The 144,179-nt window shown below is 31.7% G+C and overlaps 2 protein-coding genes and 2 long non-coding RNA genes across 6 annotated transcripts; 1 reads left to right on the top strand and 3 right to left on the bottom strand.

Moving 5' to 3' along the window:
* Positions 1–31,405: 31,405 nt before the first annotated feature.
* LOC143062002 (multidrug resistance-associated protein 1-like) lies at positions 31,406–98,739 on the bottom strand. Its single transcript, XM_076233854.1, has 42 exons — positions 98,465–98,739; positions 87,295–87,474; positions 86,499–86,624; positions 83,889–84,017; positions 82,834–82,962; positions 82,428–82,489; positions 81,095–81,229; positions 80,385–80,624; positions 77,353–77,533; positions 73,538–73,858; positions 72,942–73,079; positions 71,711–71,857; positions 71,139–71,223; positions 68,258–68,327; positions 67,862–67,988; positions 64,839–64,967; positions 63,784–63,912; positions 63,378–63,439; positions 62,045–62,179; positions 61,335–61,574; positions 58,303–58,483; positions 54,488–54,808; positions 53,892–54,029; positions 52,661–52,807; positions 52,089–52,173; positions 49,208–49,277; positions 48,812–48,938; positions 44,827–45,003; positions 43,947–44,114; positions 43,116–43,302; positions 42,174–42,270; positions 41,759–41,855; positions 40,997–41,228; positions 40,218–40,528; positions 39,686–39,885; positions 38,218–38,338; positions 36,971–37,072; positions 36,072–36,215; positions 35,429–35,587; positions 34,994–35,160; positions 33,974–34,168; positions 31,406–33,578 (listed from the first exon to the last, which is right to left on the bottom strand). The coding sequence occupies exons 1-42, from the start codon at positions 98,504–98,506 to the stop codon at positions 32,834–32,836; spliced, it is 6,978 nt and encodes a 2,325-aa protein (XP_076089969.1). The 5' UTR covers positions 98,507–98,739; the 3' UTR covers positions 31,406–32,833.
* LOC143062174 (uncharacterized) lies at positions 59,371–60,669 on the bottom strand. Its single transcript, XR_012974589.1, has 2 exons — positions 60,160–60,669; positions 59,371–59,822 (listed from the first exon to the last, which is right to left on the bottom strand). It is a non-coding gene; the product is annotated as an uncharacterized LOC143062174 (long non-coding RNA).
* Positions 78,421–79,719, bottom strand: LOC143063169 (uncharacterized). The gene is made up of 2 exons (XR_012974958.1): positions 79,210–79,719; positions 78,421–78,872 (listed from the first exon to the last, which is right to left on the bottom strand). It is a non-coding gene; the product is annotated as an uncharacterized LOC143063169 (long non-coding RNA).
* Positions 98,740–119,988: 21,249 nt separating the features above from the next.
* LOC143063168 (organic cation transporter protein-like) lies at positions 119,989–134,931 on the top strand. Of its 3 annotated transcripts, none has more exons than XR_012974957.1 (11): positions 119,989–120,199; positions 120,794–120,954; positions 124,269–124,461; positions 126,423–126,526; positions 127,010–127,164; positions 127,926–128,632; positions 129,639–129,860; positions 130,289–130,515; positions 132,023–132,204; positions 132,680–132,834; positions 133,603–134,931. XR_012974957.1 is itself a non-coding variant. In XM_076235156.1 (11 exons), the coding sequence occupies exons 2-11, from the start codon at positions 120,812–120,814 to the stop codon at positions 133,661–133,663; spliced, it is 1,611 nt and encodes a 536-aa protein (XP_076091271.1). In that variant the 5' UTR covers positions 120,012–120,199; positions 120,794–120,811; the 3' UTR covers positions 133,664–134,931. The 3 variants fall into 3 exon arrangements, 2 of the variants coding, with proteins under 2 accessions (XP_076091271.1, XP_076091270.1); XM_076235156.1 differs by having other exon boundaries at positions 120,012–120,199; positions 128,588–128,756; XM_076235155.1 differs by having other exon boundaries at positions 120,046–120,199; positions 127,926–128,097.
* Positions 134,932–144,179: the final 9,248 nt, after the last annotated feature.

Genomic DNA, 144,179 nt, shown 5'->3' with positions numbered 1-144,179 from the left:
GTAATTTGAAGCACATCCTCCGGACCTCTTTATAATTAGCTCTACTACCTCCCCCATTTAACACGGTTACAGATAGAAGTTTGTTCATCTGTTTTTGTCTAACAATCTCCAGAGACTCACATTCCAGCAAATATGCGTAATGACCTCTTCGGCTTTGGTACAGAGTTAACATGTTCCCTGATGTTGGATTTTTGCTAAATTTTGCTTTAGTTGTTTGAATCATATATGTTCCGGTTATTAGCCTACTTTTGACTTCTGCTTTTCGAATGTCATTCTGATTGTTTCTGACAGATTTCCAGATGTTATGTTAGTTTTCAGTAGGATTTTCTTGGAATGACAAGTATTTAATTGTTGTTTTTGTTCGGCATTCCTTTTTCAAAATGTTTGAATTGTATATATTAATGGCTCTTTTCGGCATTTTTTTCCATTTGTATTTTGATGGCGGGTTTTCTATAATATCTTTTTGATTTGGAAAATTATATTTATTTAAGATTTTTTTTAATTTTGTTCAAGTTACAAATGATTTGTAAAGTCCTTTCCAATTTTTAGTTCCCATTGTAGGGTTTTCGTTTCTATTGTATTTTCAAGCCGAGAAATTTTGAAAAATAAGGAAAGCATATTTCTGTCTGAGATAGTTTGAAGGAGAATATACAGGGGCAGAGGATGCAGTCCTGTTGGGTAGACTAAGGAATTGTTTAAATATTTTCCCCTGTAGTTTTTCTAGCTCATACTAGTATGTCAGCTTTTGTGCAAATTCAGTGTACTTTCGTACCATAGAGATATCTTGGAACTACATGTTTTCCAGATTTTGCAGAGTACTAGCGGACACATTCCTGTACGTTTATGCAGGCCATCACAGGACAGATAAAACCAGTTACTTATTTTCCCACCTTTTCGTCTGTGACTTTTGTTTTAACCACCAAATTGTTAAAAAAATAAATGAACATACCAATAATTGGTTTATAAATTACATTCACTGGTGACTTCAAGAACCCATTAATAGTTGTATGGAATTATTTTGTTATGTTGATTAATTTGATCTCTTTTCAGTTTATTATACTATATATATGTATAGATGATCATAGATATCAGAAGATGTGTTATGAGTGCCAATGAGACAACCCTCAAGCCAAGTCACAATTTGTAATAGTAAACAATTAAAGGTCAAAGTACTGTCGAGCTTCAACACGGAGCCTTGGCTCATACCGTGCAACAATCTATAAAGGGTTCCTTAATTGACTAGTGAAAACCACTCAAACGAGAAAACCAACGGTTAAATCTATATATATAGATATATAAACCAGGTACTCCGCAGGGCACAGCTTTATACGACCGCAGAAGTCGAACCATGAACAGTTAGGGCAAGTATGGACACAACATTCAAGCTTGATACAGCTCTGAATTTGGATTGTGCGCGATCAAATTTTTGACATAATATGAGTTTCTGACACAAATCTGACACATCTATTGAGCAATATTGTGCAATTAAAGATTTCTCCATTAACTTTTCAAAAATATTGAATTTGAGAAATTTTGGGGGTAAAATTGATAACAACTACCACCACACTTTTTTTTAGTCCAAAACCTAACATTTCTTTATACATAATATACAAGTAGTGTAAGGGAGGTTAATGCGAACATAACCAAATTGTATGTTAAATGTTTTAGCTTAAACATAAGTTATTGTTTGAAAACTACAAAAATGATTATTTTGGGCCCCTTTTTGGCCCCTAATTCCTAAACTATTGGGACCCCCCCCTCCATAAAAAAAAAAAAAAAAAAAAAAAAAATCAATCCCTTACTTCCTTTATTGATATTGAACCTTCGTGTGAAAATTTATAGAGATCCATGCATTCACTTAAACACAAGTAATTGTCTGTAAGCTAGAAAAATGCTTCTTTTGTCCTTTTTTGGTCCCTTATTCCTCGGGAAAATTAACCCAAAACTGAATCCCAGCCTTCCCTGCGTTATTTGGTACAACTTCAGAGATATCCATACAGTTACACACAAGTTAGCGTCTTGAAACTAGAAACATGCCTGTTTTTGGCCCCTTTTTAGCCCTTATAATTCCTAGACTGTTTGCCCAATAATCCAAAATAAATCCCAACCTTCTACTTATGGTATTAAACATTGTGGTACACTTTCAGAACAATTGAAATACTAATACACAACTTTTTGTCCTGAAACTAGATAAATGTTGTTTTTATAATAATAATAATACTAATAATAATAATAATAATAATAATAATAATAATAATAATAATAATAATAATAATAATAATAATAATAATAATAATAATAAATTCTTTATTTAAAGAAGGTAACTCAATTAGAACTAGTCTAATTTTCATTGAGGCCCTCAAACAAAAATTAAATACATGCATACAGTTAACATTCATACATTCATACACACAGTGTGGGAACGGAACTGTACGGTTTTCTAATAATTTGGTCATTCGGGAGACTGTCAAGCGGTGCTCCGACATTTGCAAAATAACAAGTTGCTTGATGGAAATTTTGACGAACTCTTATGTTCCTATATAACGTTTCTGCTTCAAGTTTTGATAGCTAAAACATTCTTTATGTAAATATGAACCAATAAAATAATAAGAAAGATATATGCATCCAAACGTTTTCCTTAGAATGGTGGAACTCCGTGTAAAACGATCAAAATTGTCACACAACAGCGATCAAAAATGTCAAATAAACATCGAAAAATCAATGTTTGCTACCTGAATTTTCACATGTATCTTTTCTGATATATAGTCTTACCTGTCTGAAAGTTTCAAAGCCATTGTCCCAGTAGAAATCTAAATATATTCATTTTTTCCATGTCGGATATTTTTATTGACTGTACAATCGCTTGCAAGTTCACTGTAATATCACTCGGAGCCTTCCTGTACAATCGCTTGGAGCTTTTCTTTCCATCGTTTGGCCAACTAGACTACTCCGAAAGGAGGGTAACATACTTTACTTTGTTATGACTTCACGGTCCAGCTAGCAAGCAAGCTAGTCAAAGGTATTACTTTTTCCTACACACTCATTGCATTTTGCTGTAATAGTTTCTATATGTGGCATATGACTAATTATAACTCTTAAGTAGATAATGCTTACTACTATCTCTTCTGACACATTCGTGATCAGTTTATGTTTTCCATGATACTTTTTTCATATAAATATTTATTAAAACTACTGCAATCCAATACAATATATGTCTGGCATGATTTTTCTCTCCTTTTTCTGTTACGATTTAACAGTTACTTATTTGGTATTGTTTTTTTTTCATTTTTTTAAACCTAAATTACACACTTAAAAGTGTTAATGATGTTTGAAGCTTTTATTTGAATGGATGCAGCCTGCATTACCGGATCCGGTATGCGGGGAGAGGGAGTTTTGGTGGTTGAAACCCCATTTTTTCCGATTATTTTTTTTATTTTGTGGACGTTTCAGTGTGTTCCGTGGTTTGGATCCCCCTTTTGCAGAAAGGCGGGATCCGCACCTGGTCTGATATCGTCAATAATAGTATGATGATCCGATCATTCATCTGATTTTTTATAGTTTGATCTTGTGCTGTGCTAGTTTTGAGGAGAAATGAGCGCACACAGACATTTTTAACCCTGCCAAATTCTTTATGTACCTGTTTCAAGTCAAGAGCTCGTAGTTTAGTGGTTGTCGTTGGTTCATGTCTGTCATATATATTTTTCGTAAATTGTTTTATTATGAAATAGGCCGTCAGTTAAATTCGAAAGGTATTGATTCTTATTTTTCATGTCGGGACCTTTTATAGCCGACGACTATAATAATTGCTTAAATCCATTTATTTTTTGAACTTTGACAATCATATCACATCTCCTTATTTTTATATTGAAGATATAAATGTGGTTTGATAAAAATGTTGTTCTTACTAAAAAAAAACAACGTTCGTTCGTTTGTCGGATGCTATAGTGGGGAATATTGAAAAGTTGCTGAATCGTGACATTGATATAAAAAAAAAATCATGTTGAAGGATTTTGTGTTCTCTCCCATCCTTGATAAAATTTAATTTTACAGGTAATTTGTCCATATAACTTTTTATGTGTGTTTCTTTGTTACATATTTGTTTGTTTTATAGGGATTACGATTATAACGCAATGTTGACTGCAGTACCACAATTGTTGACATTTTTACCTATTGTGTCTGGTTTTTTTATTCACACAACGTTGTCAATACAATGGAATTTTATGCGACTGTCATGCAAGTAAGAGGTTTTGCTAGCTATAAAATCAGGTTTAATCCACCATTTCTACACATAAGAAAATTTCTGTACCACACCAGGAATATGACAGTGGTTATCAATTCGTTTGGTATGTTTGATATTTTGATTTTGTCATTTCAATACAGACTTTCCAATCATCAATGTTACGATTCAAAAAAACTTCGGCAACAAATATAAAAAAAATGGATTAGCTTGCGATTAACAATCGCTGAATGAAATACTTTTGTCGATAATACCTTAAAGATGTATAATTAATATCAAAATCGTGCATGCAAGACTTAATTTAGTATATATATGCGCGTCAAAGTAACTGCTAGTAGTCCTTTGTTAATTTGTATCATTGTCATTTTGTTTATTTACTTTTGTTACCTATTCTGACATTGGACTCTGACTTCATTTAAACTGAGTTTAACTGTGCGAATTGCTGTGGGGTTTTTCTACATTGGCTAGAGGTATAGGGGGAGGGTTGAGATCTTAAAAAACATGTTTAACCCCGCCGCTTTATTGGGCCAGTCCCAAGACAAGAGCCTCCTGTCTTTGTTAGTCTTGTATGATTTTTTAATTTTAGTTCATTTAGATATTTCGGAGTTTAATATGACATTTATTTTCATTGAACTAGAACACATTTTTGTTAAGGGATCAGCTGAAACACGCCTCCGAGTGCGTGGTTTTCTCGCTGAATGCTGTATTGAAGACCCATTTATGGCCTTCGGTTGTTTACTGCTCTTTGACACGTACCCCATTTTTATTCACAATTTTATTGGTTAAATAATTTCGATAACATTACTCGTTTCATATGACTTTAAATACAGTTACAAATACATCGCACAAATTGCACTGAACAGCAACTTTACAAATACAGGTTTAAGGATGTACTTGGGTGAGGTTTTGGAATTTGTGTCAAATGTTCGGACTCCTTGGTGTTTTTCAATACAATACAATGTAAAATATTTCGCCCCATAACACCCATTTATTTTTTCATACAAGACTTAATAGCTCATGAAAGGTCATTTACCAAAATGTTAGAAGATTCTTAATTTTCTTTCTTTTGTTTTGAGACCTAATAAAACCAATGCAAATGTAAGGTAAAAGTCCGAGTCAGCCTTTTCCCGCCATATTTTAAATCCCAAACATCTCGAAAAGGAGGTCCATGACCTATCAATATTTTTAGCTTATCTTTATTCTTAATTGATGCTCTACCAGCTTAAAGTATCAATTTTAGTTTCTTAATTTCTTAATTTTTACCTAACCTCACCTAAGTACATCCTTAAATTAATCAAAATCAACGAACTGAGTCCAAGTTAAATTGGACGACACCCTAACGTAATAGTACATGTACATTAATTTAATATGCAGTTATATCCTAGTTACTGTTTATCAAATAACATCTGATATATAACATTTGCGGTTATTTGCAACTCCAATTTAAATTCTATACATCAAATATTATATTTTTTTTAATTTGAGATTCTAATCTACATACTGATTTTTTCTCTAGTTGATGATTGTAGGTTAAAAGTAACAGTATGTAGGTTAAAAGTAAACGGTATGTACTAGTTCGTCAGACACTGTAAGAGAATTGTATTGCTTTCTCATAGCAGTGAAGGGAACAGACATGAGCTTTGTAAAGGATTATTATTTTAAAATAACTGGTATATGTGTACTGTTAATTGTAATCTATTTATCGTTGTTCTTTTGTCGAAACCTTGACAAATATAATGCAAAACGAGCTCCGTTGTCATTCTATCAAGACATAACTTTAATTAAGAGTAGTGTGAAATTGTCACCGATAGTGGTACCTAAATACAAACTTATCTTTTTCTGGAACTCTAAGTCGGGAGGTACATATTGGAAAAATCTACTCCAGTTTATTCAAGGGTTTAGAACAACAGGACAAGCTGCTCACAGACCAAGATCAAATAGACTGCAGACTTTAACAAACTTTACAGATTCCGACGTAGTTAAAATGTTTATGGAGAAATCATGGACCAAAACAGTATTTGTGAGAGAACCGAGAGAACGAATATTGTCCGCGTACCTTCACGTGAAATCTTCATCATTCAAACCTTGCCGTCGTGTTGTGTCGTCTTTTTCAGGTTTTCTACAGCTAATCAAAACATGCAAAAATATACACTGGGAATCTCAAGTACAGATTCCAGAAAAGTTTTATCGGTATATGATGATCGGGAAAATGTCAAACATAAAAGAATTTTCGAAAAAGTTGTTAAAGAAAATCGGTGCATGGAATGAAAAAGTTGAAATGTGGCTGCGCTCTAGAAATTTAGGAAAAATAACACAACGGCATGCTACTAAGGCAAACAAAGCACTGTTACAGTACTATAACAATACAGAACTGCAAAATCAAATTTTTGAAATATTCACTAAAGATTATGAAGTGTTTCGTTATGCAAAGAAATATTTCTAGATATTTTTATTCCGAAGGAGTCGTAATTGTTTTTATCCTACATCAAAAGGTTAGCTAATCTTATTTAAAATTCACATCTATCGAAGTATAGGTTTTTGTTTTGATTAGATTGAAGGCTAGCTTGTGTGTAGGTGTTTTAGAAAGACTTTTATACTAAATATGTTTTTCAGAACATACAAGTGTTAAATATATTGCAGTAAAATTATAAAAATAAATGAAAATTTGTAAGATTTTTTTATTCACAAATACTGAATTACTGAAATGTGGATTTTTTTATTAACACATTTGGCATAATTACTGAAAAGTTGCTGGGCATTTTGAAAACCTTAAATGGCTAGTTCAAAGAGGCGAAAGACACCAAATGGTGATTAATTTTTGACAAAAGTAGTTAAAAAAAAAGAAGAAAACTTTTGACGAGATTCTTACAAATTCTAGATCCAAATTTAGCCCTAGATTTTTGTATATAAAGATTATCATTAGCAATGTGCCAAATAAACACACACATATTTCAACAGAATGAGTAGACTGATGTGCAGCCAAAATGACATAATTCATTTCGAAATCACAGATAGTTTTTCTCTTAACAATAGGATTGCATGTACACATGTGACATACGCCGTGTCGCTCGTGTTTAAAGTACAAAACCGATGATAAGACGAATTCGGTAGAAAGTAAAATCTCAAAAATACTGAACTCCGAGGAAAATTCAAACCAGAAAAGTCCCTAATCAAATCACAAATTAAACGAACGGATACCAATTGTCATATTCCTGACTTGGTACAGGCATTTTCTTGTGTAGAAAAGAGTGGATTAAACTTGGTTTTATAGCTAGCTAAACCTCTCACTCGTATGACAGTCGTTACAAATTACATTATATTGACAGTGATGTGTGAACAAAACAAACAGACACAATAGGTAAAAATTTTAAAAAAGGGGTACAGCAGTCAACATTGTGTTATAATCTTAATCACTATAAAAACAAACAAATGTGTAACACAAAAAGGCAAATAGACCAAACAAATCAGCAAAAATTAAAGATAAGAATACATGAATTTTACAATAGCACAATAACACTATGACGGTATGTATAAGTACAGAGCTATGTCAGATGTTAAAAAAAAATCACAAAAAGGTATATTGAAAAAGCACATTAGCAAAAACGAAAGACAAGAATACAAAAATTATTAAAGAACAATAACACAATGAAGGGATGTATAAATGCAGAGTCACTTCAAATGGATATCACCAAAAACAGACTAAACAGTTAAAGTAATATTCATTAAGACAAATAAATGAATACTATAACACGTTATTAAGGTATCACAATACAAAGATTAATTTGTTCACTCCCAATCAGACATCTTTAAACTGATGTAATTCCAATCATCCTTCTTTATATTTTATAAATGAGGTACCAAAAGAAAAAAGAAAGATTAATCTTTCAAATTGTGATACTTTCATTATGACATAATTATTACATGTAATTAGTTGCTATATTGTGATGTCCACACTTGAATGAATTTAGCGTCTTTGTTCTTCATAGCATCCCAAAATATTTTATAGATTCTTGTACAACACAGCTTGACCTCCAAAACTGTGTCTCAGATTTCCAAAAACATCAATAGAACAAATTTTATACCCAATTGATTTTAGTGATCTCTTATGAATTGATGTTGCAAACTTCATTGAAGATTTATGAGAGAATGAAATACAATAGGAAAAATCTGAGACACAGTTTTGGAGTTTTTTTTTTTAGAAATATTACGAGACGTTCTTTAACCTGGTTCATCCACTTTCTGATCAAGTTTGAGTAATAGCTGCAAGCTTTTGAATACCGAATAAGTTGGTAAATGTATATCCAATATGCAGGTGAAGTTTTTATATCGCTACTTAGGTGTGGGAAATTGATAATTTCGAAATTAAAATCGTCTCGTTTGTCATAGATTCTGATTCTAAGATGACTGTGTATGTCAAATTCGAGGTATAAGTCGAGGTATAAGTCCGTACCAGAGAGATATCTTGGAACTACATGTTTTCCAGATTTTGCAGAGTACTAGCGGACACATTCCTGTACGTTTATGCAGGCCATCACAGGACAGATATAACCAGTTATTTATTTTTCCACCTTTTCGTCTGTGACTTTTGTTTTAACCACCAAATTGTTAAAAATGAACACACCAATAATTGGTTTATAAATTACATTCACTGGTGACTTCAAGAACCCATTAATAGTTGTATGGAATTATTTTGTTATGTTGATTAATTTGATCTCTTTTCAGTTTATTATACTATATATATATATAGATGATCATAGATATCAGAAGATGTGTTATGAGTGCCAATGAGACAACCCTCAAGCCAAGTCACAATTTGTAATAGTAAACAATTAAAGGTCAAAGTACGGTCGAGCTTCAACACGGAGCCTTGGCTCATACCGTGCAGCAAGCTATAAAGGGACCCTTAATTGACTAGTGGAAACCACTCAAACGGGAAAACCAACGTTTGAATCTATATAAAAACCAGGTGCTCCGCAGGGTGCAGCTTTATACGACCGCAGAAGTCGAACCATGAACAGTTGGGGGAAGTATGGACACAACATTCACGCTTGATACAGCTCTGAATTTGGATTGCGATCAAATTTTTGACATAATATGAGTTTCTGACACAAAAAAAATGTCAAGATCTGACACATCTATTGCGCAATATTGTGCAATTAAAGATTTCTCCTTTTAACTTTTCAAAAATATTGAATTTGAGAAATTTGGAAAAAAAAATTGAAAACAACTACCACCACCCTTTTTTAGTCCAAAACCTAACATTTCTTTATACATGATATACAAGTAGTGAAAGGGAGGTTAAATGTTTTAGAATTACCTCTCTTACACTGCTTTTAAATTGTCCTAATTGTCCATTGACCAGAAATACCTAGTTTTTCCCCTTTTTGAATTCCAAAACATTTTGAGCCATAACCTCCCAAAGTCAATACTAACCATCCCTTCGTGGTATGGAAACTTGTGCTTTAATTTCAGAGAGATTCATACACTTAGACATAAGTCATTGTTTGAAAACTACAAAAATGATTATTTTGGGCCACCTTTTTGGCCCCTAATTCCTAAACTATTGGGACCATAACCCCCCCCTAAAAAAAATCAATCCCAACCTTCCTTTATTGGTATTGAACCTTCTTATGAAAATTTATAGAGATCCATGCATTCACTTAAACACAAGTTATTGTCTGTAAGCTAGAAAAATGCTTCTTTTTGTCCCTTTTTTGGCGGGCCCCTTATTCCTCGGGAAAATTAACCCCAAACTGAATCCCAGCTGTCCCTGTGTTATTTGATATAATGTCAGAGATATCCATACAGTTACACACAAGTTATTGTCTTGAAACTAGAAAAATGCCAGTTTTTGGCCCCTTTTTAGCCCTAAATTCCTAGACTGTTTGCCCAATAATCCCTTAAAATAAATTCCAACCATCTACTTATGGTATTAAACATTGTGGTACAATTTCAGAACACTACTGAACACCAGGTTCCTGATTTAGGACAGGCGCAAACAAATGCAGCGGGATTAAACGTGTTAATAGGTACCAACCTCCATCCTTATGTATACATGTGTCTCTAGAAATGGACAGTTCGCAAAAGGGAATCTAAAATGCTCTCTGTTTTTTTTTTAGTTCAAACGGCCCTTATTATCATCGTCTAGATGTAAGTTAAACTATGATGCAACTTAACTGTATCAGAAAAAAGTAAAATCACAAAAATACTGAACTCCGAGGAAAGTCATAACGGAAAGTCCCTAATCAAATGGCAAAATCAAAAGCACTAACACATCAAACGAATGGATAACAACTGTCATATTCCTGACTTGGTACAGACATTTTCTTATGTAGAAAGTGGTGGATTGAACCTGGTTTTATAGCGCCAAACTTCTCACTTGTACGACAGTCGCTTCAAATTTCATTATATTGACAACGATGCGTGAACAAAACAAACAGATGCAATAGGTAAAAATGTCCCAAAAAGGGATGCAAAAACAACACTAATCAGTGTTTACCTTTATTTCAAGATCAATGGAATACGGATGTGTTTAACTTAGCCACCACTTTGAATTATCAAGTAAGAGGACATTTTTAGGGAAATTTGAATTTTAACAATATTATTTCTATTCTGCTCTGTATGTAATCTGCCTTATACATAAAGGTATAAACCGACAAGAAGAAAATCATAGTTAGTTCCCATAGGAATGCCGATTTAAAAAAAAAAATCCTCAAAACGTAACAAGTATTTTTTATGCCCCACCTACGATAGTAGAGGGGCATTATGTTTTCTGGTCTGTGGCTCCGTTCGTCCGTCCGTCTGTGCGTCCGTTCGTCCGTCCGTCTGTTCGTCCGTTCAGGTTAAAGATTTTGGTCAAGGTAGTTTTTGATGAAGCTGAAGTACAATCAACTTGAAACTTAGTACACTTGTTGCTTATGGTATGATCTTTCTAATTTTAAAGCCAAATTAGACTTTTGACCCCAATTTCACGGTCCACTGAACATAGAAAATGAAAGTGGGAGTTTCAGGTTAAAGTTTTTGGTCAAGGTAGTTTTTGATGAAGCTGAAGTACAATCAACTTGAAACTTAGTACACTTGTTGCTTATGGTATGATCTTTCTAATTTTAAAGCCAAATTAGACTTTTGACCCCAATTTCACGGTCCACTGAACATAGAAAATGAAAGTGGGAGTTTTAGGTTAAAGTTTTTGGTCAAGGTAGATTTTGATGAAGCTGAAGTCCAATCAACTTGAAACTTAGTACACTTGTTGCTTATGGTATGATCTTTCTAATTTTAAAGACAAATTAGACTTTTGACCCAAATTTCACGGTCCACTGGACATAGAAAATGAAAGTGGGAGTTTCAGGTTAAAGTTTTTGGTCAAGGTAGTTTTTGATGAAATTGAAGTCCAATCAACTTGAAACTTAGTACATATGTTCTCTATTGTATAATCTTTCTAATTTTAATGCCAAATTAGATTATTACCCAATTTCACGGTCAATGGAACATGGAAAAGGATAGTGTGAGTGGGGCATCCATGTAATTTGGACACATTCTTGTTAATCAAGAAATCAATCATCTTGAAATGTCAAAAGTATGATATATCAGTCCATAAAACAAAGTTTGGTCAATTCTTTCGATCTGTTTTTACATGCATGGAAAGTGCAAAACTAATTTTAAGGTTATAAAGTTCAAATTATCTATAGATACTATTGCAAGATGAAAGAGACTTAGATTGTATGTTCCCTAACAGGTCTTTGAAACTTTTTTTTTAGTATCCACTTCTACTGTCGTAACATAAAGTTACAGTTAGCTAAAAATGGGAGACAACTCTAGAGATAAGTTTTTCTTTCACGATTTTTGTTCAGTATAAGATCAGCCTTACTTCAAATAAACTCATCATTAGTACGTTGATATTGAGGTAAAAAATCAAAGCATGAATGAAATAGTTTTTTCATCTATTTTGATATATATATAATAAAGTAGTTAAACAGACTCAATTATAAAATAAAAATCAAAGAAATTGAACAATTTTCAGTTTTGAAGTAAATAAACATATGCCAGGACGAGGACGGTATATATAACATATAATGTCTTAACTTTGAAATTGTTTCATGTAGCAACATTCCAACTGCGCTTCCACTGCTATGTTTAATTTTTGTATTCTTGTCTTTCGCTTTTGCTAATTTGTTTTGTTCATATAACTTTTTATGTGTGTTTCTTTGTTACATACTTGTTTGTTTTATAGGGATTACGATTATAACGCAATGTTGACTGCTGTACCACAATTGTTGACATTTTTACCTATTGTGTCTGGTTTTTTTATTCACACAACGTTGTCAATACAATGGAATTTCATGCGACTGTCATGCAAGTAAGAGGTTTTGCTAGCTATAAAACCAGGTTTAATCCACCATTTCTACATATGTGACCAGCCACGACATATCCAGGCTTATGGAGGTAGAACGTCATTGTGAGAAAAACGCCGTTAACTATATGTGACTAGCCACTTCCAGGCTTAGGAGGGTACATTGTCTAAAATTTGCTTTTTGTATATTTATCTAGAATATTCCGAAACAAAACTCTCTGTCATGTTATTAAGACATATTTGTTGTAATAGCAATGAAACGAGTCATTTCGAATATCGGTATGAAAATTAGACTGTTCTATGACGGCTTTTATTTATTGAAGGCACTAATTTATAAAATACAAAATTATTGTATTTATTGGCTCTATAGTAATGTTCAATAGAGTATTTGAATAAAATTTCAAAAACTTAAAATTATTACAATACAAACAATTCTTAGCTCTATTTTAGAACATTTAATTTAAACTTGTTGAAATGAGGTTAGTTTAAAATGTGTCAAAGGAAGCTTTAAGAATTCATTTTTTTTAAGTTCGTCTTTTAATTCAGATTTATCATGCATGTCTCTAAACATAGTATGCGACGCGTAACAGTTTATAAGTAGGTGTTCTCATATCATGCATTTGATACGGTGCATTTATTATGGATATATTTCAGACTCCATTTATGAAAGAAAATTTCTAAAGCAGAGCAATTTTTTTTTTGTTGCTCTATTTTAGAACATGTAATTTAAAATTGTTGCAATGAAGTTAGTTTAAAATTTGTCAAAGTAAGCTTTAAGAATTCCTTTTTTTCAATTAAGATTAATTATGCATGTCTCTATACTTAGTATGCGACGCGTAACAGTTTATAAGTAGGTGTTCTCTTATATGCTTTTTTTTACGGTGCATTTGTTAGGGATATATTTCATATTTCATTTATGAAAGGAAATCTATAGAGCAGAAATTTGATTTTTTTTGTATCAATTTAAAATGTAGATTCAAATATTTTTCACTTCAAACGATAAAGTAAAACTTCTTCAAAACTTATAAATGATGTATAGTTCGGCGTCAGCAAAAAAGAAGCCAAGGAAACTGTTTATCTCTTCTTCACAAATACGTATCTCATTGAATCTCGATATTTATCATGTTTATAATTTTTCTAACAATGACCTTCTACCTCCATAAGCCTGCAAATGGCATGGCGGGTCACATATAAGAAAATGCCTGTACCACACCAGGAATATGACAGTTGTTATCAATTCGTTTGGTATGTTTGATATGTTGATTTTGCCATTTGATCACGGACTTTCCGTATTTAATTTTCCTCGGAGTTCGGTATAAATGCTAAACTGTATTTGTTTAGCATTGAACCAACACTAAATATAATCCTCCTTGAACAAAGCATAAACCGTAGCTTCGCTTCTAATTTATAGTAATAAAAAAGCAATTTTTATTTCAATCAAAGACTATAAGAAATAAAATTTAATTTGCAAAGTTGTTTAGGTAAACCTGTTTGTATGAAACATACATATTACAATAGGCCATTGATATGAGTGTTTTCATTGGATGATTGATTGGTGCTATGCTCCTCCCAATTTTAAGTTATAATCATTTTATGGTTGAGCTAGTAAGGAAGCTAACTAATGCATCTACCGGTAGCTTCATAATCTTTGGATTCTTCTGTAATAGTACATGTAAATTAATTTAATATGTAGTTACATCCTAGTTACTGTTTATCAAATAACATCTGATATATAACATTTGCGGTTATTTGCAACTCCAATTTAAATTCTATACATCAAATAATGTAATTTTTTTTAATTTGAGATTCTAATCTTCATACTGATTTTTTCTCTAGTTGATGATTGTAGGTTAAAAGTAAACGGTATGTACTAGTTCGTCAGACACTGTAAGAGAATTGAATTGCTTTCTCATAGCAGTGAAGGGAACAGACATGAGCTTTGTAAAGGATTATTATTTTAAAATAACTGGTATATGTGTACTGTTAATTGTAATCTATTTATCGTTGTTCTTTTGTCGAAACCTTGACAAATATAATGCAAAACGAGCTCCGTTGTCATTCTATCAAGACATAACTTTAATCAAGAGTAGTGTGAAATTGTCACCGATAGTGGTACCTAAATACAAACTTATCTTTTTCTGGAATTCAAAGTCGGGAGGTACATATTGGAAAAATCTACTCCAGTTTATTCAAGGGTTTAGAACAACAGCACAAGCTGCTCACAGACCAAGATCAAGTAGACTGCAGACTTTAACAAACTTTACAGATTCCGACGTAGTTAAAATGTTTATGGATAAATCATGGACCAAAACAGTATTTGTGAGAGAACCGAGAGAACGAATATTGTCCGCGTACCTTCACGTGAAATCTTCAAGATTCAAACCTTGCCGTCGTGTTGTGTCGTCTTTTTCAGGTTTTCTACAGCTAATCAAAACATGCAAAAATATACACTGGGAATCTCAAGTACAGATTCCAGAAAAGTTTTATCGGTATATGATGATCGGGAAAATGTCAAACATAAAAGAATTTTCGAAAAAGTTGTTAAAGAAAATCGGTGCATGGAATGAAAAAGTTAAAATGTGGCTGCGCTCTAGAAATCTAGGAAAACTAACACAACGGCATGCTACTAAGGCAAACAAAGCACTGTTACAGTACTATAACAATACAGAACTGCAAAATCAAATTTTTGAAATATTCACTAAAGATTATGAAGTGTTTCGTTATGCAAAGAAATATCTCTAGATATTTTTAATCCGAAGGAGTCGTAATTGTTTTTATCCTACATCAAAAGGTTAACTAATCTTATTTAAAATTCACATCTATCGAAGTATAGGTTTTTGTTTTTTTGATTAGATTGAAGGCTAGCTTGTGTGTAGGTGTTTTAGAAAGACTTTTATACTAAATATGTTTTTTTCAGAACATACAAGTGTTAAATATATTGCAGTAAAATTATATAAAAATAAATGAAAATTTTTAAGATTTTTTTATTCACAAATTTTACTTAATTACTGAAATGTGGATTTTTTTATTAACACATTTGACATAATTACTGAAATGTTGCTGGGGATTTTGAAAACCTGAAATGGCTAGTTCAAAGAAGCGAAAGACACCAAATGGTGATTAATTTTTGACAAAAGTAGTTAAAAAAAAAGATGAAAACTTTTGACGAGATTCTTACAAATTCCAACAGAATGAGTAGACTGATGTGCAGCCAAAATGACATAAAACATTTCGAAATCACAGATAGTTTTTCTCTTAACAATAGGATTGCATGTACACATGTGACATACGCCGTGTCACTCGTGTTTAAAGTACAAAACCGATGATAAGACGAATTCGGTAGAAAGTAAAATTACAAAAATACTGAATTGCGAGGAAAATTCAAACCAGAAAAGTCCCTAATAAAATCACAAATTAAACGAATGGATACCAATTGTCATATTCCTGACTTGGTACAGGCATTTTCTTGTGTAGAAAAGAGTGGATTAAACCTGGTTTTATAGCTAGCTAAACCTCTCACTCGTATGACAGTCGTAACAAATTACATTATATTGACAGCGATGTGTGAACAAAACAAACATACACAATAGGTAAAAATTTAAAAAAGGGGTACAGCAGTCAACATTGTGTTATAATCTTAATCACTATAAAAACAAACAAATGTGTAACACAAAAAGGCAAATAGACCAAACAAATTAGGAAAAGTAAAGACAAGAATACATGAATTTTACAATAGCACAATAACACTGTGACGGTATGTATAAGTAGAGAGCTATGTCAGATGTTAAAAAAAAATCACAAAAAGGTATATTGAAAAAAGCACATTAGCAAAAACGAAAGACAAGAATACAAAAATTATTAAAGAACAATAACATAATGAATGGATGTATAAATGCAGAGTCATTTCAAATGGATATCACAAAAAAAAAACAGACTAAACAGTTAAAGTAATATTCATTAAGACAAATAAATGAATACTATAACACGTTATCAAGGTAGCACAATACAAAGATTTGTTCACTCCCAATCAAACATCTTTAAACTGATGTAATTCCACTCATCCTTCTTTATATTTTGATAATTTCATTATGACATAATTATTACATAATCAATTGTTATGTAATTAGTTGCTATATTGTGATGTCCACACTTGAATGAATTTAGCGTCTTTGTTCTTCATAGCATCCCAAAATATTCTATAGATTCTTGTAGAACACAGCTTGACCTCCAAAACCATGTCTCAGATTTCCAAAAACATCAATAGAACAAATTTTATACCCAATTGATTTTAGTGATCTCTTATGAATTGATGTTGCAAACTTCATTGAAGATTTATGAGAGAATGAAATACAATAGGAAAAATCTGAGACACGGTTTTGGAGGTCAAACTGTGTTGTGCAAGAATCTATAAAATATTTTGGGATGCTATGGATAACAAAAAGCTAAATTCATTCAAGTATGGATATCATTATATAGCAACTAATTACATAACAATTAATTATGTAATAATCATGTCATAATGAAATTATCACAATTTGAAAGATTAATCGTTCTTCTTTCTTTTTGTACCTTAATTATAAAATTTAAAGAAGGATGAGTGGAATTATATCAGTTTAAAGATGTCTGATTGGGGATGAAAAATCTTTGTATTGTGCTACCTTAAGATGATAAACAACGTCAGTACCCCGAATCTATAATTCAAGACCATCTTGTATTATTTGTGAAGTTGATACGGAATATCTATCAACAATGTCTTGGTCTGATGAATATTTTTTTTAGAAATATTACGAGACGTTCTTTAACCTGGTTCATCCACTTTCTGATCAAATTTGAGTAATAGCTGCAAGCTTTTAAATACCGAATAAGTTGGTAAATGTATATCCAATATGCAGATGACGTTTTTATATCGTTACTTAGGTGTGGGAAATTGATAACTTCGAAATTAAAATCGTCTCGTTTGTCATAGATTCTGATACTAAGATGACTGTGTATGTCAAATTCGAGGTATAAGTCGAGGTATAAGTCCGTACCAGAGAGATATCTTGGAACTACATGTTTTCCAGATTTTGCAGAGTACTAGCGGACAGATTCCTGTACGTTTATGCAGGCCATCACAGGACAGATATAACCAGTTATTTATTTTTCCACCTTTTCGTCTGTGACTTTTGTTTTAACCACCAAATTGTTAAAAATGAACACACCAATAATTGGTTTATAAATTACATTCACTGGTGACTTCAAGAACCCATTAATAGTTGTACGTAATTATTTTGTTATGTTGATTAATTTGATCTCTTTTCAGTTTATTATACTATATATATATATATATATAGATGATCATAGATATCAGAAGATGTGTTATGAGTGCCAATGAGACAACCCTCAAGCCAAGTCACAATTTGTAATAGTAAACAATTAAAGGTCAAAGTACGGTCGAGCTTCAACACGGAGCCTTGGCTCCTACCGTGCAGCAAGCTATAAAGGGACCCTTAATTGACTAGTGGAAACCACTCAAACGGGAAAACCAACGTTTGAATCTATATAAAAACCAGGTGCTCCGCAGGGTGCAGCTTTATACGACCGCAGAAGTCGAACCATGAACAGTTGGGGGAAGTATGGACACAACATTCACGCTTGATACAGCTCTGAATTTGGATTGCGATCAAATTTTTGACATAATATGAGTTTCTGACACAAAACAAATGTCAAGATCTGACACATCTATTGCGCAATATTGTGAAATTAAAGATTTTTCCTTTTAACTTTTCAAAAATATTGAATTTGAGAAATTTGGAAAAAAAAATTGAAAACAACTACCACCGTCCTTTTTTAGTCCAAAACCTAACATTTCTTTATACATAATATACAAGTAGTGAAAGGGAGGTTAAATGTTTTAGAATTACCCTTTTTACACTGCTTTTAAATTGTCTTAATTGTCCATTGACCAGAAATACCTAGTTTTTCCCCTTTTTGAATTCCGAAACATTTTGAGCCATAACCTCCCAAAGTCAATACTAACCATCCCTTCGTGGTATGGAAACTCGTGCTTTAATTTCAGAGAGATTCATACACTTAGACATAAGTCATTGTTTGAAAACTACAAAAATGATTATTTTGAGCCACCTTTTTGGCCCCTAATTCCTAAACTATTGGGACCATAACCCGCCCCCACTAAAAAAAAATCAATCCCAACCTTCCTTTATTGGTATTGAACCTTCTTATGAAAGTTTATAGAGATCCATGCATTCACTTAAACACAAGTTATTGTCTGTAAACTAGAAAAATGCTTCTTTTTGTCCCTTTTTTGGCGGGCCCCTTATTCCTCGGGAAAATTAACCCCAAACTGAATCCCAGCCTTCCCTGTGTTATTTGGTATAATGTCAGAGATATCCATACAGTTACACACAAGTTATTGTCTTGAAACTAGAAAAATGCCGGTTTTTGGCCCCTTTTTAGCCCTTAATTCCTAGACTGTTTGCCCAATAATCCCTTAAAATAAATCCCAACCTTCTACTTATGGTATTAAACATTGTGGTACAATTTCAGAACAATTGAAATACTAATACACAACTTTTTGTCCTGAAACTAGAAAAATGCTGTTTTTTGGCCCCTTTGGGCCCTTAATTCCTAAACCTTTGGGACCATAACCCCCCAAAATCAATCCCAAGCTTCCTTTTGATTTTATAAACATTTCGTTAAAATTTTATTGATTTCTTTTTACTTATTCAAAAGTTATTATCTGGAAACAATCCGTCTTCGGACGACGCTGACGACGACGAAGTGATACCAATATACGACCAATTTTTTTTTTTATAATTTTTGCGGTCGTAAAAAAACGAGAAACGGGAATCACTTATGAACCACATAAAAAAACGACAACTACTGAACACCATGTTCCTGATTTAGGACAGGCGCAAACAAATGAAGCGTGGTTAAACGTGTTAATAGGTACCAACCTTCATCCTTATGTATACATGTGTCTCCAGAAATGGACAGTCGCAAAAGGGAATCTAAAATGCTCTCTATTGTCGACATTTTTTTTTTGTTTTTTTTTTTAGTTCAAACGGCCCTTATTGTCATCGTCTAGATGTAAGTTAAATTATGATACAACTTTAACTGTATCAGAAAAAAGTTAAATCACAAAAATACTGAACTCCGAGGAAAGTCATAACGGAAAGTCCCTAATCAAATGGCAAAATCAAAAGCACTAACACATCAAACGAATGGATAACAACTGTCATATTCCTGACTTGGTACAGGCATTTTCTTATGTAGAAAGTGGTGGATTGAACCTGGTTTTATAGCGCCAAACCTCTCACTTGTACGACAGTCGCTTCAAATTTCATTATATTGACAACGATGCGTGAACAAAACAAACAGATGCAATAGGTAACAATGTCCCAAATAGGGGTGCAAAAACAACACTAATCAGTGTTTACCTTTATTTCAAGATCGATGGAATACGGATGTGTTTAACTTAGCAACCACTTTGAATTATCAAGTAAGAGGACATTTTTAGGGAAATTTGAATTTTAACAATATTCTTTCTATTCTGCTCTGTATGTAATCTGCCTTATACATAAAGGTATAAACCGACAAGAAGAAAATCATAGTTAGTTCCCATAGGAATGCCGATTTAAAAAAAAAAATCCTCAAAACGTAACAAGTATTTTTTATGCCCCACCCACGATAGTAGAGGGGCATTATGTTTTCCTGTCTGTGGATCCGTTCGTTCGTCCGTCTGTGCGTCCGTTCAGGTTAAAGTTTTTGGTCAAAGTAGTTTTTGATGAAGCTGAAGTACAATCAACTTGAAACTTAGTACACTTGTTGCTTATGGTATGATCTTTCTAATTTTAAAGACAAATTAGACTTTTGACCAAAATTTCACGGTCCACTGAACATAGAAAATGAAAGTGGGAGTTTCAGGTTAAAGTTTTTGGTCAATGTAGTTTTTAATGAAATTGAAGTCCAATCAACTTGAAACTTAGTACATATGTTCTCTATTGTATAATCTTTCTAATTTTAATGCCAAATTAGATTATTACCCAATTTCACGGTCAATGGAACATGGAAAAGGATAGTGTGAGTGGGGCATCCGTGTACTTTGGACACATTCTTGTTAATCAAGAAATCAATCATCTTGAAATGTCAAAAGTATGATATATCAGTACATAAAATAAATGTTGTCCATTCTTTAATGGAACAAAGTTTGGTCAATTCTTTCGATCTGTTTTTACATGCATGGAAAGTGCAAAACTAATTTTAAGGTTATAAAGTTCAAATTATCTATAGATACTATTGCAAGATGCAAGAGACTTAGATTGCATGGTCCCTAACAGGTCTTTGAAACTTTTTTTAGTATCCACTTCTACTGTCGTAACATAAAGTTACAGTTAGCTAAAAATGGGAGACAACTCTAGGGATAAGTTTTTCTTTTACGATTTTCGTTCAGTATAAGATCAGCCTTACTTCAAATAAACTCATTAGTACGTTGATATTGAGGTAAAAAATCAAAGCATGAATGAAATAGTTTTTTCATCTATTTTGGTATATATATAATAAAGTAGTTAAACAGACTCAATTATAAAATAAAAATCAAAGAAATTGAACAATTTTCAGTTTTAAAGTAAATAAACATCTGTCAGGACGAGGACGGTATATATAACATATAATGTCTTAACTTTGAAATTGTTTCATGTAGCAACATTCCAACTGCGCTTCCACTGCTATGTTTAATTTTTGTATTCTTGTCTCTCGCTTTTGCTAATGTGCTTTGTCCATATAACTTTTTATGTGTGTTTCTTTGTTACATATTTGTTTGTTTTATAGGGATTACGATTATAACGCAATGTTGACTGCTGTACCACAATTGTTGACATTTTTACCTATTGTGTCTGGTTTTTTTATTCACACAACGTTGTCAATACAATGGAATTTTATGCGACTGTCATCCAAGTAAGAGGTTTTGCTAGCTATAAAACCAGGTTTAATTCAACATTTCTACATATGTGACCAGCCACGACATATCCAGGCTTATGGAGGTAGAACGTCATTGTGAGAAAAACGCCGTTAACTATATGTGACTAGCCACTTCCAGGCTTAGGAGGGTACATTGTCTAAAATTTGCTTTTTGTATATTTATCTAGAATATTCCGAAACAAAACTCTCTGTCATGTTATTAAGACATATTTGTTGTAATAGCAATGAAACGAGTCATTTCGAATATCGGTATGAAAATTAGACTGTTCTATGACGGCTTTTATTTATTGAAGGCACTAATTTATAAAATACAAAATTATTGTATTTATTGGCTCTATAGTAATGTTCAATAGCGTATTTGAATAAAATTTCAAAGACTTAAAATTAATACAATACAAACAATTCTTAGCTCTATTTTAGAACATGCAATTTAAACTTGTTGAAATGAGGTTAGTTTAAAATGTGTCAAAGGAAGCTTTAAGAATTCATTTTTTTTAAATTCGTCTTTTAATTTAGATTTATCATGCATGTCTCTAAACATAGTATGCGACGCGTAACAGTTTATAAGTAGGTGTTCTCATATCATGCATTTGATACGGTGCATTTATTATGGATATATTTCAGACTCCATTTATGAAAGAAAATTTATAAAGCAGAGCATTTTTTTTTTGTTGCTCTATTTTAAAACATGTAATTTAAAATTGTTTCAATGAAGTTAGTTTAAAATTTGTCAAAGTAAGCTTTAAGAATTCCTTTTTTTAATTAAGATTTATTATGCATGTCTCTATACTTAGTATGCGACGCGTAACAGTTTATAAGTAGGTGTTCTCTTATATGCATTTTATACAGTGCATTTGTTAGGGATATATTTCATACTTCATTTATGAAAGGAAATCTATAGAGCAGAAATTTGATTTTTTTTGTATCAATTTAAAATGTAGATTCAAATATTTTTCACTTCAAACGATAAAGTAAAACTTCTTCAAAACTTATAAATGATGTATAGTTCGGCGTCAGCAGAAAAGAAGCCAAGGAAACTGTTTATCTCTTCTTCACAAATACGTATTTCATTGAATCTCGATATTTATCATGTTTATAATTTTTCTAACAATGACCTTCTACCGCCATAAGCCTGCAAATGTCATGGTGGGTCACATATAAGAAAATGCCTGTACCACACCAGGAATATGACAGTTGTTATCAATTCGTTTGGTATGTTTGATATTTTGATTTTGCCTTTTGATCACGGACTTTCCGTATTTAATTTTCCTCGGAGTTCGGTATAAATGCTCAACTGTATTTGTTTAGCATTGAACCAACACTAAATATAATCCTCCTTGAACAAAGCATAAACCGTAGCTTCGCTTCTAATTTATAGTAATAAAAAGCAATTTTTAATTCAATCAAAGACTATAAGAAATAAAATTTAATTTGCAAAGTTGTTTAGGTAAACCTGTTTGTATGAAACATACATATTACAATAGGCCATTGATATGAGTGTTTTCATTTGATGATTGATTGGTGCTATGCTCCTCCCAATTTTAAGTTATAATCATTTCATGGTTGAGCTAGCAAGGAAGCTAACCAATGCATCTACCTGTAGATTCATAATCTTTGGATTCTTCTGTAATAGTACATGTAAATTAATTTAATATGTAGTTATATCCTAGTTACTGTTTATCAAATAACATCTGATATATAACATTTGCGGTTATTTGCAACTCCAATTTAAATTGTATACATCAAATAATGTAATTTTTTTAATTTGAGATTCTAATCTTCATACTGATTTTTTCTCTAGTTGATGATTGTAGGTTAAAAGTAAACGGTATGTACTAGTTCGTCAGACACTGTAAGAGAATTGTATTGCTTTCTCATAGCAGTGAAGGGAACAGACATGAGCTTTGTAAAGGATTATTATTTTAAAATAACTGGTATATGTGTACTGTTAATTGTAATCTATTTATCGTTGTTCTTTTGTCGAAACCTTGACAAATATAATGCAAAACGAGCTCCGTTGTCATTCTATCAAGACATAACTTTAATTAAGAGTAGTGTGAAATTGTCACCGATAGTGGTACCTAAATACAAACTTATCTTTTTCTGGAATTCAAAGTCGGGAGGTACATATTGGAAAAATCTACTCCAGTTTATTCAAGGGTTTAGAACAACAGCACAAGCTGCTCACAGACCAAGATCAAGTAGACTGCAGACTTTAACAAACTTTACAGATTCCGACGTAGTTAAAATGTTTATGGATAAATCATGGACCAAAAAAGTATTTGTGAGAGAACCGAGAGAACGAATATTGTCCGCGTACCTTCACGTGAAATCTTCATCATTCAAACCTTGCCGTCGTGTTGTGTCGTCTTTTTCAGGTTTTCTACAGCTAATCAAAACATGCAAAAATATACACTGGGAATCTCAAGTACAGATTCCAGAAAAGTTTTATCGGTATATGATGATCGGGAAAATTTCAAAAATAAAAGAATTTTCGGAAAAGCTGTTAAAGAAAATTGGTGCATGGAATGAAAAAGTTCAAATGTGGCTGCGCTCAAGAAATCTAGGAAAATTTACAAAACGTCATGCTACCAAGGCAAACAAAGCACTGTTCAATACTATAACAATACAGAACTGCAAAAATCAGATATTTTAAATGTTCATCAAAGATTATAAAGTGTTTCAATATGCAAAGAAATATTTCTAGATATTTTTAACCCGAAGGAGTCAGAATTGTTTTAATCTTACATCAAAAGGTTAGCTAATCTTATTTAAAATTCACATCTATTGGAAGCCGCGTAGTAGTCAAAGTATAGGTTTTTATTTTGATTAGATTGAAGACTAGCTTGTGTGTAGGTGTTTTAAAAATACTTTTATACTAAATATGTACTCCTTCAGAACATACAAATATTAAATTATTACTAAAATGTTGCTGGGGAGTTTGTAAACCTTAAATGGCTAGTTCAAAGAGGCGAAAAACACCAAATGGTGATTAATTTTTGACAACAGATGGTTTAATCTGATAACGTCAGTCATATTGGATTAAGACAGATAAAAAAAAAGAACACTTCTGACGAGATTCTTACAAATTCTAGATCTAAATTTAGCCCTAGAGCTTTTGAATATAAAGATTGTCATTAGCAATGTGCTAAATAAACTCGCGCCTATTTCAACAGAATGAGTAGACTGATGTGCAGCCAAAGTGACATATAAAATTTCGAGATCACAGGTATTTTTTCTCTTAACAATAGGATTACACATGTGACATCCGACGTGTTGCCCATGCAAGTACAAAACCGAAAATAAGACGAATTCAGTAGAAAGTAAAATCACAAAAGTACTGAACTCTGACGAAAATTCAAACCGGAAAGTCCCGAATCAAATGGCAAAATCATAAGCTCAAACATACCAAACGAATGGATTACAAATGTCCTATTTCTTGCTTGGAACAGCCATTTTTTCTAATGTAGAAATGGTGAATTAAACCTGGTTTCATATAGCTAACTAAACCTCTCACTTTTATGACAGTCGCAACAAATTCCATTATATTGACAACGATGTGTGAACAAAACAAACAGACATACTAGGTAAAAACGTTGAAAATAGGGGTACAGCAGTCAACATTGTTTTATAATCTTAATCACAACAAAAACAAATAAATGTGTAACAAAAAGAAGCACAAAAAGGAATACAGACCAATCAAGACAAGAATACAGAGCCACGTCATAATTGTATCAGAGAAACACAAACAGACATATAGACAAAGCACATTAGCAAACATTAAAGACAATATTTTTTTTTTACCACAGCACAATGAAAAAAATGACGGGATGTATAGGTACAGAGCCACGTCATATGTTAAACAAATCACAAAAAGGCATATAGACAAAGCACATTAGCAAAAACGAAAGAAAAGAATACAAAAATTATCATAGAACAAGAACACAGTGACGGGATGTATAAGTACAGAATCACGTCAAATGGATATCACCAAAAACAGACTAAACAGTAAAAGTAATATTCATAAAGACAAATAAAAGAACAAGTGAAACTGCGAGCTACTGCTGACTGATGATACCCCCGCCGCAAGTGGACATTTTTAATAGTGTAAAAATATGCAAGTGTTTGGTAAACAGGAAGTTGTTGAGTGATGAATCTGAAAACACATCACACGGTATAGCTGACTTATATAAACCCTGAAACCAAATTTCAGAAATCCTTTTATTGTAGGTCCTGACAAAAATGTGACGAAATTTTTTCGTTTGGCTATCATGTGTAAATTTATACAAGTATTCAGTAAACAGACAGCTGTCGAGTGATGAATCTTTAAAACGCATCACACGGTATAGCAGACTTATATAAACCCTGAAACCAAATTTCAGAAATCCTTGTATTGTAGTTCCTGACAAAAGTGTGAGGAATATTTTCAACTTGGTTATTATGTGTAAAATCATACAAGTTTTCGGTAAACAGGAAGTTGTCGAGTGATGAATCTGAAAACGCATCACACGGTATAGCAGACTTATATGAACCCTGAAACCAAATTTCAGAAATCCTTGTACTGTAGTTCATGAGAAAAATGTGAGGAACATTTTCAACTTGGTTATCATGTGTAAAATCATACAAGTGTTCGGTAAACAGGAAGTTGTCGAGTGATGAATCTGAAAACGCATCACACGGTAAAGCAGACTTTTATAAACCCTGAAACCAAATTTCAGAAATCCTTGTACTGTAGTTCCTGAGAAAAATGGGAGGAACATTTTCAACTTGGTTATCATGTGTAAAATCATACAAGTGTTGAGTAAACAGGAAGTTGTCGAGTGATGAATCTGAAAACGCATCACACGGTAAAGCAGACTAATAAAAACCCTAAAACCGAATTTCAGAAATCCTTGTATTGTAGTTCCTGAGAAAAATGTGACAAAAATTTTCAACTTGGTTATCATGTGTTAAATCCTACAAGTGTTCGGTAAATAGGAAGATATCAAGTGATGAATCTGAAAACGAATCACACGGTATAGCAGACTTATATAAAACATGAAACCAAGTTTCAGAAAACCTTGTATTGTAGTTCCTGAGAAAACTGTGACGAAAAATATTCATGGGACGGACGGACTGATGGACTGACGGATGGATGGAGAGACAGCGGGGGTATAATAATATATCATGTTATTAAGATGAAAAACAAACGTCAGTACCCTGAATCTATAATTCAAGACCATCGTGTACCATTTGTGAAGTTGATACGAAAAAATTATCAACAAGGTCAAGATTGGTAGCTTCTGATGAACTTTTAGAAAAAGGACGAGACGTTCTTTGACATATCCCTGATTCATCAACTTTCTACTCAGACACTTGTGACGTTTTACAAAGTCTGATCAATAGCTGCAAGCTTTTGAATACCATTTTAAGTTGGGAAATGTATATCCCACTTGTAGGTGAAGTTGGTATATTGATGGAACCCAATCAGAAAAGTTTGGATTGTTAATGGAAAGAACATCATCAATATATCTGAATGTGAAATTGTGTCTTAAACTCGTTTCTATGTGTGTCAGTTGCATTGTAGGTTTGGTTTTTTGTTGCACTTCAGTGTTTCGCTTGTTTCGTTGTTTTCCTCTTATAGTTGATGTGTTTACCTCAGTTTTAGTTTTAACCCGGATTTGTTTTCTCTCAACCGATTTACGACTTTCGAACAGCGGTATACTACTGATGCCTTTATTTTATGTTGAAAAGCATTGTGGATAAATATTTTTAATCTATCCGTCGCCATCTGTGAAACACACATTCCATAATAGTCAACCAATTTGTGATGGAGTCCATTATTTTTTTCAACTTTCGAAATTGGAACTCTTGGTTTAAAAAAAGTCCCTGTACGAGACAACCCTTCACCAAGAAATAAATGATGGAAAATAAAAGGTGTTCACAGTTGCATGTCGTATCAATTGAGGAATATGAACTCAATATGCAAGTGCTACAGGAATGTTGCTACTAAAAAAAAAAAGGTTCAAATTTGTTAATGTAAACGCCAATTCTTTTGTTGTAAAGTTTTGTTCTCAACCCTTCCGTCATTATCATTTAAAAAAAACCGCAAGTCGATGTAATAGACAGACTGCATCTGTTGTACCCTTAATTGATTTCAATAGGATAAATGCGATCAACATAGTCTCTAAACTTTGAATTTGTGTATCCCAAGTCACCTATTTCATTCGGTATTGCAGACGTGCCTTCCAATGTTTCCTTCTCTTTCTACTACTTGTATTAATTGGCATGCATTTAAATTACTAGGCTGATAAAATTCGTGGACACAGTTGATATATCCATACACACAAGTCATAGCAATGACAAGACACAGTAAAACCATATAATGTTATAAATGAATAAGAAATGTAGAATAACTTGTTCAAACAATCATTTTGTTTTATTTGGAACCATTCTGACTATTGACCGTTATGTAATACACATCAATCATATTAGAATGTTTGTATTAAAGTGATTATTTTTAATGGTTCACCATATGCTCTATGGATGGCCCATAAACAACTTCTTTTGATACTGTCAAAGTCATTTTTTTAGTTAGAGTGTTATATTTGGCAATTCAATTAAACTGAGAAATATCCAGAACTTATTCTCACAGTATAATACTGATACGACTGCATGTTGTGAAATCATTGTTGACAAAAAGGCGACTTCTGGATATATGGGTTGATGTTGACATGACCTGTACCATAGGACATGGAGGTTGTCAACCGAAACCAAAGTGTTTGACCTTGAAAAATTGTACATACATTAAGACACCCCATCTGATATTGGTTAACATACATGTCATCATTGTCATGTAAAAACTTTGAAATCATAATATCATAATGGTTCTCAAGATATAGAGTGGACACGATCTTAACAATAGGACATTGAGTTGTTAAATGAAATCCAAGTTATTGACCTTACGCTTTGACCTATGAAGTTATACAAACATTATGACATACTCTCTAAAGTATGAAATTAAAACGGTTCTCTTAGAGTGGACACAATTTGTAACAGAGGGACAGACATGAGGTTGTTAACTGAAACCCAAAATTTTTTACCTTGATATTAGACATAGGTAGTTTAATTTACATACATTATGAAACACTCTGGTGTTGGTTAAAATACATGTCAAGAATAAACTTTGAAATCATAATGGTTCTCAAGAGCGGACACGATATTTACCATAGGACATGGGGTTGTCAACTGAAACCAAAGTTTTTGACCTTGAGCTTTGAGCAAGGAAGTTGTACAAACATTATGGCACACCCTCTGGTGTTGGTTAATATAAAGTATGAAATAATAACGATTCTCTTAGAGTGGACACAATTTGTAACAGAGGGACAGACATGGGGTTGTCAACTGAAACCCCAAATTTTTGACCTTGACATTTGACATAGGTAGTTTTACATACACTATGACACACTCTGGTGTTGGTTAATATACATGTAAAGTATAAAGTATGAAATTATAAAGATTCTCTAGATATAGAACGGACACAATATGTCACATATGGACCTAAAACTAAGTTTTTGACCTTTAAGTTTGACCTCGGAAGTTGTACAAACATAATGCCATATCCTCTGATGTTATAACATTTCTCGAGATATAAAGCACACAATTCGTTATGACAGATGGACAGACTGATCACTACAGGCCCTTATAAAATGGAGCAACACAGAACCAATAAAATTGAGCACAACGAAACACAAAATTGAGCAACACAAACCATAGAATTAATCAACACCAAACATAAAATTGATCAACACCAAACCATACATGTGATGGACTGTGAAACTAAGATCAGGAGATTTGGAAATTCTGGTCAGGAGATTAGGACTAAGATCAGGAGGTTTTTTTATCGACATAAATTTTGTCATATGTAACCGTATGATGTAGAAATTGTGTTTTTTCTTCAAATTTCCATCAAATTGTAATATGTTTATAGTACCCTTATTGCCTTTCTATTTGAAAGGCAACCCAACAAACTACCAAGTATGAACTTTGCCACTCTGCAATAATAAACAGTTCCAACTCAACTAATAACAAATGTACTGTTAGTTATGGCAAGTATGTGTCAGTGGCAGGTCACATTGATAAGGTAGGATTGTGGATACAACAAATTGTCCACATTAGTGTTCATCAATGATATAAATAATCAAAATTATCGCACCGAGGGTAAATTATCACTTGTGATTGGTTTAACACCGTCACGTGGTGACCCCTCTGAGACCGTAGGGGGGTAGGAAATTTCATAGGGGGTTCATGATGCCTTAATGGTGACGTCATCTATCGGATGTTGTTGTGTTTCATGGTTTATTTTTCAACAAAATGCAGCAAAAAAAAGTACACCCTCCGTCCTTACCCTCTATGGATTTTACTAACCCTCTATGGATCTGTAGGGGTCAGTAGCGAACCATATAACTTATAATAGTCAACCAAAGCATGATGGCTTCTGTAAAACTTCCAGAGATTACTCCAGTATTACCTACGACTAACCAGAGTAAGGTTTTTATTAAACACTTTTAAACCAATGAATTACCTGGTCTGTAAAGAAATAACAGAAAACTAGAGGCTCTCAAGAGCCTGTGTCGCTCACCTGTTACTGTATTTACCAATGTCGGCCATCTTGGTCTTTATTTTTTAAATAGATACCCTAGTAATGATTGTGGCCAAGTTTGATTAAATTTGGCCCATAGTTTTAGAAAAGAAGATTTTTGTACACAAAGTTACAAAAATGATGAAAAGTTGTTCAATATTGACTATAAAGCGCAATAACTCCTTAAGGGGTCCTCTAACAATTTTGATCATGTTCACTTATTTGTAGATCTTACTTTGCTGAACATTATTGCTGTTTACAGTTTATCTATATCTATAATAGTATTCAAGATAATAACCAAAAACTGCAAAATTTCCTTAAAATTACCAATTTTAGGGCAGCAACCCAACAACGGGTTGTCAGATTCATCTGAAAATTTGTTAGGAGATAGATCTTATTCTGATGGACATTTTTAAATCTTGAAAGATTTGCCCTAAATGTCTTAGTTTCAAACATATAAAGCAAAAACTGCATTTTACCACTATGTTCTAATTTTAGCCATGTCGGCCATTTTGTTTGGTGGGTGGGGTCATCGGACACATTTTTTAAACTATATACCACAATGATTATTGTGGCCAAAGTTTTGTTAAATTTGGCCAAGTAGTTTCAGAGAAAAAGATTTTTGTACAAGTTACAAAAAATGACGAAAAGTTGTTAAAAATTTACTATAAAGGGCAATAACTCCTAAAGGGGTGGACTGACAATTTTGTACATGTTGACTTATTTGTAGGTCTTACTTTGCTGAACATTATTTCTGTTTACAGTTTATCTCTATCTATAATAGTATTCAAGATAATAACCAAAAACTGCAAAATTTCCTTAAAATAACCAATTCAGGGGCAGCAACCCAACAAGAGGTTGTCTGATTCGTCTGAAAATTTCAGGGCAGATAGATCTTGACCTGATAAACAATTTTACCCAGTGTCAGATTTGCTCTAAATGCTTTGGTTTCAAAGATATAAGCCAAAATATACATTTTACCCCTGTGTTCTATTTTTAGCCATGCCAGCCATCTTGGTTGGATGACCAGGTCATCGGACACATTTTTTAAACTAGATACCCCAAGGATGATTGTGGCCAAGTTTTGGCCCAGTAGTTTCAGAGGAGAAGATTTTTGTAAAAGTTTACAGACGACAGACAACGGACGCCGGACGACAGACGCCAAGTGATGAGAAAAGCTCACTTGACCTTTCAGGTCAGGTGAGCTAAAAATGAAAAGTTTATAAATTCAAGGTTTATTAAAAAAGCAACAACATTAACAAAGCTAAATAGATATAAAAACACACAGATCTAAATATACATACTTTACAAAAATATTAACTTTATAAATAACTATCACATACTGCAGGTAATTGTTAAATTTTACCAACATAAGCTGAGACAAAATGAATGTGTACCCTGTGTTCCAGACCTTTGATGGTATGATGTAAACAATATATGAAAGATAAATGTCACTGTTAGCACACTCCTCCCTCTTGTAAGTGATCAATTTCATGTATATATCTATTTTTTAATCTTCATTCTGAGATATCAAGAGTATTCCATAAAATCCTTGAAGCTGCAAAGTTGATACATCATAATCTGTAATTGTACAAAGTGTGGTTTAAATTGAACAAAGGACTTACAAGTTAGTTCAACAGAAAATTTACCTTTCCAATACTATTTAGTCAATAACTAGTAAAATAGCTTAGATGACAGAAAGTGACAAGAGCTGGTATTACAAGTGGCAAATCAGACCACCCTTTTCTGGGAAAAATTGATTGATTATATAGGGAATCGCTGAAGCATGACCAGAATGACACCTATCTTATGTAGTCAGTAGGCCCTCACTTATGAACATTTTTGGATCTGCCACTGCATATTCTTTTAGATTGCAAAGTTCAAAGGCTTAAAAAAAGACATATCTTAACGTTGATCAACAGAGGAAAACACAAATAACAAAGACTGTATTAAAGAGCAATCTCCAGAAAAAGTAAGTTGAATAATTATTCCAAAAAATTATATGCACATATCTACATGGTATTTCATTTTTGATTAATGTTTTACTACATTCAAAAACAATACTGTCGAAAAAGTGGTGATTACAATAAATTTGTGATTTTTTTTTAAGTATTTGTAGATCAAAATCTTAAAACTCTGCAATAACTGAATTAATTCTCTAAGTGTATCTCCTCCTTTTGTCCATTTTGAAAATGGGTTTATATTTAATTTTACAATAAGGACGTTAAAAAAAATTAATCATTATAATAATACAAAAAAATCTTTGGAACTTTATCAGCACATCAGACATTCAATTTTTATTACACTTTTTTGTGAATATGGATTGATTTTCACAACAATAGAGTTAAAAATTATATAATACAATGCATTCATTAACTGAATCTTTGTTTTATATGGCACTACAAACATAAGCATGCATTAACTATATATATATCTAAGGACTATTAAGATCAAATTTACATTTGACTTACTGTTGTAAAAAATATTTTGAACGATACGGTTTCATGTAAAAATATAAATCTTAACCATTAATCTGATGTTGACCCCCTTCTGTACAACTAGGACAGTGAAATCAGGTGTAATATTTCTGTAAAATCAACAGATGATACAGGCTGCTAAGTGATGATATTGTCTGATATAAAGAACATTAACACATATCTGTCTTCTCTGTACTCTCATGAGGAGGCTCTTTCTCAAATGAATGAGTTTGAGTTGCCTCCCCTTCTTGCCGGACTAGATGTTGATTTAAAAGTTCATCAGGACATTGTGAATCAGCAGAATAATACTCTGATTTTTCACTACTGCCTTTACTCTCTGACCCATTCAATGATGATTCTAAGGACCGTCCTTGTTTGACTAGTACATGATGTTTTAAAGTTTTGTCAGAGCCAGAATCATTTCTCTTTGTATCTTCTAATTCCTCTTTTGATTCCCCATACTCAGATCCAGTCTCGGAATCGGCAGTAGTTTCAGATATTTCACTCTCTAAAGATGGAGGCAGAATTTGTTGTGGAGTAACAATGGTAACATCTCCAAACCTGACTGAATCAACAGAAATGTTATCTACAAAATGTTTAACATTTTTCCCTTGACCATTTGATAGTTCAGCACTTCCCTCATTGCCAGATCTACCAGAATAACTAGACCAACCATTTGAACTTTTTTCTGAGATATTATCTTCTTTGTCTTTTTGGGATATAACTTCTGCTACCTTTTGAACTGGTTGCTGATTGGTCAAATACCTGATAGAAGTTTTCAATGGCTCCTGACTGTTTCCATTATTCACTATACCTGCCTCCTTAGATAGTCCATAGAAAATGCTATTTTCATTGGCTAACAGGTTATCCGGGTTGTCACATTCAACTATCCTTCCTTTATCCATTACAACAATTCTACAAAAGTGTGAAAATATATAGAGTGCCAATACTTGACTACATATCTGCAAACATTTTTTAGAGTTGTGTACTATAGAGTGCAGATATGACAAACTTTAGGGTACTCCAATTGCACCTACTTTGATAGTTATTTTCACCTATGTTTGTTTAAGAAACAAAAAAAAAGTTTTCATTCTGTGTTGGTTTTTAAGATGAAAGCTAATATTTACTATAAAAGTCCTTAAATTAAAAGAGTATACAAACACCAAAAGGTCTGTAAACAAAGTAGCTTCAGAAGAGCTTTCTTCAGTTGAAGCTATATTAATAATGTGTACCAGCAGTGAAAAAAAGACAAATAAGTATGGCATGTGTTTTATCAGTTTTTGGTTTGAAGTCTTCAGAATATAGATTACCTATCATAATCTAGAACCGTTTTCAGTCTATGAGCTATAGCTAGTACAGTACAATCCTTGAATTCTCTGAAGATTGTTTGCTGTATCAAATCATCAGTAGCCAAATCAACAGCAGCAGTAGCCTCATCAAGAACCAAAACTCTCGTTTCCTTCAGTAACGTTCTAGCCAGACATACCAACTGTCTTTGTCCTACACTGTAAACAATAACAATTTAATTTGTGAGTTATCTGTAGCATAGCTTTACAGACATAAATCTTTGATTTTATTGTCATCATCACAAGATCAACATTTGCCAAAACCTAAAATATGTTCAAGTTATATCCATTTTTGTTTTAGGTTTAAAATTCCCCAAATTGCTATTCTGTGGAATATTCATGATCTTGCTAATACCATTAAATTATAAATATTTCATAATTTTTTGTTGTCGAGTCTTTTATGGTCAACAATACTATGGGTTTTTCTCATTGTTGAAGGCAGTTCAGTTGCGTATTGAACTCTGGTGAATAGTTGTCTCATTGGCAATCATACCACATCTCCTTATTTTTCATGTCATATATACAGTTCCCCAGGTAAAATGTAATAATGTAATTATGTAATAGTTATGATTTTGGTGAACAACATACTGGTAATTGTGCCCTGGTTTTTTAAATCATCCAATACAATTTTTCTTAAATTCATTTTTTGTTTGTTTTATCAAGAGAGTAGGTTTTGATGCATATTTTCATTTTCTTTTGGAATGATGTTTGTACCTATATTGCCCCTCTCAATCAGATGAAAACCTATTTTACAGTGACATCACTCATAATTTGAAGTTTTAATAAGGATGACGCTATGTTTATCCCAATACCTAAAAAGGTGTCTGCTGTTATCAATTGAATTATGTGTGTAAAATATAACCAGACAACGAACAACTAGTCATTTTTAATGCCATATTGTAAATTTTGAATGATAAATGTGTGTTGTTGGGCTGCTGTCTCATTAGATGATTACCCAACATATTCTTTTGTTCATATAGTCACCTCAGATTTTGACCACCCTCTCCACATTGAAAATCCAATTTTCCAGGTAAATTATTTACACTTTCTCTAAGGTGAGCATGCTCCAGAGCAGTCCACAACTGATCATCACCATAGCAACAAAAAGGGTCCAGGTTGAGCCTCAGAGATCCAGAAAATAGGACAGGATCCTTTAATATATATATACAACCTTTTTTTTTTACAAAATAGTTTTTCCACATTCAATATAAATTATTTTCTAAAAAAAGTGTAATATTTATTGCTTCTTGATATAACATAAAAGTTTAAGATTTAAAACTTTTTTCCTAGAAACTTCATCATCAAATTACAAAATTACGTCAAATGAGAAAACTTCATTTCAAATCATGTTGACCAAAATACTTAATACTAATAATTCTCAATAATTCAAACCCTATTACCAGTAAATTATTAATTTACCTGAGGTAGAATTGTAACTTTTTCTCTTAAATCATGTAGACCAATGTTTTTTATATCAACTCCATCAATAGTGATGTCCCCACTGGCTGCCTCTATCAGACGGAAAAGAGCCAAAGCTAATGATGACTTCCCTGCTCCTGTTCTTCCAACAATGCCAATCTATATAATGACATTCAATTATAAATATATAACTTACTTAACATGAACATCGTATAGATAAAGTAAAGTAACTGTAGAACTTGTCATAAAACAGTCTTCATTTATTTTTAAGGACAATTACCCTTTGGTTTCAAATATAAATATTGTTACAACTATCTTGAAGTGAACATCATACAGTTAGAGTAAAGCAACAGTTGATCTTGCCATTAAACTGTCTTTCATTTATTTTTTTAAGAAAAAATGCCTTATCAATTTCATACATTTTTACTCTGTTGCGGAGAGACATTTTTCATGACATCAGAATTGAGCCCTGTAATGCCCATGTATTTAGGAACAGCCAATTAAATTGTCATGAATTCAGGATTTTGAGATTTAATTATATCATGATGCAGGAACTGATTTTCATTGATTCTGGATTTGGCATTTATTATCTCAGGAATTTTGGACGAGACCCCCTCCTACACACCCTCTTCCTTGACATTACCTTTTCTCCATGATGTATTTTTAGATTAATTCCATGTAAAACCAGCTCTGTACCAGCTCTGTATCTCATTCTAAAGTCTGTAAAGATAATTTCACCTTTGTCTGGCCAGTTGTCAGGTGGCTTCTTTGTAGATCTCCAATTAGCCTAAAATCATTATTAAAGTATTCTTATTGCTGGAAATTGTGTTGGTTAAATTTTCATTTTATCAGTGATGATTTTAACAATGTAAGTGAGGTGTCAAAGTGGTCCAAAATTGAATATAAAACAGAAATTGTAAAACGATTTGTCTTGTTTTATCACAATGCAGTTCTGGGAAAATCATTAATTTATGATTTGTGTTAAAACATGCATCTTGGCATAATTGGTTTGAAGGTCAAATAGTTAAACATGCATCTTGGCATAATTGGCTTGAAGGTCAAATAGTTAAACATGCATCTTGGCATAATTGGTTTGAAGGTCAAATAGTTAAACATGCATCTTGGCATAATTGGTTTGAAGGTCAAATAGTTAAACATGCCTCTTGGCATAATTGGCTTGAAGGTCAAATAGTTAAACATGCATCTTGGCATAATTGGCTTGAAGGTCAAATAGTTAAACATGCATCTTGGCATAATTGGCTTGAAGGTCAAATAGTTAAACATGCATCTTGGCATAATTGGTTTGAAGGTCAAATAGTTAAACATGCATCTTGGCATAATTGGATTGAAGGTCAAATAGTTAAACATGCATCTTGGCATAATTGGCTTGAAGGTCAAATAGTTAAACATGCATCTTGGCATAATTGGCTTGAAGGTCAAATAGTTCATGAGAACTGAATTTTAGAAGTCTTACATTAACTTACATGTGGAGGTTATTGTACCATAAATATCCTCTTTGACTAAGATGAGGTAAATAATTACCTCTGAATCAATTTCTGTATATTCTTTTATCCTTTCTACACACACAATATTGCTCTGAAGGTCACTCATGTTTATCACAAGTAGATTTAGTATGTAAGTAGCCTAAAATATAAAATGTCATATATGTACAGTATTTAAACAATATAATGTCATGAGTCTCATTATTGGACCTGAAGTGAATTCAGTATCAATATTATCAATTAGCTTGTAAGGCATTAACTTTGTTTTCATATACCACTATCACGCTGTCTACTATGGTCACTGCATAAAAATTGAGGTTGGTCAATTATAAAATCAGCCTTGTGTAATCTACTATCAGTTTGTCCCAACATACAATGTTGTTTATGAATAGTATTGTATAATGTAAACTACGGTAATGTCAATTTTCTTAAATATTTTAAAGAAATTGTTATTACAACTTGCTGTATGATGTTTTCTCAAAAGGAGATAATTTTGGTATCTGCCTCAGAATGATGTTTCATTTTCTTCAAACCTACTTTGATGCACACTTGCATGACTGACAAAATGACATCTATGTCATCATTTCAGAAATAAATGTGTTCCCTCCTTGTTTTTGAATGTGTTTGTGTAGCTAAGTCTTTAGTTTTCTGTGCAGTATTTTGCCTGTTTATCTTCTTTCCTTTAAAATGGTTTTTCTGTCTTTGATTAGACTTTTGATCTAATTCTGCTTTGGTATATGTATATCAACTCCCTAATCCTCCATTTTTAACGCTTAAAAAAGGTGGTATGGGTGTCTAAATCAAAAATGATAAAATTTGTTAATACTTTGCCAAAATATAGTTTTTTTTATATATGTTCAAAAATATAATAAAATGATAGGTAACTGCTCAAGCTACAGGTTGTGACAAAATGACACATGTTATAGATATAGGAAGATGTGGTGTGAGTGCCAATGAGACAACTCTCCATACAAATAACAATTTAAAAAGTAAACCATTATAGGTTCAAGTACGGCCTTCAACACAGAGCCTTGGCTCACACCGAACAACAAGCTATAAAGGGCCCCAAAATTACTAGTGTAAAACCATTCAAACGGGAAAACCAACGGTCTAATCTATATAAACAAAACAAGAAACGAGAAACATGTATATCTTACATAAACAAACGACAACTACTGTACATCAGATTCCTGACTTAGGACAGGTAGATTATACAGGAAAAAACATCATTAAGCTAAACTAAAATATAGAAATAGTGCTCTATAATTTGCATATGTGAATACAAACCTGAATTGCATAAACAACAGATAAACCAACAAAAGATCCATCCAAGTCGGAGTAAATGCTAAACAAAGCTGTTGCTATCACAAAGATGTTACCTAATAGTTCCAATCTTATACCAAGCCACCTAAAATTAAGGAATCATAGATTGAATAGTATCACTATATTTAGAGAAAAGTATCAGCAGTTTTAAATTTTGAATTATATAAAAAGATGTGGTATATATATATCTCATTGAGACAGCAATCCATTTATACAAATTTGTAAAGAGTTTCGCAGAACCCAGTGTCTTGCCTACTTTATTAATGTAATTACTGTTTTAAGAACTTTAACTGGAGACTGTATGTAATGTTTACTGGAAGAAAAACTAAGTCCATATATAAGTCACATAAGGAAAAACTGGAAATATATTTTTACAAAATTTACTTCTTGATACTAGCTTATGATCATAAACAAGCTTCTTTCCAAGTTTGGTAGAAATACAGAAGAGCTTAAGAAAGTTATCAAAATTCTAAAAACTTTAACCACAGAGTGAATGTAATGTTAGCTGGCAGAAAAACTAAGCCCATTTATAAGTCGAAAAAGGATAAACAGGATTTTTTTTTTTACAAAATTTACATCTGGATACTATCTTATGATTATACACAAGCTTCTTTCCAAGTTTGGTAGAAATACAGAAGAGCTTAAGAAAGTTATCAAAATTCTTAAAACTTTAACCACAGAGTGAATGTAATGTTAGCTGGCAGAAAAACTAAGCCCATTTATAAGTCGAAAAAGGATAAACAGGATTTTTTTTTTTACAAAATTTACTTCTGGATACTATCTTATGATTATACACAAGCTTCTTTCCAAGTTTGGTAGAAATACAGAAGAGCTTAAGAAAGTTATCAAAATTCTTAAAACTTTAACCACAGAGTGAATATTTGTGGACACCGTTGCCGCAGCTGACAGAATGTAGGATCGCTATGTCTTGCTTTTCAACAGCAGTCGAAGGCTAAAAAAAAATTCACTACATGCAAGACATCCAGAGGGCAGTGTTCAACAATTAACAGTTGTCTGTACAATATGTCAAGCTCCAAACCCACTTTAGTTCATCTGGTGAATATATCAATATATTTGCTTTGATTTGAGGCATACCCTTTCCCTGGATTAAAATATTTAATATTCATGATCATGGATGGGGCCTCCCATAGACAACCCTTAACTAAAACTGATTGGCCTTACAAATATCTGTATCCCTATAATTTCAGTGGAAGTCTTAATTTTCCAAGTAATCTCTTTGTAATCAAATGTAAAAATTCAATATTTCACTAACTGTGAACAAGTTTTTTGGCAAAGGACTGAAGTTTAAAATTTTGCATAATTTCTGCAGTACCGTAGTTAAAGACATAGCATTATTCAATCTCCCACTTTTGTCCACTTGTCATCGATTGTCTTAGTTAAAAGGTTTAAATACTATTATCATTAAAATTACCTTGCAGAATTGAAGAAAGCATAGTAGTAAACCATATTTTTATCCAGTCTTTTCAGAGCTTCATTCATAAATCTCTCTGAGGCTTTGTATGCCCTAATCACTATAGCACCAGCTATGGTCTCACTGAAGTGGTTGAAGACTGGTGATCTGTGTATAGATTCTAATCTCTTTAACTGACGGGAGGTAGGCAGGTAAAATCTCTACAAATAAATAAGTTTTAACAGATTGCTAGCAGATAGATGACATTAACAAATTAAATACACTAGCAATGGCAATATTTCCCCTTTCTTGAATATTTGGTTCCTAACTAAATGTATAAAAAATGTTTATATAATGTATCAAAAAGATTTTTTCAGCATCATATTTTGGATCATTAATATTTATAAATTCCAATATAAATAAATTTTGATCCCACTCCATATTTCTAATTTGAATAATGATAAAACAAAATAAAAATTTTAATGAATAAATACATGTGATGTAGCATAAGCTAAAGAACTAAAATGACAAATAATTCTGTCCCCATACTTACCATGATTACTCCATAACAAATCATAAGAGGTACAACTGTGCTTAGTATTATTGGAGTATTGATACAGATGACTATAACTGTAGTTACTGCTAGATAAAGTGAGTTCAAAGTGATACGGAAGGTCAATGGCAGTGCCGTATCCATCATTTCTACATCACTTGAAAATCGGTTAATTATACGGCCCAGCGGTGTCGTATCGAAGAATTCCATTGGAGCTCTCATTATCTTGTCTAACATGTGTTGATGAATTTTTCCAGCTGCTTGAACCATTTTCACTGACACTAGGGTGGCATATATCAAAACAAAGGCAGCTACAATAAAATAAGAACAAAAAATAGGGTCTTCGATTTTCTTTAGGGAACCCATCCTGTATTTACCCATATAGATATATACAGAGTGACACAGCAATTCAGATTAAATAACCTTGATATTATGTAGATCAGCAGATATTTCACTATAAAGAATATATATAACTGTCTTAATGAACAGTTTTAGTAAGGTTTTGCTGCTTGACACAATAATTCAATTCTGCTTTTAAAACTTTAAAGCATTTAGTAACATGACATGATAATTTTAGTTAAATCTCAGCTCAAACATTATGAAATAGGTATACATGTAGTATCATGTTCAAAATTTTAAGGTCATGTAAAACACATTTGATATTAAAAGGCCATGATATGGAATTTTAGGAAATACCATGCAGGTTGATACAAGTATTACCACAAATTGCTGTATGTTTTGCATACCATATGCCCTTTAGTAAAAATCTTTTGACTTACCCTGTATAATACCAAGTACCCCATATCCCAGTAAATAGTAGTTAGTTTGGTCTATGAACTTTTCCGTACCAGAGTTGTTTTGATTGGTCAGATATTGGTCATTAGTCCAGAAAGTCAACCAGAAGTTAGCGTATACACTGGCAGCATGGTACATGGAAAACACAAACATTACTATAATGGATGCTCCTAGCCCTAATGCTTTGGTGTAGGCTTTATACACTGGCCATTTTACCTGAAAAAAAACCCAACTTCCTAGTAAAGAATGTACCATAATTTGGTTGTTTTTAGGTAGATTTCTTCTGCAATATTCTAAAAAATAAAACAATTGGAACAAACTAATGAACTTTATAGATTTTCACAATATTAGGAGTAATTTAGAATCAACATGAATTCAAGAGTCATAATATATAGATATTTCACATTAATTTTTAATTTAGTACCATTAATAAAGCTGAAGATATTAAATTTCACCAAATCCCACAATGCAAGAATTATCCAACTAAGGTTGAGGCCAAAGAAGAAGCTTAGATAATGATAAAATATAACATTTTCCAAAGTAACAAGGATTTAACTAAATTCAATCACAACTGCAAATTGTTCACTTATTTAAAAGAAAATCCATTCCAATGAAATAACCAGATTTATTCCTGGATTGTTAGAAACCGAAATCAAAATTATAGTTTCATTCATAGTTCTTTCAGATTTGTCTGGTAAATATGACTGTTTTGAGACCCTTGGTGACAGCTACTGGTATGATCTTACCCCACCAGTCTTAGCCAGCTCATCATGTGTCAATCTTGTCTGTAGTAACCAGGCTGGGCTTTCTGCTATATACTCTTTCTTCTTTATTTCTTTATTTCTTAAACAATTGAATGTTAAATGTGTGTGAATTTCTAAATTATTTATTTTACAAACTTAATTTCTTCAAACAAAACATTTAGTTCATTCAATTGTTAAAAGAATTTTAGTATACATGAATATCAATGAAGCAAATTGTAGGTCCAAATCAACACCTTTGTAAATTATGTTTTCACCTAATAAATCAAAGGCAGTTTTATTTTTAACTTTTATCCTCTGTCTGGTTTTGTAATGTTAAAAGTTCATATAACCAAGAACTGTACATTATACAATACAAAAAGAAAACCTCAGAATCATTTCAATATGTTAATATTCTTACTGTTTTCTGATCAGACTTAGTGCTGGTTCATCAGAGGTCAGTCCATCTGAGGTCACTGATTCAACTTGTTCTAATATCATATTTCTTATTTGTTGAACTGTTAAAAAAAAAGAGGTAATAATAATTTTTAAAAATTTAGGTTAAATTGTAAATAAAATATTTGATACTATTGTAGCAACTGTATATAATGTCACTTACTAATTGAATATAAAAGACTGTTAGGTCTGGATAGATATGAAAGACTTTTTGTATAAGCAACAACTGGGTTATAGTTGTTAATTTCTGTAACATTTGATCTATTGTGGACTGAGTTGTCTCATTAGCAATCATACCAAATCTTCTTTTTTTACATATATTCACATCACTTACAATCTTGGAAATATTTCCACTTGAATTAAAACACAGTGGGACAACATTTCCAGTCTATTGGACATCCTTCTCTAAATAAAATTTCAAATCTGAAACATCAACAGTAGGTTTAAAGTCACAGATACCATAGGTAAAACTTTCAATCTCTGACACCCTCCAGAATGATTACCAGTCTTTAATAACATCAATCAATATTTCCAGTTGTAATTCCTTGGCTTAGATATTCAGTCTCAGACACCCATAATGGTTTCAAAGATTCCCAATTTTAGACAACCATGGGTTCAATTTCCAATCTGAAACCTGTTCAAAACTATCTTGCAATAGGTCTGCTAAACAAAAGTTAGTTAAAATCATATTTGCTCAGGATAAATTCCATTCTGCTATTGTCCATTGGAATATACATCTTACAATTTCTTTTTTTATACTCAACAATTAGCCTACACTACGGCTATCTATGTTTTTAATTTTCATGAGTTAAAACCAGATAATTAGGTCAGGCTGAAATCAGCCATCCCATAAGACAAATAAAATGCAGTAAACAATTCTAAACACTTAATTTTTCACAATACTTACTTTCTGGATCATCAATGGCTTCATCATTTTCTTCTATAAAATACTGTTTCAGAAAGTGAGCAAATGGGCCGTCATGGTTGATTAAATCTTCATAGGTTCCAACTTCCGTAATTCTACCATTAGTTATTACAATTATTTGGTCTACCATTGGTAACCAATGGATACCATGTGTTACAAGTAAACGTGTCTATAATAAAATATATATGTATTCTGGATTTTTCAATTCTTCCATTTCCAAGTACATTTTAATACAAAACATTCAAGGGGGTCAAAAATATTGCTATTTTCTATCAGCTCAGTTATAAAAGTGTGTTCTGTAAGGATCAAATACTATATATTGTGACCAAGCACATTATAATCTGACAGTGCTGATCTATTTCAAAGTCTGGTATGTTAGTAAAGCAATAATATGTTACCCTGAATATGGCTGTAATATTTGTCACTTGATGTTGACACAATCCACTTTACCTTCTATTAATGGCATGTAAAATATGATGAGACAACAGCTCATAGTTTGAAGAATAGTAATAACTACCATAAACTGTAAATAAACTCATTAGAGCACAACCAACATATCATAAATTTGATTATCTCCCCTGTTGAAAAGGATTATACTCCTTAATGAATATCCTCAGGTAGTGTTGTACAGCTGTTAAAAGTTTCAATATCTGTTCACCAGTTTAGGAGAACTTGTACTTACAAATGAAATGGACAGACAGGGTGATTTCTATATACACATAAAAATTTCTTTGCAGAGAATTATTATCCATTGACGGATATGGTTGTCAGGAATATCAAAATAAATAGAGATTTTTTCAACAAAAAGTATACCTTATTTTTCAGCAAGCCTTTGTTTCCAATTACTTTTTCAAAGATATGTTTGCCAACATGAGCATCCACAGCACTTAGAGGGTCGTCCATCAGATAAACATCAGAATTACTATATACAGCTCTTGCCAAACTAACTCTCTGCTTCTGTCCTCCACTTAGATTGATACCCTAAAATATCCAAGAAATATGCATAAAATGTACAACAAACCGACCATAGAGCAGACAACAGCCGAAGTCCACCAATGGGTCTTCAATGTAGCGAGAAACTCTCGTTAGTTTTCTTTTCTTCTTTGTTTTAAAGTGTACGAGTATTCTGCATTTAAGGATGTTTGCTTGTCATGTTTTTGAATTTTTGGCAGATTTTCGAAATCCTCTGGTTTTATCTATTTGAATGCCTTGAAAAAAATTGCCAATGGACAACCATTTTTCTTTTTATAAATCTTTTACATGTATAATTATAAGCCATTTGTAAAAGTCTTATAAAATCTTATTCATTTTTTGATAGATTTTGAGAACTTTAACTGGTCAATGATAAAGCTAGGAAAAATCAAGAGAGAACATTTTCTCGCCAAAATTCAAATGGCTAATATCTCGAAAACAAGCACATTGACCCCTATATTTTTTTTGCTTTTTTGATTCCTCAATTAGTCCCCTGTCAATATAGACTAGTGTTATGGAAAGGTATTTATTTTGAAACTGAGCAGGAAACTTCCTTAAGCACATCATCTGATTTCTAAATTATAGTCTTGACCAGTACACTTATTCTTTACACATATTTCCATCAGATCTACAATTTGTAGAATCAAGTGCTGGTCAAAACAACTGTGTATGTATTACCATAAAAATTACTGTGCTGTAAGTTGTGTTTAACTAATTTTACCTTTTCACCTATTTCTGTTAGATCTCTGCCTGGTAAAAGGTCAAGGTCAGAGGTCATAGCGCATGCCTCTAGTACTCTTTTATACTTTTTTTGCATGAATGTTTTTCCAAATAATATGTTGTCCATCAATGTGGCATTCTGTATCCATGCTTCCTGTGGTACATATGCCACTGAGCCCTTCAAAGAAATAGTAAAATCAACTGTCTGAGTTTTACAATTAAAGTAAATCCTTTTCAAAAATGTTCAGTAAGTAATCAATAAATCTTTTTGTTGTTTTACATTTTTGTTTTTAAGGAACGTTATATTGTTGGTTTATTGTTACTTTGATGTATCCATGTACCTGGCCTCTTTTTTGATAATATACACTACCACAACCATTATTCTCCTAAAATATCGATAAATGTTTGTTTATAATCTTTTGTTTCAACATTGAAGCTTAATAGTATATTTTGATACAGGCTATTGCTAAAACTTGTACTTTTTGAATATGAAAAGGATTTGAAATGTAACCTTATTAAATGGGGAATGTGTCCAAGGGACACAGATGATGCCCCTGCTTGCTGCATCTTATAAAGTTATAAAGGGACATAACTGAAGAATAGCAAAAGTGACGCTACCCAAATTTGTACTTGATCTGAGTTTTGTGATAATAAGCATTGTGTATAAGTTTTATAAGCAGCTTGATACAACCGCAGAGGTCAAACTCTGAACAATTGGGGCCAGTATGGACTCAACATTCAAGCTTGATACATCTCTGAATTTGGATTGTGATTAAATATTTGAAACAGAATAGGTTTCTGACACAGAATGAATGTGGTCTAATCAACTTAAAATATCTAAATTTACCTAATATAGTCCAATATCCAAAATATAAATACATGTTTAGATTCAGCATATCAAAGAACCCAATATTTCAATTTTTGTTAAAATCAAACAAAATTAAATTTTGGACCCTTTGGACCTTAATGTAGACCAATTTGAAAGCAGGACCAAAAATTTAAAATCTTAAAACACAGTTAGATTTGGCATATCAAAGAACCACAATAATTTGATTTTTGATGAAATCAAACAAAGTTTAATTTTGGGACCTTTTGACCTCAATGTGGATGGACCAATTTGATAAAAGGGCCTAAAAATCAAAAATCTAAATACATAATTAGATTAAGCATATCGAAGAACCCCATATGTTCAATTTTTGTTGAAATCCAACAGTTTAATTTTGGACCCAAATTTGGACCAACTTGAAAACTGCGCCCATAATCAAAAATTTAAATACATGTTTAGAATCAGCATATCAATGAACCCCAAGAATTCAATTTTTGTTAAAATCAAATTTAGTTTAATTTTTGAACCTCTGGACCTTAACGTAGAACAATTTGAAAACTGGACCCAGTATTAAAAATCTAAATACACGGTTAGATTCAGCGTATCAATGAACCTCAACAATTCAATTTTTGATGAAATCAAACAAAATTTAATTTTGGAACCTTTGACCTCATGCAGATCAATTAAAAAACGAGCCCAAATTCTAAAAACTTACTCCACGGTTAGATTCAGCATATTAAATAATCCTAAGAATTCCCTATTGAAATTGGTCAAGAAAAAAGCAATTTATACAAAATATTAGAAAAGTATTGTTTTTGGCCCCCTAAACAGTTTGGGCCATAACCCCTAAAATCAATCCCAACCTTCCTTTTTTGGTATGGAACCTTGTGGTACAATTTCAGAAAGATCCATACACTTATACTTAAGTTATAGTCTGGAAACTAGAAAAATACTTATTTTGACCCCTTTTGGGCCCCTTGTTCCTAAACTGTTGGGACCATAACCCCCAACCTTCCTTCCTTTTATGGTTTCAAACCTTGTGTTTAAATTTTATAGAGATTCATTCATTTAAACTATAGTTATTGTCCGGAAACTAAGTGTCTTCAGACGATGCTGACAACGACTTCGTGATACCAATATACGAGGGGGGGCAAGGGGTTTAGCTGTTATGCTGTTATGGGGCATTTTAATTCTTTGTTATCTGTTATTCTGAAAATATATTTGCTGTTAGCTGTTATTGTCTTATTCTTTGTTAGCTGTTATTGGGCTTTTGTTTTTTTTGTTATCTGTTATTGTGATAATGTATTTGCTGTTAACTGTTATTGAAAATTGGAATGTTAGCATTTTTTTGACAGCCAAATTTCGGTAGAAATTGAAGATCATTCATTGGACATTGGGGTCTAGCACTACTAATATGTTGGTCCCGTATTCGGAGGATTCCATTAACATATACCCATCACAGAAGTGAAGTCCAGGCCAATTCCAGTATATCTAATGATTATCCTTTGTCATACATTCCATTTCTTTTGGAACATTTATTTAGAAGTATCTTATTTTTTTGTATGAGGATAATGTTCCTGGTTTCCCGTACGAACATATTAAATTAGAACAATTTTTAATATGACAAAAAGGAAAACATATGGCTAGGAATATCTGACAAGGATCTCAATTAAGGACTAGGTGCTTACAACCAGTTAACCTTTTATATTATATGGTACATAGACTCAGCTCTTTTCAAAGCAGAACCAAATACATTCTACAATGAAAGTTCCCACCATGTACTGGGTTCCAAAGCTGCACATATAACTCATTACAAACAAGATTTATTTCGTCTTCAAGCCATTGTTTCCCTACTAAACTATGTATTCTACTTACTAGTAGACTTGGTACAATCAAAAACCTGATAAAAAATTGTTCAAATAAGGTTTTTGAAAAAAGTGGAATAAAGTACTTTTGGAGTGTCGAAATTGGTTCGAGGTACATGATAAATTGCATGCTTATAATTGGTGCTTTTGATTTTTCTACCCTATATACAACTTTGCCTCACAGTCTTATTCAGAAAAATCCACACACCTCATTAAATGGGCATTTAAAAAAGTCAGAATGCGAATATATATATTCAAACTCTTTTAGGTCATTTTTCAGTAGCAACAAACACAAGAACTATGTCAATGGGACCTTCTTTGATACCATAGCTGCCCTTGAATTTTTACTAGATATCATTTTTGTCTCTTTGAGATATTCCTCATTTCCATTTTATTACACACTTTTTAAATTACCAGCATGTGTGAGTTTCTATTACTGTACAAAAATAAATGCTGAAAAAAGTATTATATAACAAATAAACAGCTACGCCATGAGCGCATGATACGCCCGTCGCCTTTTTGAAATATTCGATAACTTCTCAATGTCATATCAGATATTTATAAAAACTGAAAGGGAGCTTCAGTCAATTTATATCATGTATCTAAACAATACATCAAAGTATCATGAGAACTGCTGAAAACATTTTTGAGTTTTTGTCCGAAAACTAGAAAATCCCCCCTTTTTAATTAATAAAACCCCCTTAACTCGGAAACGTAAAATCTTAAATTTATAAAAATTGAAAGGGAGCTCATGTCAATAGATATAAACAATTTACCAAAATTCCTTGCAAATTTGTGAAAGGATTTTTGAGATATTATCAGAAAACTGAAGAAAAAAAAAATTTATTGAATAAAACCCCATTACTCAGAAACTTAAAATCTAAAATTTATAAAAAAAACCGATAGGGAGCTCATGTCAATAGATATATCAATTTCCTAAAACTTTATGTAAATTGGTTAAAGAGTGTTTGAGTTAATGTCCGACATGTTGACGACGAACGGACAAGAATATACCAAATACATATATAGATACATAATTCTAAAAACCATGTTCATAGAAAATGGAATTCATTACAAAACATTATACCCGAAATACGAAATACTGGATTTGTCAAGGACCTGACTTATTTTAATATTTCATTTACTGTTATCTGTTTTTGTCCATTTTAATTCCTTGTTATCTGTTATAAGCCAAATCAATTTGCTGTTTTGCTGTTATTGGGACCCCCCTTGCCCCCCCCTCATATACGAATACAAAAGATTTTGCAGTTGTATAAAAAGGCTAAAAATATTACCTTAAGTGCTACACTGCCATCAATTTTCAACATCTCCCCCAGTGTTGCAGAAAATAGTGAAGACTTGCCTGCCCCAACATGACCTACAACTGCTACTAGCTGTCCATCAGGTATTGTCAGGTTTATGCTACAACAAAGGGAGTGCTATTCAAATACAGTGAAACCCATCTAAAATCTTATGGGATTGAAAATTTTGTTATGAATAGACAGATGTTCAAATAACACCTGCATGTTTAATTACTTAAAGACTTCAGTTTACATGATAATTTGGTGAAGTCATTGTATTTGAGATATATATTCATCAAAGTTTTGTATCATTTCTTTATTCCTTAAATCATAAATAGATCAATGGTTTTTATTCTGTTTTAAAGGTTTATCTTACTTCTTTTTACTTACTCTCTCAGTGTAGACTGTGGATTTTCTTTATCCCAAGTAAAGGTACCTCGCTGAATTTTAATGGCATAATCTAAAAGGAAAGAAAAATATGTGGTCTTCTTTACTGCATATATATACAGTGAAACCTGGGTAAACCGAACCCTGATAAAACCGAATTTCAGTTTAAACCGAACAATTTTCAAAGTCCCACAAAATTTCCCTATCAATTAACGTTAATCTAACCTGAAAAAACCGAACCCTGTCAACACCGAATTCCGAACGCTTTTTGAAGGCTCGTTAGTAAATTATTATCTAAAAATTACCTGTCAAAACGATCAATACCAATCAAAACAATAAAATATTATTAATTATTTGCATGATTTAATTAAACAAACACAGGATGGCAGAGTATCCCCGAGGGTATTTGAGTTTTAATGAACTTGTGAGTTGTTATTACAAACTAATTAGCATGTCTGTGTCCATGTATAAAGTGATTTTTTTGTACAGAAACGTTAAAATGGTCAGCTACCCCCATCGCCGATAATGACGAGAAAAGAACTTTCCCTCAGATCAATTAAATGCACCTTACTCAAATAATTACGGCCACAAAATCGAAACTGCCATTCTGTAGCTAAACTGTGAATCTGAATTGGTCATTGAATTAACCGATGAGAAAATAATTATAAAAAGCAAAATCGCTCCACGTCGGACATCTCCCAACGACGAGCGTGATTGACGGAGTGGCGTTTGATTTATAAACAAAAATGTAGCAAAACGTCTATCTTCATCTTCTTTTATTTTTTACATTTACATCTAAATCAACACAAAAATAAACTGTCGTCTGTTGTGTCACCTATTATCCCTTGTCAGTATATGCCAAAATTATTTGGTGTCGACTTCTGTTTACCTCTACAATCCGAACACCTGTGAAAACCGAACAAAACGCAAAGTCCCGTGGGTGTTCGGTTTGGACAGGTTTCACTGTATATAAATAATCTTACATTGTCGTGCAATATAAAAAATATTTTGTAAAAGGCTTACAAATGGTAGAAAGTGAGGCTGTGCCCAGCATTTCTAACTGTTTAGAGCCGAGCAAAAATAACATTTATATTGCGAGACAATGTATGGTTATTCTTTATATACTGTTCTAAATGAAATATTTAGGGTAAAAAACACCATTTTGTAATTTGGAGAGGACAAAGTTAAATTTCAGAGAACCTGTATGTTTTATTGACTTCATAAATAAAACTCTACGGAAACACATTGTCAACAAGGTGATATACAGTCACTGATTGTTTATCATATATGAATATATGGTAAATGCAATTTGACTGAGCAAATAGCACAGCTGCAATATATATTTTTATATTTTCAGTTTATTTTTTCATAAAAAAGATGGTTTCAAGTTGGGGATGTCTCCAATAGAAAGAATGTTAGGACAAAGAATGGACAAGCAATCAACAATAAATTTAGAGATATGTCTTGTGTTCTTTGTTATTCTCACAGTAAAATGCAAATGTTGAATTTAAAATAGTAATACTTTAACTTGTAAGTTATTCAAAATATTCAAAGTCAATGAGGGGGCATTGCCAAATAATTTCTATGGAAATCAGATGTGCAAATGCTTATACTACTGTATGTCAAAGATCATTGACCTTCCTCTAGCAGTTGCCCATAACACAAATTAAAACATGTAAATTAAGCAAAAACTTTCAATGTCAATGAACAATGAATGAGTGGGCTGGCCAAATAATCTCCATGGAAATAAGATGTGCCAACGCTAATAAGGTTGCATGCTAAATATCTATGTCCTACATCAAGTGGTTCCCAATTGGCCTTTTCAGAATCTTAAGCATCATTGGTAATTTCATTGTTCGTACCCCAAAATGAAAATAACGTCACATCATTGGTTAAATTACCATTGTTTATGACATTTTTAACCAATCAGGACGTTTTGGTGTACATTTTTGAAAATATTACCCAGAATGCATTAGATTCTGAAATGGCGAATATATATATATATAACAAGTCAAAAAGGGTACAACATCACCATTAAATAACTATAAAATATACAAATATTAGATATTTCGGATAACAGATATCCTTCTTCGGTAATTGCACAATGACAAATGAATCATGTCAATTCAAATTGAGACTCTATCAAAATCTTGATTTATACAATTTAAGCGAACGCTGGAACAATTTTAAAATTTCCAAACACACCGCAAAGACTACAGAAATATGCCAAAAATAAAAATAGTTATTTACGATGTGAAATGGCACAACTCTAGATTTCCAAAGGTTGTGACAGTTGAGATGTTATAACTGCATTGAGGGCAGTCCTCAAACAAAAAAATCAAAAATGTCATAGGTATATTTCTGTAGTCTTTGTGGTGTGTTTGGAAATTTTAAAATTGTTCTAGCGTTCGCTTAAATTGTATAAATCAAGATTTTGATAGAGTCTCAATTTGAATTGACATGATTCATTTGTCATTGTGCAATTACCGAAGAAGGATATCTGTTATCTGAAATATCTAATATTTGTATATTTTATAGTTATTTAATGGTGATGTTGTACCCTTTTTGACTTGTTATATATTATATTTTGTAGTGTACAGAATCATATTACATGATCCATCGCCCTGTAAGATTGATCGTTGACTATTTATTCAGTCATTTTATATATATATATATTTGTTTAGGGGCCAGCTGAAGGACGCCTTCGGGTGCGGGAATTTCTCGCTACATTGAAGACCTGTTGGTGACCTTCTGCTGTTGTGTTTTTTTCAATGGTCGGGTTGTTGTCTCTTTGGCACATTCCCCATTTCCATTCTCAATTTTACCAATAAAGGAGACTGGACAAAATAATTAATGAATGCCTTAATCTCTTTATAATCATTACCTGTATCAAAGACATGCTGTGTACTGCTAGGATCTAAATCTTCACTCGACAGAAAATTACCAACTCTCTTCAAAGAAACTTTACCCTAAATTTAATAATATATATATAATTAAATAATTTTGTTATAGTTTAGGTCAACAATGCATTTTAAAAAACTTTTGGATAAATTAATGGATTGCAATTTGGTGCAAACACAATATAAATACATTTTTACAAAGACGAAGTACTGCGATAACAATTAATATTCCAGAAATTCTTTGGAAAATTCATACTTATCTCAACCTTGTTTATTTGTTCACATATCTTGCCTGTTTTGATGTCTCCTTTGATTGCAAAAAATCAATTATAATTCAAGATCAATAGAACAAAATGCTGATACATCTAATTTAAAGTGATAAGACTTATCAGATAAACCAAATTATTAGACTTGTCTGTTAAAAGTTTTCTTCCTTTTTTCATTTCCCCATTTATAATTGATTCATGAGGTAAAAATTGACAAGAGGAAAACAGCAAGATGTTTAGTAGTTATTAACTATGGTATGACAGGAAAAAATGAATGACTGTAAACTTGCCTGTATAATGGCAGATATTGACTGTGCTAACAGGATGACTGGCAGACGTAAAATGTTGAACAAGGCAAGAGAAACAAAAGCTTTGCTAGCACTAAGATATTTGTCATCACTGATGTTGACATATGTGGCAAAAGTTGCCAAAGCAACCTGCAAAATCAATATAAAACATTGTAAATTGTGGAAAGAAGTATTCTTGTTTTCAAAATTCCAATAGGGAACATACTATATATAATTGTATAAATAAACCAATTTTTCAAGACGTTTCGGCCATTGGCCTTCTTCAGTTCTTTCTTTTTCCTCTCAACTACATAGCTGACATTGCATTTGTATTTCCTTTTCAATCATTTTTTTAATCAGAAACAAGAATGTGTCCTCAGTACATGAATGCCCCACTCGCACTATCATTTTCCATGTTCAGTGGACCGTGAAATTGGGGTAAAAACTCTAATTTGGCATTAAAATTAGAAAGATCATATCATAGGGAACATGTGTACTAAGTTTGAAGTCGATTGGACTTCAACTTCATCAAAAACTACCATGACCAAAAACTTTAACCTGAAGCGGGACAGACGGACGAACGGACGAACGGATGCACAGACCAGAAAACATAATGCCCCTCTACTATCGTAGGTGGGGCATAAAAAGTATTTATAAAGCATTCATTGATTTCATAACTTATGTCACTACAAGTGACAATTTCAACTTATTCTATTCTACTAAAGTACGTAATTCATCATTTCAGAATCTAAAGGATTGTGGGGAATTTCATTGTTTTTACCCTAAAATGGAAATAATGTAATGCCATTGGTTGAATTCCCATTGTTGGAAGTTTTTAACGACCTTGACTGGCTATACAGCCCTTGCACAGTCGGCCCTGGCTTGTGCCTTTTTGGGCATTAAATAATTTAATTTTTACCATATGGTAATTTGTTGAGAACATTGTTAGCTAATGGCAACATTTTGGTGTATGCTTTTGAAAATATTACCCAGAATTTGATAGTTTTTTAAAGGGTATATCATAAACCAGGTAGAAACATTTTTTTTATTTTTGAAAGAAAAAAAACCCACACCTAAATGTTAAAATTGCAATCTGTATGTTGTGTGTCACTATTGCACAATATATGGTAATTCTTCTAATAAATACCATTGAATAGTGAAAAAGGTAAAAAAAAATAAAATGTTAGCTTTCCTTGGTTGAATTAACATGTATTATTATTTCTAGATGACCTACCACAAATGGTGCCAGTAACCACCCAAAGGTTGCTACTCCCTGTAGATAGGCAACTTTCATTAGATTGTCAAGCTCCCTTCTCCTGATCACTGATACTTGATAAGTAAAAGAAGGTTCCCAGGCATACATCTTCAAAACCTACAATTTATATATTTCAAGTATAAAATCAAACAAATAGTACACTTCACTTATAGGAATAGTTCACATAGGAAGCATAATTTTTTTTTATCTTTATCTTTTAAGCAAATGCATTAAAACAAATTTGTTTGTACCAGAAACTCGAACAACCTAAAATGAATGTTTAAATATACTTTTTTAAACCCACTCCTCCATACTACTCAGTAATCAGGAAAAAACTTTAAAACAAGTCAGAGTTTACATAGTGCAGCACTTTATAATCATAATCTTCATGCATAAACATTGTAACAATCAAACTAGATAGACATCACAAAAAGGACTATTTTTTTTATAACTATTATACAGTATTTCATAATAAAAAAGGTATTTCACTCATTATATTAATATTCTGATTTGATTGAAATGAAAGAATGTATGAAATTTTGCTATTTCTATATGACAGAAAAAGAGACACAAACCTTCATGCCATTGAGAATCTGATTCATCAATTTGATTCTCTCCCCTTTAAGAGCCAAAACATTGGCTGTGAGAGTAAGTTGTCTTGCAGCTACGAAGGAATTCAGCGGTATCAGTAGAAGCAATACACCTAACCCAGCAAGACAAGAAATGCCAAGTGTTCCCCAGAGGAGGTACATGCCTATAGCTACTTGTACAGGGACTGACATAACAGTGGATAGATAAGTAAACATATCCTGTAAATGTTGACAATCCACTGACATCAGACTGACTATCTGACCTAGAGTTGTCTCTTTTTTGGCATCACTGTTCATTGTCAATGACTAAAATTATAACATATCAGTAAATTGTAGGATATTAACAAATTTAATGTTGGATACATATATTAAATTAGACAACATTCAAACAATGAACTATGAATGCCTATTTATGCAGCTACTATACTGAAAATTTATTTTTGTGCAAAAAACATCACAAATTTATGTATTTAAAGTATTGTCAGTCTCTTTATAAGTTTAGGAAAGTTATGATCTGATTAGTATGTAATCATTCTGTACTGTTTATTCTTTTTATTGGATGTATGTATTAAGTTAAGACAGAAATATTTTAACTGTAGTCAAGACCAGTTAAGACAGGAAAATTGAAATTGTTCAACTTCTATTCTAATCAAAGTGCTGGATAGCACCTCTGGAAAGTTTGCAACTGTATATGTGCATTATTTTAAATAGGTTATAGACATGTATTATTTCAAATATGTATTTAATCACAGTTTTGATTTTTCAAACTAAACCATTGTCTCGCAGCAATTTCCAAAAATCACTTTTTATGCCCCATTTATGTTTCCTCTGCTTTCAAAATCTTTCTGTTTGAACCTGTCGACCTGGAACTTATCAATTATTGGTAATATTAATTATTCGGAAAACAAAAGGTCCTGAAGTATTTTTTAATTTTTTAATCAACATGCAGCATTATCCTATATTTATTCATTTAGTTATAAATAAAGTTGAATTCTTTGATTCACTGTTTTATGTCATGCCTGCTAACAAATTGAAAACTGTACCTATACGCCTTATTTTAAAAATTTTAGTATTCGTATTGTCATCTTAGAAAGTCTTACTGATTAAAATACTACAATAGGGAACAATTTGACAATGATTGAATTTATTAGTGTCAACCCTGCAATAATGACCCGTGTATATAGCAAAATTCGAAATACACCGTTTGGTGGTGCACCTGTCAGATGAGAAATGTACAGATAAGGTAATAGGTAATAGGTGAATATACATGTACTATTGGTATTGGTATCGAATTCGACCCTGAACTTTTGTACTCACTTGTGTACTATGGACACATTCTTGTTTTATATATATACATATCTATACTTCTAAATCTAAAGACCGTTTTTATGTTTACCTGATAAATGTATAACCGAAGAAAGCTACAAGTCAAACTTATATATAAGGGTAAATATACTTGATAGGGTATACTGAAAATTTCACCCCTTTACATCTAGAATGGTAAAAGTGACGCCAACAAAATTCAAACTTGACTTGTGTTTTGTGTTTAATATAAGAATTGCGTATAAGTTTCATAAAATTTGGTTCATGCAAACTAAAGTAAGAGAACAGAAATCAATTTTGGGATGCATGGACATACGTACAAGTAAGGGACGTACATACTTACAGAAAAAAACAAGGATAAAACTCAATATGGAGGGGGTATAAAAATAGTAGTATGACCTCAGGAATAAAACGTTTATATACACTAGATTCATACAATGTTGATCTGAGGTGCTTATAACCCTGTAACACATTTTAGTTGCTGCTGTGTAATTACCATTTAAGCAATGACATTTGAGATTTTTGTTTTAAGCCATTTATTTGATATACTAGTAATCATTGCCTCTGTGTTAGGACGACACATTGTTAATTATAGGTCAATCTTAAAGAATCATACTGCCCCAGGAATAAAGTGTAAGGATAAAAAGTTCTGGATCTGCCACTGCATTGTTAAGCACTAAGAAAGTCATTGTGCTAGTACATGGACAAATGTTATTAGATCATTTTAATAATTTCTACAGCACTTGTCTTTAGCTTGACCTCAGTCTTGATACACTGAACTATAATATAAATAACTATAAAAGTAGATGATGACTCGGTTGTTTTTAAATTATACGGATGCTATGATAGTTGTCATTAAGACAATGTTTTTCTGTTGTCAGTTTGATCCACTTGAGCATGCTGAACGAGTGAAGGTCCTTATATCCACATTAGAATGTGAAACAGCTAGATATTTAAATAACGCAATAAAGTTTTCAAATGATTTTTGGCATCAAAACTTTCAGATCGATGACAGTTTGACAAAAACAATGCACTTTTCTATTAAAGCCGGTATTTACCTTTTCTCGTCCTTGGCGTGAGACACAAGCCATATAATTATTGATTATTTTATATTCTATCACCTGTGTATTGTTAAAATAAATCAAACCATTATCACTTGTCAATTATCTGACAACTTGGTCAAATATCTACTTGTTCTCGCATACCGGAATCTTTCGATACACTTGGGCTTTTAGTTATTCAATAATAAACAGTTGTAAATATCGTACATAGTAAAAAATAGTGTGGGAAAATGCTCATTCATGAGATATTCATGAATGAAACGCTGTCTCACGTAGATTTCTTTTGATTTTCTCTTCAGCCGATGGCCGATCCGCAAAGTAGTGTTTGTGATATTTATTTTCAAAATGATGTTAACTCATCTGAATTGTCGGTGAACATTTATTCCTTTTTTTTTCAAGCTGTAATCTTTTCAAAAGATTAGCAACTCAAAATATCCAAGAATCAGAATTCGAACACTAGTACTACATTATCATGGAGCAGATCATTGCGATAGTCTGTCTCATCAGAAGTTAAGGCCGACGCCTATGGAAAGTAGCTATAGCAAGCTATAGCAAACTTTCCAAAAACAATTTAAAGGTCAGTAAGTCATGTAATATAACTAATACAGTTAGTTTAAACATATATAATTAAAGTGGATTGGGAAACAAGTTTTGCAACTAATATTAATCGCTTTCCACTTTGCGGGTGCGAGTGCTGCCTTGTACTAATACAGTTGACTCTTGTTGTCTCGAACTCGGTTGACTTAAAATTTAGGATGACTCAAAGTTTTCACATGGTCCCGAACTTTGTTCCATATAAATGTATGTATTTCGACTTCTATTAAGTTGAAATTGGATGAGTCATAATTTCGGTTGAGTCGACCTAAATTTTAAATTGATTTATGACATGCTATTTCCACAAGTGTTTACCTAAGATTATCTTTTATAAAATTTTTTATAAATAATAAGTTAATGTTCATGAAAAAGTCTTTAAACTGTTTACAAAAACAATTAATCGTGATTGACACTGATGAGCTTGAATGTGTATAAATATTCATATTCATCCAGATTTATTTAAGCTTTACCAAGCTAACCAAGACTTGTGTCCCTTTGTCTGTAAAAATTCCGGTTTTCATTTGAGTGAAACTACATGTATCTAAAAATATTTCTCTGGTCTGGTGGACTTTGAGATAACGAGAGTCGACTGTAGTTATTTAAAATGTTTCTTAATTCCAAAAAGGTGCAGTTTTGACAAAGACTTCAGATACAACTATTAGCTTTTAACTGCTTCTTTCTCCCTGCGGCAAATATCCATTTACTGACTTCAATAACACGTTGCCAGTAAAATCAAATCACCAATTGATGCCGTCAGAACTTATAATACAATACAGTTATCTCCTAATTACATAGACCACTCTTCCGCCAAAGTTAGGGTACCTTTTTATATATTGCTGATATAAGAGAACATCTGACCCTCATTCCGACAGCCATTCCCAGCTTATAATTCTGATGATAAAACACAGATTGTATCATTCCGCTGACAAATAATCCAACAGCAGGGAGATAGCCCTTCCATGATGGCTTGTTATCACGATCATCTGCATAGGCTATTAAAAAACTATTAAAAAAGGAATTTATTAGTTAAAATAAACATTTATCAACAACAATATATTTAACAACTGCTTTAATGTGATTTGACTGTAATTGCAGCTATCCACCTATTGCAGTTGAGACATTCAAAGTTCTGACACAATTACAATTTGTTTTATCAAACCAAACTGTTCAAGGGATCAGAAATTTTAACTAACTGCTGTAGAATGCCACAGTTAAGTCTCTTAAGTGCAAGGTGATAAAATATTTAGCATTCTTATTCAATAAATTTGAATTTCAATTACTACATATAATAACAGCTGTTTAAAACATGTTGGAAAACCTGATAGTCAATACAATCATGTAGTTGAGGTAGTCTTAATCATTGAGCTAGTACACATTTTAGTTAAGGGTCCAGATGAAGCACACCTCAGGCTGCAGGATTTTCTCACTGTGTTGAAGACCCATTAGTGGCCTTCAGCTGTTTTACTCTTTGGTCGGGTTGTTGTCTCTTTGATATATTCCCCATTTCAAATCTCAATCTTTTTTAAAAATACTAAAGTTAAAAAAGACTAGTTTCACATATAGTCCCAAAAACTAATTCAAAATTAAAATACAAGAATATTGCTACAATTTTCAGATAAATATTTCTATACATCTGAGTGTTGTAAAAACTATTGTCAAAAACATATAAATGACCTTTTTAATAAACTGTGAACAATCATTTACTGTAAGTAAATCTATTTTCTTTTTATTAACAGTTTCAGTTAACTGCATACATGTCAACCTCTGACAATGGGAAATCACTGTCAAAAAGCGTGTGAAAACGCGTGACCTAGATGCGGACTTGTTAATATGAATGTGGTAATGTTCATAATTTCATACAAATTTGTGAATATAAAAAAACAATATATATTCTACTGTGAACTTTTATTGTATTAAACAGTGGTCTGTTACATGTATGTTGCTTTTAAAGCACCACCACTAGGCACATATTCAAAACAACTGCCAGTTTCAAGTTTAGTTACATTTATTTGATAACAGCACACAATACAAGTGTAACATAGTCAAGTTTTGATCAGAATTCAGTGTCAATATCTTTATAATTGAAAAGGCTCTCCCACAGTAGGAATTGATATTTGACTGAATTAGCTTCATCAAGATTTGAAAGAATGTCATAGTGATTTTTTTTTGGCAATGTAAAATGTCATCTATTATCTCTGCCATTGCTCCATTGCTATTGCCTGGTTAAAACTGGGTAGTTCATCAGAAGAAAGCTGGTACTATGAGAGCTGATCCAACAGTTCTGTGATATTTTTATCCCCATGGTCTGTAGAAATCTCTTGCCATGTTGGCTAGATTTGAAACTGAAATTGAAAAAGAAAAATGTTTTATAAATTTGATTTCCCGATTAGATAAACATGTTAAAATGCTTATTTAAATAGCTACATTGTATTTCTCCTCTTACATGTATTGTTTTTTTATCATTGCAACATAGAATGCACAAATTATGCGTTACTTGTCACTTCCAAAATATAATTTATAAATCTTGTATCTTGCCGTATACATCGTTTTGGCTTAACAATCGGCACTTTAGACGACGGTACAGGCCCTGAAAGTGACCTCTTTCTGTGCACATTTCCCCTATAAAGTGAATTTGAAAGAAAGTCACAAAATTGTTAAAACTAATCACAAACTACTTACCTTTTACAGTTTGTCCATATAGAAAAATAAACAATACGGCAGCCAAACAATTGTATGTATGTATGTACGTAGATCCCTCCGTTTACGGAGCACCCCTCGAGAGCTGCGAGGGTACAGTGGAATCCTTGTACACTCCCTATCGGGATTAATGGAGATGTGTCACTAACGTATTTACAATGTTCAATATTTACAAGGACAATCCCCACCCAACACCAGGGAGTGTTAGGACACCGGGCAGAGTCTGTTATTATGGTGGAGGAAGCCAAAGTACTCGGAGAGAACCACCGGGCTGCTCATCGGGAACAGACAAACCGAAGAGATATCAGCAGATTGATCTCCAGGTCAAAGTCGGGAGCAACTTTGACCAAACGAGGCCCCCATAGTACCCATTCTAGTTTAAACTCCGGTCTGGGTACCAGAGATGTGTGTGAGAGGGTGAAAATCGCCCTTCTGATGTACTGATACTTTTAGCAACCCGAGTGAGAATCAAAATCGGGACCTTCAGCACTGTAGCCATTGGTCTTAACCACTAGACCACGAACTCACACAATTACTTCGAATTTTTCGGTATTTATCGCCGAATAAGGAAAAAACCCGAGAATAGCGATATTACTAACGACCAAAAAATGAAAAGAACGAAAAAGCGTGTAATTGTGTGTAAAGTGGTGAAAAGCGTGTACACGCCATGTGACAAACTCCTCGCGTGTAAACCGTTGAAAAAGCGTGTATTACACGCGAATATCATCTCACTTGACATGTATGCAGTTAAGAGAGTTGGCTTCTCAGTTTCAAAATAATCAACTTTTCAAAACACTAGCAGTTATTGATATGGGATTAAAAAAGGAAACAAAAAAGCATAAAAAATGTATCGGTCACCGCGCTTGTTTTTGAGATATTAGCCGTTGAAATTTTGGCAGGAAAATGTTCTCTCTTGACTTTTCATAGCTTTGTCAAGTTTAAGTCCTTAAAAAACTATTAAAAAATAATCAAAATGTTATTAGACTTTAACAGACAGCTTATGATTATATATGTAAAAGAACAATAAAAAGAAAAATGTGGGGAATCCTGACAAAATTTGTTAAGGCATTCAAATGGATAAAACCAGAGGATTCCGAAAATCTGACCAAAATTCCAAAACATGACAAGCGAGCTTCCTTAAGATAAAATGTACTTACCTAATAAGTATAGGTCCAACAAATTGAAGAATATCAGATATAAATTTAAACCATAATGATAGTAAATAAGTCCAGCCAAAACTATTAAACAAGGCCTTGAACAATGATCCTTTATGTCTTGTTGATTTTTGGACATTTATTTTGGTGGGTAACAGCTTCGTTTGAAGTAATGGTGTTTTCTCCGTCACTGAGGTAGATTGTTGAATATCATACACAAGTTGAGTCCTCTCTCTGGCATTTCTAAATAAAAAAGAATCAGAAGATCATCAAAAGGTATATATTCTACCATCAACAATATACAAGTGGTAATACACTATGTCCAGCTCTAAATCAACCTGAGCAAAAACATTGCGTATAAATTTAACTACCCGACTGAACATTAAAATTCAGTATAGAAAAGCACTTAACTCTTAAAAATATTTTTAGAAAATCTGTTTCAAAGTTCAAAATTTTGTAATTGATCTTCATCAACAACAAAAAAAGTCATCTATATACTAAGTATGAACCATCCAGGTCTTCAAACTTCTAAAACATAAAGCTTTTAAGAAGTTAGCTAACGCCAGATCACTATCCAATATATCGAGCTTTCTAGGCTTGACAAAAACAAAAGATTTAATGGACAATTCCTTAACTTGTTTGCTTTACAAATAAAATTGCCATTTGGTGTAAAACAGTACTTTCATTATTGGCATACTATAATTGTTTCCTACCTGATCTGAGCTTTAGAAAGTTCATATCTCCAGTTACTATCAAAAGTCTTCACTACAGTTTGACTTTGATCCCGAGACATTAAAGGCCATAAATCTTTTTCTACTAATGGCTTCTTATAAGCTTTTACAATAATCCTGTAAAAAAAGAACTGATGTGTTACAATTATTTACTGTCAACCTGTCGACCAAATATGAAATCATTCTATTAAATATTTCCTGAGAAAAATGTGAAGACAATATTTTTCTTTTAAACATATTGAAGAATTTAGTATCAATCAACAGAATTGTCTGCAAGTAAAGCACATAATATATCATCCCTATCTAGCTCCCAGGTAAAGCACATAATATATCATCCCTATCTAGCTCCCAGGTAAAGCACATAATATATCATCCCTATCTAGCTCCCAGGTAAAGCACATAATATATCATCCCTATCTAGCTCCCAAGTAAAGCACATAATATATCATCCCTATCTAGCTCCCAGGTAAAGCACATAATATATCATCCCTATTTAGCTCCCAGGTAAAGCACATAATATATCATCCCTATCTAGCTCCCAAGTAAAGCACATAATATATCATCCCTATCTAGCTCCCAGGTAAAGCACATAATATATCATCCCTATCTAGCTCCCAGGTAAAGCACATAATATATCATCCCTATCTAGCTCCCAAGTAAAGCACATAATATATCATCCCTATCAAGCTCCCAAGTAAAGCACATAATATATCATCCCTATCTAGCTCCTAAGTAAAGCACATAATATATCATCCCTATCTAGCTCCCAAGTAAAGCACATAATATATCATCCCTATCAAGCTCCTGACCAAATATGAAGTTTTTCTCTTCAATAGCTCCTGAGAAAAGAGAGATGAAAGTATTTGTTGGACAGATAGACAGCTGAATGGAAGGACTAGGTGAGCATTGCAATACATAGCACTAAATAAATGGAAAATGTTTCCATGGCACACAAAGATGATGTCTTATCTTGCATATGTTATAAAGGGACTTAACTCAAGAATGATAAAAGTGATGCAACCTAAATTACAATTCAATCTGTGTTTTGGGTAATAAGCATTGTGTACAAGTTTCATTTGGTAGAGGAAAACGAAAATTAGTAAAACGGAAACTAATTTCTGGACTTACAGACCTACATTCAGTGGGACTTAATAAGATCAACAAAGGTAAAATTTAACCTCTGCTGCAGGGGCATAACAAACTTAGAACTCCTGTATCCACAGTCAAAGAAAGAATTTTTAACCCCTATGCAGCCACTTCTGTATTTGATATAGTTTTTTTATTTCATTAGTCACCATTTCTTGTTCATACTTACGAGTTCATCCACCAAAAGTATAAAAGATTGAGTATAGAAGCATTTTCTTCAGGACAAGTTTCCTGAAAATAAAATTTCACAAGTACTGTAAATTTATTTCTTTGTACCAATACTTTGTAGATCGAGGACAAAATATAATAGTGCTATTGATGTTGTTATTTACTGAAACTGCTAGCAAATGCATGAGAGTGAAATTTTGCTGAATGAGAAATATATTAAAAACATTCGCAATATTTTATAAGCATTTAACTGAAATTTGTCATGGATTATACATGTAAATCTAAATGGAAACTAGTCCTATAGCAGACCTTAGCCAGAATTAATAGACATTTGCAATGGGTCTTTTGCTAATTTTACACACTGGGCTGACTTGTCTTTTACATGAAATACTGACTGACAAACTTACTCTACGACTGTCTCCATCTTCACTAACAATGTTTTGTTTTTCAGCAAATGAATGAATGATGAGTTGCACTAACAGAATGGAATATATAATATAAAATAGTATAAATCTAAATCGGTTCTCTTCATAAGTCTGTAAAAGAAATTCAAATCATAAATAACTTGTTAGCAAATACAATTTTTGTTATAATTTTTTTCAACAAAATCACCAGTTTGTTTTTTAAAAAAAAGGTTCATTTAGATTTTTTTTAGAGAGTTCAATGGGACTGTGGGTCTTTTCTGCAACTGCTGCTGTTGCCAGTATGCAAATGTAGCTTTGATTGCAAAAAAAATTTTTTTCAGTGTCTTATAATTTATCAGAAGAATTAAGAAACATATTTTTTTAATTAGGGTGGTGTGCTATCTCTTGATTATGAAGAACCTATTTCGAAGTTTTGTAATACTAAATGAAGGTTTCATTACTGTACTTCATCTTCAATTATGCTGAAGATCTTCAACACTAACCAATAAAATATTTATAAATGCAGGTTAAAGGTAGTCAAATGTTGTTTTTATCAACCAATAGTTCTTTAAAACTGGTTGATGAGAGGCAAACCAAATCATCTTAAATTTAATGTGTGCTATAGTTCTACTGGACAAATGATTTTGACGTTCACAAAAAGCAAATCTGATTGATTTAAAAACTTATTCAGTGTTTTTGGTCTCATTGGCAATCATACTAAATCTCCATCATATTTCTAAACTGAGGGACTGTGATGATCGAATGTTCACCTGTCTATAATTTACATACTGTGGATTCATTAATTTTTGTTGGACACCAATTTTTGTGGATTTTGAGGTAACAGATGAACCACAAAATTAAATGTTCAATGAATGATAAGTTTTATAAAGGCTTATATGTAGATTCCATCAAAACTACGTAATTAAATATCCACAAACACGCTAGTTTTCCTTAATCCACCAAAAATTGGTACCCATGAAAATAATTGAATCTCCAGTAGATGACTCCTTGGCCTCACTCTCATTATATATTTAACATGTGATCATATTAAAACTTACATGATTAACAATTCTTGTGTAAAAATCAACAATATTGTACACAACCTTCAGTAACCAGAAAACAAACAAAGATGTAGATGTTATGTTCCCACGTATTCTGTCTAACTGAGTATACACTGCAGCCAGCCCCTACAAAACAAAGATGTATATGTTATGTTCCCATGTATTCTGTCTAACTGAGTATACACTGCAGCCAGCCCCTACAAAACAAAGATGTAGATGTTATGTTCCCACGTATTCTGTCTAACTGAGTATACACTGCAGCCAGCCCCTACAAAACAAAGATGTATATTATTAATCAAAAATTTAAATACATGTTTAGAATCAGCATATCAATGAACCCCAAGAATTCAATTTTTGTTAAAATCAAATTTAGTTTAATTTTTGAACCTCTGGACCTTAACGTAGAACAATTTGAAAACTGGACCCAGTATTAAAAATCTAAATACACGGTTAGATTCAGCGTATCAATGAACCTCAACAATTCAATTTTTGATGAAATCAAACAAAATTTAATTTTGGAACCTTTGACCTCATGCAGATCAATTAAAAAACGAGCCCAAATTCTAAAAACTTACTCCACGGTTAGATTCAGCATATTAAATAATCCTAAGAATTCCCTATTGAAATTGGTCAAGAAAAAAGCAATTTATACAAAATATTAGAAAAGTATTGTTTTTGGCCCCCTAAACAGTTTGGGCCATAACCCCTAAAATCAATCCCAACCTTCCTTTTTTGGTATGGAACCTTGTGGTACAATTTCAGAAAGATCCATACACTTATACTTAAGTTATAGTCTGGAAACTAGAAAAATACTTATTTTGACCCCTTTTGGGCCCCTTGTTCCTAAACTGTTGGGACCATAACCCCCAACCTTCCTTCCTTTTATGGTTTCAAACCTTGTGTTTAAATTTTATAGAGATTCATTCATTTAAACTATAGTTATTGTCCGGAAACTAAGTGTCTTCAGACGATGCTGACAACGACTTCGTGATACCAATATACGAGGGGGGGCAAGGGGTTTAGCTGTTATGCTGTTATGGGGCATTTTAATTCTTTGTTATCTGTTATTCTGAAAATATATTTGCTGTTAGCTGTTATTGTCTTATTCTTTGTTAGCTGTTATTGGGCTTTTGTTTTTTTTGTTATCTGTTATTGTGATAATGTATTTGCTGTTAACTGTTATTGAAAATTGGAATGTTAGCATTTTTTTGACAGCCAAATTTCGGTAGAAATTGAAGATCATTCATTGGACATTGGGGTCTAGCACTACTAATATGTTGGTCCCGTATTCGGAGGATTCCATTAACATATACCCATCACAGAAGTGAAGTCCAGGCCAATTCCAGTATATCTAATGATTATCCTTTGTCATACATTCCATTTCTTTTGGAACATTTATTTAGAAGTATCTTATTTTTTTGTATGAGGATAATGTTCCTGGTTTCCCGTACGAACATATTAAATTAGAACAATTTTTAATATGACAAAAAGGAAAACATATGGCTAGGAATATCTGACAAGGATCTCAATTAAGGACTAGGTGCTTACAACCAGTTAACCTTTTATATTATATGGTACATAGACTCAGCTCTTTTCAAAGCAGAACCAAATACATTCTACAATGAAAGTTCCCACCATGTACTGGGTTCCAAAGCTGCACATATAACTCATTACAAACAAGATTTATTTCGTCTTCAAGCCATTGTTTCCCTACTAAACTATGTATTCTACTTACTAGTAGACTTGGTACAATCAAAAACCTGATAAAAAATTGTTCAAATAAGGTTTTTGAAAAAAGTGGAATAAAGTACTTTTGGAGTGTCGAAATTGGTTCGAGGTACATGATAAATTGCATGCTTATAATTGGTGCTTTTGATTTTTCTACCCTATATACAACTTTGCCTCACAGTCTTATTCAGAAAAATCCACACACCTCATTAAATGGGCATTTAAAAAAGTCAGAATGCGAATATATATATTCAAACTCTTTTAGGTCATTTTTCAGTAGCAACAAACACAAGAACTATGTCAATGGGACCTTCTTTGATACCATAGCTGCCCTTGAATTTTTACTAGATATCATTTTTGTCTCTTTGAGATATTCCTCATTTCCATTTTATTACACACTTTTTAAATTACCAGCATGTGTGAGTTTCTATTACTGTACAAAAATAAATGCTGAAAAAAGTATTATATAACAAATAAACAGCTACGCCATGAGCGCATGATACGCCCGTCGCCTTTTTGAAATATTCGATAACTTCTCAATGTCATATCAGATATTTATAAAAACTGAAAGGGAGCTTCAGTCAATTTATATCATGTATCTAAACAATACATCAAAGTATCATGAGAACTGCTGAAAACATTTTTGAGTTTTTGTCTGAAAACTAGAAAATCCCCCCTTTTTAATTAATAAAACCCCCTTAACTCGGAAACGTAAAATCTTAAATTTATAAAAATTGAAAGGGAGCTCATGTCAATAGATATAAACAATTTACCAAAATTCCTTGCAAATTTGTGAAAGGATTTTTGAGATATTATCAGAAAACTGAAGAAAAAAAAAATTTATTGAATAAAACCCCATTACTCAGAAACTTAAAATCTAAAATTTATAAAAAAAACCGATAGGGAGCTCATGTCAATAGATATATCAATTTCCTAAAACTTTATGTAAATTGGTTAAAGAGTGTTTGAGTTAATGTCCGACATGTTGACGACGAACGGACAAGAATATACCAAATACATATATAGATACATAATTCTAAAAACCATGTTCATAGAAAATGGAATTCATTACAAAACATTATACCCGAAATACGAAATACTGGATTTGTCAAGGACCTGACTTATTTTAATATTTCATTTACTGTTATCTGTTTTTGTCCATTTTAATTCCTTGTTATCTGTTATAAGCCAAATCAATTTGCTGTTTTGCTGTTATTGGGACCCCCCTTGCCCCCCCCTCATATACGAATACAAAAGATTTTGCAGTTGTATAAAAAGGCTAAAAATATTACCTTAAGTGCTACACTGCCATCAATTTTCAACATCTCCCCCAGTGTTGCAGAAAATAGTGAAGACTTGCCTGCCCCAACATGACCTACAACTGCTACTAGCTGTCCATCAGGTATTGTCAGGTTTATGCTACAACAAAGGGAGTGCTATTCAAATACAGTGAAACCCATCTAAAATCTTATGGGATTGAAAATTTTGTTATGAATAGACAGATGTTCAAATAACACCTGCATGTTTAATTACTTAAAGACTTCAGTTTACATGATAATTTGGTGAAGTCATTGTATTTGAGATATATATTCATCAAAGTTTTGTATCATTTCTTTATTCCTTAAATCATAAATAGATCAATGGTTTTTATTCTGTTTTAAAGGTTTATCTTACTTCTTTTTACTTACTCTCTCAGTGTAGACTGTGGATTTTCTTTATCCCAAGTAAAGGTACCTCGCTGAATTTTAATGGCATAATCTAAAAGGAAAGAAAAATATGTGGTCTTCTTTACTGCATATATATACAGTGAAACCTGGGTAAACCGAACCCTGATAAAACCGAATTTCAGTTTAAACCGAACAATTTTCAAAGTCCCACAAAATTTCCCTATCAATTAACGTTAATCTAACCTGAAAAAACCGAACCCTGTCAACACCGAATTCCGAACGCTTTTTGAAGGCTCGTTAGTAAATTATTATCTAAAAATTACCTGTCAAAACGATCAATACCAATCAAAACAATAAAATATTATTAATTATTTGCATGATTTAATTAAACAAACACAGGATGGCAGAGTATCCCCGAGGGTATTTGAGTTTTAATGAACTTGTGAGTTGTTATTACAAACTAATTAGCATGTCTGTGTCCATGTATAAAGTGATTTTTTTGTACAGAAACGTTAAAATGGTCAGCTACCCCCATCGCCGATAATGACGAGAAAAGAACTTTCCCTCAGATCAATTAAATGCACCTTACTCAAATAATTACGGCCACAAAATCGAAACTGCCATTCTGTAGCTAAACTGTGAATCTGAATTGGTCATTGAATTAACCGATGAGAAAATAATTATAAAAAGCAAAATCGCTCCACGTCGGACATCTCCCAACGACGAGCGTGATTGACGGAGTGGCGTTTGATTTATAAACAAAAATGTAGCAAAACGTCTATCTTCATCTTCTTTTATTTTTTACATTTACATCTAAATCAACACAAAAATAAACTGTCGTCTGTTGTGTCACCTATTATCCCTTGTCAGTATATGCCAAAATTATTTGGTGTCGACTTCTGTTTACCTCTACAATCCGAACACCTGTGAAAACCGAACAAAACGCAAAGTCCCGTGGGTGTTCGGTTTGGACAGGTTTCACTGTATATAAATAATCTTACATTGTCGTGCAATATAAAAAATATTTTGTAAAAGGCTTACAAATGGTAGAAAGTGAGGCTGTGCCCAGCATTTCTAACTGTTTAGAGCCGAGCAAAAATAACATTTATATTGCGAGACAATGTATGGTTATTCTTTATATACTGTTCTAAATGAAATATTTAGGGTAAAAAACACCATTTTGTAATTTGGAGAGGACAAAGTTAAATTTCAGAGAACCTGTATGTTTTATTGACTTCATAAATAAAACTCTACGGAAACACATTGTCAACAAGGTGATATACAGTCACTGATTGTTTATCATATATGAATATATGGTAAATGCAATTTGACTGAGCAAATAGCACAGCTGCAATATATATTTTTATATTTTCAGTTTATTTTTTCATAAAAAAGATGGTTTCAAGTTGGGGATGTCTCCAATAGAAAGAATGTTAGGACAAAGAATGGACAAGCAATCAACAATAAATTTAGAGATATGTCTTGTGTTCTTTGTTATTCTCACAGTAAAATGCAAATGTTGAATTTAAAATAGTAATACTTTAACTTGTAAGTTATTCAAAATATTCAAAGTCAATGAGGGGGCATTGCCAAATAATTTCTATGGAAATCAGATGTGCAAATGCTTATACTACTGTATGTCAAAGATCATTGACCTTCCTCTAGCAGTTGCCCATAACACAAATTAAAACATGTAAATTAAGCAAAAACTTTCAATGTCAATGAACAATGAATGAGTGGGCTGGCCAAATAATCTCCATGGAAATAAGATGTGCCAACGCTAATAAGGTTGCATGCTAAATATCTATGTCCTACATCAAGTGGTTCCCAATTGGCCTTTTCAGAATCTTAAGCATCATTGGTAATTTCATTGTTCGTACCCCAAAATGAAAATAACGTCACATCATTGGTTAAATTACCATTGTTTATGACATTTTTAACCAATCAGGACGTTTTGGTGTACATTTTTGAAAATATTACCCAGAATGCATTAGATTCTGAAATGGCGAATATATATATATATAACAAGTCAAAAAGGGTACAACATCACCATTAAATAACTATAAAATATACAAATATTAGATATTTCGGATAACAGATATCCTTCTTCGGTAATTGCACAATGACAAATGAATCATGTCAATTCAAATTGAGACTCTATCAAAATCTTGATTTATACAATTTAAGCGAACGCTGGAACAATTTTAAAATTTCCAAACACACCGCAAAGACTACAGAAATATGCCAAAAATAAAAATAGTTATTTACGATGTGAAATGGCACAACTCTAGATTTCCAAAGGTTGTGACAGTTGAGATGTTATAACTGCATTGAGGGCAGTCCTCAAACAAAAAAATCAAAAATGTCATAGGTATATTTCTGTAGTCTTTGTGGTGTGTTTGGAAATTTTAAAATTGTTCTAGCGTTCGCTTAAATTGTATAAATCAAGATTTTGATAGAGTCTCAATTTGAATTGACATGATTCATTTGTCATTGTGCAATTACCGAAGAAGGATATCTGTTATCTGAAATATCTAATATTTGTATATTTTATAGTTATTTAATGGTGATGTTGTACCCTTTTTGACTTGTTATATATTATATTTTGTAGTGTACAGAATCATATTACATGATCCATCGCCCTGTAAGATTGATCGTTGACTATTTATTCAGTCATTTTATATATATATATATTTGTTTAGGGGCCAGCTGAAGGACGCCTTCGGGTGCGGGAATTTCTCGCTACATTGAAGACCTGTTGGTGACCTTCTGCTGTTGTGTTTTTTTCAATGGTCGGGTTGTTGTCTCTTTGGCACATTCCCCATTTCCATTCTCAATTTTACCAATAAAGGAGACTGGACAAAATAATTAATGAATGCCTTAATCTCTTTATAATCATTACCTGTATCAAAGACATGCTGTGTACTGCTAGGATCTAAATCTTCACTCGACAGAAAATTACCAACTCTCTTCAAAGAAACTTTACCCTAAATTTAATAATATATATATAATTAAATAATTTTGTTATAGTTTAGGTCAACAATGCATTTTAAAAAACTTTTGGATAAATTAATGGATTGCAATTTGGTGCAAACACAATATAAATACATTTTTACAAAGACGAAGTACTGCGATAACAATTAATATTCCAGAAATTCTTTGGAAAATTCATACTTATCTCAACCTTGTTTATTTGTTCACATATCTTGCCTGTTTTGATGTCTCCTTTGATTGCAAAAAATCAATTATAATTCAAGATCAATAGAACAAAATGCTGATACATCTAATTTAAAGTGATAAGACTTATCAGATAAACCAAATTATTAGACTTGTCTGTTAAAAGTTTTCTTCCTTTTTTCATTTCCCCATTTATAATTGATTCATGAGGTAAAAATTGACAAGAGGAAAACAGCAAGATGTTTAGTAGTTATTAACTATGGTATGACAGGAAAAAATGAATGACTGTAAACTTGCCTGTATAATGGCAGATATTGACTGTGCTAACAGGATGACTGGCAGACGTAAAATGTTGAACAAGGCAAGAGAAACAAAAGCTTTGCTAGCACTAAGATATTTGTCATCACTGATGTTGACATATGTGGCAAAAGTTGCCAAAGCAACCTGCAAAATCAATATAAAACATTGTAAATTGTGGAAAGAAGTATTCTTGTTTTCAAAATTCCAATAGGGAACATACTATATATAATTGTATAAATAAACCAATTTTTCAAGACGTTTCGGCCATTGGCCTTCTTCAGTTCTTTCTTTTTCCTCTCAACTACATAGCTGACATTGCATTTGTATTTCCTTTTCAATCATTTTTTTAATCAGAAACAAGAATGTGTCCTCAGTACATGAATGCCCCACTCGCACTATCATTTTCCATGTTCAGTGGACCGTGAAATTGGGGTAAAAACTCTAATTTGGCATTAAAATTAGAAAGATCATATCATAGGGAACATGTGTACTAAGTTTGAAGTCGATTGGACTTCAACTTCATCAAAAACTACCATGACCAAAAACTTTAACCTGAAGCGGGACAGACGGACGAACGGACGAACGGATGCACAGACCAGAAAACATAATGCCCCTCTACTATCGTAGGTGGGGCATAAAAAGTATTTATAAAGCATTCATTGATTTCATAACTTATGTCACTACAAGTGACAATTTCAACTTATTCTATTCTACTAAAGTACGTAATTCATCATTTCAGAATCTAAAGGATTGTGGGGAATTTCATTGTTTTTACCCTAAAATGGAAATAATGTAATGCCATTGGTTGAATTCCCATTGTTGGAAGTTTTTAACGACCTTGACTGGCTATACAGCCCTTGCACAGTCGGCCCTGGCTTGTGCCTTTTTGGGCATTAAATAATTTAATTTTTACCATATGGTAATTTGTTGAGAACATTGTTAGCTAATGGCAACATTTTGGTGTATGCTTTTGAAAATATTACCCAGAATTTGATAGTTTTTTAAAGGGTATATCATAAACCAGGTAGAAACATTTTTTTTATTTTTGAAAGAAAAAAAACCCACACCTAAATGTTAAAATTGCAATCTGTATGTTGTGTGTCACTATTGCACAATATATGGTAATTCTTCTAATAAATACCATTGAATAGTGAAAAAGGTAAAAAAAAATAAAATGTTAGCTTTCCTTGGTTGAATTAACATGTATTATTATTTCTAGATGACCTACCACAAATGGTGCCAGTAACCACCCAAAGGTTGCTACTCCCTGTAGATAGGCAACTTTCATTAGATTGTCAAGCTCCCTTCTCCTGATCACTGATACTTGATAAGTAAAAGAAGGTTCCCAGGCATACATCTTCAAAACCTACAATTTATATATTTCAAGTATAAAATCAAACAAATAGTACACTTCACTTATAGGAATAGTTCACATAGGAAGCATAATTTTTTTTTATCTTTATCTTTTAAGCAAATGCATTAAAACAAATTTGTTTGTACCAGAAACTCGAACAACCTAAAATGAATGTTTAAATATACTTTTTTAAACCCACTCCTCCATACTACTCAGTAATCAGGAAAAAACTTTAAAACAAGTCAGAGTTTACATAGTGCAGCACTTTATAATCATAATCTTCATGCATAAACATTGTAACAATCAAACTAGATAGACATCACAAAAAGGACTATTTTTTTTATAACTATTATACAGTATTTCATAATAAAAAAGGTATTTCACTCATTATATTAATATTCTGATTTGATTGAAATGAAAGAATGTATGAAATTTTGCTATTTCTATATGACAGAAAAAGAGACACAAACCTTCATGCCATTGAGAATCTGATTCATCAATTTGATTCTCTCCCCTTTAAGAGCCAAAACATTGGCTGTGAGAGTAAGTTGTCTTGCAGCTACGAAGGAATTCAGCGGTATCAGTAGAAGCAATACACCTAACCCAGCAAGACAAGAAATGCCAAGTGTTCCCCAGAGGAGGTACATGCCTATAGCTACTTGTACAGGGACTGACATAACAGTGGATAGATAAGTAAACATATCCTGTAAATGTTGACAATCCACTGACATCAGACTGACTATCTGACCTAGAGTTGTCTCTTTTTTGGCATCACTGTTCATTGTCAATGACTAAAATTATAACATATCAGTAAATTGTAGGATATTAACAAATTTAATGTTGGATACATATATTAAATTAGACAACATTCAAACAATGAACTATGAATGCCTATTTATGCAGCTACTATACTGAAAATTTATTTTTGTGCAAAAAACATCACAAATTTATGTATTTAAAGTATTGTCAGTCTCTTTATAAGTTTAGAAAAGTTATGATCTGATTAGTATGTAATCATTCTGTACTGTTTATTCTTTTTATTGGATGTATGTATTAAGTTAAGACAGAAATATTTTAACTGTAGTCAAGACCAGTTAAGACAGGAAAATTGAAATTGTTCAACTTCTATTCTAATCAAAGTGCTGGATAGCACCTCTGGAAAGTTTGCAACTGTATATGTGCATTATTTTAAATAGGTTATAGACATGTATTATTTCAAATATGTATTTAATCACAGTTTTGATTTTTCAAACTAAACCATTGTCTCGCAGCAATTTCCAAAAATCACTTTTTATGCCCCATTTATGTTTCCTCTGCTTTCAAAATCTTTCTGTTTGAACCTGTCGACCTGGAACTTATCAATTATTGGTAATATTAATTATTCGGAAAACAAAAGGTCCTGAAGTATTTTTTAATTTTTTAATCAACATGCAGCATTATCCTATATTTATTCATTTAGTTATAAATAAAGTTGAATTCTTTGATTCACTGTTTTATGTCATGCCTGCTAACAAATTGAAAACTGTACCTATACGCCTTATTTTAAAAATTTTAGTATTCGTATTGTCATCTTAGAAAGTCTTACTGATTAAAATACTACAATAGGGAACAATTTGACAATGATTGAATTTATTAGTGTCAACCCTGCAATAATGACCCGTGTATATAGCAAAATTCGAAATACACCGTTTGGTGGTGCACCTGTCAGATGAGAAATGTACAGATAAGGTAATAGGTAATAGGTGAATATACATGTACTATTGGTATTGGTATCGAATTCGACCCTGAACTTTTGTACTCACTTGTGTACTATGGACACATTCTTGTTTTATATATATACATATCTATACTTCTAAATCTAAAGACCGTTTTTATGTTTACCTGATAAATGTATAACCGAAGAAAGCTACAAGTCAAACTTATATATAAGGGTAAATATACTTGATAGGGTATACTGAAAATTTCACCCCTTTACATCTAGAATGGTAAAAGTGACGCCAACAAAATTCAAACTTGACTTGTGTTTTGTGTTTAATATAAGAATTGCGTATAAGTTTCATAAAATTTGGTTCATGCAAACTAAAGTAAGAGAACAGAAATCAATTTTGGGATGCATGGACATACGTACAAGTAAGGGACGTACATACTTACAGAAAAAAACAAGGATAAAACTCAATATGGAGGGGGTATAAAAATAGTAGTATGACCTCAGGAATAAAACGTTTATATACACTAGATTCATACAATGTTGATCTGAGGTGCTTATAACCCTGTAACACATTTTAGTTGCTGCTGTGTAATTACCATTTAAGCAATGACATTTGAGATTTTTGTTTTAAGCCATTTATTTGATATACTAGTAATCATTGCCTCTGTGTTAGGACGACACATTGTTAATTATAGGTCAATCTTAAAGAATCATACTGCCCCAGGAATAAAGTGTAAGGATAAAAAGTTCTGGATCTGCCACTGCATTGTTAAGCACTAAGAAAGTCATTGTGCTAGTACATGGACAAATGTTATTAGATCATTTTAATAATTTCTACAGCACTTGTCTTTAGCTTGACCTCAGTCTTGATACACTGAACTATAATATAAATAACTATAAAAGTAGATGATGACTCGGTTGTTTTTAAATTATACGGATGCTATGATAGTTGTCATTAAGACAATGTTTTTCTGTTGTCAGTTTGATCCACTTGAGCATGCTGAACGAGTGAAGGTCCTTATATCCACATTAGAATGTGAAACAGCTAGATATTTAAATAACGCAATAAAGTTTTCAAATGATTTTTGGCATCAAAACTTTCAGATCGATGACAGTTTGACAAAAACAATGCACTTTTCTATTAAAGCCGGTATTTACCTTTTCTCGTCCTTGGCGTGAGACACAAGCCATATAATTATTGATTATTTTATATTCTATCACCTGTGTATTGTTAAAATAAATCAAACCATTATCACTTGTCAATTATCTGACAACTTGGTCAAATATCTACTTGTTCTCGCATACCGGAATCTTTCGATACACTTGGGCTTTTAGTTATTCAATAATAAACAGTTGTAAATATCGTACATAGTAAAAAATAGTGTGGGAAAATGCTCATTCATGAGATATTCATGAATGAAACGCTGTCTCACGTAGATTTCTTTTGATTTTCTCTTCAGCCGATGGCCGATCCGCAAAGTAGTGTTTGTGATATTTATTTTCAAAATGATGTTAACTCATCTGAATTGTCGGTGAACATTTATTCCTTTTTTTTTCAAGCTGTAATCTTTTCAAAAGATTAGCAACTCAAAATATCCAAGAATCAGAATTCGAACACTAGTACTACATTATCATGGAGCAGATCATTGCGATAGTCTGTCTCATCAGAAGTTAAGGCCGACGCCTATGGAAAGTAGCTATAGCAAGCTATAGCAAACTTTCCAAAAACAATTTAAAGGTCAGTAAGTCATGTAATATAACTAATACAGTTAGTTTAAACATATATAATTAAAGTGGATTGGGAAACAAGTTTTGCAACTAATATTAATCGCTTTCCACTTTGCGGGTGCGAGTGCTGCCTTGTACTAATACAGTTGACTCTTGTTGTCTCGAACTCGGTTGACTTAAAATTTAGGATGACTCAAAGTTTTCACATGGTCCCGAACTTTGTTCCATATAAATGTATGTATTTCGACTTCTATTAAGTTGAAATTGGATGAGTCATAATTTCGGTTGAGTCGACCTAAATTTTAAATTGATTTATGACATGCTATTTCCACAAGTGTTTACCTAAGATTATCTTTTATAAAATTTTTTATAAATAATAAGTTAATGTTCATGAAAAAGTCTTTAAACTGTTTACAAAAACAATTAATCGTGATTGACACTGATGAGCTTGAATGTGTATAAATATTCATATTCATCCAGATTTATTTAAGCTTTACCAAGCTAACCAAGACTTGTGTCCCTTTGTCTGTAAAAATTCCGGTTTTCATTTGAGTGAAACTACATGTATCTAAAAATATTTCTCTGGTCTGGTGGACTTTGAGATAACGAGAGTCGACTGTAGTTATTTAAAATGTTTCTTAATTCCAAAAAGGTGCAGTTTTGACAAAGACTTCAGATACAACTATTAGCTTTTAACTGCTTCTTTCTCCCTGCGGCAAATATCCATTTACTGACTTCAATAACACGTTGCCAGTAAAATCAAATCACCAATTGATGCCGTCAGAACTTATAATACAATACAGTTATCTCCTAATTACATAGACCACTCTTCCGCCAAAGTTAGGGTACCTTTTTATATATTGCTGATATAAGAGAACATCTGACCCTCATTCCGACAGCCATTCCCAGCTTATAATTCTGATGATAAAACACAGATTGTATCATTCCGCTGACAAATAATCCAACAGCAGGGAGATAGCCCTTCCATGATGGCTTGTTATCACGATCATCTGCATAGGCTATTAAAAAACTATTAAAAAAGGAATTTATTAGTTAAAATAAACATTTATCAACAACAATATATTTAACAACTGCTTTAATGTGATTTGACTGTAATTGCAGCTATCCACCTATTGCAGTTGAGACATTCAAAGTTCTGACACAATTACAATTTGTTTTATCAAACCAAACTGTTCAAGGGATCAGAAATTTTAACTAACTGCTGTAGAATGCCACAGTTAAGTCTCTTAAGTGCAAGGTGATAAAATATTTAGCATTCTTATTCAATAAATTTGAATTTCAATTACTACATATAATAACAGCTGTTTAAAACATGTTGGAAAACCTGATAGTCAATACAATCATGTAGTTGAGGTAGTCTTAATCATTGAGCTAGTACACATTTTAGTTAAGGGTCCAGATGAAGCACACCTCAGGCTGCAGGATTTTCTCACTGTGTTGAAGACCCATTAGTGGCCTTCAGCTGTTTTACTCTTTGGTCGGGTTGTTGTCTCTTTGATATATTCCCCATTTCAAATCTCAATCTTTTTTAAAAATACTAAAGTTAAAAAAGACTAGTTTCACATATAGTCCCAAAAACTAATTCAAAATTAAAATACAAGAATATTGCTACAATTTTCAGATAAATATTTCTATACATCTGAGTGTTGTAAAAACTATTGTCAAAAACATATAAATGACCTTTTTAATAAACTGTGAACAATCATTTACTGTAAGTAAATCTATTTTCTTTTTATTAACAGTTTCAGTTAACTGCATACATGTCAACCTCTGACAATGGGAAATCACTGTCAAAAAGCGTGTGAAAACGCGTGACCTAGATGCGGACTTGTTAATATGAATGTGGTAATGTTCATAATTTCATACAAATTTGTGAATATAAAAAAACAATATATATTCTACTGTGAACTTTTATTGTATTAAACAGTGGTCTGTTACATGTATGTTGCTTTTAAAGCACCACCACTAGGCACATATTCAAAACAACTGCCAGTTTCAAGTTTAGTTACATTTATTTGATAACAGCACACAATACAAGTGTAACATAGTCAAGTTTTGATCAGAATTCAGTGTCAATATCTTTATAATTGAAAAGGCTCTCCCACAGTAGGAATTGATATTTGACTGAATTAGCTTCATCAAGATTTGAAAGAATGTCATAGTGATTTTTTTTTGGCAATGTAAAATGTCATCTATTATCTCTGCCATTGCTCCATTGCTATTGCCTGGTTAAAACTGGGTAGTTCATCAGAAGAAAGCTGGTACTATGAGAGCTGATCCAACAGTTCTGTGATATTTTTATCCCCATGGTCTGTAGAAATCTCTTGCCATGTTGGCTAGATTTGAAACTGAAATTGAAAAAGAAAAATGTTTTATAAATTTGATTTCCCGATTAGATAAACATGTTAAAATGCTTATTTAAATAGCTACATTGTATTTCTCCTCTTACATGTATTGTTTTTTTATCATTGCAACATAGAATGCACAAATTATGCGTTACTTGTCACTTCCAAAATATAATTTATAAATCTTGTATCTTGCCGTATACATCGTTTTGGCTTAACAATCGGCACTTTAGACGACGGTACAGGCCCTGAAAGTGACCTCTTTCTGTGCACATTTCCCCTATAAAGTGAATTTGAAAGAAAGTCACAAAATTGTTAAAACTAATCACAAACTACTTACCTTTTACAGTTTGTCCATATAGAAAAATAAACAATACGGCAGCCAAACAATTGTATGTATGTATGTACGTAGATCCCTCCGTTTACGGAGCACCCCTCGAGAGCTGCGAGGGTACAGTGGAATCCTTGTACACTCCCTATCGGGATTAATGGAGATGTGTCACTAACGTATTTACAATGTTCAATATTTACAAGGACAATCCCCACCCAACACCAGGGAGTGTTAGGACACCGGGCAGAGTCTGTTATTATGGTGGAGGAAGCCAAAGTACTCGGAGAGAACCACCGGGCTGCTCATCGGGAACAGACAAACCGAAGAGATATCAGCAGATTGATCTCCAGGTCAAAGTCGGGAGCAACTTTGACCAAACGAGGCCCCCATAGTACCCATTCTAGTTTAAACTCCGGTCTGGGTACCAGAGATGTGTGTGAGAGGGTGAAAATCGCCCTTCTGATGTACTGATACTTTTAGCAACCCGAGTGAGAATCAAAATCGGGACCTTCAGCACTGTAGCCATTGGTCTTAACCACTAGACCACGAACTCACACAATTACTTCGAATTTTTCGGTATTTATCGCCGAATAAGGAAAAAACCCGAGAATAGCGATATTACTAACGACCAAAAAATGAAAAGAACGAAAAAGCGTGTAATTGTGTGTAAAGTGGTGAAAAGCGTGTACACGCCATGTGACAAACTCCTCGCGTGTAAACCGTTGAAAAAGCGTGTATTACACGCGAATATCATCTCACTTGACATGTATGCAGTTAAGAGAGTTGGCTTCTCAGTTTCAAAATAATCAACTTTTCAAAACACTAGCAGTTATTGATATGGGATTAAAAAAGGAAACAAAAAAGCATAAAAAATGTATCGGTCACCGCGCTTGTTTTTGAGATATTAGCCGTTGAAATTTTGGCAGGAAAATGTTCTCTCTTGACTTTTCATAGCTTTGTCAAGTTTAAGTCCTTAAAAAACTATTAAAAAATAATCAAAATGTTATTAGACTTTAACAGACAGCTTATGATTATATATGTAAAAGAACAATAAAAAGAAAAATGTGGGGAATCCTGACAAAATTTGTTAAGGCATTCAAATGGATAAAACCAGAGGATTCCGAAAATCTGACCAAAATTCCAAAACATGACAAGCGAGCTTCCTTAAGATAAAATGTACTTACCTAATAAGTATAGGTCCAACAAATTGAAGAATATCAGATATAAATTTAAACCATAATGATAGTAAATAAGTCCAGCCAAAACTATTAAACAAGGCCTTGAACAATGATCCTTTATGTCTTGTTGATTTTTGGACATTTATTTTGGTGGGTAACAGCTTCGTTTGAAGTAATGGTGTTTTCTCCGTCACTGAGGTAGATTGTTGAATATCATACACAAGTTGAGTCCTCTCTCTGGCATTTCTAAATAAAAAAGAATCAGAAGATCATCAAAAGGTATATATTCTACCATCAACAATATACAAGTGGTAATACACTATGTCCAGCTCTAAATCAACCTGAGCAAAAACATTGCGTATAAATTTAACTACCCGACTGAACATTAAAATTCAGTATAGAAAAGCACTTAACTCTTAAAAATATTTTTAGAAAATCTGTTTCAAAGTTCAAAATTTTGTAATTGATCTTCATCAACAACAAAAAAAGTCATCTATATACTAAGTATGAACCATCCAGGTCTTCAAACTTCTAAAACATAAAGCTTTTAAGAAGTTAGCTAACGCCAGATCACTATCCAATATATCGAGCTTTCTAGGCTTGACAAAAACAAAAGATTTAATGGACAATTCCTTAACTTGTTTGCTTTACAAATAAAATTGCCATTTGGTGTAAAACAGTACTTTCATTATTGGCATACTATAATTGTTTCCTACCTGATCTGAGCTTTAGAAAGTTCATATCTCCAGTTACTATCAAAAGTCTTCACTACAGTTTGACTTTGATCCCGAGACATTAAAGGCCATAAATCTTTTTCTACTAATGGCTTCTTATAAGCTTTTACAATAATCCTGTAAAAAAAGAACTGATGTGTTACAATTATTTACTGTCAACCTGTCGACCAAATATGAAATCATTCTATTAAATATTTCCTGAGAAAAATGTGAAGACAATATTTTTCTTTTAAACATATTGAAGAATTTAGTATCAATCAACAGAATTGTCTGCAAGTAAAGCACATAATATATCATCCCTATCTAGCTCCCAGGTAAAGCACATAATATATCATCCCTATCTAGCTCCCAGGTAAAGCACATAATATATCATCCCTATCTAGCTCCCAGGTAAAGCACATAATATATCATCCCTATCTAGCTCCCAAGTAAAGCACATAATATATCATCCCTATCTAGCTCCCAGGTAAAGCACATAATATATCATCCCTATTTAGCTCCCAGGTAAAGCACATAATATATCATCCCTATCTAGCTCCCAAGTAAAGCACATAATATATCATCCCTATCTAGCTCCCAGGTAAAGCACATAATATATCATCCCTATCTAGCTCCCAGGTAAAGCACATAATATATCATCCCTATCTAGCTCCCAAGTAAAGCACATAATATATCATCCCTATCAAGCTCCCAAGTAAAGCACATAATATATCATCCCTATCTAGCTCCTAAGTAAAGCACATAATATATCATCCCTATCTAGCTCCCAAGTAAAGCACATAATATATCATCCCTATCAAGCTCCTGACCAAATATGAAGTTTTTCTCTTCAATAGCTCCTGAGAAAAGAGAGATGAAAGTATTTGTTGGACAGATAGACAGCTGAATGGAAGGACTAGGTGAGCATTGCAATACATAGCACTAAATAAATGGAAAATGTTTCCATGGCACACAAAGATGATGTCTTATCTTGCATATGTTATAAAGGGACTTAACTCAAGAATGATAAAAGTGATGCAACCTAAATTACAATTCAATCTGTGTTTTGGGTAATAAGCATTGTGTACAAGTTTCATTTGGTAGAGGAAAACGAAAATTAGTAAAACGGAAACTAATTTCTGGACTTACAGACCTACATTCAGTGGGACTTAATAAGATCAACAAAGGTAAAATTTAACCTCTGCTGCAGGGGCATAACAAACTTAGAACTCCTGTATCCACAGTCAAAGAAAGAATTTTTAACCCCTATGCAGCCACTTCTGTATTTGATATAGTTTTTTTATTTCATTAGTCACCATTTCTTGTTCATACTTACGAGTTCATCCACCAAAAGTATAAAAGATTGAGTATAGAAGCATTTTCTTCAGGACAAGTTTCCTGAAAATAAAATTTCACAAGTACTGTAAATTTATTTCTTTGTACCAATACTTTGTAGATCGAGGACAAAATATAATAGTGCTATTGATGTTGTTATTTACTGAAACTGCTAGCAAATGCATGAGAGTGAAATTTTGCTGAATGAGAAATATATTAAAAACATTCGCAATATTTTATAAGCATTTAACTGAAATTTGTCATGGATTATACATGTAAATCTAAATGGAAACTAGTCCTATAGCAGACCTTAGCCAGAATTAATAGACATTTGCAATGGGTCTTTTGCTAATTTTACACACTGGGCTGACTTGTCTTTTACATGAAATACTGACTGACAAACTTACTCTACGACTGTCTCCATCTTCACTAACAATGTTTTGTTTTTCAGCAAATGAATGAATGATGAGTTGCACTAACAGAATGGAATATATAATATAAAATAGTATAAATCTAAATCGGTTCTCTTCATAAGTCTGTAAAAGAAATTCAAATCATAAATAACTTGTTAGCAAATACAATTTTTGTTATAATTTTTTTCAACAAAATCACCAGTTTGTTTTTTAAAAAAAAGGTTCATTTAGATTTTTTTTAGAGAGTTCAATGGGACTGTGGGTCTTTTCTGCAACTGCTGCTGTTGCCAGTATGCAAATGTAGCTTTGATTGCAAAAAAAATTTTTTTCAGTGTCTTATAATTTATCAGAAGAATTAAGAAACATATTTTTTTAATTAGGGTGGTGTGCTATCTCTTGATTATGAAGAACCTATTTCGAAGTTTTGTAATACTAAATGAAGGTTTCATTACTGTACTTCATCTTCAATTATGCTGAAGATCTTCAACACTAACCAATAAAATATTTATAAATGCAGGTTAAAGGTAGTCAAATGTTGTTTTTATCAACCAATAGTTCTTTAAAACTGGTTGATGAGAGGCAAACCAAATCATCTTAAATTTAATGTGTGCTATAGTTCTACTGGACAAATGATTTTGACGTTCACAAAAAGCAAATCTGATTGATTTAAAAACTTATTCAGTGTTTTTGGTCTCATTGGCAATCATACTAAATCTCCATCATATTTCTAAACTGAGGGACTGTGATGATCGAATGTTCACCTGTCTATAATTTACATACTGTGGATTCATTAATTTTTGTTGGACACCAATTTTTGTGGATTTTGAGGTAACAGATGAACCACAAAATTAAATGTTCAATGAATGATAAGTTTTATAAAGGCTTATATGTAGATTCCATCAAAACTACGTAATTAAATATCCACAAACACGCTAGTTTTCCTTAATCCACCAAAAATTGGTACCCATGAAAATAATTGAATCTCCAGTAGATGACTCCTTGGCCTCACTCTCATTATATATTTAACATGTGATCATATTAAAACTTACATGATTAACAATTCTTGTGTAAAAATCAACAATATTGTACACAACCTTCAGTAACCAGAAAACAAACAAAGATGTAGATGTTATGTTCCCACGTATTCTGTCTAACTGAGTATACACTGCAGCCAGCCCCTACAAAACAAAGATGTATATGTTATGTTCCCATGTATTCTGTCTAACTGAGTATACACTGCAGCCAGCCCCTACAAAACAAAGATGTAGATGTTATGTTCCCACGTATTCTGTCTAACTGAGTATACACTGCAGCCAGCCCCTACAAAACAAAGATGTATATGTTATGTTCCCATGTATTCTGTCTACCTGAGTATACACAGCAGCCAGCCCCTACAAAACAAAGATGTATATGTTATTTTCCCATGTATTCTGTCTAACTGTGTATACACTGCAATTTTCATATTCCAAATTGTATGTATTAATATAATTTGTATATTATATTGCACAGAAAACACTAAAAACACTTTAAACAGGGGAGATAACAATCACAATATGTAAAATGGCTTTTAATTAGAACAAAAATATTGTTTGCAGTTTTGTCATATAGCACAGAAAACAAATAAACCATTTTTATATTACTGACTTTTGACTCTGTGTTTAACATTTTTTCAACAAGTTACCTACTCTGTGTTAAGACATGTTTTTTGAGGTCTCAACCTTCCCTCTATACATCTAGCCAATGTAGAAAAAACAAACACACAACAATACACACAGTAAAATGTATTTTTTTTTGTTTCTGTTGACTTTACAAATATTTATACATTTGAAAAGCAAAAAAAATGAAAGAAGAAAATTTATTTAAGGAAATTTTGGGAAAATCTAAGGACAGATGAATTTAGTCTAATCATATAGCAGTACAAATGTTTTACCTTTAACTATAATTTATACTGATTTTATTGTATTGTGTGCCCGATTCATATAGCAAATTACACTATCCATACAAATAAACAATTAAATTGTAAAATGATATTCAGTGTACACTGTGTCAATATAGTATAAACAGGATAACAGCATTTAAGGTATGTACCTCTAAATGACCAACAATTAGTATTTGTGATATAAATAGTTTGATAATAGACAAATCATGACCAAGCATACAAATTTTACAAGACAGTTATTGTATGTATTGTGTATCTTCTCACTATTAACACTTCCCTGTTTCTGTAAAAACAGTCGAATGATCTACAGAAAATTCCTCTTGGTGTTTTTGAGTTTCTGATTTTTATCTTTAATTATTAATACATATGTAGGTTGTTATTACTGTTTTTAGTCAAGAAATTGTATAACATTGACATATACTCATCCCTACTTTTCCAATTTGTAACAATTCATCACTTTAAAATTCTGCCTTATTAAATAAATACTGTTCACTCTGGAAACTTGAATGAAAAGAAATGTCCACCCCTCTCCCCTTACAAAAAAAGTACCAGGATGTTGACATAAAGACTGGTGTTCATAGTTAATATGTCTAAATCAACCCTGTCTAAAAAGTGTATAATTTATATATAATAAAATGTGACCATCACAGATTTGTTATAATAGATACCTTACACAAATTATGACAAAAAAACCCACTTATTAGGTTCCTTGCATGTACATTTTAAATGAAGAACATGAAAAAATTTAAACAAAAAAATGTACACTAACTAAAGTACAATATATTTCATTTTTAAACATATGTCATGTATGTATATAGTCAATAAACATATAATATTAATATATTCCAACCAGCCTGCAGAGCTTATGAGGCACTGTTATTTATGTACAAAATAAATTTCAGAATCATATCATTCTTTGTCAAATCTGTGGCATAACTCTTCTATATAGTTTCAATTCATCAGTTGTTTTATATAATATGAAAATAAAGGTGTAAATTCATACATCTAAATGGTCCCCAAATGTATTTCTTCATGTTTTATGCCTCAAATGGCAAGTAGGGGGATAAAATTACATAAATATTTGAGTCATGAATTTTAAAGTACAGTAGTGATTTGGTTCAGCTAGAAAAGTTGAAATTAGCACTTTGGGAGCTGTCAAAAGATTTGTCCAAATTTTGAGTTAGAGCTGATGAAGTTTTCTATAATTTTGATATAATTTGTCCCAAAAGTAGTACCACATTGTAAAAATATTATTGAGAAAGCGCAGGTGGGATTTTTTTAGTTTTCATTTGTTGTCTAAAAGAAATGCACTACAAAAATGTTCTTGGACAAAATAACAGATAATCATACATGTATAATGTAGCGAATTTTGCTGTAAATTTGGATTTTTGGATTTTCCATATAATTTTGGGGGATATTGCAGAAAATAAATGTATTTACACTTTTGGTATTTAGCTGAATTTTGTCTCCAAATGACCTTAGATCGCCTTCGATTAACCTTCTGACATCAAGCAACAATCACTTTTTTTATTGTGACGTCACATTTTTGAATAACAATGTCAAAGTTTACGAGAACCTGTGTGATTTTACGTTATGGCGGACAAATTTGCATACAAGTGTAAATACATCTATACTTTCCTGAAACTTCCAAACCAGTTGTATACAGTCATGATAAAAACTATCAAATATAATTTAATTAAATAAATGAAAATTGACTTACATAAGAAACAGCATTGATCAAGCCAGTAACAATGACCACATTAGGTGCTGTGTAACTGAGATTTTCTTCTGAAACTTCTCTAACAGTATCAATTATAGTCATGACAACCAATATTAAATCTAAAATCTATAAAAAAAGGAAAATATAGAGACAAAATTACTTAAGATTCGCTAATATAACTCAGAATACTAAAAATTTTCAGTAGAATAAACTTGACACAGAGATATGTCTCGTCTGCCGATGTAAAATTCAGGAAAAAACAACCTGATAAACAGCAACATTGCTAATTTATTTCAAAGTCGCTGGACCCACTAGTAGGTATGGCTTCAAAATGGATGATAAACTGAGATGTACAGACAGCAATTTAATTTTATGAAAGATATAGTCTATTGAAGTTCCTGTCAAACTAACTTAATCAGAAAACTTGTCATTGAAAATTGTCAATTGATTGAAAGTCACTGGACCATTCCCTACTGGCCAAGGTCTCAAAATATTGTCAAACTGATATGTATTGATAGCAATGCAATTTCATACTAAATATCATTGATCTATCACCAGGTACAGTTCTATTGCTCCTATCAATATTACTTAAGCTGCAAACTTAACATTCAAAATTGCTACGGTTAAGTTTTCTGTCACTGGACCATTGCCTAGGGGTAGGGCCTCAAAAGAGTTGTCAAACTGATATGTATTGAAAGTTATATAAAATTCATACAAAATATTATTGATCAATCACAAGTAATTCTGATCAAGCTAACAACTTTAACTATTACAGAAAATCCCATTTTAAGCTTACCAATTTTGACATATTAAATGCTGTTACAGGCAATCTTTGATTTTTAGCTGTCCTGACTAGATAAATATTTACTGGTAAAGTTAACCAAAGCCAGCCACATGGTAACCATACTAATACTGTGTTCCTGAAGCATTTAGTGAAGTTTGGATATGTACTGTTGTCAGAAAATCCTGTGTCATCCTGTGAAATTATTAAAGATAAAACATAATATATATACATATATATATATATATATAAGTGCCTATAAATAGCAGCACATGACATACAAATCTATGGGAGTGTGGATACTTAATAGCTTAAGTTCTAATTTTAACTTGAAAAAAAAATGTCTTTACAGGGCAATAACTTATATTGCAGTCTTCTGATAAAGTATGTAGTTATTAATAAAATGTAGTTTTACATTGTGACATTCTGATAATTTTTCCCTTTTTCCTTCAATTAAGATTTCAGTGAAGGATAAAAAAATGTTCTCTCCCCCCCCCCCCCCCCTAACATAAATCTGCATTTTCTCTGATTTTTAATGTTTTCAATAAATAAGACAAATATAGAAGTTAAGTGCTATGAACTATTTTTAGTCTTTAAGTCATGGGAAAACAGACACAAACTTTATAGATAATAGAGAACAATGCTGTCCCTTTGGTTCTTTCGCCCCTCTTTTATACTTATTCCCATAAGGTCCAGTTCGTTTTAAAAAACGTTGTGTGATTTCAAACGAAACATTTTATGACAAGTGACAGATTGAAGATGTAGACACCCAAAGAGAAAATGAAAGATGTACCCAAATTTTTTATTTTTTTATTTTTTAACTTTAGACAAATTTAGAAAATTACTATCTTTACCATATCAGACCACTTCATTCAATTTCTTGAGTTAAATCATTATTCAAATAGTTTGAACTTGTCCATCTTTTGACAGGATAGAAACAATAGAAGTAAAGGTCCTATTATTATGGTTGACACCTGATAATTTTACACAAAATTTTGTCCCAACGTTTGAACATTACATTAAAATCTCTTTAACCCTATATCACATCAAGCTTATAGCTGTTATTTAACATATATTCAACTAGCAACTTAAACCCAGCTTAATAAATACTTTTAGCTGTCTGTGACAACAATTATATGTTTCAGGGGGAAAAATAGCTCTCTGTACTACACAGATTACAATTGAAGGTCTTTATTTAGTTTCCACCTGAAAAGATCATTTTTGATTCTCATATATTAAAATTCAGTTTAAAATGTCATTTCTAGCGTTAAATAATTATGATATGCTGATTTCAAAAATATATATGATTTCTAGACATTTTTTTTTAAATAAGGGAGATTATTTGTTACTTCTGGTTTGAAAATTTTCACTTCCAGTATTATTTGAAGTTTACTTGACATTGATTCCAAAAATATATGGTTCTATACACTTGTACATTACACATGTACAAAAAAAAGCTACTTCCAGTTTACACAAGGTGAATTTGGGTTAGCTTTTCATAGGTCATAGGTCCGAGAACACAATTAATTCGTAGTGCATTTCTTTTAGAACATAAATGAAAATAAAAAAAATCCCACCTGCGCTTTCCCAATGAAACTTTTACAGTGTGTTGTACTACTTTTGGGACAAATTATATCAAAATTATAGAAAACTTCATCGCCTCTAACTCAAAATATGGACAATTTTGTGTTTAGGGTGTCTTGAAATCTTTTGACAGCTTCCGAAGTGCTAATTTTTAACCTTTTTCAGCTAGACCAAATCACTACTTTCCTGTAAAATTCTGGACCCAAATTTTTTTACAGTGTAATTTCACCCCCCTACTTACAATTTGAGGCATTAAACTCGGAGAAATAAATTTGGAAGGGGTATAAAAATTATTGGCAAGTAGCCCACTGTTAACACTAGGGACTATATTCGTGAACAACGAAAATCAAGGGACGACAATTGTGGTCTCGGACCTAATAGGATAGAAAGAGTTGACAAATCTTAAAAAAACTTGGTATGACCAAAGCTTAATTAATTATAACACTGCTTGCAAAGTTTCATAACAATAGGATATATATTATAGACACTATGTTAAATTCTATACTCATCTTTGCGTGTTAAATTTTGACGTTAAAATTGAAAAATTTCAACTATCAACATTTTGGGCTTTGAAAATTAAAATGTTGCAAAAAAATACTTTTCAAATGCCCTAATATATCATTTATTATGTACTTAAAGCAATAGAGTACTCATTTGATTTATCAGACTTAGCATAATTATTCAAAAGTCAAATTTATATCAGCCTGGGCCTAAAATTTGAGGTTTTTCAATGAAAGGGGGCCTTACATGAAGATGTAATATATTCCAGCAATTTTAAATTTGTGAAGCTTTTTGGTTATAAATAATCCTTACATATGTATTGAATGTACTTTAAATAGAAAGAAAAGTTACAAATAGCATATCATATTACTTTAAAAGGGTCTTAAGCCAAGCAAGACTGGAAAAAAATAAGGGTCAATTTAAGCCGTGCCACATATTTACATTAAAAAATGCATATTGAGGCTATAAGAAATAAAAAATTGTGCCCTTTTTATCATTTCTATACTCATGTGACATGATACAACAAATCTGAGCACAAAAAGGCTCTTGCAATTAACTTTTCTTACAGACAGTATGGTCTGATACAAAGATTTTTGCCTTTTTAATGAAAAACTTGAATGCAATTTTAGTCTCAACAGGCTTATATTTAAACCACTTGCTATCCTACAGAAGAAAAGAAAGATATTATGTGAAATGGAACAGGTACATTAGACATTGTAAAGTGCTTTTGATACAAATTTAGTGAGGTCTTTATTATAGACTTCAAATTTTATGTACCAAGAACCCCACTTTTGACTTCATCCAAACAGGGCGTTAGACAAGGGTCATTTATACAACACATTTTGTACATATTATCTGAAATATCCTTCTTTTCTGTAGATTCTGAGTTCATAAACAAGTAAAAGTACTAGATAAAGGCATATAAACACAAGTATTGACACATGAAAACCTGTCAGATAGAAAGTCAGGATGCCATGTATACATCAATATTGAAAAAACCTTGAAATGCCTATTTTGACCATAAAATGCCAAAGTTGGTCATTTTTGCAGAAATTCTATAAAATAAAAGTTTAAATCCTTTAGTTTCATGCTATTTGACAAAGTGACACCACCAAATCATTTAGGGAAGTTGCCAAAGTACAGATTCTATATTTACAGACTTCACCTCTTAGGTCCGAGAACACAATTAATTCGTAGTGCATTTCTTTTAGAACATAAATGAAAATAAAAAAAATCCCACCTGCGCTTTCCCAATGAAACTTTTACAGTGTGTTGTACTACTTTTGGGACAAATTATATCAAAATTATAGAAAACTTCATCGCCTCTAACTCAAAATATGGACAATTTTGTGTTTAGGGTGTCTTGAAATCTTTTGACAGCTTACGAAGTGCTAATTTTTAACCTTTTTCAGCTAGACCAAATCACTACTTTCCTGTAAAATTCTGGACCCAAATTTTTTTACAGTGTAATTTCACCCCCCTACTTACAATTTGAGGCATTAAACTCGGAGAAATAAATTTGGAAGGGGTATAAAAATTATTGGCAAGTAGCCCACTGTTAACACTAGGGACTATATTCGTGAACAACGAAAATCAAGGGACGACAATTGTGGTCTCGGACCATATGGCTTGCAACCTAATGCAAAGAGTCCCATGGCTTTATCATGCATACTTATGAAGTAAAAAGCAAACATCAAAATCAAGAACGTCAAATTTACCTATGATCTTGAGTTCAATTTGAAGGTCATATTCCAAGGACCTCAAATCAAAAGACACAAGGTCTTTATTATATATGGTGAATGAATTATATCACAACACACGTAATCTTAAATATCAGAGATTAGAAAACTCCAATTTAATGTAAGTGTACCTTTACAACCAAAATGTATGTGTAACTACATGTTGCAACTAACAATGAGGTAATAATATGTTGTCTGTATCTTAAACGGTTTTTGAAAGGAAGTGAAAATTAGCCAAAATCTAAATTTAGAATATGATCTTGATCTCTGACTGTGACCTAATTTTCTAGTTTTTTTGGACCAAGCACCTAAAATAAACAAGAGTGTACACGCTGAAATGTCTCGCCTTCTATACTAATCATTGATATTATGTTGATAGTCCTAGGTATAAAGCTAAGCTTTATTACAACTGTCACATAAACTTAACATTAACCAAGATAACTAAACAAAGACCAATGAACCTTGAAAAAGAGGTCCAGGTCAGATAAATCATGCCAGGCAGACAGGTACAGCTAACAATGCTTCTATACAACATATATAGTTGACACATTACTTATAGTTTAAGAAAAATAGACCAAAACACAAAAACTTAACACTGTGCAATGAACCGTGAAAATGAGGTCACAGTTAAATAAAACCTGCTCGACTGACACAAAGATCATAAAATATTTCCATACACCAAATATAGTTGACCTATGGCATATAGCATTAGATAAAAAGACCAAAACTCAAAAACTTAACTTTGACCACTGAACCAGGAAAATGAGGTCAAGGTCACATGACATCTGCCCGCTAGACATGTACACTTAACAATCATTCCATACAACAAATATAGTAGACCTATTGCATATGGTATGAGAAAAACAGACTAAAACACAAAAATTTAACTATAACCACTGAACCATGAAAATGAGGTCAAGGTCAGATGACACCTGCCAGTTGGACATGTACACCTTACAGTCCTTCCATACACCGAATATATACTAGCCCTATTGCTTATAGTATCTGAGATATGGACTTGACCACCAAAACTTAACCTTGTTCACTGATCCATGAAATGAGGTCGAGGTCAAGTGAAAACTGTCTGACAGACACGAGGACCTTGCAAGGTACACACATATCAAATATAGTTATCCTATTACTTATAATAAGAGAGAATTCAACATTACAAAAAATTTGAACTTTTTTTTCAAATGGTCACTGAACCATGAAAATGAGGTCAAGGACATTGGACATGTGACTGACGGAAACTTCGTAACATGAAGCATCTATATACAAAGTATGAAGCATCCAGGTCTTCCACCTTCTAAAATATAAAGCTTTTAAGAAGTGAGCTAACGCCGCCGCAAGGCTCCGGATCACTATCCCTATGTCGAGCTTTCTGCAACAAAAGTTGCAGGCTCGACAAAAACTTGGTCTCTATCACTTAAGGTTTACCAGTTAGCTATGCATATTACTTATATCAAATGAATAAGGGAGTATAACTCTCATGAAGTCTCAGGATAGCTTCTGTCAAAATAAAACGCAACATCCTTCAGTAATGAGCATTTTAGAAAAATAAAGTTGTCACTTTCATTTACAGTTGCAAAGAAGATCTCATACCAAGAAAAACAATGTTTCGGGAGATAACTCTTACACAGAAAAGTGTTCAGTTAAAACGGGTCAGTTTCAAAAGCGTATACATGTAAACTGTATGATATTATGACTACCAAAAAAACACTAAGCGTCATCTTTTGAAACAAAAATACAGCGCAAGAAAAAAATTTGGTGGGAAAAAAAATAATCAAAACAAAACCAAGAAATCTTTCCACAGAAAAGTAGAAGGACCAAATTAAATGACCTATACAAAAAAAAAAGCCTAAAAAATAGGTAAATCTGACCTATTTCTGTTAAAATGATGTGTATCATACAACACCTAAACAATAATGTATAACAAAAACAAGAGCTGTCAAAATGACAGTAAACCGGATTCTTTAACATTTATTTGTGTTCTGGCATTTATCAATATTACAAGGACCAAAACTCCTAATAGGTAAAATTTATGATTATCAATATCAAACTTGACTTTCATGTTGTCAACAATAACAACATATAAACTAGATAGAAAATGACCCTCTAGCAGGACAAACTGTGTGCCCTTAATGCATAAAGTAAGAAAAAATTACTAAGTCCACCTACCTAGGATTTTGAAAATGTCAAAATCGTCATTATTGAACTTGACCTCCATTTTGTTGTCAGTAACAACATATTAAAATTTTAAAAGGTTTGGTTGACTGGTTCATGAGTAAATGCACGGACACAACATTTTTTAAACTTTCAAGAACCGTAACTCCTGAACGGTAAAAGTCAAAATCGTCATTATTGAACTTGACCTCAATTTTGTTGTCAGTAACAACATAATAAAATTTTAAAAGGTTTGGTTGAACGCTTCATGTGTAAATGCACAGACAACATTTGGTTGCCGCCCGGCCACCCGCCCTGCCGCCCGCCCGGCTGCTGTACATCCCCAAATCAATAACCGACATTTTTGACACAAAAATCCGGTTAAAAAATGGAGGCCAATGCATGATTTTCAAGTCAAAGGATGGATTAAAACAATATAGTTTGTATAGTATTTTTCAGCTATTAAATAGATCCCAACTGGAATAAGTTGCCAAAAAAGATTTCAACAAATACAGTCAGACATATATATGCACCAGCACTTGAGATGTAAAGCAAAAAGTGACAAATCACAACAGCTAGCTGATAAGGTTCCTGAATTGTTTGTAAATTTATCTGCATCTTTTGGAAAATAAACAGTTAAATATGAAAATATTTGTACATGTAAATGATTTTTTTATATTATATATCCAGGTCGGTTACATGTTAACATCAGCTGACTTAAAAATATGGTAGTTCATTTTTTAAATTATATAAGTTAGCTGTTTTGCATCAAGCATAAATTAAAAAGAATTTGTTTAAATAGACTAATTTTTATACAACAATGAACATTCATATGACCGTTTTTAAGAAAACCATCAGACAAGAACATCACATGAGAACATGTGACCGTCTCATTAAAAAAGTTTTTCTCTTCTTTTTTTTTTTTTTATATTTATAACATGTTCCATTTAATTTTGTATTATAAAATGTCAAGATTTAAAAAGTTACATAAAATGCAAACTTGAGTTTTATAACAAATCTGAATTTAGGACACTTGAAGGTCATTTTACCTAATGGAATGCATTGACCTGCTTTCCTGCTCTCCTCATTACCTGATATTGGTACTTAGATGCAATAGGCAACAGAAAACAAAATCTACAGAACAAAACAGCAAAATACATTGTATTGTAATAGAAACATAAACCAAAATCTGTTATTCATTAAATATCAAAACAAATTGATTTTTAAATATCAATTGGGAACATAGATTCTATTTACCTAAGTACAAATGAGGAAACATTACATTAACTCTGGGGTTAAAGTTTTTAAAATGTTAATTACTTTCTTAAACCATCCTGGGTTTGTACCAAACTTGGACAGAAGCTTGTTTATGATCAAAAGATAATATACAGAATTAAATTTTGTAAAAAAATAAATCCGTTTTTTTCCGTATTTTACTTTTAAATGAACTTAGATTTTCTGCCAGGAAACAACACATTCACTCTGTGGTTAAATTTTTAAAAAATTTAATAACTTTCTTATACTACTTTTAATTTGTACCAAACTTAGACAGAAGCTTGTTTATGATCAAAAGCTTGTATTTAGAAGGAAATTTTGTTAATATTTTGTACCTGTGTATCTGTATTTTACTTATAAATGTACTTAAGTTTTTCTTCCAGTTAACATTAAATACAGTCTGCAGTTAAATTTTTTAAACATTTATTAGATTCATAAACTATCCTGGATTTTTACCAAACTTGGACAGAAGTTTCTTACAATCAAAAGATAGTATCCAGAGGAATATTTTTATTGATTTTTTTCCTCATTTTTGTTGAGCCTGTGATTTTCAGCAAAAGTAGCTGAGACACTTGGTTCCGTGGAACCCTTACAATTTTTTTTATTATTGTTAATAGCATGAATCAATAATATTTTTTTTGGCATAAGGACTTGGATCATTGATAATACATGTAGTAACTAAAATTGGATTCTTTGAATATTTTTCTTTTAAGATTAGGGGTCAGCTTCATAAAAGATGAGGCATGATTCTACTTAGTCTTCACAATCTTATTCCATTTTTAAATATTTTCATTTTTCATTTTTTGGGATAATGCAACACATTGGAAGTTATTATGCAGCAAATAACATATTAAAAATAACAAAAAGCAATATTAGGAACAAAATAATATAGTCAGTATTTCAAAGGAGCATAAATTAAGAAGCTCAAGAAATTGTTTTATAAAAAAAATGGCAAGAATAGTACACATGGTACATGTCAGAACGTAATCAAGGTTGACTGAATGGACTGGCACAGACAGATGGACGCCTTGTATTTCTATGTCGCCGAAACACATCATATATATGTTAATTTGCTTTTGGACTAAATAAGCACCCAGAATTTGTCAGTCAAAAGTACCAAAAAAGTTTGCCTTTAAATATGCTAATCTACTTGATATATTGCACTATGATCCTACTAGCACATTAAATGAATATTTTATTGAAGAAGTCACATCAAATAAATCAAAAATATAATAGAATATTATAGTCATAATCAATTATGTTTAAATTTATTATTTTAAACTTATAGCAAATGTTTTTTTTTTCCACCTACGTTTATTTAAAGATCTATTAAGTGTTTTGTGAATGTATCCTTATTTATTGTACACCAGTAATGATCAGTTATATGCAAATTTAAAAAAAAAAATAGATGCATGATATCAGACAATAGTCCTATAATATACCTTCGCATATATATTCACTATTTAACAGATAGTGTGTTGAACGAGGTAATTAAATTTAGTAATCCAGTAACTACCAAAGCATATGCTAAACTATTTAATCTAATGTTAAAAACAGGACACTATCCAACTTCATGGAATTCTGCATACATAACTTTAGTACATAAATCTGGTGACAAATGTAATCCAAGCAATTACAGAGGAATTTCTTTAATCAACTGTATATCCAAATTATTTAGTAGTATCTTAAATCAAAGAATGATTAAAATTATGGAAAAAAAATTAACTTATGCCCAGTTTGGATTTAGAGTTAATCATAGAACTGAAGACAGTGTATTTATCCTTAAAACTTTGATTAATAAATATATTCATAAAAATAAAAGAAAACTTTATGTCTGTTTTGTAGATCTTAAAAAGGCTTTTGATTCCCTTTGGAGAATTGGAATGCTTTATAAATTAGCTAAAATGGGTGTAGGAAAACATATGTTTGAAATAATAAAACAACAGTTTATTCATACTGAAGCATCTATAAAATATAATGATAAACATTCTAGATTCTTTCCCATTGACCGAGGAGTAAAACAAGGGGACAGTATAAGTCCCACACTCTTCAATTTATTTATTAATGATATAGTTAAAAATTTTGACCATAAAGGTTCAAAACCCTTGAGAATATTAAATTCTGATATAGGAAGTCTTTTGTTTGCCAATGACTTTATAATTTTATCCGAAAGTAAAGAAGGTCTTCAAAATAGCTTAAATAACTTATCAAATTACTGTGAAAAATGGCAGTTATGTCTATTACTAAAAAAACAAAAACAATGATCATTGAACAAAGAACTACAAAACTGGAACCATACATGTTAAGGTTCAATAACGAAAAAATTGATAACGTTACTGAGTATAAATTTCTGGGCACTCTGATAAAAAATAATGGAAATCTAAATGCAAGTTTAACAGATTTAGCCAAAAAAGCTAGGAAAGCTCTGTTTTCATTAAAAACACATGCAGCCTTTTTTGGAAATTTTCTTGTTAATGTATCCTGTAATCTTTTTGATTCTCTTATAAAACCAATTTTAACATATAATGCTGAAATATCATACATGGATACATATCAATCTTATCATAGAGCAAAAGGCAGATTAAAATCCCAAAACAAAGATATAGATAATATCCAATAATTTAATTTTGGATGTAACGCGTCTTCTGATTGGCTGACGTTATTTTGTTATGAGCCCATAGACATAATTTAGTCATGTGACCGTGACGTCATCAACCTTTTTCATGGTTTTCTACGGTTTAAAATTGAATTTAGAATTAAATTATAAGAAATGACTGTAATATTTTTTCTGTCTATTCGAAATAACATAAAAAATGTGGTGCACACTGTTAAATAACCCGCTACGCGCGTTATTCAGTGTGCACCACATTTTTTATGTTATTTCTTCATAGACAGAAAAAATATTACAGTCATTCCTTAAATATTTGGATAAGACTCCCTTCGAAAAGGTTCATGTTAATTTCGGTAAATGTATTCTAGGTACTAAAAAAACCTCTGCTAATTTAGGTGTTAAAGCTGAACTTGGTAGACATCCAATAGAAAAATATATAAAAACACAAGCAATTCTTTATTGGGCTAGATTAAATACTGAAAACATAAACCCATTACTAAAAGAAAGTTATACATTAAGCAAACACCTTGATTCACAAGGAGTTTATACTTGGTCCACTTTTATAAAAGATTCAACACAAGAAATGAATATTGATATAAAAAAAGTAATGTCCTGTCAAAATATGGAACAAGTTAACAAACTAAAGACTTGGATTAAGAATATTACAAGTAAATTTCATTCAGAACTACTGGAAAATAAAATTAATAGTTTGAACGAAGATAACAAACTTTTTCTTTACAAAAATATTAAAGTCAAACAAGACCAAGAATTTTATCTAAAATATCACAATTTTGAAACTAGATGTTTATTTACAAAAATTAGAATTAGTGACCATTATTTGCTCATTGAGAAGGGCAGATATCTAAAAATACCTCGAGACAATAGAACATGTCCAACTTGTAAAACCTTAGAAGATGAAAATCACTTTCTCCTCCACTGTCAAATTAATAATGTTTTACGTTTAAAACTTTTTAATGACATGGAAATAGATAATCCTATGTTTCCAAATCTCTCTGATGCTCAAAAACTAGTAGTCCTACTAAATCCTTCTAATATAAACCAAGTGAAAAAAAAACAGGTTCCTTTATAAACAGTCTTTAGAGCTGAGGACAGGGAACTCTTAGTTAGTTTTACTTGTATATATATAGATATGTGTGTGTTCAACTCAGTTATTTCATTGTTGTTGTTACTTTTGTTTATGTCACAAGAGTAATGTTACTTATATGACAAATAAAGATGATTATTTAACGTTTTCATGCTGATATTTACATTTTTTTATTTTTTGTCTAAGATATGATAAAAGTAACATTACCCAGAATGAGGAATTACCACAAAATTCCTCAAATGTTGACATCTCTCTTTGTCGTCGGTATACTTTCACTTTCAGTTTGACTCCGCAGTTTTTTCATGCATCTCTAGTCGGTCCCCTTTCTGATGATCTTATACTTTCTTTCTGCATCGGCTTTCTTGTGGTTATAGTATAAATAATAAGTTCATGTCACGCTTGGTTTACACGAAAAATATGTAAAAACTATCACAGGGTAAAAACTATCACGTGTGCCATTTCTTGTTATTATTTTTTGGCTTTATATTACATAGGTTCCCTCCCCTTTGTAACTCCAGTTTAAAACGGCGGGAAATATAGATCCGAGGGTCTGGAAGGGGTTTATAGAATAGAGAATAATAAATAAATTTGGTGTATTTACTGTCTTTTGATTGGCTAAAAGAATTGGCTTTATTTTCAATGTTATCAATTTTTATGGAGACACGCCCACTCTAACGTTGTGTATTCATACGCAAACATCTGTGTACGTTGTTATTGGTATTAATATATATCTTTGAGCATTATTTTTGACAGAAATTTATTTATAATGAATGGCAATAATTTATTTTGAATTTATTGAACCATAAAATTAATTTTTGACTGTTCACATTTAACATAATCCGCTTCGCGGATTATTCAATGTGAAGAGTCAAAAATTAATTTTATGGTTCAATAAATTCAAAATAAATAAAAGCCATTCATTAAATGGTATCTTGTGTTGTATAATAAATTCCAGGGGCGGATCCAGAACCTTGATGTCTGGGGGGGGGGGGGGGGGGGGGGGCACCATGAAACCAAAATTTAGATTTTTTAGAGATGTATATGCGAGTGTGAGTGGTTTTTTTTTTGTCGTTGTTTTTTAAAAGGGGGAGGGTCAGATCATCGTTTCTATATCTCTATATTTCTAGATTTTTTTTTATTGTTTTTACTATTTCACTTTATACTTTCTTTTCCTGCCAATTGATCTGTTATTATATTTGTCCTCAACATGCATCAAATATTTGGGAAGGTCTATTAACAGGACAGATCAAACCAGGACAGTTATTTTCGATACGTTTTTATCTGTAACTTTTGTTTTACTCAACATATTGTTAAAATTTAAATTGCATAATAAAGATCATGGTATTTACTTATATTATTTGCAAAAAATATAAAAATAAATAATAGCTAAGTTAAAAAAAATCTGCCAGGACAGTTTTTGAATTTGTATTTTGAAATAATTTCAACAAAATTTCCAACGTGAAAGGCTACTGTCCTGGCAGATTTTTTTACCTTTAAAAGCTGAAAAAAATATTAAATTATAGATTTTTAGAATGAATATTTCATAATCTTTATAATCGTACAAAAATATTATGCCAGACAGTTGTTTTGGGAAAAATATTTCAATTATAAGTAAACTTTTCTCGGCAATTTCAGCCATTTTTTTGATAAAATTAAACTGTCCTGGCAGATTTTTTTTGCTACTTTATCGGCCTACTCTGACTGTTCTGCCACTGGACGTTAAACAACATACAATCAATCAATATTTTCTTCATCACCTCTATATTTTTTTGGCCTTGCTTCCAGACTTACTTTTTTGTACATTATTCTAATATCTGTAAAACACCTTCATATCCTTACAAATGGTGACCTTTTTTAGCCTCATACATGTACATGGCAATTGGATTAATAAAAATAAACAAATATAACTGTATGCTCGGGCATTTAAAGAAATGATTAAGTCCCAGATTTAGTTACAAAATAGATCTTAGGAAAATAATTTAGCATATAATTGTAGTAAGTATGTGTACTGTATCAGGAATAGTCTAAAGCCTTTGTCCAGACAATATTTATAATAATTGTACTAAGTATGTGTACTATATCAGGAATAGTCTAAAGCCTTTGTCCAGACAATATTTATAATACAATTATAAGTATGTGTACTATATCAGGAATAGTCTGAAGCCTTTGTCCAGACAATATTTATAATAATTGTAGTAAGTATGTGTACTATATCAGGAATAGTCTAAAGCCTTTGTCCAGACAATATTTATAATAATGACAATATTTATAATAATTGTAGTAAGTATGTGTACTATATCAGGAAAAGTCTGATGCCTTTGTCCAGACAATATTTATAATAATTGTAGTAAGTATGTGTACTATATCAGGAATAGTCTAAAGCCTTTGTCCAGACAATATTTATAATAATTGCAGTAAGTATGTGAACTATATTAGGAATAGTCTAAAGCCTTTGTCCAGACAATATTTATAATAATTGCAGTAAGTATGTGTACTATATCAGGAATAGTCTAAAGCCTTTGTCCAGACAATATTTATAATAATTGCAGTAAGTATGTGTACTATATCAGGAATAGTCTAAAGCCTTTGTCCAGACAATATTTATAATAATTGCAGTAAGTATGTGTACTATATCAGGAATAGTCTAAAGCCTTTGTCCAGACAATATTTATAATAATTGTACTAAGTATGTGTACTATATCAGGAATAGTATAAAGCCTTTGTCCAGACAATATTTATAATAATTGTACTAAGTATGTGTACTATATAAGGAATAGTATAAAGCCTTTGTCCAGACAATATTTATAATAATTGTACTAAGTATGTGTACTATATCAGGAATAGTATAAAGCCTTTGTCCAGACAATATTTATAATAATTGTACTAAGTATGTGTACTATATCAGGAATAGTCTAAAGCCTTTGTCCAGACAATATTTATAATAATTGTACTAAGTATGTGTACTATATCAGGAATAGTATAAAGCCTTTGTCCAGACAATATTTATAATAATTGTACTAAGTATGTGTACTATATAAGGAATAGTATAAAGCCTTTGTCCAGACAATATTTATAATAATTGTACTAAGTATGTGTACTATATCAGGAATAGTATAAAGCCTTTGTCCAGACAATATTTATAATAATTGTACTAAGTATGTGTACTATATCAGGAATAGTCTAAAGCCTTTGTCCAGACAATATTTATAATAATAGTACTAAATATGTGTACTATATCAGGAATAGTCTAAAGCCTTTGTCCAGACAATATTTATAATAATTGTAGTAAGTATGTGTACTACTAGTATATCAGGAATAGTCTAAAGCCTTTGTCCAGACAATATTTATAATAATTGCAGTAAGTATGTGTACTATATCAGGAATAGTCTAAAGCCTTTGTCCAGATAATATTTATAATAATTGCAGTAAGTATGTGTACTATATCAGGAATAGTCTAAAGCCTTTGTCCAGACAATATTTATAATAATTGCAGTAAGTATGTGTACTATATCAGGAATAGTCTAAAGCCTTTGTCCAGACAATATTTATAATAATTGTACTAAGTATGTGTACTATATCAGGAATAGTATAAAGCCTATGTCCAGACAATATTTATAATAATTGTACTAAGTATGTGTACTATATAAGGAATAGTATAAAGCCTTTGTCCAGACAATATTTATAATAATTGTACTAAGTATGTGTACTATATGAGGAATAGTATAAAGCCTTTTTCCAGACAATATTTATAATAATTGTACTAAGTATGTGTACTATATCAGGAATAGTCTAAAGCCTTTGTCCAGACAATATTTATAATAATAGTACTAAATATGTGTACTATATCAGGAATAGTCTAAAGCCTTTGTCCAGACAATATTTATAATAATTGTAGTAAGTATGTGTACTACTAGTATATCAGGAATAGTCTAAAGCCTTTGTCCAGACAATATTTATAATAATTGTACTATAAGTATGTGTACTATATCAGGAATAGTCTAAAGCCTTTGTCCAGACAATATTTATAATAATTGTAGTAAGTATGTGTACTATATCAGGAATAGTCTAAAGCCTTTGCCAGACGATATTTATAATAATAGTACTAAATATGTGTACTATATCAGGAATAGTCTAAAGCCTTTGTCCACACAATATTTATAATAATTGTAGTAAGTATGTGTACTATATCAGGAATAGTCTAAAGCCTTTGTCCAGACAATATTTATAATAATTGTACTAAGTATGTGTACTATATCAGGAATAGTCTAAAGCCTTTGTCCAGACAATATTTATAATAATTGTAGTAAGTATGTGTACTATATCAGGAATAGTCTAAAGCCTTTGTCCTGACAATATTTATAATAATAGTACTAAATATGTGTACTATATCAGGAATAATCTAAAGCCTTTGCCAGACAATATTTATAATACTTGTAGTAAGTATGTGTACTATATCAGGAATAGTCTAAAGCCTTTTTCCAGACAATATTTATAATAATAGTACTAAATATGTGTACTATATAAGGAATAGTCTAAAGCCTTTGTCCAGACAATATTTATAATAATTGTACTATAAGTATGTGTACTATATCAGGAATAGTCTAAAGCCTTTGTCCAGACAATATTTATAATAATTGTACTAAGTATGTGTACTATATCAGGAATAGTCTAAAGCCTTTGTCCAGACAATATTTATAATAATTGTAGTAAGTATACGTACTATATCAGGAATAGTCTAAAGCCTTTGTCCAGACAATATTTATAATAATTGTACTAAGTATGTGTACTATATCAGGAATAGTCTAAAGCCTTTGTCCAGACAATATTTATAATAATTGTACTAAGTATGTGTACTATATCAAGAATAGTCTAAAGCCTTTGTCCAGACTATATTTATAATAATTGTAGTAAGTATGTGTACTATATCAGGAAAAGTCTAAAGCCTTTGTCCAGACAATATTTATAATAATTGTACTAAGTATGTGTACTATATCAGGAATAGTCTAAAGCCTTTGTCCGGACAATATTTATAATAATTGTACTAAGTATGTGTACTATATCAGGAATAGTCTAAAGCCTTTGTCCGGACAATATTTATAATAATTGTACTAAGTATGTGTACTATATCAGGAATAGTATAAAGCCTTTGTCCAGACAATATTTATAATAATTGTACTAAGTATGTGTACTATAATTATAAGGAATAGTATAAAGCCTTTGTCCGGACAGTATTTATAATAATTGTACTAAGTATGTGTACTATATCAGGAATAGTCTAAAGCCTTTGTCCAGACAATATTTATAATAATAGTACTAAATATGTGTACTATATCAGGAATAGTCTAAAGCCTTTGTCCAGACAATATTTATAATAATTGTAGTAAGTATGTGTACAACTAGTATATCAGGAATAGTCTAAAGCCTTTGTCAAGACAATATTTATAATAATTGTACTATAAGTATGTGTACTATATCAGGAATAGTCTAAAGCCTTTGTCCAGACAATATTTATAATAATTGTAGTAAGTATGTGTACTATATCAGGAATAGTCTAAAGCCTTTGTCCAGACAATATTTATAATAATAGTACTAAATATGTGTACTATATCAAGAATAGTCTAAAGCCTTTGTCCAGACAATATTTATAATAATTGTAGTAAGTATGTGTACTATATCAGGAATAGTCTAAAGCCTTTGTCCAGACAATATTTATAATAATTGTACTAAGTATGTGTACTATATCAGGAATAGTCTAAAGCCTTTGTCCAGACAATATTTATAATAATTGTAGTAAGTATGTGTACTATATCAGGAATAGTCTAAAGCCTTTGTCCAGACAATATTTATAATAATAGTACTAAATATGTGTACTATATCAGGAATAGTCTAAAGCCTTTGCCAGACAATATTTATAATAATTGTAGTAAGTATGTGTACTATATCAGGAATAGTCCAAAGCCTTTGTCCAGACAATATTTATAATAATAGTACTAAATATGTGTACTATATAAGGAATAGTCTAAAGCCTTTGTCCAGACAATTTTTATAATAATTGTACTATAAGTATGTGTACTATATCAGGAATAGTCTAAAGCCTTTGTCCAGACAATATTTATAATAATTGTACTAAGTATGTGTACTATATCAGGAATAGTCTAAAGCCTTTGTCCAGACAATATTTATAATAATTGTAGTAAGTATACGTACTATATCAGGAATAGTCTAAAGCCTTTGTCCAGACAATATTTATAATAATTGTACTAATTATGTGTACTATATCAGGAATAGTCTAAAGCCTTTGTCCAGGCAATATTTATAATAATTGTACTAAGTATGTGTACTATATCAGGAATAGTCTAAAGCCTTTGTCCAGACAATATTTATAATAATTGTAGTAAATATACGTACTATATCAGGAATAGTCTAAAGCCTTTGTCCAGACAATATTTATAATAATTGTACTAAGTATGTGTACTATATCAGGAATAGTCTAAAGCCTTTGTCCAGACAATATTTATAATAATTGTACTAAGTATGTGTACTATATCAGGAATAGTCTAAAGCCTTTGTCCAGACTATATTTATAATAATTGTAGTAAGTATGTGTACTATATCAGGAATAGTCTAAAGCCTTTGTCCAGACAATATTTATAATAATTGTACTAAGTATGTGTACTATAACAGGAATAGTCTAAAGCCTTTGTCCAGACAATATTTATAATAATTGTACTAAGTATGTGTACTATATCAGGAATAGTCTAAAGCCTTTGTCCAGACACTATTTATAATAATTGTACTAAGTATGTGTACTATATCAGGAATTGTATAAAGCCTTTGTCCAGACAATATTTATAATAATTGTACTAAGTATGTGTACTATATCAGGAATAGTATAAAGCCTTTGTCCAGACAATATTTATAATAATTGTACTAAGTATGTGTACTATATCAGGAATAGTCTAAAGCCTTTGTCCAGACAATATTTATCATAATAGTACTAAATATGTGTACTATATCAGGAATAGTCTAAAGCCTTTGTCCAGACAATATTTATAATAATTGTAGTAAGTATGTGTACTATATCAGTAATAGTCTAAAGCCTTTGTCAAGACAATATTTATAATAATTGTACTAAGTATGTGTACTATATCAGGAATAGTCTAAAGCCTTTGTCCAGACAATATTTATAATAATTGTACTATAAGTATGTGTACTATATCAGGAATAGTCTAAAGCCTTTGTCCAGACAATATTTATAATAGTTGTACTAAGTATGTGTACTATATCAGGAATAGTCTAAATCCTTAGTCCAGACAATATTTATAATAATTGTACTAAGTATGTGTACTATATCAGGAATAGTCTAAAGCCTTTGTCCAGACAATATTTATAATAATTGTACTAAGTATGTGTACTATATCAGGAATAGTCTAAAGCCTTTGTCCAGACAATATTTATAATAATTGTACTAAGTATGTGTACTATATCAGGAATAGTCTAAAGCCTTTGTCCAGACAATATTTATAATAATTGTACTAAGTATGTGTACTATATAAGGAATAGTATAAAGTCTTTGTCCAGACAATATTTATAATAATTGTACTAAGTACCCGTACAGAAATTGCTAACAAAAGCACATAAGTTTCACATGTGAAGCACATGAGATGCAAGTAAGAATTGTATACAAATCAGGTTGCTCATATGTGCAGTTTGGTAGTTCATATGTGCCCACAAAAATCTAACATAATGCTCACATGTGCAATTCAAACCTCAGGTGAGCTTTTATCATCCATGTTAGTTTTATGTTAGTTTTGTACTTTGAAAAGTTTTTCCATTCTTCTAACCATTCAAAACTAACCTACATCATTGCTCATATGAGCTTTTTAAAAATGACATGCCCAGTCATGTACTTTTTGTAAATTCAAATTCATGAAAAGCATGCAATAAATGGAGGTAGATGGATATGGAAAATGTTAAGTCCTATATTGTGCTATTTGAAGAAAGGCATTGTTGAAATCTGATAAAACCAGTGTGGCTGTGATTAATTATTTGTAAGTTATATCATTTCTATTTCATTATTTTCATTTTTGTGTCAGATTTTGAAATATATTACAATTTTAAGTCCTTTATGGGAATATATAAACAGGTTGCTTCAAAATAAGTACTACATGTATAAAGATTTTCCTTTTAAAACTTTTTGAAATACAGTACTTATTAATCAAAGACATTCATTGTGTACTAAACTTGCAAGTCCCTCTATTAGTTTTATAATGTATATGTTATGCTTTTAGTCATGATCATGATTATTGTTTAAATAAAAAAAAAAAGAAAATGATATGAAAATCACAATTAACTGACAATAATTAAAGAATAACTCTTGTAACATGATGTATCAGTTATTTTATTTTCAACGGAATTATTTAAGATTTTCATTTAAATTTGAAAAAAATATTCCCTTTTTAAAGCAGCCATTTTGTTTTGGTCAACTATAATATTCACGTGTGCAATATGTGAGCAACTGCTCATATGAGCAATCTAATAAAATGCACATGTGAAACAAAAGCTCATATGAGCAGTTGCACGTGAGGTTTTTAACATGCAAATTAGGTTAGTTTCATATGTGCAATTTTTTTGCTCACAAAATGCTCACCTAATTTGCATGTTAAAAAACTCGTGTGCAATTATGTTAGTTTCTAACGTGAGCATCTTATGTGCAACTTATGTGCAACATGTTAGCACTTTTTGGTAAGGGTATGTGTACTATATCAGGAATAGTATAAAGCCTTTGTCCAGACAATATTTATAATAATTGTACTAAGTATGTGTAATATATCAGGAATAGTCTAAAGCCTTTGTCTAGACAATATTTATAATAATTGTAGTAAGTATGTGTACTATATCAGGAATAGTCTAAAGCCTTTGTCCAGATAATATTTATAATAATTGTAGTAAGTATGTGTACTATATCAGGAATAGTCTAAAGCCTTTGTCCAGACAATATTTATAATAATTGTACTAAGTATGTGTACTATATCAGGAATAGTCTAAAGCCTTTGTCCAGACAATATTTATAATAATTGTACTAAGTATGTGTACTATATCAGGAATAGTCTAAAGCCTTTGTCCAGACAATATTTATAATAATTGTAGTAAGTATGTGTACTATATCAGGAATAGTCTAAAGCCTTTGTCCAGACAATATTTATAATAATTGTAGTAAGTATGTGTACTATATCAGGAATAGTCTGAAGCCTTTGTCAGGAATAGTCTAAAGCCTTTGTCCAGACAATATTTATAATAATTGTAGTAAGTATGTGTACTATATCAGGAATAGTCTAAAGCCTTTGTCCAGACAATATTTATAATAATTGTACTAAGTATGTGTACTATATCAGAAATAGTCTAAAGCCTTTGTCCAGACAATATTTATAATAATTGTACTAAGTATGTGTACTATATCAGGAATAGTCTAAAGCCTTTGTCAAGACAATATTTATAATAATTGAACTAAGTATGTGTACTATATCAGGAATAGTCTAAAGCCTTTGTCCAGACAATATTTATAATAATTGTAGTAAGTATGTGTACTATATCAGGAATAGTCTAAAGCCTTTGTCCAGACAATATTTATAATAATTGTAGTAAGTATGTGTACTATATCAGGAATAGTCTGAAGCCTTTGTCAGGAATAGTCTAAAGCCTTTGTCCAGACAATATTTATAATAATTGTAGTAAGTGTGTGTACTATATCAGGAATAGTCTAAAGCCTTTGTCCAGACAATATTTATAATAATTGTAGTAAGTGTGTGTACTATATCAGGAATAGTCTAAAGCCTTTGTCCAGACAATATTTATAATAATTGTAGTAAGTATGTGTACTATATCAGGAATAGTGTAAAGCCTTTGTCCAGACAATATTTATAATAATTGTACTAAATTGTAGTAAGTGTGTGTACAATATCAGGAATAGTCTAAAGCCTTTGTCCAGACAATATTTATAATAATTGTAGTAAGTGTGTGTACTATATCAGGAATAGTCTAAAGCCTTTGTCCAGACAATATTTATAATAATTGTAGTAAGTATGTGTACTATATCAGGAATAGTGTAAAGCCTTTGTCCAGACAATATTTATAATAATTGTACTAAGTACGTGTACTATATCAGGAATAGTCTAAAGCCTTTGTCCAGACAATATTTATAATAATTGTACTAAGTATGTGTACTATATCAGGAATAGTCTAAAGCCTTTGTCCAGACAATATTTATAATAATTGTACTAAGTATGTGTACTATATCAGGAATAGTCTAAAGCCTTTGTCAAGACAATATTTATAATAATTGTACTAAGTATGTGTACTATATCAGGAATAGTCTAAAGCCTTTGTCCAGACAATATTTATAATAATTGTAGTAAGTATGTGTACTATATCAGGAATAGTCTAAAGCCTTTGTCCAGACAATATTTATAATAATTGTAGTAAGTATGTGTACTATATCAGGAATAGTCTGAAGCCTTTGTCAGGAATAGTCTAAAGCCTTTGTCCAGACAATATTTATAATAATTGTAGTAAGTGTGTGTACTATATCAGGAATAGTCTAAAGCCTTTGTCCAGACAATATTTATAATAATTGTAGTAAGTGTGTGTACTATATCAGGAATAGTCTAAAGCCTTTGTCCAGACAATATTTATAATAATTGTAGTAAGTATGTGTACTATATCAGGAATAGTGTAAAGCCTTTGTCCAGACAATATTTATAATAATTGTACTAAATTGTAGTAAGTGTGTGTACAATATCAGGAATAGTCTAAAGCCTTTGTCCAGACAATATTTATAATAATTGTAGTAAGTGTGTGTACTATATCAGGAATAGTCTAAAGCCTTTGTCCAGACAATATTTATAATAATTGTAGTAAGTATGTGTACTATATCAGGAATAGTGTAAAGCCTTTGTCCAGACAATATTTATAATAATTGTACTAAGTACGTGTACTATATCAGGAATAGTCTAAAGCCTTTGTCCAGACAATATTTATAATAATTGTACTAAGTATGTGTACTATATCAGGAATAGTCTAAAGCCTTTGTCCAGACAATATTTATAATAATTGTACTAAGTATGTGTACTATATCAGGAATAGTCTAAAGCCTTTGTCAAGACAATATTTATAATAATTGTACTAAGTATGTGTACTATATCAGGAATAGTCTAAAGCCTTTGTCCAGACAATATTTATAATAATTGTAGTAAGTATGTGTACTATATCAGGAATAGTCTAAAGCCTTTGTCCAGACAATATTTATAATAATTGTAGTAAGTATGTGTACTATATCAGGAATAGTCTGAAGCCTTTGTCCAAACAATATTTATAATAATTGTACTAAGTATGTGTACTATATCAGGAATGAATCTGTACTGGTATTATCATTTGATGATTTATTATACACAATACCGGGACATTTTATAAAAGCGATTTTCAGCTACATTTAATGTCCCTTAAATCTCTATGTTATAGTTAATGACCAAGCAACTGGGTATATATCAAGTTAAGTCCTTTTGTCTTTGGCTTGCAATGTGCAATTATATTACACTGTTATCACGGCTCTTTTACATTGAGTAGCGGGTCTAGTGATTGCATCGTTCTATAAGCGACCAGCTGGTCAACAAATATTATAAGCGTTGTTTAGTGAGTCAAAATTTGCTACTTTATCGGCTTACTCTGACTGTTCTGGGACTATTATTACTGACTCTCAGGTCAACCGTTCAAATAGCTGCAAGATGAATAGAGATGCCAATATTTGTCTGTCCGAATCAGTCCAATCGCGCGTGTAATACCCTCTGTCGCCGATAGGTGAAATACTATCACTAACGCTGGAAACGATATGAAACAATTTCTCTTAACCGAAAACTTTTTTTTATGTAAAGATATATCCGAATATATGCATGCATCCACTTTTAATGCGGAAGATTATTCTCATCGAGGGTACGTCAGGGAACAATTTTCTCGTTTGTTACAAACGCTAACACAGAAAAGGCATACTGTGCTATCATGGAAAGATTGTCACAGTTTGTTCAATGTTTAAAGCAATTGTCTTAGTGATTCAAGAATACTGTGCAAATGTTTTAAAATTGTAAAGGCAACTTTTGATGATTTTCATATTGACTAAAATTTGTTTTAGTCGTGGGCCATACTAATTCTATACTTCAAATAATCCTCTATGAATGTATAGTTGTAATTCTGTAATCCTGACTGATTCTTGGCATCACGCGTGTGTCGAAAAGGCATTGTGATATATTTTGATAGCTATCTTATTTACATAAATCTGTCAACATTAGTCAGAGCGATTTCCCCAGTTTGCATTCAAAATAATATCCAGCTTTTAAATGCCCATTTTAGTGATATGAATAAATTCAATTAATATATCCCCCAGAACTAGAAATTAAAGAAACAACAGACACGGCTTCCTCTGTCTCATATTTAGACTTATATCTCGAATTTGACATAAACAGTCATCTCAGTACCAGAATCTATGACAAACGAGACGATTTTAATTTTGAAATTATAAATTTCCCAACCTTAGTAGCAATATACCAACTTCATCTGCATATGGGATATACATTTCCCAACTATTTCGATATTCAAGAGCTATCAACTTCACAAATAATACATGATGGTCTTGATGTATAGATTCTGCGTACTGACGTTGTTTATCATTTTAACAACGTGTTATATTGTATTCAAGTTTCATTTGTCTTTGTTCTATTATTAATATTACTTTTACTGTTTGGATTGTTTTCTGTGATATCCATTTGACGTGGCTCGGTACTTATACATCCCGTCAATGTGTTTGTATTATCTTTTAATTTTTGCTAGTGTGTTTTGTATATGCGACTTTTTGTGTTTCTTTGGTTCTTATAACGTACTTTAAAAGATTCCGACATTATGTTATGGTTCTATTATATGTCATTATGTTATAGTAACTTCACCTGCATATGGGATATACATTTCCTATCTAATTCGATATTAAAGAGCTTGCAGCTCCTACTCAGACTTTGTAAAACGTCACCAGTGTCTGAGCAGAAAGTTGATGAACCAGGGGTGTGTAAAAAAACGTCTTGTCCTTTTTCTAAAAAAGTTCGTTGGAAGGTAACAAGATCTTGTTGATACTGAATATTCCGTATCAACTTCACAAATAATACATTATGGTCTTGATGTATAGATTCTGCGTACTGACGTTGTTTATAATTTTAACAACGTGTTATATTGTTCTTTCATTTGTCTTTGTTTTATTATTAATATTACTTTTACTGTTTGGATTGTTTTCTGTTATATCCATTTGACGTGGCTCGGTACTTATACATCCCGTCAATGTGTTTATATTATCTTTTATTTTTTGCTAGTGTAATTTGTACATGCGACTTTTTGTGTTTCTTTGGTTCTTATAACGTACTTTTAAAGATCCCGTCATTATGTTTCACCATTTCCTTTCTCAATTTTATTCTATTATATCTCATTATGTTATAGTTCTAATATAGATTAGAAAATACTTTGAACGAAAACGACAAAACTATTTTAATCGCGTAGTGGTATTAACCATTTGTGGATTCTTAGAAATTCTAAAGAACTTTTGGACAATTTTAAATCTCAGTCTATTTCTTAAATAAATTCTAACATACTTTTGATTTTTAACCCTGTATGCCAACATTCCCCATGTGAAATTATAAAATTGTTTTGTATAAACATTGAACGACAAAATTTCTTGCTATGTGACCTATAAAATTTCTGACATCAGACACGCGAAGCAATGAATGAATTTTTAATTTGATAGATGCTTTTGTGCTTTTTTATACGCCCGTCAAAATTTTGACGGCACGTATTATGTTATACAAATGTCGGGTGTCCGTCCATCTGTCCGTCCGTCCATCTATCCGTCTGTCCGGCGTAAACATGTCGCACCGTAACTTGAGAACGATTTATCCAAATTTCATGAAACCTATTATAGTTGTTTCTTATAATGGTCAAATGATGTTTTTGGTAAAAACAAGATTAAAACTTTTTGAGTTACGGCACTTTCAACGGTATCTAAAACAGGGGTGTGTTTTTTTCACATGTCGCACCGTATATCAAAAACGATGTTTGATTATTGCTTAAAACTTTACACAATTCTTAGTTATATTAATCTTAAGATCTGTATACTTTTTGGTGATGATTCAAAATTTCATTTTTGAGTTACTGAGTATTGTGTATAAAAGGGAGAGGGGGGTTTTACATGTCGCGCCGTATCTCAAAAACTATTTATGATTATTGCTTAAAACTTTACACACTTATTTGTTATATTAATCTAAAGATCTGTATACTTTTTGGTTTTGATTCAAAATTTTATTTTAGTGATATTTAGTTTTTTTGAAGAAAAAAAAGAGGGGGGGGGTCCATATGTCCCCCGTATCTCAAAAACAATATATGGTTATTGCTTAAAACTTTCTCAGAAACTATTTATGATTATTGCATAAAACTTTCACACAAGACGACGGGCGTATCATGCGCTCATGGCGCAGCTGTTTATTGTCAAATTGTTTGTTTTAAGATTGTTTCACAGTTTTGACTGCTGTGCCCATATTTTGACTATTTTATTTATTATGTCTGTTTTGTTCACGCATCGTTGTAAATATAACGGAATTTGATGAGACCATTTTCTACATTTCAAAAGGGTGTACCAAGTCAGGAATATGGACAGTTGTTGTCCATTCGTTTGATGTGTTTTGTCATTTGATTTTGCCATGTGATTAGGGATTATACTTTATTTCAATGTATTACCTTGAATTATAGACTTTTGGTCAAGGTTCATGTTAAAAAAGAGGGACGAAAGATACTAGAGGGAGAGTAAAACTCATAGATAGAAAATAAACTGACAACGCCATGGCTAAAAATAAAAAGACAAACAGACAAATAATCCAGACAAATAATAGTACAGAAGACACAAATAGAAAACTAAAGACTAAGCAACACGAACCCCACCAAAAACTGGGGGTGATCTCAGGAGCTCCGTTACGTCGTAACTACAATCCTCTTCCCGTTCATGAATGTGACCTACCGAATCTGCTTTCCCTTCCGGAGCACCCCTAGTTTTTGGTACGGTTCGTGTTGCTTATTCTTTAGTTTTCGTGTACTATTGTTTGTCCGTTTGTCTTTTTCAGTTTTAGCCATGGCGTTGTCAGTTTATTTTCGATTTATGAGTTTGACTGTCCCTCTGGTATCTTTCGTCCCTCTTTTACTTTTACTTGTAAATGATAACATTTCTATGTAAATTACTAGACGTATAATATGACCTAAGCATTGTTTCTATAGAATATATTTGACACTTGAGGTAGCATGGTTAACTATTATAAAGCTTGTACAATGAAAGAAAAAGGGTGAACATTTGATTGGTTAACTTCCAGTGATTGTTATTTTCTTATATATGTAATGAAACATTTAATATGTGTAACTTTATATATAGTACTGGACAGGATAAAACTTTGCTCATGCGAAATAAACTCGTATATAAAATTTTGTATTTTCACATTACGCGCGTTTCGTCTACATAAGGCTCATCAGTGACGCTCGAATTAAAAAACAAGTTAAAAAGGCAAAAAAGTACGAAGTTGAAAAGCATTGAGGACCAAAAATTCCCAAAAGTTTGGCAAAATTTAGCTACAGTCATCTATTCCTGATACAGAACAGACTTAGTTTTTCATAAATTCAAAGTTGTAATAAGTTTATTTATAATTATGACTATATCATTGATAACTCATGTCAACACAGAAGAGCTAACTAAATTATTATTACGATTGACATACTTGGGTAGGATTGCTACGGATGATTCCGACAACAAAAGTAGCTTGTTAAACACACCATTGTGTAGATAAATTAATTTAAATTTACAAAATAAGTTTTAGTGGGGTTGACAGTCGAGAAATCTACATACAACGGAATTTCGCCACCGGCTGACATTTTTTTTAAATGCGAGTGAAGTACCTTGTGTTATATTAAGGTATATATGAAAATAAAATCCGAGACAAGTGCCTGTGACGTATACATACTGACTGATAATTTTCAGTGTGAAAAATTATATCAATTTGCAAACGTTCCATGTCTATATAGGCATAATATTTTTTAGAGACAGACTACGCGTCGGACTATCGGATTGTCGGATTATAGGTCTGACCCCCTTTTATCAAATGCATCTGTCACAGTTTTGCAGACGTCTCGACATCAAAAGATTAATGTTATTAAATTGAATAATTAACTTTACCATTCTTAATTAAGTCTTTCCACTTTTCTGTGGAAAGACTTATTGTTTTTGTTCTGATTATTATTATTATTATTATTATTTTTTTTTTTTTTCCGCCAACTTTTGTTCTTGCGATAAATGTTTGTTTCGCAATATGTCGCTTAGATATTTCTCATATTGTATCGTATAGTTTATGCGCTTTTAAATTTCACCCTGCTAAGCCGAACCATTTTCTTTGTAAGAGTTATCTTCCTTTTCACTGTTTATCATCAAAGCGTATCTCCTTCGTAACAAAAAAAGATAGCGACAAAATTCTTTTTACAAATTGTTCGTTACATCCTCAGTAATTTTTGGCGTATTTGGATCGAAGCGATTCGATGAAATTTTATAGGAGTTATCTACCTTTACAAAATAAATTTGTCGGTATGTTTATTTAACTCATTAACAGATAACCGTATAACCCTGGGATGTTTTTATTTGAGTCCCCTAGGTTCTAACTTAGAAAATGAGGTCAAGGTCAAAGGTCAAGGTCAAGTTCTCAATTGTGACTTTTGCTTGTTTTTGCATTTTCTCACTCACTTTGAGAGATACATATAAAAGAACAAGTGCAAAATGTCTGCCTTATTGTTATGAAGATATGCTACATTTAGTCTTATACAATTAGATGGCATCTTATAGGAGTTGTCGCCCCTGAAATGTCTTGATATGAGGTTATTTTATTATAACTTCAAGTAAGTTCATTATAAAGACATTTGACCTGATACAAAAGGTTAAGTGACAAATGACCTTGAAAAATGGCTACCGGAAGTGACCTTGAGAAAACCGGAAGTAGCTTTTTTTGCAATTTTTTCACATAAAAGTACTCAGAATCCATATATTTTTTCATATAGATACATGAACAAATTACTGAAGACTAAAAATGACTTCCAACAAACCGGAAGTGGCCAATTATCTCCCATTCTACATACAAAAGTATATAGAAACTATATATTTATGGAATCAGTGTGAAAGAAGCTATCATATGAGACCAGATGTGACATTCATTTCACCGGAAGTAGCATATTATCTCCCTTATATCACTCAAAAAGATAATTAAACCATTATTTATCGCATCAGTATGAAGAAACTACCTTCTTATCCAAATTTCTGTGGTGTGGAAAGACTTTCAATTGTTCTCTGAACAATTGGTTTTTAATTATTTTTGATGTTTTTAGCCAGTTACACTTCCTGAACATCAGAGATGGGTCCGATTACTTTCAATGTAATTGATTAAATTACAATTACTTTGTCATTTGTACGATTAAATTAAATTAATGATTACATCATTTCTGAAAGTATCTGATTAAATTAATGATTACATTGGCAAAGTAATCATGATTACATCTGATTACAATGAATTTAAAAACAAAACATTTTGAATGATGTGAATGATAAACGTTCTATATAACTATAGCATTTTCGAGAAAGTATTTTATTTGGTTCAATTATAAAATGATAACTTCAAATTAAACTTCATCTATTTAAATAAAGACCAAATTTAACTACATATATATATATACATTACACTTTATCACCAATGATCTCTGAATTATTTTGAATTAAATTTAATAAAGATATATCATAAGAGTTTTTTGTTTGTCTTCTGACCTCTTTCATAATTTATATGTATTCCAAGTTGCAGTTTATGGAAGTTTAAATATGGATGAAATAAAGTTATCGGTTAAAACTATGTTTTAATAGAAATGTTTAACCAAATTGTAAACAATATGCAAGTACTAAAAATCATTGCATTTTACATGTCCAGTCCAATTTTTTAAAATTCTAAACAGCATATTTGTCCAACTTTTAATTTAGTTTGTGCTAATTAGATAAATTTTCATGTCTGATTTATCTTTTATCATATATATTTCCCTACAGCTATACTCAATTGGTAATTGCAATAAAAACAAACCTTAATTAGTCTCCTTCCTGTCAATTCAAAGTTGACAAAAATCACAAAGAATATATTTCAGGGTTAAAGAAAAGTATTACTTGAACAATAACAGTTATTATCATGATTATCAAATATTAATATGAAGATCATTATAAAATGATGAATATACATGCATGTACAATATTTTTTACCAAGATAAAAGGTATATAATTGTATTATATGTCTCTGCTTAGGCTAATGATGACTTTTCAGTACAGTAACAGTTTATTTTTTACTGAAGTAGACATGCTTAAAGTAACCAAACCATTTTAGTATGTTAAAAATTTATCAAATATGAATAACAAAGAGGTTCATTTAATGACCAAAAACACAATTTTAGATTTTTTTTCATTGTAATCAGAATGTAATCAAAAAGTAATCATAATTGCAGGGTATTTTGAAAAGTAATTGATTAAATTAAATTACATGTAATCAGATTTTTGGCTGATTAATGATTACACTGATTACTTGAAAAATTGTAATCAATTTCAGCTGATTAACGATTACAATTACAATTACCCCAAGTCTGCTGAACATGTATTAATCCAAGTATGAAGTAGTTAACTTCCCTCCTATCCCTCTAAAAAAAAAAACACGCACAGACACACACAAAAACAACAAACAAAAACATAAAAACGAACACAAAAACGAAAATGAAAACAAGCAAACCCTTTCCGGAGAAGTTACTGCAGATATGGGTCAATAATATCAAAATGATCAGCTGCTTTTTCTGAAATAATCGGATTAGCTAGAACTGACAATTTCTCACCATGAAAGTTTCTCACTTCTATTATTCGCTATGTACAGTTTTCGAAATATTAAACAAAAACTGCAGTTTGACCTTGAGATAAACTTTAGCAACAGTGTTTGGACGATCTACAGACGATACTCACAAACTTCAGCTTAAGGATGTACTTAGGTGAAATTAAATAAATCAAAAAATCATAAATTAATACTATATGCCGGAAGAGCATTGGTTAAGAATCAAAATTAGGTAGGTCATGGGGCTCCTTTTCTTAAAATATGGCCGGAAATGGCTGACTCGGCCTTACCTTATATTTGCATTTGTTTTATGTGGGTCTCAAAGAAAGAAAATCAAGATTCTGCTTAAATTTTGGTAAATGACCTTTAAAGAGTTATTAAAGGGGCGCTAGCTCTCAAATTCATTTTCACCGATTTGACTCAAATTCTCATATTTGATTTATAACAATGTAAAACTGTTTTCAAATTATAAAACAAGCAATTTACAGGGCAGCTCGATAAAACGTAGCTTCTTTTTGTGTGCTTTTTTTTTTTAGCCTAGACGACATCTAATTAACTATCGTGGATCTTCGATGGCCATATAAGAATATAAACATAAACATAGATACAAATAGATATATAGACTACAGCAATTGGATCATTTTAGGTCTGTATTATTTCATATTATAATAGATTAAAAATATATGTTAATCATCGTTTTTATCTGATTAAGAATGATTTTTGTGGTTCGAACCAGTCAATAAAATGATTAACCTTTGTTTCACTTTTAATGTTGACATCCTTTTCCTGTAAATAACTTAACTTACACGGACAGTGCATGCGTTATTAATCTCTAGTTAAATGGTTAAATTGAAATTCACATGAATATGGATTCAATGAGGTCGAACTATTCACTTTCAAGTGAAAAATGCATCATCAATATTTCTTATATTATTTTGACAAGATTGAACCATACTGGCTGCTTACCCTTATGAAACTGAATTGTTTGCGGCAAACAAAAAGTTTGCAGGAACACAGAAAATAATGTTTGCAGATGTTTGCCGCTAGCTGCAAACTTCCGGCAAACATTGCTGCAAGCTTGCGGCAAGTTTGCAGAAACATCAATGTTTGCCGTAAGATTGCCAGAAAGTTTAAAATAATAAAGAATGTTTGCCGCAAGATTGCCGAAAACTTAGATCTTTCAATATGTTTGCCGCAAGATTGCAGAAAACTTAAGATCATTCAATATGTTTGCCGCAAGATTGCAGAAAACTTTGACCATTCTATATGTTTGCCAGAACATTGCAGGAATTGCACAATATTGACTGGGCATGCCTAGTTGGCACTTCCTGGATGCTAACAATTTGAAATTGTGGCTAGGTCATGTTGATTGTGTTTGGAAATGCATTTCACATATATAAGAGATCAAGGAGGCATTTTGATTCAATAATATGGGATAATCAGTATGTAATTGTGTAAGTACAAATGATTCATAAAACTGCATGTTTTAATAAAATAATTAATGTTATCATCATACATAATTAAGTAAGCAACTATATATACATGTATGTGTGATTGAAAAACTTAAGCTATTATAAGTTTGAATTTGTTACTGATGTACTTATTAAGATTAAGTTAAATTCTGTAATGCTATTATAATACATCTTGAGATTTTATCTTTTTCAGTTTTTAATACAGGTATATTATGTCATTTGAGAATGACTCCTGTCCCTTTTTCAAAACTCAAATGCATGTTTGTATTTCCTCACATCTCATGAGTTTGCAAGAATTCTTTCAATGACTGTTTGTATAAAGACAAGAATTGACTTTTTAAAAATGGTGCTGTGTAATTTGAAAGAGATAAATTGAATGTGTCTACACACATGACATTGGTATATGTGTAGTTCCTGCAAGTTTGCCGCAAGTTTGCAACAAACAATTGCCGCAAGCTTGCAGCAAACTATTGCCGCAAGCTTGCGGCAAATCTAATTTGCATAATTATGTTTGCCGCAAGCTTGCCGCAAACTTCATTTGCATGGTAAAATGGTTGCGGCAAGTTTGCCGCAAACGTTTGCTGCAAGCTTGCGGCAAGGTTTGCTGCAAACTTGCGGCAAATGTTTGCCGCAGGGCTTATTTTTCGGTAAGGGTAGTTCACTATTCACTTTCTAATGATTGAACAAAAGCAATCGTATTTTAGATTTTTATCTATATCTCGTAGCTAGTGCACCTTCAAATGCACCCTTAGTTTTATATGAAAAGACAAATGGGTGTTATGGGGCAAAATATGTTATCTTGTATTGAAGGGAAAAACACCATGGAAACCGAACATCTAACTGACACAAATCCCAAAATCTCACCTCAGTACATCCTTAAGTATAATATAGATGAAGCAGATAAAATGTAATTCAACCCATATTACAATTTTTAAAGAGACGAATGGTTTGGATGGAAAGATTACACACAACGGATGAAAATGAAGACATTGCCTTGTTAAAAAAAAAAAATAATACATATAAAAATATATATGTAAAATCAAAGCTTGTATCTATTAATGAAAAACATTATTTTTTTTTATTTCTAAACAAGCTACACTTTTACACTTTTAAACATATGCAATGTTTTGTATGTTCATATCGATCGATCTCTGGTTTGTTCAAGTTTGTACCGGTGTGTAGGATGCGTGTAGTGGAGTGGAAACGCTAATACAACAAAATCAAGATTCGTTTATTATTTCCTGTGGCGTCTGAAAATGAGCCTAATATTTTTTAACAAAACCGCCATATGACAATGTAATCTATCTTTTCGCTTGAAATCTTTACAAACCGATGACACCTCAGAGGTTGTCAGACCATTATAGGATATTTGACGTTCAGTTAAATAAAAGTTACAAGTGTAAAATATTCGCTTTCACATATAATTCCTCAAACTGGTAGTTTATACAGAGATATCGAATAAGGTATGTGAACATTTTGATATTTAAATGCTTAAATTTGGACAGTCAAAAACGAGCATTTAGTGCACCTATCATTGTATTAACTTCCATAGAAGATATTTTTAAAGCTAGAGTAACTTTAAGTGAAAACGTTTATATTACCAACAATAAGCTCTACCATACACAAAGAAATAAAATGAAATATGAGCAATATATGTATGATATGGTTACAGTATAAAGTGTGTAGTGTAATGAAGTCGATTTTATAAAAATAGATATTAAAGTATATTAAAAAAAAAGATAAGAACTAGAACAAGAAATAAAGATTCATATTTTGTAGTAGTTCTCCTCATTATACAAGCAATCTCGAGATAGCAATTCTCTATGACAATAAAATGGGCTAAAGTTTATTCCAAATAATTATGAAGTATTGAAAGGCATTATGCTGAGACTTTCCTGCGCAGAAAGGCGTTACAGCATCACACCAAGCGTAACGGGATAACACTAGCCTTTCCAGATGTCATATTTAATTGGATTAAGACTGCGAAGAGCAAAACGTTTTAATAATTGCTTCGCCTACGCTATATACACAGAATCTTAAAGACTTTGTATTTTTAGGTGAATACATTCAAAAACATGGAGTACGACGCCATTGTAAACAAAATTGGTGGATTTGGTAAATATCAAAAGATGATCATCGTCCTCCTGTCTATAGCACCCATATTTAATGCGTTGACTACATTTGCTATGAATTTTACATTTGGAGAGCATGAACACAGGTAAGAACAAAGAAAACTGTATGATAGCCATTCCAATGTGCATGTTATTTCCTAAAAATCTTCAGGTAAGCTCGAGATACAATGGTTAGAACCTGAGTATTTCCATATAAACCCGAGTCGTCAGTACAGAAATAAACTTGCAAACATTTTAACCAAACAACTGCTTTGCCAGATAAAGCTTTTACTGATTAAAATAAAATATTTCATGATCTTGAATTTATTTCAAAAATTATATAATCTAATTTATGTCAGTACCCTGCCTTGGCTTAAAAAAACAAAGAATACAGACACGAAGACCCCCTGTCAAGACCCTCATTGCTAAGATATACTTTGATTCATCAGCTGTTTTAATTTTATTGTCACTATGTACACTTTAACCTGATGGACTAAAGATATGAGGAACAGTTTTATGATAAAATTCCAAACGAATAAGGCTTGGACGTCTTATTGTTTACACAGCGCAGTTAGCTACATAATTCATATTTGTAACCAAGTTCGCCTATATGACTGCATGCACCCGATGGAGCCAGTTTGTGTAGCTCTATATTGTGTGATACTATATAAAATATGACAAGAATATCACCAGCTAGCGTTTTAATGTTACATGCGTAGGCATTTGTTTATTAACAAATATGTATAGATGTTGATCGTCTAAATAAATAAAAAACAAAAAAACAAAAAAAAAGAGGTTAGTTTTATTGCTTATAATTACTTGTTTCTTGACCTTCTTAAAACTCATGCATGCTCCTTGTTAAGTAATGATTTACAATTCTACAACAACAAAAGTAGATGTGACCACTTGTTTCCGCTCATTATCCCGGTATTCATTACACATATATTAAACATAAACGTCCTAATCATAGAAGTCATAAGTTATTAACGAACATATTGTCAAGGAAAAAATATTACACTGATCGACACACATCTTTTCAAAATATTGTTAGAGTTGAGGTCAGGCGTCAGCTGTACATTATAATCCTGGTACCAACTGTACAAAGAGAGATAACTCTAATTTAATCTTACAGCAACATACCTTTAAAAAGGTAGCTTGCTTGCAAGCTTAATCGTGAAGTCATTAGTAATTAAGTTAGATAAACTATCCGATAATCCTCATTTAAGAGTAGACTAGTCCAACATATAACCAACCTATATGTCTGTGGGACTATACTAATCAGAAAAGACGGTAGTATATCTAACCTAATAATGATTTCACGGTTCAGCTAGCAAGCAAGGTAATTCAAGATATTACCTTTAGCTACACACTCAATGAATTTTGCTGTAATACAGGAGAAACGTTGTTTGTCCTTTACTGACCTGAATTGGGAGAAAATCCTTATCTAAAATTACTACATTTGTCAAAGGTTCATAAATCATAAGACAATGTTTTGTCACCCTAAGGGCTTAAACTTCTTGTAATTAATTTAAAACTTCTAAAACTGCCACAGAAAGTCTACTTTGAGATCTTATCATGATATATAGATACGAACCAAGACCTTTGACAATATGTCACTGATTCAAAGAAGATGATATTTTTTAATAATCTTTTAGGTAGCAGTTTTTTGCGATTATTCCCGAGTGCAAATAATGGCTATCATGTGTTATACCTTCTCCTGTATTTAACTTATTAAAAACAAGCAAGAACATTTTCGATATATATCATCAACATATTTTTCTCAACATTTAGACAACAGAACAAATATTACAAATACTTTCGTTAGCTCAAAATGAATGGAGGCTACACTAGTTTATGTCCCACATTCCGTATATTACACATTTCTGTCGAATTGTTAAACAATTAAAAGTCATACAATTTTGATATGTGGTATCATCTGGTTGAACCCCTCTTAATCGTTTTCAATTCCTTCGATTTTCTATATCCTGTTCACATAAACACCCTTGAACACACAACAGCCTTGAAAACATTAAATGTACCCATTTTACTGCACAGGGTGTAAATTTCGACATACAGTGTCTTCAGTTGTGTTAGAAGCGAACATACTGAGCAAACATATCTGTAAAAAAACAGAATGTATAGCCATTCAAATATTTAGATAAAATAATGGCTTTTACATATCATGGCAATATTTCATATTTTCGTATTTAAAGAGATTTTAAAAAAGGAGACCTGACGTATTGCTAAATCCTGACAAGGAATTAGTGATAAAATTAAGTTTGTCATATATTTCCCCGAGGGTATCGCAAGACCAGTAGTCAGCACTTTTTGTGCTGACATGAATTGTCATTGATATGGTTATATTTATAAATTTACTGTTTACAATTTTTTTTTCTACAAAGGCTTTTCTACCTCAGGCATAGATTACCTTAGCTGTATTTGGCAAAACGTTTAGGAATTTTGGTCCTCAATGCTCTTCAACTTCGTACTTTATTTGACCTTTTTAACTTTTTTGGATTCGAGCGTCACTGATGAGTCTTTTGTAGACGAAACGCGCGTCTGGCGTATACTAAATTTAGTCCAGGTATCTATGATGAGTTTATCTAATAAGCTGTATTTGGTTACGGAATCGGCGGAAATAAAGTATCATTATTACTAGATGAAACGTGCGACAGGCGTACTGGTATTTTTTATGAGTTATTTTATTCTAACAATAAGACAACAGAAGGTCATTGGTAGTCACTAAGACAATTTTCTATTTACTTTTCCTGAGGCTGTATAATTAGTTTGATATCATTTACATGTTTTTTTTTTCAAATGTTAAACAGGTAAATTCCTCAAGGTTACACCAATACAGTAATATCTTGGCGATAATATCGGGATACAAGGCTATATCCTATCTCACAATAAACACCAACATTTGAACAATATTGTGTTACACGAAGAATTTTTTTTATAGAATTTTCCATTTAGTTTTTTTTCATATTTCTGTATCTTAAAGAGTATACTATTTTCTTTTGTGAGTCAGATGTAGCATTCTCCTGTCCTAACAACTGTACAACACGGGCGTCTGACCCAAATATAAAATTTAAATTCTGGTATTCGTGATGAGTTTATTGATTAGGGACTTTCCGATTTGAGTTTTCCTTGGAGTTCGTTCTTTTGTTATTTTACTTTTTGTCCAAACAATTTGAAACGTAGTAAATAAACTCATCATAGATACCTGGACTAAATTTTGTATATACGCCAGACGCGCGTTTCGTCTACAAAAGACTCATCAGTGACGCTCGAATCCAAAAAAGTTAAAAAGGCCAAATAAAGTACGAAGTTGAAGAGCATTGAGGACCTGAAGTTGGCAGCTGATGACTAATTGAAAAATAGATATGTGTTGCTAAGAATAGTCTTTACCTTTTTTACACAGATGTCAAACGCCCCATGAACTGGAAGGAAATGAATCTCTACACACACAAATATACTTTGATAATACATCTGAAGTAGTTTATGATCACGGGTATAATGGGACAGAATGTTCAATAATGATAAATGGATCTGAAACCAAATGCAGTAGCTGGGTATATGACCAAAGTGTATTTGTAGAAACCATCATATCTAAGGTATAGTAGATATACTATTTTGTAAATCATCAATTTGTAGCATACGCCAAGAAAATGAAGAAAAAAGAAAAAACAGCAAGCAAGTCATCTTTAACATATAATGGAAATAAAAACGATTTCAAATTGTTGCAGGGTTTCCTAATAGGAGGAAGACGATTTAGATTTATAGCTCTATGAACGTTGTAAACTTTTTAGCTGGCCAAAAAGATACTCAAAGCGTATTTCCATCTTATAATATGCTCAAAAGACTTTTCATATTGTTCTGTTCTATTAACCCATCTATATCTGTCACAAAAAATGTGCGGAAAAATACCGTTGCTTGAATTTTCAGGCTATTCGATTAAAAGTTTAATGATACCGACTGAAAAGGATTGTTAAAACTCCGACATTACTTGTTTGTGACATTCTGTAATACATTAAAGATCTCTTTCATTTTATATATATTTATACCACAGTGTGACTAATAAAGGAAACAGTAGTTTTCCCCTGATCAAAAGTCGTAAATCGATTAAGAGAAATAAATAAATGCGGCTGCAAACCAAACCGTGAGGAACACACTAACTTAAAGAGCAAAACAACGGATGTATCTTTCAAAATTCACATGATATAAGTCTGGTGAAATAAGATTTGACCCATCCATTGTGCTACAATACAGATTTTCTGTGACAATTCTGTTATGTTCTATACTACTATTGTAAACACAACTGCGTCTTTAAATTTTTCTTTTAAATTTCCATTTTGAATATTGGTTCTAATTAATTGAAGGCCGCAAACATTAATCAAATATTTAGAATTAAAGTATTTTTTTAATCTATTGAACATTTACTATTTTAAATTTTCACAAGTTCCTAGCTTCAGATTATAGAATACAACATGTGTTTTACCTACCAATATTTTCCTGTAGTTTTTATATCAATACTTTGTTGATTCGTCGAAATATTATACTAACGGAAACTGCATGCGTTTGATTATTCAATATGTTACATTTGTTTTTACATTTTCGAATTAACTGTGTGACATTAATTTGATTTTTTCTAAGCATAAAACGGTTTATTTTATTTTTTTTTCAAATCGAACTGTTTTATCTATATAGTATTATCTTAGTTTTAAAATAAATAAATTCATATATAGTTTTTGACAATAACGAACAGAGATATTTACTTCCAACTCCTTTGTAATGAGATCAATCAAAAAGTGCATCAAGACGAAATGAAAAGGGAAAGAGCAAAATTCTAGATAAACTCATGTTTGTGAGCATAGTCTAGGGCATAATTAATATTGTACAGAATATGTACCTTAACGCAACTTAAAAATCCAATCCAAGATTAGCCAAAAAATATCTATCAGCAAGTCAACTTGGCCAAATTGCCATTCTAGTTATAGGACTCACTGCAATTGATAGATATATATAAGCAGGTCAAATGATTATCAATACAAGGTTTTAAAAAAAGTGCAAAAAATAATTAAAGCAACCATAACTGATTGCAGAAAAATTAAATAACACTTTATTTGTGGCATTTTTTAAAATATTGTATTGATAATCATTTGACCTGCTTATATCTATCTATCAATTGAGTGCTATAACTAGAGTAGTTACCTTCCTCAGGAACGCTAAAAGCCAAATATTTTAAAGCGAAGGATATATATATATATTATTCTCTACCATGCCAGTTGAACAACTATTCGTTAAAAAAGAACACAAATTATTAACTAAATTAATGAAAATAATAATCTAAACGGACAATTTAAGAAATGTTCCTTATAACTCATGCCAAGTACCAAAATACACGAAAGAAGAATAGATGTCATGGTATTTAATAGTTATATTTACCTGGTGATCTATTCAGGCTGTTGTTTGTTTCATAAAGCTAGTTTTGCAGAAGATCGTCAATTCATTGGTGATCTGTTGAAATATAGGGAATCAAAAATAACAAATATATACCGTAACGTTTTGCTTTCAGTTTGATGTTGTGTGTGATAAAAAGTTTTACCGGGCACATTTTTTAATGAGTCACTATCTTGGTCTCCTTGTTGGATCAATATTCACTGGTTTTCTGTCGGACACGTAAGTATGCAGTTTTTTTCCCACTTTTACTTGTTTGAGGTGTTTATATCATCAATGTTTACCCTATTATTCCATGTAAGTTATACATTTTACAAAATCTTGTGCGTTACTTACCTTTGATTAAATATAGAGAATTAATTTGCCAGAACAAACATTTATCGTTTTTAGTACTACAGTGAAAATTTTCACCGGGTGACAGTTAACTATAGAAATTTTCTTTACTTTTAGTCTTAATGTCATTCATGTTTGAGTTATAAAACTATAATTTAATTTGGAGTCGTTTTTACACTAAAGAAAGTCAATCTGTTTCATTTTTTGTTGTTGTTTCAAGAACGAAACAAATGCCTATCTGTACAACCAGTTTTCGCCGAGAAAACATTTCCACTGTCACTTTTTTAAACCTTAAATATTCCTAAATTTATTTTGTGGCTTCTGAAGGTGAAACGTTTGCATGAAAACTAAATGTGTAGATTATTTTAACAGGTTTGGTCGTAAACCTTTACTTGGTTTTGGAATTGCTCTTTTACTAATATCAACGGCTGTAAGACCTCTGATTCCTAGTTTTGACGTAGTGACTATCTTTGAGTTTTTCAACGGTTTTGGGAGTGTTATTTACTACATTGTTCCTTATGTTCTAGGTAAGTTATCATAATTAGTTTTCACGTCATTTCTACTTGAATTCCGCGGATGCAATTACACGTATTCAAATGTAGCATAACTGCGCTATATATATATCACACACATATCCGCACAATTTATACAAGACACATATTAGAACAGTTGAAACAATTAATCACATGTTCTAGCTTCAAATGATATTAAGCCTTATTTCGAAACATATCAGAAAGGTATTTACATATTTGCACATATCCGCACAGATATCTTATAACTCTGACATATAAAAAACTCGTTATTTTTTTGCTTCAGTAGATTTTCACCCTTGTGTTTGTCATATTCAAAGAATGATTATCATACAATCTGTTTATAATTTACATATTTTCGCTTAAATGAAACAATAACTCTGATATATCATAAATCAAATTTTCTAGCGACTATAATTTTGTTAATATCTATGAAGCGGGAAATAAATGCTCTGTAGGCAATATTTTTGCACATATATCAGCACAGCTATTTTCCTCACATCGAACATGAGCGTATGATAGAATGAAACAAATAAAGGTACATTAGTATCTTCCTCCGGATGACAAAACAAAACCCATATCAAACGGAACAAACCAATCAACTGCTTGCATATGTCCTTTATTTTATGTCAAAAGGATGTATCAAAGGAAATCCTGACAGAAACCTGCTTCAAGGATCCGTTTTATTATACAAAAAATCAACGGGCCCGAGAAGCTCAGGGTTTATTCTGTATGGCCTTATCTTATTCTATTTTTAGCTACAGAGATGGTAGGGCCGGATCACAGAGTTTTTGTATCGTTCTGTGTGTATTTCTCGTTCTGTTTTGGCAACTACATTTTGCTTTTATTAGCATTCTTCTTCCGGAATTGGGAACATCTAATGTGGGCCATTGGTGTTCCTATTGGTGGATACATTATTGTGTTGTTGTTGTAAGAATACACCGTCTTTTTTAATTGATGTTTTTGTTTTGTATTTTAAATCAGGAGGTGTGGTGCCGTTAAAATAAGAAGACTATCTTAATTTGAGCAACACTAACTTATCGATGTTCAAATGTCTCTTGTCGATGACGAATATACAAACTAAGTAAGCCAACGAAAACTTACGGAATCGCATAAACTCCAAAAGAAACGCGACTTTGTGTTTTGAAAGGATTATAGTCTCTTGTCATGCATGCATCAATCGCCAAATTCACTCGTAGTCAAATTGGGAACATAACACAATGGATAAAAAACCAGATTAGACTACTGTTCTTGTAACTTAAGATATAAGACCGCTCATGACAAAAGGAGAAGAATATGACCATTATGCATTTCTCTCTGATTTAAAGAAATATTCTATACCTTTTCATCATTCACATATATAATGATAGCTTACACTTAGGATATTATTCTTATGCTATTTATCTTTATATTGTTTTAGCAACAGAGCTCGTTGGGCCTAAACACAGACTTTTAGCCTCGTTCTGTGTGTATTTTACATTTTGTATTGGCTTCTACATTTTACTTTTATTGGCATTTTTCATCCGCAATTGGGAACATTTGATGTTTACCATCAGTATACTTATTGGTGGATACATTATAACTTTGTTGTAAGAATAATATCTGATGATCAAGCAGCAATATTTCTAATGCTGAAAATAAAACAAGCTTTTGGGGATTGACATATATGTGCTTGGTTATGTCCATTTTCAAAAAATAAACATGCTTTGGGGAAAGGCGTCTATATGCTTGGTAATATTCAAATCAAATTAAAATACCACGGTAATTTCTAAAGGAAATTTGGGCATTGACTAAAAAAGGAATAAAAGGTAAAAAAAATGTATGGGCGGTACTAATAACAAAATGCAAATAACAATAAGATATTTAAGCATATGAATTATTTTTTCGATATACTATAATTACTCTATTCAGTTATATTTTATTTCACTTGAATTAGAAAAAAAAACATCACAACATAAAACATGGAGGACAGTGAACATTCGTATTTATTTCATATACATTGAAATGTAACTTGTGGAACCCGGAGAATGTGTTGTTGCTAGTGACTGTTTTGTTGAAGAGAGCAAGTTCATTCATGTTTTAATATTATTAATACATTTATGTCTTTTCTTTTTGGACAAGTAAACGAAAGGGTGCGATAAGGTCATTAGTGGGCCTTATTTTCAATTGAAATTTAAAAGTATTATATTTTTTGTTTATACGTTTTTTTCAAAATTGAACTATAACAAACTTAAAATCATCACAAACCTAGCAATTATTATTATTTTCCACACACAGATCAATTAATACTTCAATGATTTAGTCTTAGCCTTAACGCACCTCATTTTATTAAGGTCTGTAAATTTACTTTAGCACAAGTAGAGTTTAAAATGCTTGAATGTTAGTTCCTGCAAAATGTAAATCACATTTAAAATCATCAAAATCAAATTAGATTAACACACCTTAGTGAAATATCTTCATCTTTTTTGTAGTTTTATATCTGAATCACCTCGTTGGCTGTTGAGTCAAGGAAAGAAGAAAAAAGCAATTGCAATTCTGCAAGAGATTGCCAAGACCAATGGAGAAAATATAAACCTCTCATCAGAAGATATAACTATCCACAAGGAGAAAAATGCATCAATTTTCAACTTTATGAAAGCATTAATGAAATCGAAGATGTTATGCATGCGACTGTGCATAGTAGCACTGAACTGGTAAGAAAAATAATTTTCTAAATGTGAATTTGAAATGAAAATGAAATTGTTAAAAAAAATATTTTCATTTAGAATATGAAATGGCTTCGTGTAAATTTTTTTTTATCTTCATAAGTCATTTTTTTTTCAAGAAAAAGATATAATTATAATACATAATACGGAGAAGTATATATATTTCTATAATGCTGAATTGTTTTCAATAAGTTTCATATTATAACATATGAGTATGCAACCAATCACATTTTCTGTAACAACAATAATGTAGCCAATCATACGGTTATATGATGGTGTCTGTTTTCTTAATAATGTTATAATTGCCTTTTCGGTTGGAAAATATGATAAATAGTAAGGATAAAATAATAACAAAAATGGAACATGTGACAAGAATTAACACTTTGAAAGAAAATCTTCTTAATTTTGTTTTGCAGGTTTGCACTCAGTTTGACATATTATGGAATATCAATGAATGTAGCAAAATTTGATGGAAACATTTACGTCAATTTTGGAATATCTAGTACAGTGGAAACAGTTGCCTGTTTCTTCTGTTTACTAGGTCCAGACCGATTTGGGCGGAAAGTGTTTTTCTGTTCATCAATGGTTATTGGTGGTCTGACATGTTTCTGCACTATTTTCCCGTCTCTTTATGCTTCTGAATGTAAGTATATGGTGACACCAACAAGGGGGTTCAATGACCATATGCTACAATAACTTTTCTGGGGAGCAACCACAATCTAAGTCGCACAATTGTTATTACAAATTATAAATGAATTAAATATCAAATTATAAACAATTACCTACATATCAAGTATACAGGAAAATCCTGTATAAAATTTTGTAAACTTCTGATTTCAAGAACCAATGAATAAAGGCAACAGTTGTATACCGCTGTTCGAAACTCATAAATCGATAGAAAAAACCAAATCCTGGTTTCAAACTTAAACTGAGGGATACGTATTAATCTGACTTACTTAAATGTATTATAAAAGTGAAATGAAGAAAGCAATCACAATGGTAAATTAACTTACGTAAGTGAATAGAAAAGTTACTCTGCTTGAACGAAAATTATTAGAGTTACACAGTTCCTCTCGCGTTCGATATTTGAATGCAATTGACCGGGAGAATCCAATTCATTAAAAAAGATGCAGCATTTTTTTTTACCGATGTACACATTTTATAAAACCTCATCAAGGATATCAGGCAGATGATTTTGTACGTTAGACGCAAGTTTCAAGACTAATCAGTGGTTCTTTAAATAAAACAATTGGTAGTCGAAATCAGATACGAAGTTTTAGAGCTTTAAAAATCAAAACAGTCAGCTTGTGCAAAATACTGACAAAAAGGTATCGAAAGACACTAAACGGATGATCAAGTTCACAAGTCCAAAACGAAAAGGCAATGCCATGACAAACAATAAAATACTGGTCAAATCTTAACCTAACCAAAGAGTCAGAGATGATCTAGGTGCTCGGGAAGGGTAGTGCAGTTTATACCTAGCGGTTGATAATCTTAGATAATTCAACATTTTATTTTTTTATTATTTCTCACCACAGATACAAGGCTTCTAATTTAAACACCAGACGCGCGTTTCGTCTACATAAGACTCATCAATGGCGCTCGTATTCAAACAGTTGATATGCAAAGTCAGATACAAAGTTGTAGAGCTTTACAGTCGTAATTCCGAAGAAATGTACCAAATACATTGCTAATTCAATCTATTTCTAAGGGAAGAAAAAATACTATTATTTTTTTAAATAATTCAAAGTTTTATGTACTGTAAATTTGCAGAAAATAAACATTTTAGAGATGATATAACAATAATAATGATAAAGGCTGACTTCTCATCTCGACTTAGAAAATTCTGAAAAGGTGTGCCACATACTTTTTTAATTCAGAAGGGACAAATCGAAGTAAAACAAACTAATGAAATCGCATGAACCTTTAAAACGGGACCCAGTTTATAGGCAGGTTAAGCGTCTCTCATCATGCAATTAACACATCAGCTAACGTATTATGACTTATTTCCAAATGAGACTCTTCATCGATATTAGAACAGAAAAAAACAAATTACGACATGGTAGGGAAATTGAATATACCACATTTACAAATTGTAATAGAAGCACGTATAAACATCCAACACAATGTTTGTATACTTTTAATTACAGCTCTTAGTTGGTTGACCATTACTTTAGCAATGGGCGGAAAATTCTTTACAACCATTGCCTTCTTCTTTGCATATCTGATAACGGCTGAATTATTTCCAACTGTATTGAGAGCATCAGCTCTTGGTTTATGCAGCATGTCAGGTCGAATAGGATCAATTACCTCAGCATACATAGGAGAATTGGTAAGTTTTCAGTAATGACTTCCTCATTATGTAATTATTACTGTATTAGAAATTAAGAAGACAACTATTCTAGTCCCGTGAAGCATTTGATATTTGTCACGTCGACTTGGCTTCAAAGTATGCATAGGAAATATATGGATAGACACCGTTAGATAAAACAAATACATGCTAACAAATTAAATATAAAAGTTGTTTAACAATAACTGTCATGACAAGTTGCACAGAACACAGAGCTTACAAAAATAAATAAAATACACATAATATTCAACGTATATAACAAATTAATGATATGGATTGTAAATTTTCTTTAAGACACAATAGTTCATCTCTTATATAATTAGGTTTAAGATGTTTGTACTATACCGATTTTATGAATACATGTGTATAATAAAATAGCATTGCTATAGCTCAACTATAGATTGAATAATGAAAGAAAGTAAAACAAAATATTTTGGAACTTATTTGTATTTTACAGGACTCAGTTTTTTCAACACAGTTCGGCAAAGCTTTACCATTGATTATATTCGGAGCCGTAGGACTGGTTGCGGGACTTCTTGCTGCTTTCGCCTTACCAGAAACGGTCAAAACACTGCTCCCAGAGTCAATCAAAGACGCAAAAACTCTTAATAAGTATGTACATTTGTACTTTATAATGAAAAATTATGTACCCCGGTATAATGTATAAGAAATTGAAAAAAAGCGTTTTCTTTTTTTTAATTAAAACATATTGATCGCACATGTTAAAATATGCGATAAAAGAATAGTTATCAAAGGTAACATGGCTTATAATTTGATACAGAAGCGCGTTTCGTCTAAATTAGACTCATTAGTAACGCTCAGATCAAGATAGAAAGCCAAGCAAGTATAAATTTAAAGAGCATTCAGGAACAATAAGTTCTTATTAAGACTATAGTCCTGTTTGCAAAACAGTCTTTTCTTATACATGTATTTCCTTACACGGGTTTCTAACTTTAATGATGTGTTTGTATGCAAAGGTGGACATATCTAAAATAAAAGTAAGTAAAGTTAGTACTGCAAAAGGACGAATGAAAAAAAGTAAGAAAACTGAGAGAAAACTTTCTCTAAATTGATGTACATATACAAGGAGAACGTGTTTGCATACAAAGCCTTAGGTGGATACATCTAAAGTACATAAAGGCAACAGTAGTATACCGGTGTTCAAAAGTCATAAATCGATCGAGAGAAAACAAATCCGGGTTACAAACTAAAACAGATGTGATGCAAAATTATATTTGAAAATAAGAAAGAAAATTGAAAGATAACTTTTTATATAATAGTGATAAACATAAACAGAAAGAACGACAGAATTAATAAATGAAAACAAAATATTCATCTTTAGTCCATGCAGTATTTATTTCATATTCTAATTTTTTTCAGTAATCTACCACACGAAGTAGAACAGGTGCAGGAACTGGATTCTTTAAAAGAAACAACATAATTACACATATTTTGAAAAATGATATAACTGCCACTGGTATATTGTTTTTGTATTGATATGTAATTTTTGTATATACTTATAATTGGATAAGACTTCTTTATTAATAAAAAGAAGTAATCAAACCCACTAATTTAAACATGGGAATTAAAATGAGAAATGTTACCTTTATTAGTGTAATTTGGTCGGGTTGTTGTCTCATTGACATTTGACACATTCCCTTCTCAAATTTACGATCACGATAGTTGTAAATACAGGTAGATTTACACGGAACCGAACATCAGAGACTTTAAAGTAAAGGTTTTCGCAAAAAGAGGACAAACAAAAATTAGAATTTAAGGTATAAGAAAGATGAACATATTCTGTTTCAAATGCAACATCTGTTTGTTCAGTCAAAAATACTCATTTCTCAAAACAAAATTGAGCCCGAAACAGAAATAAACAGGAAATAAATAACTTTGTATATACAGGATAAAAATTAAAAGCATTTCCACCAAAATGAAGAACAATGCCGGATTTATTTGTGTACAATAGTGAAAATAACTTTTCGCACAGCAAAAGAAAGTCATTGTTGTCGACACAAGCTATTGAAAGCCCTCGAACTTTTTATTTGTATACAACAAATCTAGTTTGTAGGTTTGTAGTTCAAAGACTTAAGTTATCACGTGTGTTATATTTGAAATCGAAAAGGAACTTCAAGGTATATTGGTAAGACAGAAAGTGTAAGCAATGTATGAACGCAGTTGAAGACGAACTACATTTCTGTCAAAATGTCCTGTTCTGATAGATACAAGATCTCAACATCTGTCTTATTTAAATTCTATTACAATTCAAAACAATTTCAAGATTATCTGATGAAATGAACATGCTTGGATTCCTTCATCTGAAGATTTTTTTTGTTACTTCAAACCTATCTAATTTATTGTACTCCCTTTTTGAAGAACGGAGGAAAATCTTAGAAAATATCAATGTAGTTTGAAAAAAATATATATGTATGTAATAAAATCTATCAGGAGTTATCTCCGATAGAACTAGGATTAAAACAATTATGTAATTTCTCAAGGTCACAATCGCACCCAAAATAACTTTATTTTTTGTCAATAACATGGTTTATAATCATGTTACATAGTGTAAATGTGTATTCATGTTTTTAGTTTAAATGTACTTTAATCATTCTCATCATTCTAATCATTTACTGTGCTTTATTTTGATTGTATAGCTCTAATTTTGGGCACCATGATTGGTTAATAAAATTATCTTATCTTATCTTATCTTATTTGTTGTCGTTATTTTGCAAAGTGTATTACTTTGTAAAGGTCCACGCATGGCGTTGTTGTATTCGAGGTAGCTTACGTTTTACTTCATAAGGAATCAAAGAAAAGTTGAAGTGCTGGTTTATCTTTATGATGAAATAAAGATATGACATTATATTAAAATCGAGAGCAGAATTTTAATATTTAGATGTTTCATTTTAAGTACACCTTAGACAAATTGATAAACCGAATGGATCGGTGTACAATAAGTGCAATAACAATCCTGATGTTCTCGAGATACAGTTAAATAACACAGTTAAAATAATATGCCTATAATTAGACCTTTTCAACATCTCTCGACACCGACTAATGACACCTACAGTTTACAGGTAAAATGGATGAGTCGTCTCAAAGACAAAAACCATCGTGATTATCATTTCGTATCATATTGGATTGGCGGTTTTATACTGTTTTGACTATATAGTGTAAGAATATATATCAACCAAATAAATAAATAAATATATGTATGGTGGCCGGATGCGGCCATTTATTTCGCCTTTTCGCGTTTTCGTGACTTCTCCTTTCATTTTGCAAACGCGAAATTGGGAATTCGAGAAATCGAGAAAGCAAAATCGAGAAATTGAGAAATCGGGAAATCGAGAAATAGGGAAATCGAGAAATAGGGAAATCGAGAAATTGGGAAACAGATAAGATCGGGAAATCGAGAAATCGAGAAATCAAGAAAGCAGAAACGCCAAAACACGCAAGAGAAAACACGAAAACGCGAAAACGCGAAATGGATTCTCGATTTTGCGTTTTTGCTTTCTCTATTTCTCGATTTCCCAATTTCTTGATTTCTCGATTTCCCGATTTCTCAATTTCTCGATTTCACTTTCTCGATTTCTAGATTTCCCCGAAAACACGAAAAGGGGAAACGTCCGCATCCGTCCACCATACATATGTCTCTGTCATATAATATTCTTATTTCGTATGAATTTGCACGAAATTTCATGTTGAATTGATTAAACAAATATTCCAATCATTCAGAATTCTTACACATTTTCTCTTCACTTTTGTGATTATGTGAGTCTTTCGCTAAATATTTGCCGCATGCCAATAACGATTTTATTTGTTGGTGTAAAAGCTTTTATGATTTTTTTTTCAAAAATGAAAAAGAATACTGGACCGTCCGTCCGTATCACACTTGAGAACACGACCAACTTTGTGTTTTTCCACCGATCTTTACCTTAGTTGATGTACATATTCAATTTTTACATAATTACATATTGATTTTTTAGGTCGAAGGAAAATATCACGTTTTTTTTTTTTTTTTGTTATTGTTTTTTTTTTTATCAACGCTTCAAGATGTTCGAGGTAAAGTTTTTCCTGGATGAATTTTAAAAAAAAATATAATTGACTCCTCGTTTCAATGTTACAACATTTAAGCAGTGATTGTTGAATACAGCATTCAAGTGGAACACCAAATTGGTGAATTGAAATAATACAAAGTATTGAGTAAGTTATGGAGGCATCCAAGGCCAAAACTAACAGACATGTGCCGCCCTTGTTAACCGACATAATCATTGTTTAATTAAATATGAACTACAATAAAACATAATTTGTTCTTTTCGTTTTCAACCAGGACAGCTAGAAGCTAAACGTCTAAAAGATGAAATGTGATTTAAAGTATATCCTTTTCTTTATAATAAATTAAAAAAAAAACATGGACTCTGTAGGAAAGTTTTATCATTGTCAATGATTGAAAGCAATAAAATCAATAATGATCTCATTTTTTTTTATTTTTGAGACGACCCTTCACATTTTACCTGTCGTAGTCGTTCTCAACTGTAGGTGTCGAGAGATATTGAAAAGGTCTATTAAAAGCAGATCCTGCAATACAAATCCCTCTTATAAAGAATAAAAATTAAATCCACTGTTTGCAGTTGCATATTTGATTTACAACTGAATAAAACTACCATTCTGTTAACAGACCTTTTTAAATCAACATGAATAGGCGCGGCCATTCCATTTTTTTTTTGTATTTCGAAAGCGTGTTCGTTTCTAGTGATTACTCTGGATAAATTATCTAATGGCAAAACATTTGATGATTATCGTTTGTATTTCACATTAACATTTTCTACCGGGACCTAGGTGACCGAGTGCTATACGTCGAACAATTGTATCACTAGCCTGTCAACAATGAGGTTTTGAATTCGGATCCTTCATGAGGAAAGTGCGCTCGGCTCAAACCTTAATCGACTAGGATTGAAAGTTTTTCTACCAAAGGTTGATGGTTTTTTAAGGGCACTACAGCTCCATCTACCAATAAAAACCTACCTCCATAAATTGCACATAAGTGCTGAAAGTTGCGTTTAACACCAATCATTCAATCAATCTTAATGAAATTTGGATGACGACAGGTAAAGATATATCTATGAGAAAATTTTATTAATTATTTTTTGTATCGTCTTTATTAACAGTGGTCGGTAGAAATTAAAAAGGGAGCAGTCATTTCGAACAATGAAGACAAAAAAAAAAAAGAACGAAAAGAAGCCAAATGACATCATGTTTTCAATTGTCAACTTTCGTTTCTGTGAAGCAACACTGCAGCATAACCTGTTTATTTCCCAATGCCTTTAATATTTCTTGATAAAAATTTCAGCTCACCAGGAAGCTGTTTCATCATGGATTTTAAGTGGTAAATTTGAAGTCATAAACTTTGAAAGTTTTAACAATGCCATTATACTTTCTTTGACCGTTATGGTATATCCGAGTCACGGGTATTCCTCCCTTGAACAATATACAATTATGGCCCGTTGAAGAGGTGAATATCCAAAATTGTCAACACGAGAAGGTTATTTCAATGAGGGCTCAGCCCGAAGTGAAATAACTTTTAAGGGTTGACAATTTTGGATATTCATCGATTTTAAGGGGCCACAATTGTTTTATTATACCGAACTAACAGTGGAAGGGCATTTCGAACACTGACTATAGTGTCTATATTTTTAACATAACACACAGACTGACGTTTGAAAATACATTTGTGTTCGAATTTCTAGAATTTACAACAAAAGTAGAATCTTTTTGTAAAATATTGATGGCCCTGAAAAGGACCGTTTATAAGAGATATTATCGGCTGCTGGCACTCTCAGCTCTTTTCATGTCTAATGCCTTATTTCCTCGTCTTTTGATGGGCTTCCACAGGTGTAACGTGAATGCTGCCATTTTGTTTATTTACGTCTATGACGTCATTTTCATGGGAGGTAACTCAAGTACAAATCAACAAACTCTATACAATTACTGTCTTTTGTTCACGGACTTATGCCGTAATTTCACGGGGTTATATAATAATAATAATAATAATAATAATAATAAATTCTTTATTTAAAGAGGGTAACTCAATTAGAAATAGTCTAATTTTCATTGAGGCCCTCAAACAAAATACATGCATACAGTTAACATTCATACATTCATACATTAATTTACAATATATATTACTAGTATATACACAATTCAATCATTGAAATATACAAAGGGTAATAAATGACAATATTTGATATAGTTTTGTTAGAGGAAAACAAATTAGTTGACTTGCATATAATTTTCAAGAAAATGATTATAACTATGTTTCTTGAATAATTCGACATTAGGACATTTCTTTATTTCGAGTGGTAAATTATTCCATACTTTGGTTGCAGAATAATGAAAAGATTTTTTATAAAAATTTGTATTTGGTCTTGGAACAAAAAGATCATTATTAGAGACAGATCGTAAGTTGTGGCGTTGCACATCATCAATATTTAGTATTGCTAAGTAATCAGGTGTTAGCCCATTTACAATTTTATACATTAGAATTGATTGTTGGTATTTTATTCTTTTGGTAAAAGATAGCCATTTTAAAGAAGAAAACATGAAATTAGATGGAATAGAAATATCGCATTCCAGTATAATTCTTGCTACTCTTTTTTGAAGTTTTATGATTCTATCTGAATCTTTTTGTAATAAATTTCCCCAAACTGAACTACAATAGTCTATATATGGTAGAATATATGCATTATAAAATAGTTGCCTTGTGTGTATTGGCAAATATACTTTAATTTTATATAAAAGTGATACTTTAGATGAGATAATTTTACATATACGATCAACATGATCTTCCCAGCTTAAATTTTCATCAATGTCTATTCCAAGTAATTTGAAAGAATGGACATTCTCAATACATGTTTCGTTGACGGTAATACATAATTCTGATAGTTGTTTAAGTTTTTGTTTTGAACCCAATTTCATACACTTAGTTTTTTGTGCATTGATTTTCATACTGTTATTGTTACACCAAGATTGTATAGCATTTAAATCATTTTGCAATATGCTGTTTATTTTTTCAAAGTTTTTATCATGAAAATGCAATGTTGAATCATCAGCATATAAATCCATATTGGATTGTTTAACATGAAGTGGTAAATCATTTATATATATTAAAAATAACAGCGGACCTAAAATAGAACCTTGAGGCACTCCATACTTTACAAACGATTTTTCAGATTTAATGTTAGCGTATTGGACTTCTTGTTGTCTGTCAGACAAATATGATTTTATCCAATCTATTGTATGTTTTCCGATATGATAAAATTTTAACTTTTCTAGAAGTATGGCATGGTTAATAAGGTCAAAAGCCTTACTGAAATCTAAAAACACTGTACCAACTATTTCTCCATTATCTAAATATTTTAACCATTCGTCAATTAGTTTAGTTAGCGCTGTTTGGCAGGAATGACCTTGTCTGAAACCTGACTGGGCGATATGTAACAATTTTTTATTGTTAAGGAATTCATATAACTGTGTACATACATGTCTTTCGAAAATTTTAGATATGGTATTCAAAATAGAAATTGGACGATAATTTGAGGGAATATCTCTTGGTCCTCCTTTATGTATAGCAGTTACTCTTGCAAGTTTTAATTTTTGCGGAAAACGATTTGAAGTTATACTTTTGTTTATTAAAAAAGTTAATGATGGGGATATTATTTCTGCACTTAACTTTAAAAATTTGAGAACACACCTCTCCAATGGAAATGAGTTTTAAATGAAAATTTTCAGTTTTCTTTAATTTTTCACTAGTAAAATTTTGTAGCATAGAAAAATCCATATCTGAAGTATTATTTCCAATAAGTTTTTCAGCTACGGATGAAAAATGAACATTAAGAGTATTTACAATATCTTGGTTGTTATAAACCGTTTGATTTTCATACTGCATTTTAGGTGGAAAAATATTATCCTCTTTTGGATTTAACTCTTTAATATGATTCCAAAGTTCTTTACTATTTTTGGAACTAGTTATGGCGTTTTGGTAATATACCTTTTTGCATTAAATATTAACGACGTTGTTTTATTACGCCACTTTTTAAAGTTTATTCAATCTTTTTTTGAATGATACATATTCCTATATTGAATGGAGTTTTTAATTTCTTCATTAAACCATTCGGCTTGTTTAAATGTTTTTACTCTTTTAGTTTTCATTGGTGCATGCTTGTTTATAACTTGATTAAAAAGTTCATACCATTTGTCGACAGCAATATCAATATCATTTTCCATTTCAACAATATGAAAAGGGGTTTGATGTAAGTCTGTACAAAAGGCATCTTCATTAAATTTTTTGAAACACCTATACTTTATTTCGATATGATTTTCTTTTTTTATCTTTATATTGATTTTTCTATTTAAGCATATAGGATAGTGGTCACTTAAAGCATATGAAGGTACATGACAATGGACAATATTTTCAGGATTAGTAGTGTAAATATGATCAATTAGAGTTTCAGATTTGTCACAAATACGTGTTGCAGTGGAAATTTGTTGTTGAAGATTAAAATTGTTTATGAAATTGATCCATTTTTTATTCTCAATTTTAATCAAGTCAATATTAAAGTCCCCCATTAAAATTATCTCTTTGTTTTCTGAAAGAGCTGCATTAAATTCTTCCTCAAAAAGATCTATCCAGGACTGAGGGGAATTTGGTGGTCTATAAATAGTACAAATAAAGAAAGGTTTAGATTTTGGATATTCTACCTCTAACCATAAAGTTTCTAATGTATTAATGGATAAATCAGATCGATTTTTAACTGCAATAGAATCTTTGACATAAACCAATAGGCCACCACCATCCTTACACTGGCGATCTTTTCTGAAAATTTTGTATCCCGGCACTTTACATTGTTCATTGTTAATGTCAGGTTTTAAGAATGTTTCAACTAATCCAAATAAATCTAAATATTTGTTGTTTATAGTAATTATATTTTTTAACTCGTCAAATTTAGATAAAATATGTCTAACATTAAGGCATACAGCATTGAAACCTTTACATTTTAGATTAAGACAGTTTTTTTGATAATGTTTGTTTCTATTACAATTAGGTTTTGAGCTGAGGCCGAAGTGAATATCAGTTTTCAAAAGTCAATTAAACCCCATATTTACCGAAACAAAAGACAGTAATTGTTTTATTCCATATTCCGAGAAAAGAAAATGTATTTAATGACAAACATATACCAAAACAAATTTTACACGAATCATTTTACCATAACGTTGCATGTAAAAGCGCGTGACGTTTAGCGCGGTGAATAACACTTTCTCAAGTGAATATGCTTTTTTATTCAAAATCCAATTCATATAGAGAAACCTACTAAAATAATTCCAATAAAGAATAAAAAAGGTTATTCACCGGTGAATAATAGGGTTATTCACCGCTGGTGTAATTTTTTAGGGTTATTCGTCCTTCCTTGCAATTGAATGAAAATTAACTGAATTATTTCATGTCACGTGATAAGGTTTCACCCAATAGAATTGTTTGAAATATATGTAACGTATGATAATAAATAATAATAACCCTTTTTTAAAATTATTTGTCCATAGCAAATTCATGATTTATCTTGATAAAAAAAAACTCAAAATCGATTGAACGAGAAATGTGTATATGAACTGAATCGCGTGAAAAACTTAAAGACCAAAAGGGATTTTGAATATTAGCCAAAGTTCAAAAACTTCTGAGAGAGTTGGAACCTTAGCTATTAAATACTAAAAGAAAGTGTTATTAATCAATTCATTACCTATGTTGGGTTTTGAGGTGTATACTTCGCGTTATGTTCGATTAGGTTTGACTCTCAATAAAATACAAGTGTATGGTTCAATATTCATTCAAACATAACCATATAATCATAGTTAAAATATACATAGAAACGCGACATCACATCATTAGTGGCGACGGTACATATAGGAACGCATAACGTTCCCGCAATCCTCGACAATGTAGGGTTTTGAAGTGTATACTTCGCGTTATGTTCGATTAGGTTTGGCTCAATAAAATACAAGTGTATGGTTCAATATTCATTCAAACATAACCATATAATCATAGTTAAAATATACATAGAAACGCGACGTCACATCATTAGTGGCGACGGTACATATAGGAACGCATAACGTTCCCGCAATCCTCGACAATGTAGGGTTTTGAAGTGTATACTTCGCTTTATGTTCGATTAGGTTTGACTCTCAATAAAATACAAGTGTATGGTTCAATATTCATTCAAACATAACCATATAATCATAGTTAAAATATACATAGAAAGGCGACGTCACATCGTTAGTGGCGATGGTACATATAGGAACGCATAACGTTCCTGCAATCCTCGACAATGTAGGGTTTTGAACCGATACTTCGCGTTATGTTCGATTAGGTTTGACTCTCAATAAAATACAAGTGTATGGTTCAATATTCATTCAAACATAACCATATAATCATAGTTAAAATATACATAGAAAGGCGACGTCACATCGTTAGTGGCGATGGTACATATAGTAACGCATAACGTTCCCGCAATCCTCGACAATGTAGGGTTTTGAAGTGTATACTTCGCGTTATGTTCGATTAGGTTTGACTCCCAATAAAATACAAGTGTATGGTTCAATATTCATTCAAACATAACCATATAATCATAGTTAAAATATACATAGAAACGCGACGTCACATCATTAGTGGCGACGGTACATATAGGAACGCATAACGTTCCCGCAATCCTCGACAATGTAGGGTTTTGAAGTGTATACTTCGCGTTATGTTCGATTAGGTTTGGCTCAATAAAATACAAGTGTATGGTTCAATATTCATTCAAACATAACCATATAATCATAGTTAAAATATACATAGAAACGCGACGTCACATCATTAGTGGCGACGGTACATATAGGAACGCATAACGTTCCCGCAATCCTCGACAATGTAGGGTTTTGAAGTGTATACTTCGCGTAATGTTCGATTAGGTTTGACTCTCAATAAAATACAAGTGTATGGTTCAATATTCATTCAAACATAACCATATAATCATAGTTAAAATATACATAGAAAGGCGACGTCACATCGTTAGTGGCGATGGTACATATAGGAACGCATAACGTTCCTGCAATCCTCGACAATGTAGGGTTTTGAGGTGTATACTTCGCGTTATGTTCGATTAGGTTTGACTCTCAATAAAATACAAGTGTATGGTTCAATATTCATTCAAACATAACCATATAATCATAGTTAAAATATACATAGAAAGGCGACGTCACATCGTTAGTGGCGATGGTACATATAGTAACGCATAACGTTCCCGCAATCCTCGACAATGTAGGGTTTTGAGGTGTATACTTCGCGTTATGTTCGATTAGGTTTGACTCTCAATAAAATACAAGTGTATGGTTCAATATTCATTCAAACATAACCATATAATCATAGTTAAAATATACATAGAAATGCGACGTCACATCATTAGTGGCGACGGTACATATAGGAACGCATAACGTTCCCGCAATCCTCGACAATGTAGGGTTTTGAAGTGTATACTTCGCGTTATGTTCGATTAGGTTTGACTCTCAATAAAATACTAGTGTATGGTTCAATATTCATTCAAACATAACCATATAATCATAGTTAAAATATACATAGAAACGAGACGTCACATCATTAGTGGCGACGGTACATATAGGAACGCATAACGTTCCCGCAATCCTCGACAATGTAGGGTTTTGAAGTGTATACTTCGCGTTATGTTCGATTAGGTTTGACTCTCAATAAAATACAAGTGTATGGTTCAATATTCATTCAAACATAACCATATAATCATAGTTAAAATATACATAGAAAGGCGACGTCACATCGTTAGTGGCGATGGTACATATAGGAACGCATAACGTTCCTGCAATCCTCGACAATGTAGGGTTTTGAGGTGTATACT

The sequence above is a fragment of the Mytilus galloprovincialis genome, chromosome 2 (genome assembly GCF_965363235.1).
Source record: "Mytilus galloprovincialis chromosome 2, xbMytGall1.hap1.1, whole genome shotgun sequence".
Lineage (NCBI taxonomy): Eukaryota > Metazoa > Mollusca > Bivalvia > Mytilida > Mytilidae > Mytilus > Mytilus galloprovincialis.
This window is presented reverse-complemented; position numbering and strand designations above follow the sequence as displayed.

Coding starts and splice junctions, on each gene's coding strand:
- LOC143062002 (XM_076233854.1), bottom strand. CDS start 98,506: ATGTCAACATTTGAGGAATTTTGTGGTAATTCCTCATTCTGG. Junction 61,575..62,044: donor CTTTCTAAAGCTCAGATCAG/GTAGGAAACAAT, acceptor TTTTTTATTTAG/AAATGCCAGAGAGAGGACTC. Junction 43,303..43,946: donor AAGGCTTGCTGAAAAATAAG/GTATACTTTTTG, acceptor ATTTTATTATAG/ACACGTTTACTTGTAACACA.
- LOC143063168 (XM_076235155.1), top strand. CDS start 120,812: ATGGAGTACGACGCCATTGTAAACAAAATTGGTGGATTTGGTAAATAT. Junction 128,098..129,638: donor TACATTATTGTGTTGTTGTT/GTAAGAATACAC, acceptor TCTTTTTTGTAG/TTTTATATCTGAATCACCTC. Junction 130,516..132,022: donor GTCTCTTTATGCTTCTGAAT/GTAAGTATATGG, acceptor TTTTAATTACAG/CTCTTAGTTGGTTGACCATT.